At 42.5% G+C, this 144179-nt stretch overlaps 1 protein-coding gene across 1 annotated transcript; it reads right to left on the bottom strand.

The window, feature by feature from the left end:
- Positions 1 to 120633: 120633 nt before the first annotated feature.
- LOC144824672 (uncharacterized) lies at positions 120634 to 124123 on the bottom strand. Its single transcript, XM_078683709.1, has 3 exons — positions 123747 to 124123; positions 121760 to 121975; positions 120634 to 120959 (listed from the first exon to the last, which is right to left on the bottom strand). The coding sequence occupies exons 1-3, from the start codon at positions 124050 to 124052 to the stop codon at positions 120699 to 120701; spliced, it is 783 nt and encodes a 260-aa protein (XP_078539835.1). The 5' UTR covers positions 124053 to 124123; the 3' UTR covers positions 120634 to 120698.
- Between the last annotated feature and the right edge of the window lie 20056 nt (positions 124124 to 144179).

Genomic DNA, 144179 nt, shown 5'->3' with positions numbered 1-144179 from the left:
GATAAAGGAACAACATAAACATGAGTATTATGTCCTTAATTCAAATTGAGCCTCAAAGAAGCGTATTATTGTACGGTCATCTTCAGGACTTCGAATTATTCTTGAGCAATAATTATCTGTACAATAAGAGATAACAATTAGTTCCTTCTCTCAAATATACAATCATATCATGGTAGGCTTCTTCAGAAGAAAAGAGACTATATAGAAACCGCGTGGAGGTTATAAAGGCAAGAAAATGAAGAAGAAAGTAACCCAATCACAGACACCAAAGTGACTAAAAAGGTCCTCAAACCAGAATAAATAAAAAGGGAAGGCAACATCACCTTCAGCTTAAATCAGGGGAAGACCAACTTTAATTAAGGTCATCCAAGGATACTTTTAGTAGCTAAAAAGACAGACAAAGCAAAGGTTACATCATGAACCATTGCAATATGGGGGCTCTACATAGATCCCTAAACTATTCCACTTACCACATATAGCGGATACAGACACCCTTCATTAAACTGGCTTCACAGTGTCAAGGCAGTGGCCAAAAATTGTCAACCAACTGCTCGCCTCATAATTTGGCTATTGAAAAAGGGGGGGAAAGGGGAGAAAGTTCTGTGTTGTCATTTACTGCATGAACCAAACCGAATTGACACTTTAGATATATATCTTAAACAAATACTTTCATTGTTAAGACAGGTAAATACTGTGGGTTTCTCACTGAGATTCAAGAGAAGCGCTCAGTCAAGGAACCCAAATGGAACTCAAATCCAGCAAAAATTCACTTGCTTGTACAACCTGTGTGCATGCAATGGATTATAGTATATTAACACACCTACGAAAAAATCACTTTTACGAGGCTTTCCTGCGTAGGAACGCCCCCTGCATACATGAAACCTGACACAGGTATAATGTGACGCAGGGCTTTACAACATGATGCATCTGCCTAGATGCGTCACGTTGTAAATTAGTTGCAACGTGGCGCATGGTTTACGCCACCGCTGCGTCACAAAAGTGACTGTGCTGTGCTAATATGCAAACAGAAGAAATCTGCTTTGATCTTATCGACGCCCAGGTTTTTGCTCCATTTTAGGAATACCGTCGCTACTGCTACACAATCCGACTATAGACTGGGTTGCTAAGACAGTGGCCTTTGGGTCCAAGAAATGTTGCCAAGCTTGTTTCAAAGAAAAGCCACCAATAGTTCTTCCATTGCATTGTGCTTCAACACATCCTACAATTTGTCTCAGCTCAACAGACTTACCAGATCCCTGTAGCGATTCCCATGATTTTTTTAGTGAAGAGCAGGTCACTAGATTGCCTCCCCACAGAACATATGACTGCCGGATAGACCTGGTCCCAGGAGCTTCATTGCGTATATGCCTTATCTGAGCTAGAGACTGTCTATCTCCAGGAATACTTGGATGAATTGCTAGCCAAGGGATTTTTTAGACAATCCACCTCTCCTCTGTCGTCTTCTCTCTTCTTCGTCCCCAAGAAAAATGGTGAGCTGCGCGCTTGTGTGGACTACCGCGCCATCAACAAGGTGACAGTGAAGAACAGATACCCCCTTCCACTGAACCCTGTTTTATTAAACCAAGTCCGCAGCTCCACAATCTATACCAAACTCGACCTGTGAGGTGCCTATCACCTGATTCGAGTAATGAAAGAGGACGAATGGAAGACAGCGTTCCAAACTAAATACTGCTCTTCGAGTACACTGTGATGCCGCTTGGTCTGTGTAATGTCCCTGCAGCCTTCCAATTTTTTATAAATGAAGTACTGCAGGACTTCCTTGACGTCTGTGGCATTGTGTATATAGATGACATTGTCATTTATTCTTCTTCCCCAGAAGAACACATTGGCAATGTCCGGGCAGTACTCCAGCGACTATGAAAAATGCATTTTCCATGAGACCCAGAATCCGGACGCTTCCGTTATGTTGCATATTTCTCGAAAAAACTGCTCCCGGCTGAACAAAACTATACGATGGCTGAGAGAGAGCTCCTTACCATAAAGCTTGCTTTCCAAGATTGGCACCATCATTTATTAGGAGCACAACACACCATAACAATACACATTGACAATCGTAACCTGCAATTTTTCCAAAACCTTAACATCTCTTCAGCTCCGCTGGTTGTTATTCTTCAATGAATTTGATTTTGTTATCACACACCAGCCAGAGAATACACAACAAAAAGCAGACACGTCACGCTTGGGTTTCTCCTCTTTAGAACAACCTCAGGAAGAGGCCAAACCTATTATCCCAACTGAACGCATAATAGCTATATGCTCCGCAACGGAGTTTCATGAAAAACTTACCCACATGAAGGATAGTGCTCCTTATTCCCTGGATGTAGTGGAACACAAGGGTCTACTCTATCACAATAAACAATTATACATACCCAATCAAGATCTGCAAGAAACAGTATTACATTGGAACCATGACTCAATTCTTGCAGCACATATGGGAGAAAAGAAAACCTTAGAGCTGTGTAAGCGCTGGTTTTCGTGGCCCACGTTGTCACAGAATGTCAAGCACTATGTCCAGAACTGTCCCATGTGTATCCAAGCAAAGACACTGCATACTGCACCATCTGGTCTGTTACACCGATCACCCATTCCACCAAGCCCATGGCATACCATTAGCATGGATGTTATCACTAATCTTCCCCTAGCTCATGGTCACACAGTTATCTGGGTGGTTGGAGACTGCCTGACCAGAATGGCACATTTCGTCCCATTAAAAGACATTCCCACTGCCAAGACTCTGGTCACCCTTTTTATACAACATATTGTACGACTTCATGGGCTACCTTCCACGGCCATCTCTGATTGGAAACCCCAGTGTGTATCACGCTTCTGGTGGGGTTTGTGTTCCTCTTTAGGAGTGGACGTTCAGTTGTCCTCTGCATATCACCCCCAAACAGACGGACAGACGGAATGCACATACCAATCATTAGAACAGATCTTGCGATGTCTTTTGGCCACTTGGTCTTCTGACTGGGATACTGCTTTGCCACTCGTTGAGTTTGTATACAACAATAGTGTACATACAGTGACAGTTTTTTTTCCCTTTTACTGTTTGTTTGTTCACCACCCCAGGATGCTTCCTGTCCTAAACCCCACCATAGCAGAGACACTTCCATCAGTTCAGGAACATCACAATAGGTTGAATGATATCGACACCAAGTTCAACAACACATAACACACTATTAACAGCAAGTCAAGAACCAAGCTGACAAACATAGGAAGCTTGCTCCCGATTATCAGGTGAGAGACCAGGTATGGTTGGCCACAGCTAGTCTCCATCTAGCTGGTCCTGAGAAATTAAATCCACATTTCCTTTGCCCCTTTGCCATCAAGTGAGTAATCAACCCGGCCAAGGAGCTTGCTTAGGGTACATCCGGTTTTTCATGTATCTCTCCTCGGTCCCTATACCTCAGAGACGAGAAGCGTAGCCCCGCCACCTCCTGTGCATTTGAACCACCATTGAGGTTTCCCGGGTCATTGATTCCAAGAGAGTTCGGGGCAAATTGTTTTATCTTTTGGCTTGGAAGGGCTATGGGCCGAAGACAACTCCTGGGAACCCGCTTCAGCTGTCCAAGCTCCACGCCTTGTTCGCGAATTCCATCTGCAGTGCCTCACGAAACCTCGTCCCCTTGGAAGTTCTTTGGTGGGGGGAACAATCAGGGAAGTACACCAGTCCATAAAGCCATGCTTTATTTATGCCCACCCATTGAGCTCCATGGCTGCCCATGTGTATATCCCTGTCCCATAAATGCTGCTTCTTCATTCGCCTGCAGGAGTAGTGTTTATAAGCAGCCTAAATGTCCTTGGTCCTTGGTTTTAGCAGTGCTTGTTTATTGGAGGTTACAAAAAACACAGTTGATGGACAGAATGTAGAACAATGTCATACATTCAGCTCAGTACAAGGATCTGGGCCTAAATCCATCGTTTTTTTGCACTCCACAACACCCTGGGTTAGACACTGGCTATATGCAAATCAGCTCTGACCCTTTGCCTCATGGGAAAAGTCCAGTCCGAACTACCAAGCCATGTCTTTCCCAGAACGGAATCAAGCATCCAAGGACCGGTTTCTGACTATCAGCCTTCATTCAGCCTGGATAGCTTGACTCCAGTGGTGTGGAGAGCCTGGGACTCACGTCTGAGCATACCCAGCCCACTCGGGGTGAAAATTACAAAAAACACAGTTGATGGACAGAATGTAGAACAATGTCATACATTCACCTCAGTACAAGGATCTGGGCCTAAATCCATCGTTTTTTTGCACTCCACAACACCCTGGGTTAGACACTGGCTATATGCAAATCAGCTCTGACCCTTTGCCTCATGGGAAAAGTCCAGTCCGAACTACCAAGCCATGTCTTTCCCAGAACGGAATCAAGCATCCAAGGACCGGTTTCTGGCTATCAGCCTTCATTCAGCCTGGATAGCTTGACTCCAGTGGTGTGGAGAGCCTGGGACTCACGTCTGAGCATACCCAGCCCACTCGGGGTGAAAATTACAAAAAACACAGTTGATGGACAGAATGTAGAACAATGTCATACATTCACCTCAGTACAAGGATCTGGGCCTAAATCCATCGTTTTTTTGCACTCCACAACACCCTGGGTTAGACACTGGCTATATGCAAATCAGCTCTGACCCTTTGCCTCATGGGAAAAGTCCAGTCCGAACTACCAAGCCATGTCTTTCCCAGAACGGAATCAAGCATCCAAGGACCGGTTTCTGGCTATCAGCCTTCATTCAGCCTGGATAGCTTGACTCCAGTGGTGTGGAGAGCCTGGGACTCACGTCTGAGCATACCCAGCCCACTCGGGGTGAAAATTACAAAAAACACAGTTGATGGACAGAATGTAGAACAATGTCATACATTCACCTCAGTACAAGGATCTGGGCCTAAATCCATCGTTTTTTTGCACTCCACAACACCCTGGGTTAGACACTGGCTATATGCAAATCAGCTCTGACCCTTTGCCTCATGGGAAAAGTCCAGTCCGAACTACCAAGCCATGTCTTTCCCAGAACGGAATCAAGCATCCAAGGACCGGTTTCTGGCTATCAGCCTTCATTCAGCCTGGATAGCTTGACTCCAGTGGTGTGGAGAGCCTGGGACTCACGTCTGAGCATACCCAGCCCACTCGGGGTGAAAATTACAAAAAACACAGTTGATGGCTAGAATGTAGAACAATGTCATACATTCACCTCAGTACAAGGATCTGGGCCTAAATCCATCGTTTTTTTGCACTCCACATCACCCTGGGTTAGACACTGGCTATATGCAAATCAGCTCTAAACCTGTGCCCCATGGGAACAGTCCAGTCCGAACTACCAAGCCATGTCTTTCCCAGACCGGAATCAAGCATCCAAGGACCGGTTTCTGGCTATCAGCCTTACTTCAGCCTGGATAGCTTGACTCCAGTGATGTGGAGAGCCTGGGACTCACGTCTGAGCATCCCCAGCCCACTCGGGGTGAAAATTGCAAAAAACACAGTTGATGGACAGAATGTACAACAATGTCATACATTCACCTCAGTACAAGGATCTGGGCCTAAATCCATCGTTTTTTTGCACTCCACATCACCCTGGGTTAGACACTGGCTATATGCAAATCAGCTCTGACCCTGTGCCCCAAGGGAACAGTCCAGTCCGAACTACCAAGCCATGTCTTTCCCAGACCAGAATCAAGCATCCAAGGACCGGTTTCTGGCTATCAGCCTTCATTCAGCCTGGATAGCTTGACTCCAGTGATGTGGAGAGCCTGGGACTCACGTCTGGGGAGCCCACTCGAGGTGAAAATTGCAAAAAAACACAGTTGATGGACAGAATGTACAACAATGTCATACATTCACCCCAGTACAAGGATCTGGGCCTAAATCCATCGTTTTTTTGCACTCCACGACACCCTGGGTTAGACACTGGCTATATGCAAATCAGCTCTGACCCTTTGCCTCATGGGAAAAGTCCAGTCCGAACTACCAAGCCATGTCTTTCCCAGAACGGAATCAAGCATCCAAGGACCGGTTTCTGGCTATCAGCCTTCATTCAGCCCGGATAGCTTGACTCCAGTGGTGTGGAGAGCCTTGGACTCACGTCTGAGCATACCCAGCCCACTCGGGGTGAAAATTACAAAAAACACAGTTGATGGACAGAATGTAGAACAATGTCATACATTCACCTCAGTACAAGGATCTGGGCCTAAATTCATCGTTTTTTTGCACTCCACAACACCCTGGGTTAGACACTGGCTATATGCAAATCAACTCTGACCCTTTGCCTCATGGGAAAAGTCCAGTCCGAACTACCAAGCCATGTCTTTCCCAGAACGGAATCAAGCATCCAAGGACCGGTTTCTGGCTATCAGCCTTCATTCAGCCTGGATAGCTTGACTCCAGTGGTGTGGAGAGCCTGGGACTCACGTCTGAGCATACCCAGCCCACTCAGGGTGAAAATTACAAAAAACACAGTTGATGGACAGAATGTAGAACAATGTCATACATTCACCCCAGTACAAGGATCTGGGCCTAAATCCATCGTTTTTTTGCACTCCACAACACCCTGGGTTAGACACTGGCTATATGCAAATCAGCTCTGACCCTTTGCCTCATGGGAAAAGTCCAGTCCGAACTACCAAGCCATGTCTTTCCCAGAACGGAATCAAGCATCCAAGGACCGGTTTCTGGCTATCAGCCTTCATTCAGCCTGGATAGCTTGACTCCAGTGGTGTGGAGAGCCTGGGACTCACGTCTGAGCATACCCAGCCCACTCGGGGTGAAAATTACAAAAAACACAGTTGATGGACAGAATGTAGAACAATGTCATACATTCACCTCAGTACAAGGATCTGGGCCTAAATCCATCGTTTTTTTGCACTCCACAACACCCTGGGTTAGACACTGGCTATATGCAAATCAGCTCTGACCCTTTGCCTCATGGGAAAAGTCCAGTCCGAACTACCAAGCCATGTCTTTCCCAGAACGGAATCAAGCATCCAAGGACCGGTTTCTGGCTATCAGCCTTCATTCAGCCTGGATAGCTTGACTCCAGTGGTGTGGAGAGCCTGGGACTCACGTCTGAGCATACCCAGCCCACTCGGGGTGAAAATTACAAAAAACACAGTTGATGGACAGAATGTAGAACAATGTCATACATTCACCTCAGTACAAGGATCTGGGCCTAAATCCATCATTTTTATGCACTCCACAACACCCTGGGTTAGACACTGGCTATATGCAAATCAGCTCTGACCCTTTGCCTCATGGGAAAAGTCCAGTCCGAACTACCAAGCCATGTCTTTCCCAGAACGGAATCAAGCATCCAAGGACCGGTTTCTGGCTATCAGCCTTCATTCAGCCTGGATAGCTTGACTCCAGTGGTGTGGAGAGCCTGGGACTCACGTCTGAGCATACCCAGCCCACTCGGGGTGAAAATTACAAAAAACACAGTTGATGGCTAGAATGTAGAACAATGTCATACATTCACCTCAGTACAAGGATCTGGGCCTAAATCCATCGTTTTTTTGCACTCCACATCACCCTGGGTTAGACACTGGCTATATGCAAATCAGCTCTAAACCTGTGCCCCATGGGAACAGTCCAGTCCGAACTACCAAGCCATGTCTTTCCCAGACCGGAATCAAGCATCCAAGGACCGGTTTCTGGCTATCAGCCTTACTTCAGCCTGGATAGCTTGACTCCAGTGATGTGGAGAGCCTGGGACTCACGTCTGAGCATCCCCAGCCCACTCGGGGTGAAAATTGCAAAAAACACAGTTGATGGACAGAATGTACAACAATGTCATACATTCACCTCAGTACAAGGATCTGGGCCTAAATCCATCGTTTTTTTGCACTCCACATCACCCTGGGTTAGACACTGGCTATATGCAAATCAGCTCTGACCCTGTGCCCCAAGGGAACAGTCTAGTCCGAACTACCAAGCCATGTCTTTCCCAGACCGGAATCAAGCATCCAAGGACCGGTTTCTGGCTATCAGCCTTCATTCAGCCTGGATAGCTTGACTCCAGTGATGTGGAGAGCCTGGGACTCACGTCTGGGGAGCCCACTCGAGGTGAAAATTGCAAAAAAACACAGTTGATGGACAGAATGTACAACAATGTCATACATTCACCCCAGTACAAGGATCTGGGCCTAAATCCATCGTTTTTTTGCACTCCACGACACCCTGGGTTAGACACTGGCTATATGCAAATCAGCTCTGACCCTTTGCCTCATGGGAAAAGTCCAGTCCGAACTACCAAGCCATGTCTTTCCCAGAACGGAATCAAGCATCCAAGGACCGGTTTCTGGCTATCAGCCTTCATTCAGCCCGGATAGCTTGACTCCAGTGGTGTGGAGAGCCTTGGACTCACGTCTGAGCATACCCAGCCCACTCGGGGTGAAAATTACAAAAAACACAGTTGATGGACAGAATGTAGAACAATGTCATACATTCACCTCAGTACAAGGATCTGGGCCTAAATTCATCGTTTTTTTGCACTCCACAACACCCTGGGTTAGACACTGGCTATATGCAAATCAACTCTGACCCTTTGCCTCATGGGAAAAGTCCAGTCCGAACTACCAAGCCATGTCTTTCCCAGAACGGAATCAAGCATCCAAGGACCGGTTTCTGGCTATCAGCCTTCATTCAGCCTGGATAGCTTGACTCCAGTGGTGTGGAGAGCCTGGGACTCACGTCTGAGCATACCCAGCCCACTCAGGGTGAAAATTACAAAAAACACAGTTGATGGACAGAATGTAGAACAATGTCATACATTCACCCCAGTACAAGGATCTGGGCCTAAATCCATCGTTTTTTTGCACTCCACAACACCCTGGGTTAGACACTGGCTATATGCAAATCAGCTCTGACCCTTTGCCTCATGGGAAAAGTCCAGTCCGAACTACCAAGCCATGTCTTTCCCAGAACCGAATCAAGCATCCAAGGACCGGTTTCTGGCTATCAGCCTTCATTCAGCCTGGATAGCTTGACTCCAGTGGTGTGGAGAGCCTGGGACTCACGTCTGAGCATACCCAGCCCACTCGGGGTGAAAATTACAAAAAACACAGTTGATGGACAGAATGTAGAACAATGTCATACATTCACCTCAGTACAAGGATCTGGGCCTAAATCCATCGTTTTTTTGCACTCCACAACACCCTGGGTTAGACACTGGCTATATGCAAATCAGCTCTGACCCTTTGCCTCATGGGAAAAGTCCAGTCCGAACTACCAAGCCATGTCTTTCCCAGAACGGAATCAAGCATCCAAGGACCGGTTTCTGGCTATCAGCCTTCATTCAGCCTGGATAGCTTGACTCCAGTGGTGTGGAGAGCCTGGGACTCACGTCTGAGCATACCCAGCCCACTCAGGGTGAAAATTACAAAAAACAAAGTTGATGGACAGAATGTAGAACAATGTCATACATTCACCTCAGTACAAGGATCTGGGCCTAAATCCATCGTTTTTTTGCACTCCACAACACCCTGGGTTAGACACTGGCTATATGCAAATCAGCTCTGACCCTTTGCCTCATGGGAAAAGTCCAGTCCGAACTACCAAGCCATGTCTTTCCCAGAACGGAATCAAGCATCCAAGGACCGGTTTCTGGCTATCAGCCTTCATTCAGCCTGGATAGCTTGACTCCAGTGGTGTGGAGAGCCTGGGACTCACGTCTGAGCATACCCAGCCCACTCGGGGTGAAAATTACAAAAAACACAGTTGATGGACAGAATGTAGAACAATGTCATACATTCACCTCAGTACAAGGATCTGGGCCTAAATCCATCGTTTTTTTGCACTCCACAACACCCTGGGTTAGACACTGGCTATATGCAAATCAGCTCTGACCCTTTGCCTCATGGGAAAAGTCCAGTCCGAACTACCAAGCCAAGTCTTTCCCAGAACGGAATCAAGCATCCAAGGACCGGTTTCTGGCTATCAGCCTTCATTCAGCCTGGATAGCTTGACTCCAGTGGTGTGGAGAGCCTGGGACTCACGTCTGAGCATACCCAGCCCACTCGGGGTGAAAATTACAAAAAACACAGTTGATGGACAGAATGTAGAACAATGTCATACATTCACCTCAGTACAAGGATCTGGGCCTAAATCCATAGTTTTTTTGCACTCCACAACACCCTGGGTTAGACACTGGCTATATGCAAATCAGCTCTGACCCTTTGCCTCATGGGAAAAGTCCAGTCCGAACTACCAAGCCATGTCTTTCCCAGAACGGAATCAAGCATCCAAGGACCGGTTTCTGGCTATCAGCCTTCATTCAGCCTGGATAGCTTGACTCCAGTGGTGTGGAGAGCCTGGGACTCACGTCTGAGCATACCCAGCCCACTCGGGGTGAAAATTACAAAAAACACAGTTGATGGACAGAATGTAGAACAATGTCATACATTCACCTCAGTACAAGGATCTGGGCCTAAATCCATCGTTTTTTTGCACTCCACAACACCCTGGGTTAGACACTGGCTATATGCAAATCAGCTCTGACCCTTTGCCACTGGACTGTTCCCATGGGGCACAGGGTCAGAGCTGATTTGCATATAGCCAGTGTCTAACCCAGGGTGATGTGGAGTGCAAAAAAACGATGGATTTAGGCCCAGATCCTTGTACTGGGGTGAATGTATGACATTGTTCTACATTCTGTCCATCAACTGTGTTTTTTGCAATTTTCACCCCGAGTGGGCTGGGGATTCTCAGACGTGAGTCCCAGGCTCTCCACATCACTGGAGTCAAGCTATCCAGGCTGAATGAAGGCTGATTGCCAGAAACCGGTCCTTGGATGCTTGATTCCGGTCTGGGAAAGACATGGCTTGGTAGTTCGGACTGGACTGTTCCCATGGGGCACAGGGTCAGAGCTGATTTGCATATAGCCAGTGTCTAACCCAGGGTGATGTGGAGTGCAAAAAAACGATGGATTTAGGCCCAGATCCTTGTACTGAGGTGAATGTATGACATTGTTCGACATTCTGTCCATCAACTGTGTTTTTTGCAATTTTCACCCCGAGTGGGCTGGGGATGCTCAGACGTGAGTCCCAGGCTCTCCACATCACTGGAGTCAAGCTATCCAGGCTGCATGAAGGCTGATAGCCAGAAACCGGTCCTTGGATGCTTGATTCCGGTCTGGGAAAGACATTGCTTGGTAGTTCGGACTGGACTGTTCCCATGGGGCACAGGGTCAGAGCTGATTTGCATATAGCCAGTGTCTAACCCAGGGTGATGTGGAGTGCAAAAAAACGATGGATTTAGGCCCAGATCCTTGTACTGAGGTGAATGTATGACATTGTTCTACATTCTGTCCATCAACTGTGTTTTTTTGCAATTTTCACCCCAAGTGGGCTGGGGATGCTCAGACGTGAGTCCCAGGCTCTCCACATCACTGGAGTCAAGCTATCCAGGCTGAATGAAGGCTGATAGCCAGAAACCGGTCCTTGGATGCTTGATTCCGGTCTGGGAAAGACATGGCTTGGTAGTTCAGACTGGACTGTTCCCATGGGGCACAGGGTCAGAGCTGATTTGCATATAGCCAGTGTCTAACCCAGGGTGATGTAGAGTGCAAAAAAACGATGGATTTAGGCCCAGATCCTTGTACTGGGGTGAATGTATGACATAATTCTACATTCTGTCCATCAACTGTGTTTTTTGCAATTTTCACCCCGAGTGGGCTGGGGATTCTCAGACGTGAGTCCCAGGCTCTCCACATCACTGGAGTCAAGCTATCCAGGCTGAATGAAGGCTGATAGCCAGAAACCGGTCCTTGGATGCTTGATTCCGGTCTGGGAAAGACATGGCTTGGTAGTTCGGACTGGACTGTTCCCATGGGGCACAGGGTCAGAGCTGATTTGCATATAGCCAGTGTCTAACCCAGGGTGATGTGGAGTGCAAAAAAACGATGGATTTAGGCCCAGATCCTTGTACTGGGGTGAATGTATGACATTGTTCTACATTCTGTCCATCAACTGTGTTTTTTGCAATTTTCACCCCGAGTGGGCTGGGGATGCTCAGACGTGAGTCCCAGGCTCTCCACATCACTGGAGTCAAGCTATCCAGGCTGAATGAAGGCTGATAGCCAGAAACCGGTCCTTGGATGCTTGATTCCGGTCTGGGAAAGACATGGCTTGGTAGTTCGGACTGGACTGTTCCCATGGGGCACAGGGTCAGAGCTGATTTGCATATAGCCAGTGTCTAACCCAGGGTGATGTGGAGTGCAAAAAAACGATGGATTTAGGCCCAGATCCTTGTACTGGGGTGAATGTATGACATTGTTCTACATTCTGTCCATCAACTGTGTTTTTTGCAATTTTCACCCCGAGTGGGCTGGAGATGCTCAGACGTGAGTCCCAGGCTCTCCACATCACTGGAGTCAAGCTATCCAGGCTGAATGAAGGCTGATAGCCAGAAACCGGTCCTTGGATGCTTGATTCCGGTCTGGGAAAGACATGGCTTGGTAGTTCGGACTGGACTGTTCCCATGGGGCACAGGGTCAGAGCTGATTTGCATATAGCCAGTGTCTAACCCAGGGTGATGTGGAGTGCAAAAAAACGATGGATTTAGGCCCAGATCCTTGTACTGTGGTGAATGTATGACATTGTTCTACATTCTGTCCATCAACTGTGTTTTTTGCAATGTTTATTGGAGGTAGCAATGCTTGTTGTTTTCAGCATTGCTCTTTCCCTGTGGCAAGCCTCATGTTCCAGCATGTGGAGGGGCGGCGTTTGCCTCTGTTTGCAAACACCTGTCCCTTTTGCTTATAAATAGACAAACCTTGCACATGCCTCTTGGCTTACTTTCAGCATCCCAAGATGCTCCTGTTACACCAGTCTCAGACAAGCTTCCCTGGAGATCTTCATGTCTGTTACACCAGTCTCAGACAAGCTTCCCTGCAGATCTTCATGTCTTTGGCCTTTGAACTCATGCTTGATTTTTCCTTACAAGCTTGGATTTAACTATTAGTCTGTGACATTTAAAAAGAGAGGAACAGTGCCTAAGGAGACTATTTCCTTACTTTGCTCATTAGACTTTCAAGAACTGAAAACTAAGAAGCTTGGATATTTCATCCAGCTTTTATTAGTGACATGTTGAACTGTTTCCTTAGTTTATTTAACTCTTTGCTCACAAAACTTTAAAGAACTGAAAACTAAGAAGCTTGGATATTTTATAGAGCTTTTACTATTGACATGTTAAACCGAACTCTTTAGTATTTTGTATATTGTATGCTATTAGGATTTTGGCAACTCTAATACAAAGTGTTATTGAAATTATTGTCTCTTGTTTTCTGAGTGCACAGATGAATGGTGCCATAGTGTTTTGAGTTCCTTTTTATTTTGTTTAGCTTTAATTTACGTTTCTCTTTAAAACTATATTGTTCCTGCACATTAGACAGTGGACACAGAAAACAAGCATTATGTTTCACCAACAAATCAGTATAATTTGAGTTAGCACGAAATGTTCTTTCTTAAGCATAGTGAACTCCTCAACTCAAATCCTGTGAACAGAGATATTAAAGGCTTGCAGTTATCCCTGCAATAGGTGAATACTTTTATTTATCTTTATATATTCTATATTCTATTGTGAATGTGTTTGAGTGCGGAGAAGTGCATCAGTACTCATCCACATTGTTTCTTTGCCAGAGCATCGCACGATAAACACTGTAGATTTCTCAGCGACCCAAGACATGGTACCCGGCTGGGCCAGGTTGAGTGAAGAAGCAGCATTTTTCTCTTCTCTTATTTTATCATCCACTTCCCCTTTCCTTTGGGAAGCCCTGCCAGTGGATTGTGTTTTATCACAGCACTGAGAGGTGTTCCAAGAGGTATTGGGAGCATACATCGTTCATCGCCCCTGCAGACATCCTGAGATTTCAGGTGAGTGGTCACACACAGAACTTTTGTAGTGTGAAATATACAACATTTTAAGCCTTAGTGACTCAAAAACTACTGAACATATTTACATAAAATTGCAAAAAGCAATATTTCTGGAGCAAAATCGAGCTCTACAAACTTAGTGTAAATACGTTAAGGTTTTGGACTGTCACTGTGTCTAAACGCCCTATGAAAAAAAGAATGGGGAAAATCACCTGCCCTCCTTTTTCTCAGGCCCCCATTGACAGAACACCCCAAAACTTTGACTTTCCAGGAAACTTTCCAAGATGGAGTTGAGGTGGAAGAATATTATTTGGGGGAAGGTTTCATAGAGATTCGCCTAATGATGCAAATGTTATAAGCAAACCGAAAAATGCTTATCCTATAGAAACATGATCGTAACTATAACTATCCATTGGCGGCCGTCACATGGTAACATTTATATGTAGATATAAATATACATATATATATCTATGTATATACTTTTCAAATATACCATTTAAATATAAGTGCGTGTGTGTATTCAAATGGTATATTTTCAAAATGAACAAATAACTGACATTATTTTTATATATTCCACTATTTTATTAATTAAAAAATATATAATAATAATACTGTAATAACATGTTTACTAATTAGGACACATAAAAAAGCAGACTTAATAGTATCTAAAACTGTATTACTTGTTAAAATAAACATTGGCAAAATTAATAGGTCAGGCAATGACCAGCAGCCTTTTGATTTTGTCAATGTTTGTTTGGTTTTTCATGGGTTTTGCAAAGCTAATGATGGCAAAGCTGCTGGGCCCTCAGCAAATTAAACTAACATTGGCTAAAATCAAAAATATATATTTTTTGTCTCGAAAAGCACATGGTGCGGTAGCAGTCCCTGGCACTTAAGAAAACTACTTTGTGAGTGGATATGCTCCTTGTACAAGGGCAGAATATCATCACTCACAGTAAAGTTAGCCAATGCCTCAAGTGGACTGACCAAAGTATACATGCTGAAAATGAAGTGTACAACACAATGAGAGACCAATGGATATAGAGGGCTGGCTGAAAGCCCCATTTAAGTAAGTATATTATAAAAGCAAAAGGTCTTAGATAATACTACACATACATATATTTTAATCAATAAAGGATTACTTTTAAATTTTAATAATTCAGGAAATCCATTGAATACAGTGCAGTCTTTTTTTCCTTTACTGTTGCTTTTGTTCTTAACATTGCTGGTTGTACATCTCTTCCTGTGGTTAGTGGAGCTTTGGGATTGGGGGGGTGCAGTTGCTGGATTCAGGAAACAAACCTATTTTTAACATACAGGGCAAATTTAGGGGATGTATGTTATTAGGAAAGAAGGGCTGATGTTAAAAAAGGTGAGATGGTTCCATAGGGTTGCTTTTGTATTTTCTTTTCAGGTGACACAACACTGGACCTATTGAGTTTCCGTGGAGGAAAGGTTCAGCACTTGTTGTTTTGGGATAGTATGCCAGGAAATCCCCCTGATAAATGTATTTGTCTACCTCGATTCTTATGTTTTCCAGAAGCACTTTTATATGATATTTGGTTTCAAATCTGTTAATTACGGTGCTGTAAATGGACCATTAATTTGCATTGAGTCAAGGCACTTTTTTTCTTAGCAAGGTTTGCTGGTTTGGCTAGTCACAGTGCTTTTTAGCAAGGGCCTTATTGGCTATCTACCCTTTTTTAATTTTGTGTTTTATGGGATCGTAAATGGATTGGAGATTTGGATGGAGTTTAGGCCCTTTTTTTCTCAAGGACAAGAGGAATCGGGAGTCTCCCTCAATATATACCCCCTCTTTTAAGTTAATTCACATTTGGGGGTTTGGGATTTTTATGGGTGTATGACATGAAGTCTTGCAAACATTCCATGATATTTGATCTTTTGCTACTGGTAATTGCTTATGGAATATATGTTTTAGAGCTTGAGGTGTGTGTATGCTGGAGATAGAAGCAGTTTTAAAAAATGTTTTTGATGTAAACTTCAGCTAAATGTCAAACGAGTAAGGTGGTAGGTAACTTTAGTTATCACTTGGTCAACACTCAAAACTGTGTCAAATTGTCGCACCTTTGTTGATAACAGTGTATTGGTTTATTTTGTTCTTCTAGGACTTTTCAACTGTATAACACCTGAAAATGATCATATTTGTTTTATTTCTGGAAAACCTTGTTCTTGTTTGAGAATTTCCAGGAAAGTATAGAATGATGCAAATGCTTTTCCAAGTGTCAGAGCTAAATGATTATGTCAAACATTTATGGCATTATTAGTCTTTGCCCCCCCACCACGCAGGTAATATGACATTTCCACAATTCAATGTTGAATCTCGGTTGTATTCTGCAACTCGGCCTGCTTAGATGACTAATCCAATTATTTTTAAAGTAATTTAGTAGCGGTGCCAATTTTCCTTCATTTTTATCAAAATATTTGGTATGAATTGCTGCTAAAATGTGAACATGTTCAGTGGGTACAAAGGACATTGATGGCAATATTTTTGATCAAATTGTAACATGCTGTCAAGCACATATTACTCTGCTATGGAGCATTTCTGAATTTTTGGGCACATTGCCAGAGAAAAGTGAAAAAACGCATGCTTGAACTTGACTACTTGGGTAGATCATTTTAATATTGTAACATTGGCATCTCTAAGACGATGATAGATTTTGTTGGATTTATCTTGTTTGTTTTTTCACTACCAGTGTTCAATATTCTGCAAACTGGGAGAATATTTGTCCGACAACAAACCCTCTCCAAGGGAATTTTATTTTTCTTAATTTTCCCATGGATAGTGTATATTTGGGTGAATGGATGGGAGTATGCCGAATAACACTTCTTTTTGAGTGTGCAAGGATCCTGGTAGTTGAAAATATTAGTAAGCACTTTTGTATGTTTTTGTTATCATACAGTAAGAAGGATTTTTTATTAAAGTTTCATTTTATGTTTTTGAGAATGTTAATATTTGAAACGGTTCAAAGCAGGTTTTAGTGAATCCTAATATTTTGAAGCTTTCTGTTTATAGTTCTAGTCAAATTATGTACTCCTGAAAATTGTACTGCTAGATGGATAAGAATGTTTCTGGAGGTTCTTTTTTGTGATTGATCCCGAGGGCGCGCTGGAATTGTTTGCAATATTTTTCAATTGCTCATCTGTTTCTCTTACCTTATCATCGATTGCAGAGGCAGAGTGATTGTACTCTGAGGTCCTTTCAACATCATCCCGCAGAGTCACAGCTTTGCCGATGCATCGACCGGAGAAATAGTTGACACACTTGCAAATTGCTGTGTGTTCTGTGTTCTTTCTCTACAATATACAAACACAACATGGCTAAGAAACAATTCTCCTCTGTTTATTCTGATATATTTAGCAGGGAATTTTGGGGGGATTTTTCATTACAGGTTGCGTAGTATACTGGGAAAGTGTCTAAAAAAAGGAAAACAATGTTATTTTACTTGAACATTTTTTTAGGAAAATGTTGTTGCCATTGGTTGGATATATTTATATTTTTCAGATTTTTTTCTTTCTTTCACCTAAATGGCTGTGGATAATTCTGAAGGTTATCGAACTAATTTGTTTCCTGCTTTGAGAGTCTCATTATTGTCTGTTGAAAGAATTTTTTGGGATAGTTATTTTTTTTAAAACAAATTATATTTACTTTTTATGGTACCATCTGGGCTGCAGCCCGACATATAAATGACATATAAATGTTGAAGACAGGATAATGCCAGAGTACCAAGTGTATAAACAGTATTGACTACAATTTGTATACATAACAACAAAAACTTTGCGCAGACAGTTCCATTCCCCTTGTAGTTTAAGTATGTGTTTGAGTACTCGTGTAAGTAACAATGAAAATGCAGTGTACAGCGTGTAATGGCCAAGAATGTATGAGGGAACTTACTCATCAAGGGGTCTGGGAGGGAAGGGGGTAGATCTATACCCCGGATATGTAGCCCATCGGGACCATTTTGATAGTCAATTTTATTGATTTTGCAAAAAAAGAGTAATAATAACGTAATTACAAACAGTACAGCATGATGAGCAGCACCACAACATGTGGCTTTCGGTAAATAATTGTTGAAAGAATGTAATTATAAGTATTTTTTTTAGATCACGGTCTTGTAAGAAATGTTGTATATTCAGTTATTAGATTGGTATTGTTATTTGTTATTTTCTTTTTCCTGTTACTATGTTACTACTGTTTTATAGAAAAATGATTGCTTAGGCTTACTGTCTCATGCTTTTCATTCTTTACTTTGAAGGTAGCATATTTATTGTATTTGGATGTATCTTCTATTTCCAGACCCTTTATTTTTGGTTTAACACCATTTTTGAAATTGAAAAAAAATATATAAATATTTTGAGAAGTATAGCGAACCGTTTCTGGCCATTTAGTCAACTTTTTTGCAAATGACTACCTGGTTTTTGGACTTTAACTGTGAGTGAGTCTCACTACCTGAGCCTCATTCACAGTAAATTCACTGTAATGGGACTGAGCGTGCTGACTGCCAGTCTCCACTGCTGCAAAGCTTAGGTAAAAGGTCCTGGGCTACTTAAACTGAAACATGTGAGCTCACATGTGTGTGCACGTGTGCAGGCTATGCATGTGAGACTACCCTTGTGTACAGCCTGGTATCTGCAAGGATAGGTCCTGACCTGTGCTATGCCTCATTAGTTGATTGAGAATTCATAGTGTGGGCCTCTAGTGTTTTCTGAGGTCTGTGTGTATTGCCGGTGTACACATTATAGATAAAATGCACCCTAAAGTACAGTTCTGGCTAGTGTTTGCCTCACCTCAGGAAACTCCACAAGCCCAGCTAAGGCTTGAATTTCATTTCACATGAACCTCTTTGCTGGCTAACAAGTATCCAAAGATCTATGTGACAGCCCTGAATGTGATAAGGCCTTAGTTTAGAGACCCATCTAGCAGCAAACACAATTTTTGGATTCACTATTACATTTTATATAGGCAAATATCAGTTTGCTGCACCTAAGATAGGAATAGCTTCCATCACCCACATTACAAAAGGAACCTACCGAAGCTTTGAAATTATGCTCATGTGGGGAGGATGCAGCCACCCTAAAATATGTTGCTAAATATGTGTATGCACAGAGACGTCTATTCGACACATAAACCTCTGAAACTAGACAGGATTTTATACATTTTAGATTTTACTTATTCACTGTTGGAATTTAGGCGCTCTTGCTAAACGTATGGCAATGCATCCCATTTTTGTGTTTCTCCTTCCTTAATCTCACAACGCAAAACATCTTTAAAACAATTGTATATAAAGCATTGTACAAGAAACGAAAAAGCGGCTATTGTTGTAACTGACAAACAGAGACGCAAAACTTTGAAGCAGCATGCTTCATTCCATCTGTCAGCTCTCAGGTACAATTAGCAATCGTTAGCCGCTCGTGGTCAGAACCTTCAGTCTCAAACATTCTAGGGTCAGACCAATATGTGGTAGAAGGAAGGGGGAGTAGGGGTAGAGTAACAAGGATAAAAACAGGGTAAATACTTGTATAGCAGTAAGCACAGCAACATACCAGCATAAAGAAAATGTTTAAAACACAACAGCTGTCGCTCTTTGTTTGGAAGGCGGAGATAACCACTTCTGCACTCAGTGGGGGCTGGCTTCTACAGCGAGCGGGGGATAGATGTGTGCGCAAATAGTAAAAATAAAACTTACCTGAACCGACGTACTCCGCTCCAGACCACTATAGGAAGCGACCACACTCAGTAATGCCCAGTGCCCTGGAGGCCTGCGCTTACTCTAACCCAGCTTAACCGCATGCGTGCGGGCGGAATTCCGCTCGCACGCTGAGATTTTGTAAAGCGCATGTTACGTGACGAGCTGGGCTCGTCATGAGCGTGGAAGGGGTTAAGACAGCTGCAATAGATGTTTCAAATTGCACATGTCTGGCTGGCCGTCACAAGATGGGAGGGCAAAGGGATATGCGCACATTGAAAAGTGCACAAACAGTTCACCCTCCTACCAGCTGCTGTCATTCAGCAGCAGCCCCACCCCCGTTCTAACGCTTGGTTCAGGACAGGAGGATGAAAAATAAAATGGTAATAAATTACCATTTTAAATGTCATCTTCGACAGCAATGTAAATGGGGCAACGCTCCTCTGCTCCAATGGAGAAGCGGTGGTTAAACTCACTGAACCACAACCTGCCACCTTGAGTCTCATAATCCCAAAATTGTTCTCAGTTTGGGGTTTGATCTATTTATTTTGTGACTGTGTGTGACTCCGTTTTTCTTTAACTGGAATAACATTCTCCCTGAGTTTGATTTGATCTGTGAAACATTTAGTTTACTTGTTTCTGACTCCTTAAATACCTCAGGGTAAGAATCAATGATTCTGGATTCATATTCTTCCTCCGTGATCACCATCACCAGTCTGGAAATTTCACGGACAGTCCATCATTTTCACCTCCTGTCCATTGTCCGTTATAGTATCTTCAACGGATGCCATTAGTCCGTAATTTGGATGATTTTAGGTAAAAGACATAGACGTTGTGCCTTCAAACAATTAATGTCATGCCTTTCAATGTCCCAAGCTACCTAGGATTGGCTTGAAAGCCATAAGCCAATCCTAGTGCTCTCTGCTCCACTGCATGATCAAATGAGAACAGCGTCAGGGTGCCCAGGAGCTGCAGAGCACGCTTTCGGTCGTTCGTTTCCTGTGTACACTACAGGCTCTGACTCCTGTTGGGAGAGCAGTGTCGTGTGCCAGCTCAGCAGACTCTCAGACCTTGAAGAACTGGAGCACAGAGTCAGCCACGGTCTACATTACCCCCTAAAAACTACTTCTCGAACGCTTGATAAGTTGAAAAATGTGCTTCATTGTATTTTTAGGTCTGAAAATGATATGTCTGTTTTTGTATATTTCTCTGTCTCTGTTCATTTGTGAGTGCCTATCTGTCAGTCTGCCTTCTAGCAAGTGGTTTTCCTCTCTGTTTGTCTTTACCTGTTTTTGTCTGTCTGTCTTATAATTGTCAGTCCACCATAACGGAGGGTTGGTCACCCTGGGCTGCTGGCTAGTGGGTAATGTGCATCATCTCAGAACCCTCTGTGCACAGGGGCTAAACCCCCGCTCTCTGTCTGTGTGTGAGGAGGAAGCGCCTTCACTGCTACATAAGGCGCTCCTTTATCGCTATGTTAACAGCTCTGCTCACATTCTTTCCCTGCCTAACTGCTCGGGCAGCAGCACAGAAGGTCACTCGTTGCATGGACACTCCTGTCTCACTGTATGCCTGCCACTTAGTCACTACTTTAATAGCAACCCACGAAAAGGAACAGGGCAACCGAATACACCAATTAGCACCTGTTTAGATAATTAAAACAGACAACGGTCTCATATGCACTAATTTCATTAAACATTTTACTATTTCTAGCGACTTGCTAAATAAAGTAATAAAGCTGTTTTGCAATTTTAAACACTCTGTAAATTCAGCCAAAGCTGGTAAAGTTCTATTACCCCCTCAAAGAACAACTCGTGTGCCATCATTTTGCCTTTCTGTCTGCCTAGCTTGCTGTCTACCTAACTTCTTTTACAGAGCGAATTAAGCAGTATTAGCTATGAGATCTCGAAAGTAAATAACAAGGAGCATTAAACTGCCATAGTAGTGCTATCTATATCTCACCTTGTTATACTGCCTGGATTGCGTTGGGCTGTACATCACAGTGTGATTCCATGCACTTTCTACATCTCAGTGGTAATTTGTCTGATAGATGCTGCTTACGTGATTCAATTTCTATTGCAGCATTAAAACGTACATAATCAGTAAAGCACAAGCTGTGTCTGCTCCCACAACATACTGCCTATTTGTTGGGGTTGTTCTCTAACAGGAACACAAAGCGATGAATTGCCACTCGCCTCCTTTGTAAGGGTTTCTAAGAATCTGTAAATATTAAATGGTTACTTGCTAGGAATAAACACTGCTCCTGTTATGGTGCGTTCACGTGAAGTTCATTAAATGGAAATGGCTCCCACAGACGTATAACATAGTCCCAGCAGTGGTCAGAGGAACCTGTTTCCTATCATGTCAGGGAAGTACTCAATAGTTTCAGCAAATATTCCTGTACTGTTTTCTGGCACAGGTTTGAACTTCCACAAACATAAAGCTTGGAAAAGTAAGAGGAGTTTTGCAGAGGGAAATCCATACCATCCTTTCTTACAGTGGTATCCAACATAGAATTTGCTTCCATGAACCCACATGCGACGTATGTTTCTTTACCTTGAGAATATTCCACTGCTTTTTGTTGATGGTGATGATGCCAAGTCAGGTAGATTGTGGCACTTGCGTAGCAGATTGTCTACTGGCCTTTCGTACTGTTTCGCTAGTACTGGATATCTCCATCTACTGGGTCTGCAGCCCATGACATTACCTATACCAGTGCATGCTTACATAGTAGTTGTATTACGCAATGGATGTAAAAGTACATTTTTTATAAAAGGTTAAACATGAAGGAGGCTATTAATCTACCTTTCCTGAACTGCAGAATAATGTAGATTTTCCTAGTTGTTTATGACGGAAAGTCTTAATTTTTATTAAAGACACGGAGGCGAGTATTATGCTTTTCTTATCTTGCTTTATTAAACAGCAGCCAAGATAAGTGAAAAACTACAGTTCCCAGGGACCCAGGTAAAACAGACTGGCCAATGGGAACAAAGAAAAACGATAATAGATAACCAATGACAACCTAGTACTGTATAAAACTTCACATCTGACTGCGCAGCTTCCTCTTTTCGCTGTCGAGCAGATCAGATAAAGTCAGTAAACAAAGGAACAATCGCGAAAACAATAGAGAGGGCCAAAGTCCAGGAACAAATTTCTTGAGCCAGAGGCATCCAGGAGAAATGGCCATTAGGATTCCATGGAAGAAGATCCAGGCAGGAAGGAGAGACGATCCGCTGAGAAGGAGGTCGGAGATGGTAGAGTACGGTCTGATCACGAAGATGCAGGCGGCAAGGCCGGATTCGCTGAGGGGAGGGAGAACACAAGTTAGAAGTGTAGCGGTGGGATAATACTCGCCTCCGTGTCTTTAATAAAAAATTAAGACTTTCCGTCATAAACAACTAGGAAAATCTACATTTTATGGCAAGACCGGAGGCTCCTATTATGCTTGTTCAAAGCATATCAACAACTAGAGAAGCCACTGTATTAATAGGTTTGCAATAGAACATACGGAAGACATTGTCATAAGTCCTGTCTGCTGATCTAAGAATGTCCTCAAGGCGGGAGCCTACCCAAAAGGCTTTAGAAGCCATGGCTCCCCTGGTGGAATGGGCTCAGAAAACGGAGACATCAATGCCCGCAAGGGACATAACCCATCGAACCAAGCGGGCCAGGGTGGGGTAGGAAACAGGAACATGGGGTTTACAGAAAGAGATAAGGAGTAGGGAATGAGAGGGCACTAAATATTTGTCCAACACAAAGTTTGGGATGGGAAGGAAAATAAGGGTAGACTACAGAATTTAAGTGTGTTTTTGTTCCTCTATGAATCTGGAACATCACACCTGTAGGGGAGAACTGGCGAGCAGAAATATCCAACGCTTTAACATCAGAAACACGTTTAATAGAAACAAAGCACAACAGCATAGTAAGTTTAGCAGATAACATTTTTAATGAGAGTGCAGAATTGTCTGGCCAATCAGAAAACAACTTGAGAACAACAGAAACATCCCATAAAGAAGAATACTTAGCCAATGGTGGTTTGGAACAACAGACTCCTTTTAACAGTCGACAGATCAAGGGATGGGCGCCTGCAGGTTTGCCATCGATGGGAGCATGATTGAGAGAAATCGCAGAACGGTAAAGATTAACTGTTCTGTATGACTTACTCGCGCTGGCCTCGGAAGCCAAAAAGTTGACCACAAAATTCAGAGGGGCTGAAAGGGGATCGATATTCCTTTCCAGACACCAGCGTGCCCAAAGAGACCAGGCGGATTTCTAAGCCTTGGAGGTCCCAGGTGCCCAGGCTTTGCTGATTAAGAGAGAAGCCTCCTGTGAAATGAGGACGTCTGGAGAGATAGGCCGGAAACTTTCCAAGCCGACAGAATCAAGGAAGTGTCCAGAATGAGGTTGTGTCGAACACCCTGAGGGTTCAGGAGCAGATCGTCGTGTGATGGAAGAAGAACTGGAAAATCTACTGCCATCTCCAGCAGAGAGGGGAACCAGATCTGAGATTGCCAAAAGGGGGCTACCAGAACCAAGGAAGTCGACTGGCGACGGACCTGGGAAAGGACTCGGCTGATCATGAGAAAGGGGGGAAAGGCGTAATTGAGATGGAGCGACCAGTCCTGAAGGAAAGCGTCCATTGCTAGGGCTGAAGGATCTGCCCACCAACTAAAGAAACGGGGCAACTGAGAGTTGAGACGGGATTCAAAGAGATCTATGGAAAAAGGACCCCATTTTTGAGAAAGAGAAAGGAAGACGGACGGAAGTAACTTCCAATCGCTGGAGTCTCGGAGATACCGAGAATGCCAGTCCGCCACCGCGTTGAGGTCTCCTGGAAGGTACTCCGCTGTCATGGAAAGTTGGTTTGACAGGCAAAATTCCCAAAGACTCTTCGCCAGCTCTGCCAGAGGTTTGGATTTGGTACCGCCGAGGTGGCTGATGTAGTTGACCGCAGAAACATTGTCCATGCGAAGCAGGATGGAACAAAAAACTCTGTTTTTTTAAAGGCTTTGGATTGCAAAGGAGCCGGCAAGCATCTCTAAACAATTGATGTGCAATTTGGACTCCTCGTGAGACCATGTACCTCCAGTCGATATTGGACCATAACGGGCGCCCCAACACAACAGGCAGGCATCTGATTCTAACACAAGATCTGGGGCCGAAGCGAAGATAGTGCGTCAGTTCCACGCATCTAAATGGTCTGTCCACCATTGAAGTTTGTCACGTGATTCTTGGTCCAACGCGATAAGATCGGCGTAAGCTAGGCCTTGGCGCAGATGTCTGATTTTTAGACGTTGCAGCGCTCGATAGTGCAGAGGACCCAGGAAGATGGCCTGAATTGAAAAAGAGAGAAGACCGACGATTCTCGCTAGAGATCGCAGGGATAAGAGAGAAGTTTGAAGGATGGTCGCAATCTCCGCTTTGATCGTGGAGACCTTTGTCTGAGGAAGGTGGAGAGAAGCTGCGACGGAGTCCACAAGGACACCCAGGAATTCCATGTTCTGAGATGGAATTAGCATCGATTTTTCGAAGTTGAGGAAAAACCCTAGAGCCAAAAGGAGAGTTTGGGTGGTGTGTAACTCGGACAAGAGAAGTTGTTTGTCTGCATTCATAATCAGAATGTGGTCCAGATAGATGATAAGTCGGATTCTGAGGGATCGGATGAAGGCGACAACCGGTTTCAAGAGTTTTGTGAAGCACCAAGGTGCTGAAGAAAGACCGGAAGGAAGAGAGGTGAATCTGTAAGTCACGCCTGACCACTGGAATTGCAGAAACTTGGAGTAGGAGGGATGTATGGGAACCGTAAGCTAAGCGGCCTGTAAGTCCAGACGAACCATCCAATCATTTGGGCGAAGAGTTATGTTATGTTATGTTATGTTAAAGGTTTGTTGAGCGCGACAGCTGCCCCAGCAACGGGGCGTCCCGGCGCTAAGAACCATAGCACAACCTACTGGGGGAAGGGAAGGGAGGATAGAAACCTACAAACGTGGGAAGAGGTGAGTTTTAATTGCTTTACGGAACGCGAACAGATCATCGAGGCGACGAATATGGAGCGGCAGGGAGTTCCATAGTTTTGCTGCCAGAAGTCTGAAGGAGCGACCCCCGATGCGGAAGAGCTTTGTGCGGGGGACTATTACTAATTGTTGATCCATGGATCGAAGATGGCGTTGGGGGGTGTACGGAGTAAGCAGCAACTGGAGGAGTTCAGGGCCCTCCATCTTCAGGATTTTGAAAGCAGTGGTGAGAGCCTTAAATTGAATGCGGGCTTCTACAGGAAGCCAATGGAGTCTCTGTATGGTGTCTCTAACAGAGCACCTTCTGGGAAGGCCTACAATTGCCCTGGCCGCAGAGTTCTGAATTCGCTGGAGCCTAGTTGACTCTGCTTTGTTGGCGCCCAATAATAGGACGCTCGCATAGTCCAGTCGGGCCAGGATGGTGGATTGGACGATAAGCTGTCGTGTTTTGGGGTCGAAGAATCCTAGAATGGGATTGAGGCTTCTCAGTATCCCAATGCATGTAGCTGCTACCTTCTTGGTGTGAGTTTGGTAGTTCAGCGCAGAGTCCAGCCATACTCCTAAGTTTTTGACCAAAGATTTGGGAGGGGGGATAGGACCCAGCAGGGGTGGCCACCAGTGGTCGTTCCAGTAGCTGGGGTTCTTACCCAGGAGTAACACCTCGGTCTTCCCTGCATTCAATTGCAGGCAATTTTCAGTCATCCATTTGGCAACTGCGGCCAGCCCATCCCTAAATTTTGTAGCAGAGGGAGAGGGCACCTCAGTGAGGGTAATTACCAGCTGTATGTCGTCTGCGTACGACACCAGCGTGAGATCCCATTCTTTAGCCACTGCCGCTAGGGGCTGCATATACAGATTAAAAAGGGATGGACTGAGGGCAGAGCCCTGTGGTACTCCTTGGCCAATAGCATGGGGAAGGGAGATGAAAGGAGGGGCAGACACTCGGAAGGATCTGTTCGTGAGAAACGATCAAAACCATTCAAGTGCCCGATCGCTGATGCCAATGCTTTCCAGACAGCTCAGTAAGATATCATGGGAGACCGTGTCAAAGGCTGCGCTGAGATCAAGCAGTATCAGCGCAGCACTCTGACCAGTGTCCATGATTCTCCTGAGGTGTTCGGTGGTGGAAAGAAGGGCGGACTCCGTACTGTGTCCGGGCCTAAACCCGTGTTGGGAAGGGTCTAAGGTGTTTTGTTCGGCCATATGTGCAGTAAGTACGGTGTTCGCGTGGGATTCTGCAAGTTTGGACACCCAGGGGAGTAATGACACGGGCCTGTAGTTCTCTGGTTTTGTGGGGTCCATAGTAGGTTTTTTAATAATGGGAGTGACCCAGGACTGTTTCCAACCTGTGGGTACTGTGGCCGATGAAAAGGAAAGGTTAAGGAGCGTGGCCAGAGAGGGAAGAAAAAAGTCCAAAGCCCCCAGAAAGTGGGCTGGTCTCATGGGGTCTGAGGGGGCACCGGATTTCACCTTTCTGCAAAATTTAGCTAGGTCCTCATGGGAGATGGCCGGCAGACAAGTGAGTCTGGGGCCTTTGGAGAAGGTACAGGGAGAGCTAGCTCGGGCAGAGGGGTTTTGAGGGAAGGTGTTGTAGATCTTCCTCACCTTTTCTGTAAAGAACATGGCGAGGTCCTCCCACTGCTGAGTGGAGGAAATACACGAGGCAGGGTTGCCGCCATTTTGTAGTTTCTGGACTAGTTTGAAAATTGTTTTCGTGGGGTTGGGGCTGTAATCAATTTCTTTGGCATAAAAGGATGCGCGGGCAGTGCGTATGGCTTTATGATATCGCTTGAGTGTGGCCAGGTAAGACACTTTGTCCATGTCCCTATAATCTTTCCTCCAGTGGCGTTCCACTTTTTTGCATTCCTTTCTAAGATTTTTTAAGTTCTCGTCGTACCATGGGTTAGACGGGGTGCTCCGACCTCTGGTCCATTTGACTGGTATGATGGTATCGAGTCCTTTGGTGATCCATTCCTGAAACGCGACATATGACAAGTTAATGTCATTCGTGATTTCAAAATAAGGTTTTCCCAAACTGGCAGGAAAATTCATATTTTGGAGTTTGTGCCAGGGCCGTTTAAGGCAGGGGGCGGGCGATGCCCTGTTGGGTTGAGTAGTGGCCGGTATCACAAATGTAACCAGGAAGTGGTCATTCCACCCCATGGGTGTGGGTGGGTCAGCTTTGGCTTCCTGAATATTGGTGAAAACTGGGTCGAGTAAGTGGCCAGCCGAGTGAGTGGGGAATTGTATAAGAGGGGTCAGCTGCAGGGCTGTTAGGTCCGCTAAAAGATTGCTGATGGTCGGATACGCGATGGAGTCAAAGTGGAGGTTTAGGTCCCCCAGGATCGTGAAGTTAGCGGAGCTTGCAACCATAGCATGGGCTATCTCTAAGAGTTCCTCTGTGAATTTTGAGGAGGGGCCCGGTGGTCTATAGATAAAAAGGCCAGAGAGGGAGAAGTGAGGGCTAGTAATGATTTTAAACCGTGCGCACTCACAGCCCGTAATATCTTCCTTTACAAATGGACAGGTGTATATTGTCTCCCTTCTGAAGTGATAGTCTCCATTCTGAAGTGACGATACACCACGAACTGATTGAACCACTTCAAATTTATTACTGGGCGTAGCTTTTTGTTCTTTTTCTGTACCAGGAAAATTGAACTTAGAAAACGTGTGGAATCAAAGGGGAAAATCTGAATGGCCTGTTTTTGGAGAAGGGACTGAATCTCGTTCGAGATTAAAAGAGCTATGTCTGTGGAGAAAACAAGAGGAGGGGGAGAGTGGTCTGGAAAGACGGCAAATAGAGCTCTATAAAATAGCCTTGGACTGTATTTAGAAACCATGGGTCTGTGCTGATAGTTTGCCATTTTGCCAGAAACAGTTTTAACCGTACCCCTACAGGAGGAGAAGGGGATAGACCTACCTTGCTGGTTGTTGGGATTGTTACGGTAGTTCTTCTGGCCTCTACCCCGGAAGCCTCTACCCCGCTGCAGGTAGAATTGGGATTTGTAGTCTTGGGAATTTTGTAGGAGCCTCTGGAGCCTTGGTTGTTGTAAGAACGGCCGGAAGAGCAACTCCTGCCTGTGCCGGCCCGTCCAAAAACCCGGGGAGCAAAAACCTTTTTAATGGATTGTTGTGCCTTGTCCAGCAATGCGAAGGTGGAAACGAACTGAGGTCCCGGACTAGATTTTCCCCAAAAAGGAGACCATTAGCCTTGGAGCCTGGGTCCAAAGGAGCCAGATTGGCTAATTTGGGATCTAACTTGATGAGAAGTCCTTTACGCCGTTCATGTGTGATAGCGGTGTTGGCGTTCCCTAATAAGCAAAAGGCACATTGAGCCCACATAGAAACATCCTCAGCTGAGAGGTCAGAACCATCCAATCTAGCCGATTCGGCCAGGTCAAAGATGCGCGCTAGTGGACCCACCACATTGAGCAATTTATCCTGGCACGTAAACCAGGCCTTGCCCACACCTCTGCGAGGATCTTTTCCAAACTTAGAAAAGAAGGTGAGAAGAGGCTGATCGATAGAAGGGACTAGAGTAACTTTATCAGGTAGAGATGGCTTGGGGCATTCGGATTTCAATCTTGACCTAACCACGGTCTCCAGCAGTAGCCGAAGCCTGGCTGAAATGTACTCTCCTAAGTGGGATGCGGGCAGCCATTCTGTGGAGTTAGGATGACGAATGGAAGAGGGGTCGAACATAGGGACCCCTTCTGAATCGAAAACAGGTTCGAAAGTGAAAGAATCTGACTTAGCTTTCTTGTAAGGGGGGAGAGGGGATCAGAAATATCAAAAACATCAAATAAGTCATCTGCAACAGCCATATCATCATCCGTGTCCGAGATGGTGAAAATAACCAATTTCTTTTTTGGCTATTCTGCATGCTTCACTTTTTGTTTACGTTTGGCCTCGGTACCAACAAACCCCTCCAACACAGGAGGCCTGGGAGCCATTTGGTCCTCAATCAAAGGGAACCTCGCCAGTCAACAAAGACGCAGTTTTTGAAGCACGTATAGAAGCAGAGGAAACCACCTTTCTTTTTCTGCTTTCCCCCGCAGACTGGGCCAGAGCCTTGGACATTAGGCTTAACATTGAATTTTCCATACTCTTGGACATGCGTCTCATGGACACTTCAACTGCATTTTCCACAGAGGAATATATAAATGTATTTAAATAATTTTTAAAGGCTTCACCTTCTTCATTAGCCTGTACCAGTTCAGGAGAACTGTCTAATTCCATAATGAAAACTAACTTGAAAAGAATAAGGCAACCGGGGGTTAACAAGGGCTCAGAGGGAGGAACAAGGAGGCCAAACCACTCCCAGGGGTGTGTCCCAGTGGAGGAAGTGTTCCAGAATACAAACGGAGCTCGAGGGACAGAGGACACTGAAGAAAACCTGTTGCGGAAGCGCGACTCGGTAACAAATACTTCTAAATCCAGACGAGCCTGAGAGAACCCAGAAATGGCAGGAAAACACTCGCGCCACCACACGGACTGCAAAGGTGAGCGCGGTGAGGGAAAACTCGGCAGCGTGAGCCGAGCGCTGCAGGAAGGAACCACCGAAGCGGCTCTCGCGGGGGGGGGTCAAAATACAGAGTGCAACGCTGAGAGCGGCGAGACAGAGCGGACAACACCAAGCCACAGTAAGCGCCTGAGAAGAGCGCGAGGGGTAAAAAGAGGCAGTATAAAACGCAATATCACATAATATACAGATATAAACTAATAGGAATGCAATAAACAATAACGATAAAATGGAGCAAAAGATGCGCAGTCAGATGTGACGTTTTATACAGTACTAGGTTGTCATTGGTTATCTGTTATCGTTTTTCTTTGTTCCCATTGGCCAGTCTGTTTTACCTGGGCCGCTGGGAACTGTAGTTTTTCACTTATCTTGGCTGCTGTTTAATAAAGCAAGATAAGAAAAGCATAAAACTCGCCTCCGGTCTAAAAATGGCTCTCCATTATATCCACTGTGTGTTAATGTTGCTTTTTCATGGCTTCCTATGCCACCAGTTTTATGTTGCCTCATATGGTTGGTGGGGTGAGTATGTTAATGCCCAAAGGTTTACTCTGTCTAGCATGCTGTCTTATTCTCACTGTGGGGCTTATTTATGGGGAATTGGCAAAGGGCTGTGCTGCCCTACACAAATGTGAAAGGGTAGGATTGCACCGTATTTGTACAATATGCTGCATTCCTGTCCTTTCACCTTGTGCTGGTGCAAAATGTGCAGCATAAGGCCAATGTAGGCACCCTTGCACCATAGTGCATGGGTGCCCCTGTTGTATGCAGGGTTGTTTTTGCGCAGGAAGGGGCACCTTCCTGCTTAAAAGCAATCCAGAGAGTCTGTTTTCTCTTTCTATGTGTTCAGGATACATGGAAAAAGGAAAAAAGGAGAAATAAATATATTTCTCCTCATTACGCTTGCTCTAGGGAGGCGTAAGGTGTTGGCACTTTCCCAATTTTGTGTGATGAAGTAAATCTGGGGCAGCGTCAAAACCCATAGCTGTTGCATTGGAAAACCCACTGCAAAGCCCATGGAACTCTTCCCTGACGTAGAGTAAGGCAATGCAGCGACTTGCACTGCTTTGTCTTACTCCATATCTATGAGGCAGACTATCACACATACATCAGCCTTATGAGTTTCAGTTGAGAAGTTGAATGGGTAATATAGATGCCTTTACATTGTGTTTTCAGCTTGACACAAGGTGCTATGTGTTCAAGAATAGAGAACAAATTTTAGGCCATGTCTCGGGACAACAAATGTCTGCTTATTCCTTTACAATGTCGATTAGTGTTTACAAACTTCTCTCACTTTGCAGTCAAAGACATATTAAAAAAGTGGACTAGTTGACAATCTTGTTGTGGTGGTAAAGGTCATGTGAAAACAAAGGATGTAAGTTGTCAATATTTTTGTGGCACACAACTTTTAAATGCCTGTAAATTAACTTTTTTTTAAAACCTTTTATTAGCTTTGACAGTAAATGCAGTTATCAGCAATTGATCATATTCAACGTACATATACATCGTGTTTCATCAGTATGAACGTATCAGTACAGTTCCCGGTTCACTGTTTCTGGCATTGATATATGTGGCTTAGGTATATACATTCAATGAGGGGAGATCCCCTGGTTGTCTTATAGTAAATGAACTTTTTAACCTAAAATAAACTTATTTTTACTTGTATTTATGTTTTTCTATTTACTTACTTATATACTTTTGTGTGACTTCCTTTGTAATGCCCGTTGAACATACACTTTGTCTCGAATTTTTGTTCTGAATTGTGACCTTCCGTCCTGAATTTTGACCCTGTGTCCTGAATTTTTACCCCGTGTCCTGAATTTTTACCCCGTGTCCTGAATTTTTACACTCACCATCCTGGATTTTCACTCATGCCAGTTGGTCACCCTAATACAATGCCACAAGGATTTAGAATTATGTTGAGGAGTTTCTGATCTCTCCATTAAATGTTAGACTTGCAGAACCTTTCTTTAAATGTAATGCTTGCCAGAAAGTATCCCACAAAGTCAATCATATTGCCATCACATTGCTGCTTTCACATCACGTTTACTAAGCACAGGAACTTTGGAGGCAAATAACTTGTCATAAGTACACTTTAGAATTGTGCAAAATGATGATGAGCTTGAATCAGTCATTGACTTGAAATTCAACATTAAGGAGCATTTTTACTAGAAAATGACACAGCGCAGCACTGCAAGTCATCTTGCTGCGCTGAATTGCATCATTAGGAAAGTGAAGGATGCGTCTTGTGTACAGCAATACGAGGCATCTGTATGTTTTCTTTTGTGCTAGTGCACAATTGACTGCCTAGCGCCATTGCAGGCACCCTTGCACCATGCCTGCATTGTAGAGATGATTGTTTATGTGCAGCAAGGCACACCTTCCTGCACAAAGACATTCATTGATGGTGTTTTCCTCCTTCTATATTTATTTACTTATTTATTTATTTTTTGCAATTTATTAAGCGCAGCGTATACCCGTGGGCGTCTTGGCGCTGTAGAATGCAGCACACATAGAAAGAGCATAAAAGTAGGAGAAATAAAGGTATTTCTCCCTGTTGCACGACTTTATTGCCACCCCTGAGGTGGCATTACAATCTGACGCATTCCCTGGGTTACGAAACCTTGTAAATCTGGGAATGTGTCAGAATCCAAGCATGGGAACATCCACAGCAACACCCATTAACGACCCTTGCACAGAGTAATGCGTGAAAGGAGGCCATATTTACAAGGCCTTGAAAAACCATGCAGGGTGGCTTTGCGTGGCCTTGTAAATATGACTAAGCATTGTGCGCCACTGGAGCGTAAAGAAAAGTGACACTTCGGTGGTGCAAGGGCAGTTGCAGTTTTATATAGTGCGAACTCCAGAAGGTATTGGAGTACTTTAACATGAGCACCAGTTACATTGCACAAGACACATTCATTGTTGATAGACGGGGAAGATTAAGGGGCATATGTACAAGGAAATGTTGGAGTGCGGCGCTGCGTCAAATTGGGTAGCGCCGCGCTCCGACATTTCCAAAACGCAGGGATGCTGGTTATGTACAACAATATGGCGCACCCTTGTGTTTTGCCTAACCTGGCGATAAAATTAGCCGCCTAGCGCTAACGCAGGCACCCTTGCATTACAGTGCAAGGGTGCCTGCATTGCAGGGAATGATTGTTTATGTGCAGAAAGGTGTCCCTTCCTGCACATAAACAATCAATATTGGCGATATGTTACTTCTATGTGTGCTGCATGCAGCACACATGGAATTGCAAATTGTCATTAATAAATGATTGTTTATGTACAGGAAGGGACACCTTCCTGCACATAAACATCAATTCAAGGTGGTTTGCTCTTTCTGTGTGTGCTGCAGAATGAAGCACACAGAGAAAAAGCAAAAACAAAGAGAAATAAAAGTATTTCTCTTCGTATACCCATTCTAACGCCTGCTCTTGTATGCCGTTAGTTTTTGGCGCTGGCTGAGATTTACAAATCCTTGAAAATCTGGGGCAGCATCCAAAACAATGGGTGCTGCTGTGGAACACCCACACCAACACCCATTGCACACCCCTTTCACACAGATACCTTGCATCTAAGGGATTCCATGTTTACTAAGCAGTATCAAGCCACAAAAAGTGGCTTAACTCCACTTAGTGAATATAACCTCGTTACAAGTGACGTTCCTGTAGTGCAATGCCCTTGTAAATATGCCCATAAGAGATTTTCCCAGAATCGCTGCCTGCTCCGGCTGTTACGCCACACTCTTTTGTTACATGTTGGTTTAGTATTCACTTAAACTAATTTGAACAAATAAAATGTAGGTGCACTGACATGGAAATATCAACACAGTGTTATTTTCTTTCCGAACTCAGGCCCGGTTCTAGCGGGTGGGCCGGGTGGGCCCGGCCCACCCAAAGATGAGCCTGGCCCACCCAAACAGGACCCTTTGCCCTCGCAGTGAGGGCTTGAAGGCAGGCGTGCAACGCACAGGTCGTGTGTGTCAGCCCGGGGAGACAGCTTCCCGGGCGCGCACACACACAAACAGTTTAAGATTATTGCAGCCGCACCAACGTACTTAACAGGTCGTTAAAAGACCATTAACATGTTAACTAGACTTTGTTTACTTTTTTCACCCCTTCATCTCTGCATGGTGAAAGGGGACAAGTCCTTTCTTTGACAACGGTAACCTTTGGTAACCTTTGCCTACTGTCCTGCTGCGTTGATTTTCTTTTTCTATGCAGCGCAGGGGAAAAGTGGTCTGTTTATTCCTAGTCACCCCCTGACCCCTGCAGCTGCTTATCACATAAGGCTGTGACACAAAGTATGACTAATGGAGTAGGTAACAGAATGTGTTACAAAAAAAAATCTTTTAAAAATCTGCACAGGCCCACCAGGACACATACTTCGTATGTGCTTCATTTAAACAGTTTTTATCATTTCATCATAGCCGATGCTGGTCAACAATAAAAAAATACAAAATGGCAATGCCCAGATAAAGTTGGTGATTAATGATCCTGCTTTAGAGCAATCGTTTGTCTGTTAGTATTTTTTAAATGCAGACGCACTGTATTTTATGTGGATAGCTCAGTGGGTTACTGCCTTTGTCACAGAGATCCTTGTGTTACTTCAGAAGTTACAATCCTAACAAAAGGCAGTGAACAATGAACTGCCACCAAAGAGCTGCAAACAAACATGAATGGTATAATTAGAACTTCGCTTTTTTTGTTTTGTGATATAGTTAGAACTTCCCTAGTCTTTTCATTATTCTAATGTTGCTAAAATGAGTATGTTTGGGCAGATATACATTTTTATCAGTAAAGCTGACCCCCAAGGAATACTCTTTAAATCCTAAGGTTGTGTTTCCCCAGACCAAACCCTCTTAAAATATACTACCCACCGGAATGGATGACCTATGATTCCTACACCTTGTAATCCTCATTGGCTTATGTGACATTCCCTGTAGACTGATTTACATACTTGCATGATTCATTGTCTCTGTAAGTGTGTGCGTGATGTAAAGTACTGACACACACTACATTGATATGAGCAGCGTTATACAACAAATTAAATGCATATGAGAGAGGGGATACGTAAACATGAGGGGCACTGGTGGAGGGTGCCAGTGAGGGAATCCGAGGAGGAGGTAGTGGGAGGGGCTATGGAGCGATGAGGGGCACTATTGAAGGATGACAGTGAGGGAATCCGAGGAAGAGATCATGGGGTGGAGGGGGAAGCTAGGGAGAGATGAGGGGCACTGGTAGAGGGTGGTAGTGAGGGAGTCTAAGGAGGAGATCATGAGGGGGATGGGCTACAGAGAGATGAGGGGCGCTGGTGGAGGGTGGCAGTGAGGGAATCCGAAGAGGAGGTCATGGGGTGGAGGGGGAGCTAGGGAGAGATGAGGGGCACTGGTGGATGGTGGTATTGAGGGAGTCTTATGAGGAGGTCATGAGGGGGAGGGGCTACAGAGAGACGAGGGGCACTGGGGGAGGGTGGCAGTGAGGGAATCCGAGGAGGAGGTCATAAAGGGGAGGGGCTATGGGGAGATGAGGGGCACTTGTGGCGTGTGGCAGTGAGGGAATCCGAGGAAGAGGTCAATAGGGGGGGGGATGGATGGATGAGGTACACTGTTGGAAGGTGGTAGTAAAGGTATTTATGGAGAAAGAGGTTTTTGGTGCAGTGCCAAAAAAGACTTTTGCATCAACGCTGAATCCGGCCCAGTCATGGCCTTTCTGTTTTTGTTCATTTAATTAGCAGTCGGGCCATAAGGGCCACTGTGGAACATACTTTAAAGTGCGTGCTAATTATATTTATTGCTCTATTCAATGTTTTAAGTATGAAGGTGATTTTACTAATGTTTTTACCGGGAGATGGTGCCTGACATGGGGCGGGGCCCAAGGTCATCTGTGAGATAAGGTGCACTGGAGAGGAATAGTGGCTAATCAAGCTTGTAAGGGAGTGCGTTGAAGAGTCCGTGGTCAGGTGGAGGTAGTAATGAAGAGGGATTCTCCCTGAAGGCTCAAACAGAGGGAGCCCGAGAAGTGTCACTTGCTAGATACTCCCACGTCAGAAACCTCCTCTTCCCATCAAAGGAACATTACATAGAAAAAACACTTTTTGTGAGTGATAACATTAAAAAGAGATTTGGAAAAGAGTGAGTTTTACTGGGCCTTGTAAGACTAAGAAGAGGTAAAGGAGGGCCCTGAAGCAGGCCTGCCTAGACATATATGCGACAAATCGAGCCCGCAGTGGCCCACCCAAATGCGTCCTTGGCCCACCCAATTAAAAATTCCTGGAGCCGGGCCTGTCCGAACTACACACGCTCCAGTTGCTAGGCACGCCAACCCAGTCGCTGCTGATGAAGAACAACCTGAATGCAAATGGAGCCGTGCGGGCTTGAGAGACTTTCTAACATCTTATTCAAACCGACTTCAAAGGTAAGGAAAGGGTGACGCATTGTGCCTTTGCGCATGCTTTCCAAACAGCCTGATTATAATCGGAGCTCGAGCGTCCATTTCTTACATTATGCGTCAAAGGTGTGTTTCCTTTGTTGTTATCGTTCCTCCTTTGTGTTTTTACATTTAACGTATTTAGGTATAAAATAAAAGTGCCAATCGCTCCAACTAGTTGCAAAAAGATTTTATTAAAGACAATGTTCATTCCTGCGCAACACCCCCATCTTCAGGTGGGAGACGAGTACAGTTTACGATTGCTATTTTTTTAGTCGAGCAGTTTACTGCAGCTCAAGTATACATGTAGAATTTACAGTCAAGTCATAGATTTCAGAAGCAGGTGGCAAACAAACAAACTGACTGAGAATACATCACAGCAAATCTCAAGTCAGCTGTAGCGGCCTTAAGTAAACGTTTGCTGAAAAAGAAGATTGGCCAATTTCAAAATTGTGCCTGCATTGGCCAAAACTAGGATCACGATGGCTTCCAAGCCCCATATAAATGCGCATGTGTAAAACTTTAAGAAATGAGGGGAAATGCACGTTGTAAAAAGGTAAATAACTCCTTGGTGACAAAACCAGACCTATTGATATGCCTGCCGCATCGCTGGTGCATATATCAACGGACATGCCCTTGCTTGCCAGCTAGATACAGAGGTGTCTTATGAATGAGGAAACTGGGAGGCATATTTTCAAGCTCCTTTCTCCATAGGAATTTCACTTTTTCTGACGTTCCTGTGGCAATAGGGGCTTCGCCATATTTACAAGGCAGCGTTTAGCCAATTAGCGTGGTTTAATGCTGCCTTGTAAATAAGACCCCCTTTCACGCTACACTTAGCGTGAAAATATGGGCAATGGGTGTCGTTCTGCCGCAACACCCATTGATTTTGATGCTGTCCCCTATTTACGAGGGTAACGTAAATGAGAGGCAATGCCAAAATTAAGACTAGGGAAAACCTGATCTTAACATGGCGAAACGAGGAAAAATGCTTTACTTCTCATCGTTTTGCTGTTTCTATGTGGCTGTATTGTGCAGCACACATAGAAACAGCAAAACGCCATGAGTGACGGTTTATGAACAGGAAGGTGTCCCTTCCTGCACGTAAACAATCATTAGAAAAATGAAGATTTGCAAGTTCTATGTGTGCTGCACAATTCAGCAAACATAGAAGTTACAAATCGCCATTTGTTATTGTTTATGTGCAGGAAGGGGGACCTTCCTGCACACAATCATTCCCTCAATGCAGGCACCTTTGCACTATGGTGCAAGGGTGCCTGCATTGGTGCAAGGCAGCTTAATTTAGTGCCAGCGCAGGGGGAAATGCAGAGGTGTGCTGTATCTTTGTAAATATGGCACATCCCAGCGTTTTCGTAATTGCGGAGTGTGGCGGAAGCATTTTGTGCCTAACGTCATGCTACACCATTCCCTTATAAATACACCCCTGGGTCTGGTCCTCCCAGTCTTATCGGAGGTATTCTCAAATTACGGTCATTTCTATCAACTGCCCTTGAAAACGGGCCGGGCCTGCGCACCTGTAAGGAGCAAAACACATGCTGACTGCCCCATGGCTACCTACTTACTTCATGGAGTACGAGGTTTAAACAAGAAGTAAAAACCAAAGAGAATGGAAAGTGCATTATCAGGTCTTTATTAAGCTTGTCAAGTATTCATTTAACCGTTTTCTAATGGGTTGAGTTATGATTCAGCAACTTTGCTACTCTGATCTGTGGTGTCTGCATTCCATATATTCCAGGTTTCTCCGCTGGGGCGTGAAGCCCTTCCCCATGATCCTTACACCAACACAATATTCGGCTTCTGACTGGGATATCAGGTCTTGTGGGGCTGCTTTCAAAGTAAAGACTCCGCCCGGTACGACTGGTTCACACATGAAGGCTGCAACACCTCAAGCATGGCCGCGCAGGCAGAGAATACCCAAGAGCAAAAAAAACTGCCAAGGGCAACCCAAGGCAGTAGCTAGCCAGCCCAATAGGGCGCGAGGGGATCGCCTACAACAGGACAACAAATCCCAAACTCAGAAAAGGTCTAGTCCTAGCAAGACGCCCAGCGCCAGACCGCATGCCAAACTAGCAGACTGCGGAAAAATCCACAGAAAAACAGAAGCTCCACTGAGAGGTCAAAAAACGAACTGGGGAGGTCTCAGTGCCACAACTCCCCCAGCTTGGAGAAAGCCACACACAACCTGGGCAGAGGGACAGGAAGCAGGACTGAGTAAAAACTGCCAGTAACAACAAGCACCAAATCCAAGGCGAACCAAGAAGAGACTTGCCTCATCTTGAAGGTGGCTCAGAAGGAGTGAGGGAACAAAGGTAACAGAACAGAGGCGCCAGGACTCTATCCTACTGCTCCACCAATGGATGGTGATTTATTGTCCCTAAGTGCACTATGTGCCATGGAATCCCTGCTGCACCTCTGGTGCAGACCACCTCCAAAACCCCAAGCCCAAAAAAGGATGCGGTCACCAAAGATCAAACAAGAGGTCAGGACCAATGCTTCACAAAGAACAAGAACACCTTGCAACAAGCCCAGCAGTGTGCACCTGGTGGAGGACCCGCTGAGCCCTCCCCATCGGGAGCAATAGGCAGCCATCCAAAGGTTCACAGTAAGGCCAAGTAGAGCAAACCCAACACCAGCCCACCAGCCCATTAGGAAGCGGTGAAGACCATGCCACACATCATAAGAGTGTACTAGTCTGTAGTCTGTCAGCAACTGTCTATTGTTTGCCCAATTCAATGCTCCCCGGCAATTAGCCTGATTTTTTCATGAACACTGTTTTCAGGAGCGGGGCAAACAGTTAAGACAAATATTTGCAGGGGCATTACATGTCAACAAATGACTATCCCCGCAGTGTGTGACTACAGGCACCACCCGCTCTCAAGATCAATGTTGCACTCATTTAGTGCGATTGAAGTAGGTGATACATTTGCTAGACACTTTTGTGTCTCTTGGTTTATTCACCTTTATTTTTTCACAACAAGCGTTGGTACGCGATGCATGAGTATGTGTATCGCACGTTTTCTGCTTCGATACAAGCACCACATAATATTGTCACCAATTGTAGACAGTAATGGCATAGTCTGCCTTAAGTGGAATGGACAAATATGTTTGTTTGCCACTCGTCCACATACACGTGGTGGAGAACCATGCTCAAGCCGGATGAGCACATTTGTATGATTTTAACAATACATATCCTTTTCACTAATAAATGAAAGGAATAACCATTTGGAATGGTATACGTCAAGTGGAAGGATAGTTTTGCTTGTTCACCACACGCATGCTGAAATAATGAAAAAAACAGTGTTGAAGCATGATGAGCTCTTTAGCATGGCACATGCACGATAACTCTGCATAGATTCCATCAATACTATGATCTACCATGATTGTATGCATTATGTGCTTCTTATTATATCCACTCTAGAGGTAACAAGAAGATTGGTGAATATCATGTTACGAATTACTCCACACCATATACGCATGCTTTAGTGTGTATGTGTCCATTGACTTGGGTTCCCCAAGCAACTTGGTCCTGAAGAAAGCCACTGTGACTCATATGGGAAGCATAATTGGCTGAAACATGTCAACCTAACGATAGAATGTTAGAGACCATTATTTTTTCACTTCACATCTACCATCACTGTTTTTAACCCTACCCAAGAGGTCCACAATTAAAATTTCCCAAGTGAGGGTTTCCCTTGAGATAGTTTTAATTCACTCACAAACTCACCCTTTCACAGAAAAAAACAGCTCTTCTGTAATCGTGTGTCGAAGCACACCTGGGGATGCAATCGTCCTGGGTGGGAACCCATTGATGCAGCATGCCCCCAACTAGGTTGGTGGGGGAGGGTTCTTTTCAGAAACCTAATGTTTTTTTTGATACATGAGTGAATGACATTCATGACAGCACATCGGGATGATAGCGAGCTTGATTTCAGTTGTGTTTTCATATTGATAAGGGAAAGAAAAACTGGCTTATCTCATCTTCTCACTCTCCTATTTTGTTTATCTTGCAGCATGATGATACACATCTGATAGAATGCATTCCCAGTGAAACTATTACAGCTATATTATCAAAAATTAAAATATTTTCAAGGTTCAGTCTTCCTTTGCAAGCAAAAAGGGACAGTGTACTAATTTCAACAGCCATGTTATCACACGTGTACAATACTTGATGAAACATGCTATCCCTTCACTTCATATGGACTGCAGCCTAGCAGCATAATTAACAGTATAATTGATATGGTATAAGAATGTTCAAGAAATATATTAGTGAAGTGCATAAGGAGTGGGATTTAAACCTCGGTGTAGTTTTATTGATGTTAAAAGCTGCATCCAATATGATTATAAGTATTCCTTGTTCTGACATTTGACCTCTAGGCAAATGACCATATTAGATTACCTTTTGTAAACAACAAAGCATTCCAATGTAATAAAACACACAAAAAGTAATGACTGGAATGCCTGCAAATAGATCATTGCCTGGCAATCACTCGCGGTAATATTCCAACCCATCGTTTTTTTTGCCAACTATGCCACCTGGGATTAAACCCAGTCATACACAAATCAGCCTTGGTCCTGCTCCAATAGGAATGCTCCCACCTGAACTACCAAGCCATGTTCTCACAAAACCAGAATATAGCAAACCAAGACCGGTTTCAGCCTAGTTGGACCTTTTCAGTTGGGTTCCATTGGCACAGTGAGCATGGGCCTCATGACTGAGCTACCTAACAAGACTGAAACCTGTCTCGGGTTACTGGTGTTCCCATCTGGAGGAGGTCTCTTCTAGAAGTTTTGGATGAACTGTTCCCAAGAGGATCAGGGTCAGTACTTAGATGCAACGTGGGTGAAAAACGGTGGGTTGGAATGCTACCCCAAACAACTGCTAGTGTTTAGCCTATTTGCAAGCACTCCACCACTTTTTTTGAGGTTTCAAAGCAAGAAAGCCATTCAGTCTGCTTGACTAAGTAAATTTTTTGCATGAGCCTCTGAGAAAAGCATGTATATTAACTCTAAAAAAACATGCAAATCACAAAATAACGTGATGATGCATATGATGACAAATGCACCACAGAATATAAAGAAGAGGATTAGGTCTTCCAAATCTTCAACAAAGCCGGCAGCTCCATCCCACCCCACCTGCGCAACATCATAAACCTCTAACCCAAGGGGGACCCGAGCAAACTCAAAAACTTTCGGCCCATCTCCCTGCTTCCGTTCCCAGCTAAGGTCATCGAGAAGATAGTCAACATCCAGCTCACCCGCTACCTCGAAGACAACAGCATCCTGGACCCCTCCCAGTCAGGATTCCGCAGCAACCACAGCACCGAGACCTCCCTCATCGCCGCCACAGACGACAACAGGATCCTACTGGACAACGGTGAAACGGCGGCCCTCATCCTCTGGACCTCTCCGCCGCCTTCGACACCGTCTGCCTCCGCACACTAAGCATACGACTCCACAACGCATGGATCCAAGACAAGGCCCTGGACTGGACCTCCTCCTCCCTCTCCGGCAGAACTCAGATCGCGCATACGAAGTTTTTGCATATTTTCCTGCTACTGCCTTTACCAGCACTGTTTGTGTTCCTGTATCCAAATTCCGAGGTAATTGTATTTGGGGGCCGTATCTATTTTTAGTGGACCGAGTTGCCATTTATTGTAGAATTAAAGTAACAAAAGTGTTAGGGGCTGAAAATGGGTAGCTGCTTATGTGCCGGGAGAATGAGGAGATTATACATCAATTTAATCTGTTTCTTATTAGCGGTAAATTGCGATTCTCCTATTATCATGCCTAGAGAATCTAGATTTCATTAAAGACACGGAGGCTCACATTATGCAATGACTTTTAATTGCAGATCCAAGCCAGCCGCATCACAATTACAAAGGTTCCAATAAGAACACTGAGATAAAGTAAGGCAATACACATAGCAACCATCAGCCTCTTTTAAATCTGGCGAAAGTAGATCCAGTAGATTCCAGGAGATTCGAAGTATAAAGAAGTAACATTGAAGAAGAAGACAATCAATCGACCTCCTGATGATGAAAAATTCCAAAGTAGATTAAGTAGAAGGGTTATCTGAAAGAAAGAGGACAATGAGAATTGTATCCTAGAAACAAAGAAATCCAATTCATATCCAGATAAACAATTGAACAATAATTAATAAACATTTCAAATACATAACACCAAGCTGATAAATAACATCATGTTAAGAAATACCCAATACCATGGGAAGGGTTGGGTGGGATAATGTGAGCCTCCGTGTCTTTAATGAAATCTAGATTCTCTAGGCATGATAATAGGAGAATCGCAATTTCATTACAAGAACAGAGGCTACATTATGCTTGTTGGTAGCCCTGTAAAACTACATTAGACATGTGTTCAATTGGTTTACAATAATGCCTTGCAAATGTACTTGCATTAGACCAGTAAGCAGCTTTAAGGATATCATCCAACTTACCTCGAGACCAAAGAGACTAACTTGCCATGGCACCTCTAAGAGAATGAGCTTGAAATTTTGAAATATCAATACCAGCTAGAGACATAGCAGACTTAACCCATCTGGCAATGGAAGTGGAGGAAATAGCTTTATGAGGCTTAACAAAGGAAATGAGAAGTTGATTCTCATTAAGCGGTCGAAGATTAGACATTGTCATATCATACGCTTTCATACATTCAACTACACAAAGTTTCGGAGAAGGATCGAAACGAGGATAGAAGATTGAATCAGACATGGTCTTGGTTCTTCTATAGACCTCAAATTTAACTCCAAATAAATTATAAGACCTATTAGAGATCTCCAGAGCTTTAACATCAGAAACTCTACGACAGGAGATAAGGCAAAGAAGAGTTGCGAATTTAATAGAAAGAAACTTTCTACTCAAAAAAGAATTATCCGGCCAGGAAGTGAAAAGATCTAGAATTAAATTCACATCCCAGAGAGAATCATATTTTGGTCTCGGGGGTCTTTTTAGACAAATGCTCTTCATAACCCTACAAACAATAACATTTTTACCGATTGACTTGCCGTTAATAAGGACATGACCAGCAGACATCGCCGATCTATAACAGTTGATTGATCCATAACTCAATCCTTTGTCGAAGAGTTCAGCGAGAAAATTCACTATATCAACGATAGGTGCTTGAGTGGGATCCAAATCCCTTTCCATGCACCAACGAAACCAGCATTTCCAGATATTGTTGTATCTGTAGTGAGTTCCCGGTGTCCATGACTCTCTGAGGAGAGTAGAAGCTGATGACGAAAGTCCTGAGACTTCGTTAGATCGCCTGACACTCTCCAGGCAAGAAGGTTCAAACTCCCGGATAGGGTCATTAGGTGAGGATCTCCATTTACGTCCGTAAGGAGATCTTTCAGGGAAGGAATGAGAAATGGAATTTCGAAGGTCAGTTCCAGAACAGTGGGGAACCGCGCCTGTGATGGCCAGAAGGGAGTTATTAGGACTAGAGAGCATCGGTCCTGCCTCACTTTCTGCAAGACTCTCTGGATCATTGCAAATGAGGGAAAGGCATAAGCATTGATCCCTGACCAGGGTTGGAGAAAAGCGTTCACTGCCTGTGCGCCGGGATCCGGCATCCAGCTGAAGTAACGCTCTAGTTGAGAGGTGAGACGGGTCGCAAATAGGTCTATTTCAAATGGACCCCAATAAAAATTTAGTGAGACGAACACAGCAACGTTCAGTTTCCAATCGCTGTAGTCCGTAAGGAATCAGGAATTCCAATCGGCCGAAACGTTCGACTTCCCTGGGAAATATTCCGCTCTGAGGGTAATTTTGTGTTCTAAACAGAACATCCAGAGTTTCCTTGCTAGGTTCGAAAGGTCGGCAGACTTCGTACCTCCCAACCGATTGATGTAGGATGCTGCCGAGACATTGTCCATTTTTAGAACAACCGAACTCCCCTGTATTGAGTGCTTGAAACTCATAATGGCGTAAAGGCCGGCAGTAAGTTCTAGGAAATTTATATGCTGAGTTGACTCCTCCTGAGACCAAACGCCACCCGTATTCCGGTCTAGGATATATGCACCCCAACCATGAAGGGAAGCATCTGATTCCAAAATAAAGTTCGGTTTCGAACCGAAAATTGCTTTCCCATTCCAAGCCTCCAGGTTTTCCAACCACCAATTTAGCTCTGTTTTGGCCTCCGAATGTAGAGTGATTCGGTCTTCGTACCAAAGACCGGATCTCAATGCCCTTCCTTTTATTCTTTGCAAGCCTCGGTAATTCAGAGGTCCTGGGAATATCGCTTGAATGGAAGAAGATAAGAGACCTAGCAGTCTTGCCAGTTCCCTTAGAGGGATGTCTTGCTGTCTCAAAACATGACGAATCTCTTTCTTGTTCTTCGAGATATTGGAAGGAGGTAAAAGTAGGACACATTTGGAAGTGTCTAGAGTGAATCCCAGAAACCCTAGAGATTTGGAGAGGGTTAGAATAGACTTCTCTTTGTTGACAATGAAACCTAGACTTTCCAGCAGATTCATAACCGTTTCCAGGTCGATGCGAATCTGAGGCAGGTCCTGGGACATTATTAAGATGTCGTCGAGGTAAATAATAAGACATACACCCCATTCTCTTAGGAAGGAAGCTACTGCTCTCATTACCTTGGTAAAACACCAAGGGGCGGACGAAAGCCCGAAGGGGAGAGCCTTGAACTGATAAAGATGATTTTTCCAAAGAAATTGTAGGTAAGGTTGATGTATTTCCGCCATCGGGATAGTGAAGTAGGCGTCCTTCAAATCTAGTTTGACTAACCAGTCTTCTTTTTGAAGAAGGTCTCTTAGAAGATGTATTCCTTCCATTTTCAAATGCCTGTAAACGAGAAATTTGTTCAGGCCCTTCAGATTTATAACCGGTCTCCAACCTTTTCCTTTTTTCTCGACAAGAAACAAAGAGCTTACAAAGGTTAGGGAATCCATGGGAACTTCTAATATCGCTCCTTTTTCGAGCATAGAGGATATCTCTTCCTCTACTATTTTCTCCTTCTCTACCGAGATGGGAATATCTCTCGGGAATGAGGTTTGAAACGGAGTTTGAACAAAATCTATCATAAAGCCTATTACTGTGGACAGTACCCACGGATCTTGAGCTATTTCCTCCCATTTTTTCGAAAACATTTTTAGTCTGCCTCACACTTTTGGAGGGGTAGAAGGAGAAAGTAAATGAAGGGAACTTACTTGGAGGGTTTGATGAGAAAGATGATCGAGATCTTCCACCTCTTGCTCGATTTCCTCTTCCACGGTTGGAGGTTATGTAGTAATTATTCTGGTATGAGCCTCTTCCGAAGGGGCGTGATCTCTGGTAGGGCCTTTGGTTATACCGGCCGGAAGGAAGGCCCCTTCTTCCGGCCCTTCCAAAAACATTATTGCTGAATCCTCTCTTCATATTCTTTTGGGCCTTATCAAGAGCAGTAAAAGTTGAGACGTACTTTCCCAAAGATCTTATAAGCTCTTCACCAAAGAGCAGGCCTTTTGGATTCGAGGAAGGTTCCTTCTCAGCCATATCAGTGAGTTTAGGGTCTAGTTTAAAAAGGATGAGCCTACGCCTTTCAGCGTTAATGCTAGTATTAGCATTACCTAGGAGAATGAGGGCTCTTTGACTCCAACCTCTTATTAGATCTGTATCAAGCTGGGTACCTTTAAGGTAACATTCCTCAGCGGAGTCAAGGATTCTGCTCAATGGACCAAGCACGTCCAATAGGCGATCTTGGCAACCTTTAAAGGCTTTTTCGAGACCTTTCCTAGGGTCGCGCCCAAGTCTAAAAAGGTACTTAATTAATTTGGGGTCCATATTAGGGGCATAACAAGCTTTCTCATCGATTGAGGGTCTTGAACACTCAGCCCTTAGAATATTCCTTGTCCCTCTTTCAAGAGGGAAACAAATCCATTTTTTAATAAATTTAGAGACATGGTCCTGGGGAGTCTATTGTGAGGAACGGGGATGTTTTAGATTTAGGGGGGAGAACATCTCCTCTCCCAGGGGGTTTAGAATACTATCTTTGGAAGTAGAAGGGGTTTCATCCTCCTCTTCAAAAATTCCTACGTCCCCATCATCTAAATCCAGAATGTATTAATCTGGGTCTATATCCTCTTCCTCATCTGAACCCTCATGGTAATCCTGAGCACTTTGAAGCAATGAGCCGCTAGGGGCATCCAAGGTATTTGGGCCGCAAGGGGCACCCGAATGATGTGAGTCATAAAAGACATCTCTATTATTTGAGGTGCAAAGACCATCCAAAGAATTTGTGGTGCTAAGACCACCAATAATACCAGAGGTGCTAGGACCTCCCGTGCTTACATGCGTCCCGGTAGCAGTGTGGTTGCTTTTCTTGGTACGTTTAGCTCCAACTTTTTCATGAATAAAAACATCAGACACATCTTCTTCAGAAGGAAGTAGTCTTATAAGGAGCAAACTGAGCAAAGGTCTCCCTAAAACAGGATTTCATTTCTTTCTGGATCATAATGGGAAAATCCTCTTTATTAAAATCAGGGAGTGCAGCATTGTTTATGTCTGAATCTGAGTCAGAAACATTTTCCATATTGCCCTTCTTTTTTTTTTTTTTAGGTAAAAGAAATGCTAAAATGCTAATCGCCCTATGTATATTCTCTCACTTTAAAATTATGTTAATATAAGTGATAGTTTTCCCCTCAAGGGCAAATTATAAGGGGCTGAATATAATATGCCTAGGGTCAAGGGGCCCTTTTGCTATTTGCCAAAACCAGATTTTAGAATTAAATTGTACATTAAATTGGGAATTCTTATAAATAATGTATACAGTGCTCGCTCGCTAAATTATAGTGTATGCAGTGCTTGTTCGATAAATCTTCACAAACGCGGTCAAACAGCTGATGTTCAACTGTCGGAGAGTGAGGAAAAGCTCCTAGACGAGACGTGCACAAAGCATGGCTCTCGCCAAGGAACTTTCCTCTAATGTGTGACGTATCATTTCCTTGAGGATGGAGACTGCGGGCGAAATGGGGGAGAGGCTCAAATAACTCGGAGCAACGCTTGTCCGACCTTCTTTTCAAAAGATGGAAGGTGAGCGTGGGATCACTCGGTGGGAGCGCGAGGAGAGTAGCGCTTGTCCTAAGCACGCATAAGCGTTATAAAACCGATAGATTAAGAGCAGAGTTTCAGGCTGAAACAGCGTGAATAGACCAACGCTCGATTAATCTACATAAACGCCAGTTCGTTGTGAGAGCTGACGGTATGAGGAATACAGCGTTTGATATCTATACATTATCCAAATACGGTTTTGGGCAAAAAAACGGCAAAGAACAGCGGGATGTACAATAAAATAAGGAAACTAAAGTAAACTACCTGAGCTAAGGCACACTGAACGATATCACTGTGAGCAAATGCACATTATTAAACAACAGCCTAGTAAATAGAGGTTATCCAAACAGAGGGAGGGGATGATCTCCATAAATTGCAGATCATGAAGGGGGGGGGGAGGAGGGGATAAAGCCACCCTTCACATAAACCCCAATATAAATCCAAATTGTTACCAAAAACACAATATTAGAGAAAGTAGGTTTAGAGAAGATAATGAGCTACTTATCTGCTTGGAGCCGCATTTAAAAGAGGCTGATGGTTGCTATGTGTATTGCCTTACTTTATCTCAGTGTTCTTATTGGAACCTTTGTATTGTGATGCGGCTGGCTTGGATCTGCAATTAAAAGTCATTGCATAATGTAGCCTCCGTTCTTGTAATGAAATCAATGAAATTCCCCATACCTCTACACCAGCCCTTGCTTGTTCAAAGTGGACCATGTCGGTGAAGTACGCTGGCATGAGACGTGAAAGGTCCTTACAGTGGTCATAATGCCATCTCTTGGTTTGTCCTAGAATTTATTGATTATTAACAAGAGGACCGTACTCCAGGGCTATTACAGACAGAGAATTCCAAATTTGTGGATTTGTGGTAGAGTTTATCCATGGGGCTGCACCAGTTGTACTTGCTGAGGATAATGCATTCCAACTCAAGTTGATGTATGTATGATCTAAAGTTGGGGACTAAAGCATCTGTGTATGGTTCTCGTGCTTTAGGTCAAATAGATTGATTTACAGAATGACAATAGCATTGAAAAAGTCTGCTCAATAGGCAAGTGAGATCCATTGACAAAAGTGGTCATATATATCTTCGCAACACAAAACACCCAGGGATAAACACCTTTAAAACTGTCACAAAAGATGAAAGCCATACACTTAAACTGGCTGGTTAATTGACACAGTCGAAAATAGTTGTAATGAATGGGCAGGAAGCAGACAAGAGAATATACAAAGTATGGCCAATGTATTTGAGAGACAACTCATCTTTTTCAATGCAGGTTCTCACAAATGAAATGGGAGTGTGAGGAGGAAAGGTATAGAACAACAAAACACTAGCCAGATACAACACAAAATAGGAGAGGAGGCGTGTAGTCTTGCAGATGATAGTGTGATGTACAGGGATGACACCTTGGACTTTAAATCAAGATGCGTGTTGTGCATATCCTTGAATCAAGGATGCATATGAATGAGGAAATGCTGCAGGCATTTGGCATCATGAGGTTACCATCATCTCCGCAGCAGAAATATCTGGGGGGCAACCTGTGTTCACTTGAGAAATTTAAAGAATTTGTATGATAGTACATTTAGGTTTCATTCTTCATGCATTCTTCATTCACAGTTAGTAAGTCACAATACCAATGCAATCAGTCTTCCCCAATATATATCCTCCTGCAAACAAGAGAAAAAATATTATATTAGAAACAGGAACACTGACTCACATGACAACTAAACATTCACTAGTGACTTTTATGTAAACTTCAAATCCTAGTAGATATATAAAACAATGTATGACAATTAGAAAATCATTTTGCTTCCTGTGTATAAGATTTTGATTTTAGCAAGATAATAACTATTTTTTGTCTGGAGTTTGTAAAGTCATGTTCCTTCTCTATCCATATTATGGTGCTATATCGTCTGCTACACAGCAATTAATCCATTTAATTGTTGAGGCTTTCCCTCCCTTCCCCATTGCTGAAAACTTCGTGGCTATTTGGGGTAGTTTGTGCTTAGGGCTCCTTAAATTTTGTTCAACATAAGATATCCATGACAAACTTGTGTCCTTTTTTCCAACATCCTTGGGATTTTGAAGGGGGCAAGGGTGTGTGGCTTTCCCTGAAGTGGGTCGAGAAAATAGGCAAATACAGCTAGATTGTGAGTATTTTGGGAAATATAGGAAACAAGTGCTCTACAAAAAAGTGTCTGTTTTTTGTTTTATTTTTGTTTTTTAAATAAAAACCGCATCAATAAAAGGTTGGCAATGCTAAACTCACCATCTTCCCAGCTTTCAGGAACATGCAGCACTAAATTAAAAAAAACTAATCGTAGCCCATTTTTCCTATTTTTGTGCTTTCAACCCACTTCCATTTTGTAGTGGAAACCGGTGTAGAACCCATGGGTGATTCAGAAAAGCTATAGATTTATAAAAAGTAGACAAAATTCTGATTTCAGCAAGGGGTCATATGTGTTAATCTCTCAGGTGCCTGATTACGATGTTGGCCGGGCTGCGAACTGGAACCATAGGTCGGCGGTTCCGACCACAGAATTTGGATGAGACTGCCCTATGGGCGGTCGGAAACATCCACGTTTCAATGGCAGCTGGTGCGATGGGCGGAAAAGGCCCACAGTCAAAGCTGTCATTGAAAAATGGATGTCTGTAAACATCCCTGCATCATGTGGCAGGCAGCCTGCGGCTGTGTTAGGGGTCACGGAGATGCCAGTGGCGCAGGCAATCGCTGAGGCAGGAAAAGGACTACATTTCCCGGCAGCTTCGAGATCGCGCCTCACGTCAGACGCTACGTCATCGGCACGTCTCACGTGATGCGAAATGCGGACATAGCAAGGCAGCAGGATGAGGACGCTGCCGATTATTCCGCCGTGCTCGAGTCTTCTTGTGGCTGCAGTTCCAGTTGGTTCTTGGTCGGGTAAGGGTCCCTGGAGCACCGCTTTCCTTTTATTCCTGACTGGCTTCCTGAAGTTCGTTTGCTCACTCATTTGAGAATTCCTAAGTGCTATTTGCTTTATCTTCCTTACATTGGAGAACTTTACTATTACAAAGTTCTTGCGAGGGATAGATACTATTACTCTGTAGACCTGAGACTTTGCATTCTTTTGGCATTATTCCGTGTGTGCAAAGATTTCCCTACGTTGAAGAACTTTCATTATAATTTTAAGTTCTTGCGAGGAGGAGATACCATTAATTAAGACCTGTGACTTTTGAATTTCTTGGCATTATTCTGTGTGCAAAGATTTCCCTACGTTGGCAAACTTTCATCATTACAGTAGTTCATGCGAGGGAAAGTCTTACCACACGGAAACACATAATGATTATAGGGGATCCTATTATCAGTTCAGTAGGGTGTGTCAGGATCATGCGGAGACAGTGACGTAACTCTTCTCATGTTTTGGCACTAACCGTATTTACATGTGGACACTGCTGTCTTGCTGTCTTTTGGAGTGCTATGCATAATATGCATTTACTGAATCTTCATTGACTATTTATTCTACTGCTCAACGTTGTTCTGTTCCTTTCCTATATTCTTTCACAGGGGTGTCTTGGTTGAGCAACCGTTGGTACCTCATTATCACAGGTAGTCACCACCGGGGGACATGGGGTGGTGTTATTGACATATATCTATAGGTCTTGTTCTGACAGACGCTTTATGTCTTTCAGCTTTGTGTATGGCAATTAGAGGTGCCCGTTCAACACCCTGTATTTTCAGCCTGCGTATTTTCCTTTAAAGGTTAGTGGAAGTATGGGTGTCAAGGGAGAATAGAAATAGAGAGAAGTGTGAGAACGAGTAGTAATTACCTCTCTTTTTGTGTCTCATTACAGGTCTCCCTCCCTGCTGTCCCCATCCTTCCCTTACCCCGCTTAACCACCCTTTAGTCTGTGTGTAATCATATCCAGACTTGGGGCTGTTGAGAGGTGGACCCCATAGAGCATCGGTTTGATCCTGAGGATACGTTCAGGCCTGGGACAGGCTGCCACATGGTGCAGGGATGTTTAGGAGGGCACCATAGGTACCCCAAGGCCCCATAGTGGGGGGAAAGTGGGCCCACAAAGTCACTTTCTGACAGCCTTTCCATGTCAGAAGGCCGGCATGGACAGGTTGAGGAAAAGTGCCATCATAATCCCGACGCAGAGCCGAGACTGGTTCCGTCGTCATTATGGGATTATGATGCCTTCCGTCGCTTGAACAGCAGCGCCTGCTGCCTCTTCCTGCACCATTGTAATGCAGTGGGTGGACCACAGGGGCAGATGTCGGATGGACCACAGCCAATGTTGGTCCATTACGGTCCGCCCAACATCATAATCGGGCCTTAGCTATTGAAATAAAGAAATATTGAAAATGGGTAGAAAAAAAGCTATTTGTGACAACGATTTAATCTGAAACATTTTGTCACAATGGTTAATTTACAAAAGCAATATGCCATTATGTCCGCTAGTCCCTTCTGGTTCTGGTAAAGTGCCCAGTCATAAAACCAACAAAAACAGGTCTGAACAGAAGGCCACAAAGCAAACAATCTGGGGATAAGCCCGCTGTAAAAGCCAGGTCTAACAGTTGGTCATACCCAATATTGGAGATTTATGTTAACTGTGACTTATTAGCCCTGAGGAAGTTGGTGAGATACTGTTCACAAGATGAAACACGTGTTGGCCACATTCTTTGTTCAGACTAACTGTAACAACATTGACCTTGAAACTCTAACATTGGAATAAAGCAAAGAAGTTACTACAACTACGAATTGGTGGACTTACATTTTGATTGGACGCTTGCTCAGGATAAAACCTTTTTTGTATTAATATTTGGGGATTTCTTCTCCAAACTTTGGGGTGCCTGGTGCCTGTTGCCTATTTAACCTTGGAGCAATTCTGGAATTTTTGAGTATATAACTTTGTATCGATTCAGCACAGATTTGGCCCTGCCACCTTTAATCTTGTAATATGTATGGGGCTTGACTTGGAGGTTTTTTCGGTAGTTTGTTTAGGATGGCTATGCCTTTCTTGAGACGAGGCTATAAAATTGCAAAACCTCACTTTAAAGCGGTGGCCTCAAACATTGCCCAGGATGTGGTGAGATCTGTGACTTCTGCTGTTGCGGAACACATTAACAAACAACTCCAGGAAGGAGCGGGACTTGTAAAGTAAAGTAAAGTCCACATTTGTAAAGCGCACAATCACCCGTAAGGGTCTCTAGGCGCTGGGGGGCCGTCGGGGAGATTAAGCGAGCTATTGCCCAGAGTCACATGGTGCTGGGCTAACCTGCCGCCGGAGCCGGGGGATCGAACCGTGGTCCCCAGATTCCAGCGTCAGTCGCCCTGGCCGCGGCGCCACACCTCTCACTTGTGTACAGGCCAAGCACAAGTATCAAAAGGGCGCAAAGGTCTTTGAGGCATATATGGGTCCACCAGCTGCCTATACAAAAGGAGGCGCTCTTCAAAAAGCACTTGCAAAAAAAAGATCTGTAACGTAAAATCTGCATCTTATTGTTATGCATCACTCGCAGACTGGCAGGAAAACTCAACTGTGCTGTGGCCCCAGCTTTTTAAAATGCTCAATCAAATTGCCAAACTTCACCTGCTTGTTGGCAGTAAATTGGGAGACATCAGAACTTATTTCAAAGTAGATGCCATCTACTGTCAGTATTTTCTTTTTTAGAGCCTTTGTAAGGATTTCTTCCTTAATTTTATAAGTATTGAAATTAACTAGGATTTTCTTGGTTTTGTTTTATCGGGTTCACCCTGTATGGATCTCTATGTGCCCTCTGTATGTCCATACCCAGTTCTTCTGAGCAATTCATGTGGGTTCCCAGCTTAATCAGCCTCGCTACAAAGGCCTTCAGATCTTCTCCCTCTGCCCCTTCTGGGATTTTTAGTATCCAGAGGTTATTTCTTCTCTGATTGTTCTCTAACAACTCCATCTTTTCCTTTAATAGCACCTCATTCCCTTTAGGCGCATGATCACTTTTGTGTTACCTTCCAATTGTAGTGTTAGCTCTCTCACAGAGGTTTCCAGCTGTGATGTCCTGGTAGCAGGCTCATCCAGCTTCCTTTCCAAACTATCACATGCAGTTCTGATCTCTCTTTGATTTTATTGCGATATCTCGAATCTATTCCTGACCTCAATAGTTAACAGCTGCATAAGGTCTGTAACTGATTGGGACTGTGTTTGAGGTTGGAGTTGATGTTGAGTTTGCACTATCTCTACTGGGCCTAACACCCCTCCACACTCAAGTGATGGACGTAGGTCATTGTGAAGTATAGCAAGCCCAAATTCTTTTAAGACAGCTACCTCTTGCAGCTCAGTCAAACTTGCCAGCACCTGTAACCTATTTGAACTTGTAATATCTTGACCTTCTGACAGCCTGTTTGCTGTAGAGACCAGGGCTGGGTTTTGTAGTAAGAGGGTCAGTACTACCTTATAGAAAGTCCTTAGTGAGGGTGTAATCTTCAAGTTTTATATCTGTGTCCCTTCTTTTGCCCCCCTCGACTTCCTCCTTCTTGGCTTACCCACTCTCCTATTGCTGCACCATCCTGCCTTGAAGCGGCAACCTCTGATACCAACATTTTCTTGCGAGATTTTATCTGCGTATCCCTCGTGGAGTTTTTTGCTCCCAAACTCCTCCATTGGTACCTAGCCTGATGATCGCTTTTTTCTAATGCCCCCTCTTCACTCTGTGACACTTGAGCCACCCCTGTATTTAATTGGTCAGTTTCTTTTGTGTCTGTGAAATCTCCTCTCTTCCTTTCTATTGGCAGAGTTGACTGCTTTCTGCCTCTACCATCTACACTGCCTCTCTCCTTGCTCTGACCTGTGCTGCAAAATACCTGCTGAAGGGGTTCCTCAACACACAAGATCTCCGGAGGTGTCTGCCATATATGCTGCAGGGATTCCAGCAGCATGCCTGGCTCACGATAATCAACTTCATGCAGGGAGCTTCCAGCTCCTGTGCCGCCTCTGCCAGAGCCGCCCGGAATGGAGCGCTGAGACTCTGCCCCCTTGCTCCTACCGATCTCCTGAGCTGCTCGTGCCCAGCAGGAGTCCCGGCCGGGCAGCCCCCCAGACTCCACCAAGGACGTCTGCTCGTTCAGGATTCCCTCCATCAGTCAGCCAGGCTGAAAAGCAGCTACTGGTAAGATGGCCTGATAATTCGGAGTGAGCCTGCAGTAGTTTCCCTCGAACCAAACGCCGTCACCACTCTACGTACTTTCCAGCGCCTGTTCTGACTCCAGGCAAATCCTTGTGTCGCAATTTGAAAATTAAACGTTGCTTCCTTCGTTTAGTAACCCCTTCACCTATTTCAATTCACCATTTCTAACTTAGCCTAGTGGGACCGTAAAAGTATTGTTATTAGTCTCTTACTCGGGATCCTCTGCGACCGCGTCTTAACAGGCTGCCACAATTTTCGTTGCATAGAGGAGGGCGAAATAGAGAATGACAGAAATTGGTGGATATATGTAGTTATAATCAAACTGACTCCTGGCCTTGTTTTTTTTTTTAACTCTGATTGAATATCCTCTATATTATTTCCCCATATTTCTATTTTCCTTTTTCCTTTTTGCTTTGTTTTGATTGGCACAGTTCTCTCTTCCGGATTTTCTCTGATTAGACACAGGAAGAGAATTTCATGAAAACTGCAATTGCATTTAGCTGAACGAACTCTGAAATTTGGTAATAGTCTCTTAATTTTGGAGGGCCTCCTCAGGCTTAGGCCATGTAGAAGGAAGAGGAGGGTTTTCTAAGGATGGGGGGTCACAGGTAGATTTTAGTACACAGCGGGGAGCATGGGGTAAAAAAAAAACATTGTCCTCATCAAATCAACTGGTACTCAGGCCTCAGTCGGATAACAAATTTAAGACATAGAAATAGAAGATAACCACCAGTTAGAAGGCACAGATAGAATTCCTATCTTGGAATGTCAATGGGCTTAAAGTGAGACACAGAAGGGAAAAGATTTTGCAATATTTAAAAGATGTCCCAGCCCAGGTCATAATTCTTCAAGAGACCCATCTAACTAGCGAAGAGATGAGAGAGATATTTAAATCTAGAAAATGGCTACATAGAGTGGTGTTTACAGACCATCAGCTTACTATAAGAGGGGTAGCGATCCTTGTCAAAACTAACCCACAGATAACAATAGAGGACAGCAGAGTGGATAAGGCTGGTAGGTGGGTGATTGTTACGAAAAGATGTTATGATCAAGCCTACTCTGTGGTCGATTATTTTGGCCCTAATGTAGATGACCCTATTACGTATGGTAATCTACTTTCAGAACTTTTAGATTTCTCTGACCCTATCATCATGGCTGGGGATTTCAACATGGTTTTAGATGCTAACCTAGATCATTCCATTTTACAGACCGGTGAGTTAGGAACTGTTATAGATTCTTCACAATCTTCCATGTCGATTAAATTGTTTCCAGCATTTGCTTTGTTATTCGAGATTTCACTGCCGCTGCTGAACACTTAATAGGGAATATCAGTTGCGGCAAATCCTTGAGGCTGAGCATTTCCACCCACAGGCAGAGCGCCTTTGTCAAAACCTATGACGTCGTGATCACCCTCTTTAAGGTTGCTCTGCTGCGCGTTCTGCTCCATTGCCACTGGTGTCAGGCTACGATAATATCGATCGATAGTGTTCATACCACCATCAAAGGGCGTCTTTTTGATGAGGTGGCTGTATCTCTTTTAATAACTGAGCAATCTCTTTCAGGAGGGCGGCTCCTGGGTTTGGCATAGACAGATTAAGAACTCCTTATAAGTATTCTAAGCATGGAAAAAATGGGGTCTACTCCTCTACATCATAGCATGGTCACCTGACCTTCAGGCACTTTGGTTCGTTGAGAGCTGCCAAACAGCCACATCCATGTGATAGAACCATGAGCACGTGACTAGCACGGGACCAGGGTGATGTCACAGCACTACATGACCCAACGCGGTCACGTGACTCACACCCCCACAACCCACCCGGAAGTCTCGGTAATGGAAGGAACATCACTTTCGGGGCGGGATAACTGTAACTTTTCACTTGATGTGAAAGGTATCACTCCTACTACTCCCCAATCCTTACTCAGAATTTGATTATGTGCAATTTGTTTATTATGAATAGAGGGAAAATGCTGAACAAATCTGAGATATTTAATTTGCTTCCAAAACTTCATGGCTATTATACCCAGACGGCTATTCTCCCTTTAAATTGAGGTTTGGATCCTTCAAAAAGTGCAAAAAGCTCATTGCAGTACATTTCAGAACTCCTACTCGACCTTCCACTTGTTAAGAAACAAAAACATTTGAGGTGCCACCCATGGGTTTTGACACATTCCCAGATTTACAAGGATCTGTAAAGGTAGAAATGCGTCAAAACTGCACCCCTCCCAGAGCAGGCATAACGAGGATAAATATCTTTATTTCTCCTCATTGTTTCCTCTTTACATGTGTGCTTTAATCTGAAGCACACATAGAAAGAGAAAAACGCCTTATGGATTAATTTTGTGAAGGAAGGTGTCCCTTCCTGCACAAAACCAATCCTGCCAACAACGCAGACACCCTTGCACTGTGGTGCCAGGGAGTCGGCGCTAGCTCATGGGAGCCAAAACAACACAATCACAGTGGTAAACGACAGGAATGCGCTGTATATCATAAATGTGGTGCGTTCCTGTCCTTTACTTGTGACACAGGGCAGCACAGCAAAGTGACTTTCTGCGCTGTCCTGCATCAAAAACTCGTAAATGAGGCAAGTAATGTAAAATAAACTTACATTTAGTCTAAACATATTTTTCTGCAATAATGTTGGTTTTCTTTTTTATTGTACAGTCTTGGTTGTTACGGTTTATTTATCATTTTTCCACATTGTTGCATTCTCCAAGATCTATGGTGTGTTTTGACGGTGTGTTTTCTCCTTCCCTCACTCTTGGTCTTCTCTCATACCAAACTGCTCATATCCCTCCTGCCTCCGATGTAATACATTTTTATATATATATATTACCTACTGGCGGTCGCCAGTAGGTATATATAGTTAGGATTTTTTCTCTATGGGATTTTTGAAAATTCTATGTCGAATAACTTTGGCGTTTGAGGACGGAATTGGCTGAAATTTTCAGGAAAATGGAACATTTTGTTTCTGAGCAGCCCCTGAAAATTTGGGGGGGGTTCGTCAAGGGGGGGCTGAGAAAAAAGGGGGGTCCTAAAAAACGTTTTTGCCATGTTAATTTCCATAGGGCGGTTGGCCTCACTTTTAGCCCGAACGGCTGAATGGATTTGCACGAAACTTGGCAAAATTGTAGGGACTGTTAGCCCGATGTGCCTTTGCTAGGTCTCAATATATGTGCTCCAGTGGATTTTGAGAAATTAACGTTAAAAAAAATATATATATCTGTAAGCGCGCTCCGGGTAGCGCTCCGGTTCGCGTACTTGACACGTAACGGAACTTCGCGAAGCGAAGCTGATTGGCTTTTCGGTGTATGTTAACATTCTAAACAGTCCGGAGCGGCCGCCATCTTGTCTCTCAGAAGGATCGAGAGACTAGAGGAGGCCAAAACAAAGGGGGAAATGACTATAAGGGGGCATAGTAGATCCTCCCTGACCCCCTAGGTTTGATGTGGAGGCTTTAAAAGGGCCCCGCGGGGCAAAAAAAAAAATATTCTTTTTTTTTTTTTTTGGGGGGGGAGCGCCCGGTACGCGCACCGGGAAGCGGTCTGGGGAGCGTACTATAAGGAAAAAAGAATGATAGACTATGATATTTTGAAATATTGTATGTTTATTGATTGTTCTTCTTGTTTTTTTTTTGTTTTTTTTACATTTATTTATTTATTTTGGTTGTACTTCATGAATTAGATATAAAAATGAATAATGTCTCAAACAATTTTTATTTATTAAATAAAAATTTATTGGTCAGAATTTTCATAGTTCAATAAAACTTCCAGTATTACATCATCTGGAATCTCCTCAAACATGCATGTTTCTATGTCTTGTAAGCGTTCAATAAATTGTTCATCCAAAGACTGATCCATAAAATCTTCATCTAAAAATTCTTCATTTAAAATCTCCTCAGATGTAATGTCGAAGGAAACATTGATATTTTCGTGCTCCCCTTCCATTTTTTTGCTGTAAATTGCATAAAAAATAACTATATCAGAAGAGTTAGGGCACTGTTGGGTTTAAGTTCAGACAGGTAGTTTGGATTTTTTAACAGTGAATTTATCTTTGGGCAGTGTATGGTATCAGACTGGAAGTAGAAATATAAAAAAGTGTATGTGATGAAGCCTAAGTAAATTCATAATTATACAAGACAAGCCTAAATCCATCCATAACTATAACAGAGAAGTCTATCTAAATCTATAACTATTACAGAGGGATAGTATAAAACTATTAGAAAAAGTTTTCCAAATTAACTTAAAGTGCACAATATACTTCAGTTTTCAAAATAACAACTTACCTTTCAAAAAGCAGTTTAAGTTCTCAGTGAAAATTTTCTTGAAATCTATTTCAGGAGGTGGTAGTCAAAATGGCTGTGTTTCTCTCTCTTTCTTTATATATATTCAGGTACATAACCAATCAAATGTCAGGTAAAAAAAGTAGAAAATGAAAGTAACATTTTAATTGGTTGTCAATTCCAACACTTCAGATGTGTTTTGTGAAGTAATTTACCTCAGGGTATTTAGAGAGGTCTACAGGCTAAATGGCTAAATGGAATTTCAATCAAATTTGTGAAAATGGTAGGGATTGGTATGTAGTATGAGCTAATCTATATTTGGTGAAAGTGTCTCCAGTCGTTTTTCTGTAAATTACTTTCCCACCTTTTTTTAAATGAGCGCTTCCCGGTGAGCGCCCCGGTACGCGAACCGGCAGCGTTACGGGAGTCCTCCATTTTGTATTACGGTAGAATTGAGATACAAGATGGAGGGCAAAAAATGTTCAGAATGGGTAGAAGGGGGCACGGTAGACGTATCCTGACCCCCTAGGTTTTCTGAGGGTGGCTGAGGAGGTCCATATGTGCGGAAAAAAAAACATTTTTTAAAAAAATTTAGCGCGTTTAGCGTCCGGTGCGCGTACCGGGTAGCGCTCCAGGAAGCGTAAATTGTGAAAATTAGTAAAAAAAATTTACATTTAAAATTTGTTTATGGTGATCATAGTTAGGGTAGCTCTGAGAAGAGCTTTTGGGTTTATGGTAGATTTAGGTACTTATAAGTAGGTACCAATGCACAGTCTTAAATTCAGAATGAAAATTCTGTTCCCCTCATCTGAGAAGTGAACTCCATCTCCTCTGTAGATATCTTGCATGTAGTAACGCAAGTTATTGTTGTACATGGAGCCCATTCCATGGTCTCTCATGTAAGCTGAAACAGACTTATTTACATGCTTCCTCGATTTCTCAGTTTGTGGACAAAATTGGTTCGACCACCTCCATTTCTGTCTTTGGCATATATTTGAATATACCAAGGCAGTTTGAGGAAAAAGTGCCATCAATTGGTCAACGGTGTCCTTTAAAAGCATTTCCAGACCTACCCCAGTCAAAGTGCCCAAGTCATTACCTCCACAGTGCACAATTAACAGGTCAGGTGTTGGCAAATGCAAAAAGGTTTTCACCAATGGTATCAATTGGTGACATTTTAATCCTCTGTGGCCAATCCACTTAATTTCCACATTTTGTAAATTGAGGTTAGGTAAATTTCTGTTATCAGCATACCTTTGAGCCCAGTAGATGTAACTATGTCCAACAATCCAGACAGAAAACATGGTGAGAGAAGGTTCTGCTGCAGTCAGATGAAGTGTGGCAATGAAATGGCAGTTGAAAAAATAAGAGTTTAAAATAAAAAAAAACTGTGGAGTTTCTGTGTTAATGAAGAAGTAGCAGTGATTGGTGGATTTTGATTGCTGAAAACAGAAAGTTAGGGTGCATGGATGAGTTCTTTGAAAGATGTAATTTGAATGGTCAAGAAAAACTCATTTAATGAAAGATTGCACTGGATATGCAGGTGTACTGAGAGTTCAGAGTTCAATTGAAACATTGGTCTTTCAGGAGGTGGTTGCTATGCAAAAAAGGCAGAAAGGGCAGAGGGGGGAAGGGTGTTGATTTGAAAAAAGTGAGGGAAGAGTTTTGATTGGGTGACATGAGAGATATGTGTGATGAATTACAGAATTTCTGTGCTTTTTATGGCTGCAGCCTCTGGAGTGCATACCTTTTGCTCTGCTAAAGACAAATTGGTGTGTGTCTGAGACTGTTTTGAAACTCATAAAGTATTTGCTAAGGTGAGAAAAGATTCATTTAATTTAGATAGAGAATAGTATGCTTTAGGGAGAAAATTATGAAGAAAGTTGTGTATTTAAAATGTTGCTTTGTGTCAAGTGTTTTACAAATAGATTTTGTTTCTTTGAGTTACATAGCCATGTTAAAAGTGACGCAAAAATAGTGCAAGGGTCTTACAAAAATGCTTTCATGTGACTTAGGGCATTTTAACTCACTTCCCCATGAATGTAGGAATATAATTGCTTTACAAGATGTGTTTAAAAACGTTTTTTGAAATCAAGTAGGTTTCTTGATATGTACTGCTAGAGTTTCATAGGATGCTTGGGGCATATTTACAAGGCTTTTGAGTTCCTTTGATGTAAATTTTTCCCATTTTATTTTAAGACATTTCCTTGTGGTGCAAGGTCCTTGTAAATACGCCCCCATGTGTGCTTGGCAAATTTAGATTTTGATTCTTTGAGTTACATAGCCATGTTAAAAGTAACGCAAAAATGATGCAAGGGCCTTAAAAAAACGATTTCATGTGTCTTAGGGCATTTTAAGTCACTTTCCGATGAATGTAGGTATATAATTGCTTTACATTATGTGTTTAAAAACGTTTTTTGAAATCAATTAGATGTACTGCTAGAGTTTCCTAGGTTGTTTGGGGCATATTTATAAGGCCTTTGAGTCTCTCTGATGTTATTTTTCCCATTTTAATTTAAGACCTTTCCCCTTGGTGCAAGGTCCTTGTAAATACGCCCCCATCTGTGCTTGGCAAATTTAGATTTTGATTCTTTGAGTTACATAGCCATGTTAAAAGTGACCCAAAAATGGTGCAAGGGCCTTAAAAAAACGCTTTCATGTGTCTTAGGGCATTTTAAGTCATTTCCCGATGAATGTAGGTATATAATTGATTTAGATGATGTGTTTAAAAACGTTTTTTGAAATCAATTAGGTTTCTGGATATGTAGTGCTAGAGTTTCATAGGTTGCTTGGGGCATATTTATAAGGCCTTTGAGTCTCTCTGATGTTATTTTTCCCATTTAAATTTAAGACCTTTCCCCGTGGTGCAAGGTCCTTGTAAATACGCCCCCATCTGTGCTTGGCAAATTTAGATTTTGATTCTTTGAGTTACATAGCCATGTTAAAAGTGACCCAAAAATGGTGCAAGGGCCTTGACAAAACGCTTTCATGTGTCTTAGGGCATTTTAAGTCATTTCCCCTTGAATGTAGGTATATAATTGAATTAGATGATGTGTTTAAAAACGTTTTTTGAAATCAATTAGGGTTCTTGATATGTAGTGCTACAGTTTCATAGGTTGCTTGGGGTATATTTAAAAGGCATTTGAGTCCCTTTGATGTTATTTTTCCCATTTTAATTAAAGACATTTCCCCGTGGTGGAAGGTCCTTGTAAATACACCCCCATGTGTGCTTGGCAAATTTAGATTTTGATTCTTTGAGTTACATAGCCATGTTCCATACAGTGCTCACCTTCTGCGTAGTCTTTGATATGCTAGACTCCATCTGCACAATGAGATATCTAAGCAAAGGAAACACAGGTGATGTGATTGTGCAATGAGCAAAAGAAATTCCACATTTTTCAATGACATCACCTGTGTTTCCTAACTTTACGAATCACATTGGGCAGATGAGGTTTAGGCCTGTCAACGGACACAGAAGAGGTCTGGCCTTTGTTCAAGAGTGAAGTGGACATGACTTACTTCATTGGTAGGCCTGCACATGTATTATCTCCTCTGTACTCTTCAACAAGCTTAAATTTCATCTGCAACCCTGAGTAGGCCTCACCTCAAACAAATCTCTGAATAGGCCACACCTTATCGTCATACTGAATCAATCATTTAAAATGTTAGGGGCAAATTTATGATAGGTGTGTGCCTCTTTTGCGCCACTGTGCGTCACTTTTGTGACGCAGCGGCGGTGCAAAAGATTTGCTATGTGGCGACATATTTACAACTTGATGTATCTAGGCAGATGTGTCATGCTGTAAAGTCCTGTGCCACATGAAACCGATGCAGCAGTGATGCAAAAGATGCACCATGTTGCAAGACAGGCCTCACTTCATCTCCAACAAGATACCGTCCGTTTAAACTGTAAACATTTAGGAATGTGTAGGGGGCATGGAGAAGGTGAATCTTCTGTAAATGTCAAAATTGTTGTATACAGTGCTCAACTTCTGTGTACTCTTTGATATGCTAGACTCCATCTGCACTATGAGATACCTAAGCAAAGGAAACACAGGTGATGTGATTGTGAAATGAGGAAAAGAAATTCCACATTTTTCAATTACATCACCTGTGTTTCCTAACTTTACGAATGACATTGTGCAGATGAGGTTTAGGCCTGTCCACGGACACAGAAGAGGTCTGGCCTTTGTTCAAGAGTGAAGTGGACATGACTCACTTCATTGGTAGGCCTGCACATGTATTATCTCCTCTGTACTCTTCAACAAGCCTAAATTTCATCTGCAACCCTGAGTAGGCCTCACCTCAAACAAACCTCTGGATAGGCCACACCTTATCGTCATCCTGAATCAATCATTTAAAATGTTAGGGACAGATTTATGATAGGTGTGTGCCTCTTTTGCGCCGCTGTGCGTCACTTGTAAAAAAATTTGCATAGAGAGGTACATGTGTGGGCTTTCCTGGTAAGCCTAGGTGGTTAGGATTGTATCTAAGTGTGCAGTGGACTAGGCTTCATGAAGCATATCCCTGTCTGTATTCTTAGACATAGGTGTCAATTTGACTCTTTACAATGATGTTAGCTGTGTTTTAAAACAGTGTAGGAAGCATATTGAGTTTGTTTGCATAGAGGAATTGTATTTTGTAAAATTGTGAAGCTCCATGAGAAAGCGTTTGCATCACTCTTATTCCTGTTGTGAGGCAGGTGCAAGATATTGCCTCAGTCTTATCCCTGCTGTGAGGCAGATGATTGTAAATAGGATCTGTGCTGTGTTTCCTAAATGTAATGTCAAAAACGATTTTGGGGAAAATAAATGGTTTTTACATTTTTGAGTATAATGTGGCACAGAGGTTTAAAAAGTGACGCATCTACCTACATGCGTCACTTTTTAAATATTGGGCAAAAAACGTACTTGTTTGGGCTTTCCTGGGGAGCATAGGTGTTGAGGCTTGTGTCTAAGAGTGCAGTGGATTAGGCTTCATGAAGCCTATCTCTGCTGCATTCTTAGACACAGGTGTTTTGAGGCAAAATCTTGCACTTGTCTCACAACAGGAATAAGACTGAGGCAAACGCTTTCTCATGGAGCTTCACAATTTTACAAAATACAATTCCTCTATGTAAACAAACTCAATATGCTTCCTACACTGAGTTAAAACACAGGTAACATTATTGTAAAGAGTCAAATTGACACCTATGTCTAAGAATGCAGACAGGAATATGCTTCATGAAGCCTAGTCCACTGCACACTTAGATACAATCCGCACCATCTAGGCTCCCCAGGAAAGCCCAAACATGTACCTTTTTTCCCCATATTTAAAAAGTGACGCATGTATGCGTCATTTTTTAAACCTTTGCGCCACATTATACTCAAAAATGTAAAATCCATTTATTTTCCCCAAAATCGTTTTTGACATCAAATTTAGGAAACACAGCACAGATCATATTTACAATCATCTGTCTCACAACAGGGATAAGACTGAGGCAAAATCTTGCACCTGCCTCACAACAGGAATAAGACTGAGGCAAACGCTTTCACATGGAGCTTCACAATTTTACAAAATACAATTCCTCTATGCAAACAAACTCAATATGCTTCCTACACTGATTTAAAACACAGCTAACATCACTTTAAAGAGTCAAATTGACACCTGCGTCTAAGAATGCAGACAGGTATATGCTTCATGAAGCCTAGTCTACTGCACTCTTAGACACAAGCTTCACCAACTACGCTCCCCAGGAAAACCCAAACAAGTACCTTTTTGCTCCATATTTAAAAATTGATGCATGTAGGTAGATGCGTCACTTTTTAAACCTCTGCGCCACATTATAATCAAAAATGTAAAAACCAATTATTTTTTCCAAAATCGTTTTTGACATCACATTTAGGAAACACAGCACAGATCCTATTTACAATCATCTGCCTCACATCAGGGATAAGACTGAGGCAAAATCTTGCACCTGCCTCACAACAGGAATAAGACTGAGGCTAACGCTTTCTCATGGAGCTTCACAATTTTATAAAATACAATTCTATATAACTATATAACTCAATATTTTCTTGGGAAGCATAGGTGGTGAAGCCTGTGTATAAGAGTGCAGTGGAGTTAGACATAGGTCTGATCTTCTTTGTAGTTGTGGACAGAGCTGTCTTCCACTATATTTTTCAATACAGGCCTCACCTTTTGTGCACTACTGGAGAATCCTCACCTGATCTGAAACCCTGTATTGATCGTTTGCTTTTTGTCATTGCTTTGTTGTTTGGTAATAGTGGTCTATAATGTGCTACTGTTTTTCTTTAACACAGATTGAAATCGTTATTTGAAGAAAAAGCAAAGATGCCCACAAAGGAAAGGACAAAGAAACAACGTAACTGGGAAAAATCAAAAACAGCAACGGAATTGCAGCATTCTTCCAAAACAGATACTTCAAAAAACAGGAACAAAGCTCTTGGTAAGACAACTAAGTCTTTTTTACGCAACATATGTACATCCAGAAAAAATGATGGACACCATGTAGAAAAAGAAAATGAGAGAGTAAAATTGAAAAGGAAGGAGAGAACTTGAAAGAATCCTAAAACTGGAGCAGGAGAGAATAATATGTATAGGAATAGAAGGCAGAATCAGTTTAGAGACATTCGTTGACGAATGTTTCGCAATAGAGTGGTTTTAAATTTGTTAAAAAACATTAGGAAAAGGTAAACAAAGAGCTGCTTTTTATAAGAAAAAGAAAAGTGTAGAGAAGATTGTTGATCAGGCTTTTGAAGTTAAGAAAAAATTATTTATTTTAATAATCAATAGAATTAGGACACTTAACAAGACAATTGATGTTTTCAAATCAAACAGTAGATGGAAAAGAGTAATTAATCGGACTCATTTTTGTAAAGTTTTTTCTGGAGAATGGATGCACAGTTCAAGTTGTGAGCCATTTTTTAATGAGGAGAGTTACTTCCAGGAGAATGATTTAGTGCATGCAGTTGACACCAGTGATCGAGCGTATGAAGTGAAAGACGGTTGTCCGATTGAAAAAGAGAAACTTGTGCCTAGAGAACCAGAAGAGGTGTTATCTGATGGAGTTTTAGGGAGACGTACTAAGGGTCCAGTGTACACTTGGAAGTGTAGTAGTATTTGTAGTGTGCGACAGGAATCAATTGATTTGTTTTGTAATTTCTTACGTACATATAGTAAAAAAAGTATAAAGCAGAAAGTGAAGTTGTTGCAAGACTTAGATCCTTGCAGAGTGAGAGGAATCACAGGTTTGCAAGGCCATTCACTGGCTTGTCTTTCTAGAAAAGTCTGTCAGAGTGTTTTTCATCATTTTAGGATGTTAGCAGTGCATCATACCAAAATGAGGAAATTAGTGAAAATGTTGTATTATGCAAAAAGTCCAGCACTTAAGCTTAAACAATTAAACAGTGCTCTTTTGCATGGAACAGAATTAGATGTGAAGGAGATTTGTGAAGAAATTGAGATTTGTTATTTTCGTGAACAAGAGGACAGTGTAGAAATTGAGACAGCAATTCAAGGTAATGTGGAAGACAATGTACAGATTTTAAATACAGAAAAGTTTGAGAAGGAAATTACCAGGTTTAAGGTGAAATCAAGTGAAAGGCCGAATTTTACTTGTGTGTGTTGTCGACGGACTCATTATAAGATTCAGACTAGGTTAGTTGATTTATATGCAAAAAGTGAAAAGATGGATAATTATGAGTGGAAAGATTTAGCAACTTATTTGTGGGTGGAGAATTCTTTTGATTTGAGTTCTGATCAGCGTATTTGTAAATATTGTAATGACAAATTAAATCGAAACAGAATGCCTGCTAGAGCTGTTCATAATAATCTGGAGTTGATAGATATTCCCCGTGAATTGATGGATTTAAATACATATGAGTCTATTTTGATTCAATGTGTCCATCCTTTTCAGGCAATTGTTCGCATGGAGCCTAAAATAGGGAAATTGCCTCCTACAGATTTGCAGAGAGGATCAAAGGGAAGAGTTGTTTATTTGCCCCTAGATTTGAAAAAAAATATTGATACAATTGGTATAGAAAAAGTAGAAGAGGAACCTTTAGTTATTCTAGTTAATGGGGTTCCAACAAAGAGTAAAAAAATCTGGCAAGATTTAGTGGATGTTGGGAAAGTCAAAAAGGCAACGTTGTATTTAGTCGAAAACAATGAGTACTACAAAGATGTATGTGTTGCAGCAGAGGAAACAGCTGCAGATGAAGACAGTGATTGTTCAGGCTTGCCAAATTGAAAAAGTTGTTGTGTCTAGAAGTGAAGAAATATATGAACATTATACTGTTCATCCTTTGCATTCCAAAGAAGTAATGGGGAATGCAATTGAATTGTTTCAAATGAAAACAGCAAAAGGAAGTCCCATTAGTGTATGGGAAGAAAGTTTGGAAGCTTGTTGTTTTCCACAGCTATTTCCAGCAGGTCGAGGTGGACGATATGACGATCGCTAACTTCAAATTCCTGCATCTGAATATCGAACTGTAAGATTATATGCTGAAGATGCAAGGTTTCGTCAATGCATTCCCTATTTGTTTCATCTACTGTATGAAAGTGACTTGTCTGGGCTTTCTTATGCAGTAAACCATATTCTGAAAAGTGGAGCACATCTACAAAATGTTTCGGCGAGGGACTTTATGGAGAAAGTGAATCTGCAAGATAATATTTTAGAATCTCATCTAATCAATCTCATGGCATGTCAGCGTGGTACTAATGAGTATTGGTACCGCCGCCATGGGGAATTGAAATGTATGCTAAGAAACTTAGGAACTCCTACATGGTTCCTCACTCTTAGCTGTGCCGAGTATGCATGGGAGGACTTACTTCAATTTCTACGAGAGGCCAATGCTAATATACAAAATATAGAATTCAAAACACCTGGAGAACTGTGTTCTTTGGATCCAGTGAATGTGTGCAGATATTTCAATTATAGATTTGAAGCTATGATGTCTTTTATTACCAACAAAAAAAATCCTCCCCTTGGAGAGGTTTTGGATTTCTTTTGGAGAAAGGAGTATCAAGCGAGAGGTGCTCCTCACATACATATGTTGTTATGGATTAAAGATGCACCCAAATTTGAAACAGATTCGTATGAGACAGTGATGAGTTTCATTGAAGAGTATTCAACATGTGCTGTTCCGAAAACTACGGAAGAAAACAGTTTAAGGCAACATGTTTTACGCTTTCAATCCCATCGTTGTGGCAAGTACTGTCGTCGAAAATTCAGAAACAAGGACAAGTTCTACACAAAATGTCGTTTCGGCTTTCCACGACCAGTGATTTCTAAAGGAAGAGTAAATAATTTGATGTCTTCTCTGCGACATACAGTGACGAGGAAATCACCAAAAAATACATACAATTTAAAAAGAGACGAAGAGTCCAAGTACATCAACGACTACAACCCAGTGATTTTGTCCATGTGGAATGCTAACATGGATATTCAATTTGTTGCTGACAACTCTATTGCTGTGGCTCGATATGTGACGCCTTACATCACAAAAAAAGAAAAGACAGAACTAAAGGAAATGTGGGAGGACATTTCACAGGAAAAGAGTCTAAGCAAGAAATTATACAGTTACAGTCTGAAGATGTTGTCGCATCGAGAAATTGGAGCGTATGAATGTTCTGATCGATTGTCGTCAGCAAGTCTCTATGCCAAATCTAGAACCATCATTTGGGTGAGTCTAGGTCTTGCTGCAAAAGGAAATCGAGTTTCGAAATCTGTACAAGAGATAGAGTATTTGGCGGAGAAAGAACCAGAAAGTACAGATATTTTGAAGACAAACATGTTGGATACATACTATCCAAATAGAAGTCATCACCTTGAGAACGCTTGTCTCTATGAAGTTCTGCAGAGATATATTTATAAGAGGAACATCAGAGAAGATATCAATAATGGAATATATGGAGTCATTGGATGTGAAGGATGTCTAGTGAAACAGAAAAAAGGTCATTTGATTAATCATCGCAAATTGAGTTGTGATAATCCAGATAAAAGAGAATTTTATTATTTGGCTCTTTTGCAACTGTTTAAACCATGGCGTGAAGAAGAGGAACTTCTTGGAGATTTTCTCTGTTATGAAGACTCCTTTAATGCAACGAAGGATACCATAGAATTTCCTGTTTTTCCAAATTATCTGCAAATGTTGAATGAAGAAATAGAGCAAGAAGCCACAATTGCTGCAGAGATTGCGAGAGACAGTTCTCAAGGCAGTCAGAGTTCTGCTTCATTGAGTCAGGATCCACTAGGAGGACCAATTATCCAAAATGAAGCTGCTACTGCCATGGATGAGGTGGAAAGAGCTATGGAACAAGCTCAAGATGATGAAGTTAACTTAGAAGATTTGGTGAAACAACTAAACCTTGAGCAGAAACAGATATATGACGAAGTCACAGAACAGATTGAACATGGATTCAGTCATGAGAAAAAAGAGTGCTCATGTACATCATTTAAGCCTGTCCAACTGTACGTGAGTGGAGAAGCGGGAACTGGAAAAAGTTTTCTGATTAAAGCCATTGCAACTTATCTGCAGAAAAGGACTGAATCACCGCTGTCTTGTGTTGTTACTGCTCCAACTGGGCTGGCAGCACATAACATTAAAGGGATTACTTGACATCGTTTACTGATGCTGCCAGTGGAGCATGATAACAAATTGGAGTATCACAAGCTATCAGGAGATGCGTGTTCCGAAGTTTCGAGAGTCCTGAAGAAAATGAAACTTCTTATCACTGATGAAGTAAGCTTGGTGTCAAATATCATGCTTGCTTTTGTGCATTTGAGAATGCAAGAAATTCTTAGAACAGACTATGATGTCTTATTTGGTGGAAAACATATTATTGTTTTTGGAGATCTTCTGCAGTTGACTCCAGTGAAAGGACAACCTGTGTTCAAAATGCTCACACATGAAGATACCAGGAAGTGCTTAGGGAGCATTGGAAACGTTAATATATGGTTAAACTTTAAATATGCAGAACTGCTTCAAAATATGCGGCAGGCAAATGATGAAGATTATAAAAATATTCTACAAGATGTAAGGATCGGAAAAGTAAGTCAGCAAGGGAAAGAAGCTTTACATGCACGATTAATTTCAAATTTGTACCCAAATGAAAACATTCTTCCAGAGAACATATTTAAGAAAATTAACGAGAAGAAATCTGGCATATGTTTGTTGCCAACTCTGAAAGAATGTTCCATGTTCAACAACAAAATGTTACAGTTAGAAAATGAAGAGATAGTGAAACTGGAAGCTATTGATAAAATAGAGCATATGGGAGCAACAATTATTTTGTCTGAAAATTTGAAATCAAAATTGGATTCATTAGAGAAGACTATATCTAAAACTGCTGGTTTTGAAAAGACTCTGAATGTGTGTTTGAATTGTCGTGTCATTTTAAGAAGGAATTTAAATGTTGAAAGAGGTCTGGTAAATGGAGCAATGGGTTATGTTGTTGGTTTTGTGAATTACAAAAATAGAGATGGAATTGAAATTTTAAAAATTAAATTTGATGACAGTGATGAAATAGAACAAATTTGTCGTTGTTCAGCTAGATTTTTGCTCGTGAAAGACTTATATGTTCGCCGAAAACAGTTTCCTATTTGTTTGGCATATGCGGTGACAATTCATAAGTCTCAAGGTTTAAGTGTAGAAAGCGCTTTGGTGAACATTGGAAGTTCTGTGTTTAAAGAGGGTATGGCATATGTGGCATTATCACGAGTCAGAACTTTATCAGGATTGTACTTGATTGAGTGTGATGAAACAAAGATTTGTGCAGATTTAGATTGTGTAAAAGAATACAATAGGTTAAGAAGAGAGTATGCTCCACATTTGCCTCAATATCCTCTGATTGAAAAACGTGTGGTAGGCCGAAAAAGAAGAAATGAGAGTAATTGCAGTGAGGTATCAGCAAAAAGCCATAAAGTAGATAAAAGTGTAATTGTAAAGAGAAACAAAAAGGATTCTGTTGAAGATGTTGTTGGATTTCAGTTTGAAAACAGTTCTGGTGTCAACTGCTATGCTAATGTAGTAGTTAATGTTGTTTTTTTTCTTCAAAATTTACAAAGACAGATTGTTGAAAATCGGGAACAAACATTGTGCTGTTTATTGAATTATGTGTTAGACAAATGTAGTAGTGATAGAGCAAAAATAGAAAGTGTTTCAGAAATTAGAAATCTTCTAGATATATGTTCAGGTCAAAATCAATGTTCACAGAATATTCAGCAGGATTGTCAGGAATTTTTAATATATATGTTTGATGTATTACAAGATGAAGGAGTAGATATAAAAAATCTATTTGGCCTTTCTTATCAATGGCAACATGACTGTGATAACTGTGCTTCATCAAGTACTACTAGAATAGACTCTGAAAGATTTATATATTTAACTTTACCAGACTGCAAATCAGTGTCTTTCAATAATCTAGTTAAAGCAGCGGATCACAATATGGTGTGTACCCAATGTAAGTCTGCAATGCTGTCCACATTATTTCTACAAAATTATGGTCACTATGTTATTTTAATGTTCCAACGATGTAGACCTGATGGAACTAAATTGACAACTTCTATTAAAAAGGTTGTGGCTTCTCAGTTATTGATATCAGGAAGAACCTTTGCAACTGTAGCTGTTATTTTTCATGATGGTCCTTCTACAACATCAGGGCATTAGACATGCTATTTAAAAACTTCTAAAGGTTGGACCCAATGTAACGACAATCATTTGACTTTCAAACAACGCTTGCCTTTTGGCTTTATAAATTCATATCTAGTGTTTTTACAGCCAAAATTTAGGTAAAGGTAATTGGCCTATGAAGACGGGAGGAGTACTCATATATACTCATACATCTGACACTATCTGGCCAAATGGAAAGGTGCAAGAATGAGTAAAGAGTCATGACTGAAAAAAGGAGTATATTAAAATGTTGAAAATATTTCAGATGTTCTTGGAGGTTTTCTTGTAGAAAGTCGATGAAATGGATTTCTAAGTGAACAGCAAAATACTATGCAACGAGAAAAGGACCTCCATGATATACTATTTGGCCTCAAGGAAAAGTAAGTCAATCAAAGATTAGCGTACATTTGTCATTTGTCAGTATGTAAGGTTTTTTTTTAAAACACAATCTTTTAGATTGTGTTTTTTTTTCCCGCTGTCATATGATGAGTAATTTGAACTCACTACTTTAAGTGAAATTCAATATATTCTGAGAACAGCAAAAATAAACTATGTAACATGTTGTAGAAGTTATTCTATACTTTGGATTGCGTAAATTAAATTGTATTCCCATTCTCTGACATCCACTCTCCCTCGCTTATCTTTGTTTGCTCCTTACTTTTGACCTCTTCTCTCTATTTTTTGTTCACTACTTCTCTGTGCTCAGTGCCTCACTCTACTTGTGTTATTTTCATTTGTGTTTATCTATCTTCTATCACTTCTTTTACAACAACTTCACTGCTCCTCTCTCATTGTTCTTCATCCCATTTCTTTTACTCTGGTTCCGTTACTATCCATCATTTCCTTTCTTTCAATGTCCTTCTCTTTACTTTCATCACCAAATTATTTTCTCTCAGTACCACTGTTTTAGTCGTCTTCTCCTCTCTTTCCTTTTTTTTGCAGACTTACTTTTTTTCTTTTCTCACTCATTGTACTCCACCTCACTCAGTTTTTCTCTTATTGTGTCTACGTTATAACTTCCTCAGTCCATTTCCTTCAATTGTTGTATATTATTCTGTCTCCCTTCATCCTTTCACTGTATGACTGTTCTTCTCTTACTCTCAGTTATCTTCTATTCCTCATTCTTCTAAATGCATCCTTAATTAGACTGTTTTCTGTGGAAAAGTAAATTTTGCCATGTTCTGTGTCTCTACGTGTCATCCATCATATGTTATGTGTGCATGACCAATATGCATATGTTATTCCCCATGTCCGATTAATGACGCAATTATAGTTGTGTCCACCTCTGGTATGCTAGTTTCCAGTTCTCGTGAATACTACGAATATCAGGCCTATGTAAAGCTATGTTGCCACGTTTCTCAGTGTGCACGTTATTTCATTATAAAGTTCCCGTTTCCAGGCCTCAACAGGGCCCGGACACTAGATTCAGCTCCTGTCTCCTGAGCCTCGCTAAGGAGCGATACAGCCCCCACCTGTATCCTCGACCTTTCACTTACTTCCTGCCTCGCAGTGCCCGGTGCAGCTTGGCTCTGCCTCTGAGTCTGCCAAGACTATGTTATGATTCCAGTTATCAGTTTAGTCTTCCTTCTCTGCATTCCTAAGCTACTGAACTGCATCAATAGTTTCCGTCATTGTCTAGCCTATGCGGCTCCATGTTAAGAGAAATACTGTATTTAAATGGCCATTTAATATTCTTCATCACGCACTACATGTAGAATAATGCATGGTCCAGTCTTAGAGTCAGTTAGCTTTTCCCCTCATGACTTCTAGTTTATATCAACATGTTCTCTAAACATCAGATACTAGATAGGGTTTAGGTACATGTCGCTCCGACCCTCCAGACTTTAGTCTCTGCTCCTAGCACAGAGTTCATAGCCCCCAGCTTCTCCTAGTAACACGTCACCACCAGTTTGCGCGCACCATCAGGTTAGAGGTCCCGGCTCCTTAGGTAGCCCCCTCCTATGTTTCCGCCCATTCATGACATATCCTGTTACGTTTGCATCACATGTCTGAGTTACACCTCTTTTTTACTCTTATCTTTCGCGACTGCTACGCGTCACGCCTTCTGCTCCACCCACTGCTACGCCTACTGCAATGTAATGCTATGTGTTCGCGCTATGTATATATGCTCATGTATTGTTATTAAAAGTTAGCGCGCTCATCCCAGACCCAGCCCCAGCAGCTGCTGGGCCCTGTCATCCTATTCCTATGCAGGTTGTCCTGTTCCTGTCCTTATGCTGTATTAAACCTGCAAAACTCCTACTACCTCGAATCTTGACTCTTATTTATTGAGCTATCTGTTATGATATATGTCTAGTCAAAAATAGGGTATTATTTATTTATTTACCACATAATGGCGCCCGAATAGGGACTTGCCCTTTCCCCACGCGTCGGTGAAGCCACGCCGACCCCCTGACCCTCTGCAGTCGTGACGGAACTCTTCTGCGCAGTGGCAGATATTTCTGCTCAAGTATCCCTCAGGCCCACGGAGGAGACGGAGGAGGCGGTCCAGCATCCAGACGAGACGGTGGAGGAACGCGGCGAGTCCCGACCAGAGCCCAAGCCAAGAGTCCAAGGTCCGAGGTATCCGGAGGTCCACCCGTAACTGAAGTCCGAAGTCCGAAGTTCGTCGTCGTAGCAGTCCAGTCCAGTCCGACGCCTTCCGTTCTTGCTACCCGGTGAGTACCGTTACTAGGGTGGTATCTAGACAGGGTCAATTTAATTGACTCTGGTCTGTGGGTTGGTGGTACACAGTCCCACAAACGAAGTGTCCACTTCGGTGGATGCGGGTCCTGACGTGTCTCTTTAAGAGACCGGTAAGTTTCGTACTGTTTCAGCAGTGCATCTAGTTTCTGTTCTAGTCAGTTTCTGTTCTCGAGAAAATTCATGTGTTCTGTTCTCAGTATTTCCAGGTAGTATTCTGTTCGAACTGTTATTTTAAATGTTTTTCATGTATTCTAATGTCGTGGTATGAATGGGAAATAAGTATCGTGTTTATTGTGTATTGTATTGTGTCTAGATTACAGTTCAGTCATGCCCATATTTTCCAAGTTACGTCAGTTAAAAACTAGAAAGGGTCTGCTGGAAGCAGCAGTTCCCGTCCCGCCCAGGGACAGTCCAGGTCACTTTATGTATCAGAAACATGGCATAAGCGCCATATTGTATCTAGATTTATGGGTAGAGTATACCAAACAGTTAGAAGAAAAGTATAGATGGCCCGTATCGGGTACATGGGATGCCGAATGCATCATGCGAATAGAAGAAGCATTATGGAAAAAGAAAGCCAGACAGTCACAGAAAGATGCCATCGAGCTATGGCGCAAAGAAGCTCATAAAAGAACCGAAAAAGAAATCAGAAAGTCAGAATTAAGTAGAGAATCCCAAGAACGAGCCCAAGAAAGAGAATTAATCGAGATAGGTGAACTAGTTAGAACTGAGCAATCAGACAGACAGAGGAATGCCCTCATTAAGGGTATGTATCCTCTTCTTGCCGAGGGCTTGCCAAAAGCGACCCCGGAGGCATCCAGTAATTTCCCGCCACCATTAGTTCCGACCAAGCTACGTCACAAACCGACCGCAGCTGATATTTTTATTTCGTCCTATCTGGACGACACAGTCCCCGAATATGTAAATCCTGTTCGCGCTCCGCCAGTCCCTGTAAATCAGGTAATTCCTGCTCCCCCAGATACCGGGGTGCCCTTAACAGCCCCCCTGGGTCAGCCCGCCATACAAGTCCAGCCCACGTTACAATTACCGACCCTGCCAGGACGGAAAGCATCAGTTGATGATTCTAGTTTAGGGGCCGCAGGAGGAGGTCTTCCTCAAACCCCGCCGCCATACAAGCGTTTATCAGCACTCGAATTACATGCTCAAGCATCACAGCGTACTCCCAAGAGTAATAAGTCTGTTGCAGAAATCAGGCAAACCCTTGGCGAATGTGTCTATGACCCAGTTCCAGGCGAGTTTAATATGGTTTTATATTCCGTACGCGTAAGGAGAGTGACCGAGTATCTAGTCACCCTGCCGAATATGAAAGAAGATCTAGACAGGATATATCGTTTCATCCGTACAGGGGATGACCCACAAAGTATTAGTGATGCCATGTCTCAAAGGAAAGCCGAGATTCAGCGCATGATATTAAAGTTCTTAATTAACTGTCTAATAAGAGAACAAGATTACCCGTCTAAAGACCCGGAAGAAATGAAAACTCTAACAAAGTGGAGTGATAATATAGCCGAAGGAAAGCACAATACCATTGGTGCCATGGAAAGTATGTACAAGAAAATTCGTAGAGAGATAATAAAGATACACGAACAGCGTAAAGCAGCACAAGTAAGCGAGAAAGAAAGTACCTCTGATCCTGAAGAGGAAGACGATGAGAATACTGCCAGAATAGCGTATGTAGGAAAACCTAGATTTCCAGATCGCCATTTACGTCTAGAACCCAAGTCTACTTTCCATCATTCAGCACCAGAACAAGGTTCCCTAGAACAAGTATTTCAAGCTACCGATCACATTCTGAAATCACGAATCGGTTATAGTGAGTTAAGTACCATGCATGAACAAGAAATAGTCCGATCAGCAGTCAGATGGATTACTGATTCTACCACTTTTCCAGACGAAATAGTGGCACAAATGTTCCTGAAAATGCCCCCAGCCGAGCAGCGACTGGTGGGTATGTATATGATCCAGCACCTCATTACTCTGTATGAGGGTCAACATTCTGATCCAGGCCCGTTACATGATATCCTGAACGAGTTACTCCAGTACAAATGGAGAGGTCTAGGTACCGATTTAATTAGTGTCATTCTAGAACAGCGCCACAAATATAGAACATTCTTGAACCCGCATTTTGTTCATGTTTCACCCCCAGAAAGTAAATCATTCTACATAGACAGACAGAATCCGTTACGAGAAGTCCACCCAGTCAGAGGAACGGGTGGCGAAATGCAGCGAGTGTTTGTATACACTCCGATCACAAAGATGGAACTTCTCGAGATGAAGAAATTAATTCCCTGTCATGATAAAGATCCAGCAGGGTTCCATAGAGAATTAAAAGACATGCTCCGTATGGGAGAATACACTTACCCAGATATCATTAAAATGTTAAAGGTTCTGCTACCCGCAGGGGTGTATGAAAAGCTAAAGGAAAAAGAATGGGAGGTGGGAGAGAAAAAGATAGATTGGGCAGTCCTAGAAGCAGAAGATAAGATACGTGTACCAGGTACTGGTCTTGGAGAGAAATGTAAAGAATTACCAGAATTATTAATTCAAGTTTTACCCAGATTATTAACAACTAGAAAAGAAGACTGGGATGCAATCTCAGCCTGTAAACAGAAACAAGATGAAGATATTAGTGATTTTTATTCTAGGTTTGAAAAGTGCTTTAGTATCAACAGTGGCCTCAAGACAAGTAGTGAGTCATACCCTCACCTTTTCGTTACTAAATTAGTCGAGAATTCAAGTCCACCAGTTAAAAATCGAGTTTTGAAAGTCGAAAGCACCTGGCAAGCAAATACTCCGTCCCAGATGCTCCAGATGCTCCAGTATCACCAGAATAGAATCAGGGAAGAGCAAGAACACGAGAGAAAACGTATGAAAGACACGAAAATGAAAGTACTAGTTGCACAATCCGTTCCTCAAGACAGTCAGAAGAGGGGTCAGAATCAAGCCAGTCATCCTGCAGCTCCCGTTAAAGGGAACTGCAATTATTGTAAACAGCCAGGTCATTTTATAAATGAGTGTGCAGTTCTGAAACATAACATAGCTACTGGTAAGACTAAAGAAAGACCACGTCCGCCTAGACAAGAGCAAGTTTCACAGACTCCTCAGTCACAGAATGCACCACAGACAGTTACAGTACCGCAGCCTATTGCTGCAACACAGCATGTTACACAGCAGATGTACCAGTATGCACAGTCTGAGTATCCAGAGTACCAGCCATATTCATGAAACAGCCTAGAGAGGGAGGTAGGCTTGCCTCTCATCGAGATACCTGTAGATCAAGAGGGTCTCTATGTTCACAGTCAAGTATTAGGGAAAGACAGAAAGTTTTTGATTGATACAGGGGCAAGTAGGACCACAATTAGTCATGCCGAAGTTCCAGGGGCTCCGCTCTCAGGCTCAAGAAATGTTTCCCTTGGATTTTCAGGAAAGCCTATCGTGAATGAGATCTCAAAGCCAGTTACTTTAGAAGTAGGTCCATTGTCCCGCACTACTGATCTGTTACTTACTAAGTCATGTCCAGAAAATCTATTAGGCATTAAAACACTGAAAGAATTAGGTGCCGTTATATGTTGTTCCCCAGAGGGAATACGTCTGTTCCTACGTGACTTTAAGGGTCACTATGTATTACGAGATTTTGATTCCAGACTGTCTAAAGTTCCGCAGCATTTATGGGCGCAAGGTCCAACTGATGTAGGTTACATGCAAATCACACCCCATCGTGTGACTCTCAAACCAGGTGTAGTGTTACCACGAATCAGGCAGTATAGATTGCCACCTGAGGCTGTAGCAGCCTTATCCAAAATTATTGACGAGCTCATGGCTCAAGGAGTAGTTGTAGAAACTGACTCCAATGTATGTAACTCTCCGATCATTCCAGTCATGAAACGTACTGATCCAAATGCACCCCCAGTATATCGATTAGTGATTGATCTACGAGAACTTAATAAATGTATTATTCCACAGTACCCAGTTGTCCCAGACATCTCTTCCCTATTAACAGCCATTGATTCCGAAGCCACGTTCTTCACTGTCATAGACCTCAAGAATGCATTTTTCAGTGTTCCTATTCATCCAGACAGCCAGTTTCTTTTCGGATTTTGTTTAAATGGAAGGAGCTATATGTTCACACGCGCTCCTCAAGGTTTCACAGAAAGTCCTAGTATTTACAGTCAAGCACTCAAGAGACAACTAGACAACATTCACATGCCAACTGACACTGCCCTGCTCCAGTATGTCGATGATCTACTGATCACAGCCCGTTCTGAACGTGACTGCGAGCGAGCGTCACTGACGGTTCTGTATTTCCTAGCCGAGATGGGGCACAAGGTGTCCCCTTCGAAGCTTCAATTCTGTGTCCAGCAAGTGGTCTACTTAGGACACTTACTGTCCAAGAGGGGTAGGCAGTTGACACCAGACCGTATCCAGTTGATAGCGAGTCTTCCTCAGCCCAAGACCCAGAAGGAGGTACGTGCCTTTATCGGCCTTACTTCTTATTGCAGACAATGGATTCCCCAGTATGCATTTCTAGCCAAGCCACTGATACAGTTAACGACACAGGAGGCAGCCGTATCGACTGTTCTCCCTTGGACATCTGAACATACACTTAGTTTCAACGAGTTAAAGAAAGCTTTATGTCAAGCTCCAGTTCTAGCCACACCGAACTACAGTAAGCCTTTTACACTTTTCGTCACAGAACGTGAAGGTACAGCATTATCTGTTCTCACACAAGATCAAGCAGGACAATACAAGCCCTGTGCTTATTTTTCTAGCACACTAGATCCAGTAGCCCAGGCGTTGCCTGCGTGCCTCAAGTCAGTTGCAGCCACAGCACTAGCTATCAGACAAAGTGATTCCATAGTTTTAGGACACTCCTTGACAGTACAAGTTCCACATTCCGTGGAAGTTCTTTTAAATCGAACACAAACACAGCACTTGACAATTGCACGTTTAACAGGTTATGAATTGACACTGTTCCAGCCACACATAGAAATCAGACGCTGCAACGTTCTGAACCCTGCTACACTGTTACCATCAGTTAATTCAAATTCTGCCACACACGACTGTGTGGAAGTAGTCAACATTACGACAAAGCCAAGACAAGATCTGACAGATATTCCGTTACCAGATCCCGACCTGACACTTTATGTGGATGGTTCATGCATGAGAACTAGTACAGGAGAACTAGTTGCCGCATATGCAGTGACTACTGACACCGAAGTTATTGAAACACACCGTATTGATACCCTGTCCGCTCAAGCAGCAGAGCTAGTTGCTCTGACACAAGCCTGTATACACGCCAAGAACCTGAAAGTTAATGTTTACACAGATTCACGTTACGCATTTGGAGTCGTTCACGACTTTGGAGTGCTCTGGCAGGAGAGAGGTTTCATGACTTCTCATGGAACCAAGATTCAGCATGGTATCCTTATCCAAGCTCTGTTAGATGCCATACACTTACCGACATCTATTGCTATCATGAAATGCAAAGCACATACAAAAGTTACTGACATTATTTCCCAAGGTAATGATCTAGCAGATCGCACAGCCAAGCTTACAGCACAGACTCTAGACATTCCAGTTAACATGACACACACTCCAGATCCGATTACATGTATGACAGTTAAGGACCCTACTCAAGATGTCATAGATATCCAGTTACATGCTACTCCCGATGAAATCAAGAAATGGTCCGAACAAGGAGGGGTCCAGACAGATCAAGGATGGTTAACAAAGGGTAGAGCCACATGGTTTCTCCCCGACTCTATGGTTCAAGTCATCATTAATACCGCACATAGTCCAGCACATTTAGGAGAAAAAGCAATGTTAGACAGTATCCAGAACATTTGGTTCAACAAGCATTTACGAGCTGCAGCCAAGCAGAAAGTCCGTACCTGTATGATATGTTGTCAGTTTAATCCAGGTAAAAGTGTCCCGGTGGAACAAGGGGGATTCCAGCCTCCTGACCACCCTTTTGAGGTCCTCCAGATGGATTATATTCAGATGGAGCGATGTCGAGGTTTCAAGTATGTCCTTGTAGTTGTATGCGCTTTGTCCAGATGGACAGAAGCATATCCAGTCCCAGATTACACAGCCGCGACCACTGCCAAACAGTTGGTTCGTGAATTCTTCCCTCGATATGGACTCCCTAGAGTCGTATATTCTGATAACGGTCAGCCATTCTCATCTGAACTGATGAAGCACGTTTCCCTATTGTTGGGGTACCAGTGGAAGTTTCATTGTGTACGCCATCCTGAAGCAGCCGGTCTAGTCGAGAGACATAATCAGACTCTGAAAATTCGAATTGCCAAAGTATGCAAAGATAAGGGTGTGGACTGGCTAGTAGCTCTGCCAGTTGCTTTGTTTTATATGCGCATGGTCGCACATTCCAGATCAGGTCTGTCCCCGTATGAGGTCGTATTCGGCCGCCCCCCTAACATGTGGGGTACTCCTAGACCCCGAAGTATTACTGATGTTTCATGTAATATGCTGACAGATTACCTAGCTTCCTTGATGTCTGCCTTCAACTCATGTCGTTCACAGGTTGCCGCCGCATTTCCAGACAATACCGAGGTGGCACCGCATGAGATCGTTCCAGGTTCGATGGTGCTCGTCCGGAACTTTGACAGATCAAGTCCGCTGGAGCCACGTTGGAAGGAGCCCCGTCAGGTCCTCCTCACCACCCGTACAGCCGTGAAGTTGGAAGGTCGCCGCGGCTGGGTGCATCTTTCGCACGTCAAGAAATTCTACGGATTAAAGCCGGTCTCTAAAAACATTTCCCAGGATATCAAGACTTGTCAAAACATTGTTCCTAAGGACTGTCCCGCAAATGACATTGACACAACCCCTCCCTTGGTAGAGAAAACTCCGCAGCAGGAGTATAAGCAAAAACTCCGGTCTAGTAAAATAAGTCAGTCAGTTTGATTGTATAAGTCCTCCCCTAGGTGAAACGGTTAGACTGTTTCTGACATGTATAAAATAGACCCCCATAGTGAGAGAGTTAGTCAAAACTCAAACCGATGTATCGTTTTTCTGAGTTTCATATTATTCATCAGCATAATGATTTCCTGCACTAGTTACGCATTTTTCCTGTGTTTCCCAGTTCCTCATGTAAATAAGCATTCTAATGTTACAGTAGAACACACGTTTAGTGATCTGCCTCCTCACGAATATTCATACCGCCTCGCTATGCGCAATAACTCATTTATCCGCATGTTACATTATTCACACCAGACCAGCAATGCCACTAATTGTTGGGTGTGTGGTCGACTCCCCCCTTTCCAGACGTCAAAGGGAGTTCTGCCACTCTTTCCTTATCCTTTTTCACATAATGGTTCGTGTGGAGCATGGTCCACGTTAACGTCATCCTTAACAGATATGTCTTTTCTTAACAGTACATGTTTCCCAGACAAGCAAGGTTTCCCCCACAGAACAGGTTTAGATCTAGAAAATGAAGTGTATAATTTAGGTAACTATTCGTCGAATTTCATGGTCCTGAATGTTCAGTCTGATACTACTCCAGACTCAACTGCTATTTCAGTATTACCAGTCAAAGGCGAATTATGTGTTCGTAATTATGGTTCTGTACACGTAGGACATAGTGATTGTACTACTATTATCAAGTATAGTGACAGTGGGAAATCTATTTTCAAAGCTTCACGTCATTCTTATTTTGTTTGTGGTCAGACCGCATATGTTCGTCTGCCCCTCGATTGGGAGGGAACCTGTTACATTGCCTTCCTACTGCCACCTGTTTTTCTAGCCCCACCTGACTACCATAGGAATTCCTACCTAGTACATACCAGACACAAGAGAAACCTCCCGATTGTCGATTATACTGAAACTGCTGCAGAGCAATTCATTGATATTGATAAAGGTGTGTTCCCTTATTTAGGCACAGTTGTAAATAGTAAGCTAATCCGTAGGTTAACAAGAACCCTTGAAGCAGTAGTAGATGAGACTGCCTCCGCTCTAGGTAACTTAACCGAAGAGCAATCCTTTATGAGAATTGTTGTGCTCCAGAATCGTCTCGTCCTTGACGTCATACTGGCCGATAGGGGCGGGGCCTGTAGAGTCCTCGGATCCAGTTGTTGCATTTTCATTCCAAATAACGCGCCGTCTGTTTATTCAGCTATAACCAGACTTCATAAAATTGCCCATCTATTACACCAGGATCCAGGCACCTGGACATGGTCCGGTTGGTTCTGGAATATAATTTCCGCCTGGGGATGGAAAGTCCTGTCCCTTCTAGGTATAGCAGTAGCGATCATATTCAGCTGCTGTCTCTGTATACAATGTGGCCCTGCGATTTGCGGCATGTGTGCTACCTCTTGTATTCCTAGTCCCAAGCCCCGTTCTAAATCTCGTTCCAAGACAATTCGAGATGAACAAATGGTACTATATGAAATGATAGATGGTATCATGAATATTGATGTTTCCTGATGGAAACGTAGTGACAAGGAGGGAATGTGGAAAAGTAAATTTTGCCATGTTCTGTGTCTCTACGTGTCATCCATCATATGTTATGTGTGCATGACCAATATGCATATGTTATTCCCCATGTCCGATTAATGACGCAATTATAGTTGTGTCCACCTCTGGTATGCTAGTTTCCAGTTCTCGTGAATACTACGAATATCAGGCCTATGTAAAGCTATGTTGCCACGTTTCTCAGTGTGCACGTTATTTCATTATAAAGTTCCCGTTTCCAGGCCTCAACAGGGCCCGGACACTAGATTCAGCTCCTGTCTCCTGAGCCTCGCTAAGGAGCGATACAGCCCCCACCTGTATCCTCGACCTTTCACTTACTTCCTGCCTCGCAGTGCCCGGTGCAGCTTGGCTCTGCCTCTGAGTCTGCCAAGACTATGTTATGATTCCAGTTATCAGTTTAGTCTTCCTTCTCTGCATTCCTAAGCTACTGAACTGCATCAATAGTTTCCGTCATTGTCTAGCCTATGCGGCTCCATGTTAAGAGAAATACTGTATTTAAATGGCCATTTAATATTCTTCATCACGCACTACATGTAGAATAATGCATGGTCCAGTCTTAGAGTCAGTTAGCTTTTCCCCTCATGACTTCTAGTTTATATCAACATGTTCTCTAAACATCAGATACTAGATAGGGTTTAGGTACATGTCGCTCCGACCCTCCAGACTTTAGTCTCTGCTCCTAGCACAGAGTTCATAGCCCCCAGCTTCTCCTAGTAACACGTCACCACCAGTTTGCGCGCACCATCAGGTTAGAGGTCCCGGCTCCTTAGGTAGCCCCCTCCTATGTTTCCGCCCATTCATGACATATCCTGTTACGTTTGCATCACATGTCTGTGTTACACCTCTTTTTTACTCTTATCTTTCGCGACTGCTACGCGTCACGCCTTCTGCTCCACCCACTGCTACGCCTACTGCAATGTAATGCTATGTGTTCGCGCTATGTATATATGCTCATGTATTGTTATTAAAAGTTAGCGCGCTCATCCCAGACCCAGCCCCAGCAGCTGCTGGGCCCTGTCATCCTATTCCTATGCAGGTTGTCCTGTTCCTGTCCTTATGCTGTATTAAACCTGCAAAACTCCTACTACCTCGAATCTTGACTCTTATTTATTGAGCTATCTGTTATGATATATGTCTAGTCAAAAATAGGGTATTATTTATTTATTTACCACATCAGTCATTATCTTTTTACTTACTTCTGTTTCCTGATTTAGTTTTGCTAACTCACATTGTTTTAGTATCTTTCTTACCTTCAGTTCATTTCTCTGTACTTCTCTCTCTTTTTCTTAGTGAATCTATATGCCTTACTTTTTGTAATTTGCTCTCCTTCTATTTCTTTTTCCCTCTTTTTGTCCTTCTACCTTAGTTTATTTCCCTTTCTCTGTTCTTCACTCTAACTTTATTTCTAAATAGAGTGTTATGATGTTTTTAGCTCTTCATTTGTGTCTTTTAATTTAAAATACATATTTTACTAATTATAACTTATTTTTTCTTCTCTCTTTCACAGATACCAACTGTAGTAAAAAAAATTAAAGTTACATTTATTATATGGTAAGTATGACTAACAAAATGTAGTTTGTTATCACCCTTTGCTTTAAGGTCACTAACATGTTGTCAATCTACCTCACTCCTGTGTTTTTACTCTGCTTCTTTCACTTATTCTTATTCTCCATGTTTACTCCCCTTTCCCTATTTACCCGCTCATATTCAACTTCTTTTGATCCCTATTCTTTACTTCACTTACCCTCTGTTCCCTTCCTTTGCTTCTTCACTCATTCTCTTTTTCTTAATTATTTACCTTACTCCTACACATATAGCTCATCCCCCTCCCAACACATGCACACACCTGTAACATACACCCACACACACACCACACACACACCTCATACACACAAAAAAAAACTCCCACACACACTCTTCAAAAACACACACACATTCCATACACACGCATACATCGAACACATATACAACCCACACTCATACACTTCTCACACATATTTCACACACCCTCATCTCTACCCACACCAAAACAGTCCACACAACCACACCCACAGACACACCTTACACACCCAAACTCCTACCTACACCCACTGACTCCCTGTAAGTCACACACATTGCATTACTTAACTTTTTTTGCTGTTTTACTCAAGCCCATTCAGGTACAGTTTCCTTTACTCTCTATGTCCACTCTCTATGTCACTCACCATGTGTTATCCTAATTCAATATTTCTCCCTCTTTCACCCCTCTTTACTTATACTATGGGTAGCGCACTGCGGAGCGTAACAAGGGGATAACCAAGAGAAACAGTAAAATAATATTTTAGAGTGCTTTGAGGTAGGGTAGCTGTTGTGTTGTGTGGGTGATTTACTTACTGCACTCCTTCCACTCCTTTTCTCAGTCCCTTTGTTCTCACAGTTCCTCACTCCCGTTCACTCAGTCCGTCTCTCTTACTGTAATTGTCTCTGTCTCTTCACTCTTTCACTACTTGTTCATTATGCTTTCTCCCTGAAGTTCAAGCACACTACGTTATTTACATTTCTTTGCTGCTTCAATTATTCCCTTTCTGTTACTTCTTCTTTTCTTCTTTCGGTTTTTTCTCTCTGTCAATCCACATGTTTTAGCTTTAGTCGATTTTATCCATCTTATTTCATCCCTCTTTAGTTATGGACACTACTTTTTTCTCTCTCTCCCTCACCAGTGTTATTTAAATCTGGTTCCGTTATTACCTTTTATTTGTACATCATTTTTTCACTTTCCTTTTACTCTTTACAGCCACTCACATTCTTCATGTGCCTCTGCTTTAGTATTATTCTTCTCTCTTTCTTTGTTTCACAGTCTTATATTTTTTTAATTTTCTCTCTTACACTTTCTTATATCTTTTACACTGTTTTACTATGTATTACACGGTACCTCTGTGTTGCTCTCTCTTGCTGTCTGTCTCTTAACATTACTCTCTCTTTCTCTTTCTCTTATGCTCTCATTCTCTTGGTTTTTTGTCTTTTTTTTTACTGCGCTAACGGAGCGCTCTCCGGTGCGCGCACCGGGAAGCGCACCTATGCGAAAAATGAAGTCAAGAGTGCTAAAAATTTTAGTAATTTTTTAGAAATGGGAGGTAGTTCTGAAAAGAACTTTTTTTATGTTTTTGTTGGTTTATATTTTTTTTATTTTTCTGAATACTTTTTATTTTTTTGTATTTTTTGAACAATTTTATGTTTTTTTGGTTTTTTTGGGGGGGAACAACGAAAAACAGGCATTAGAAAGGGCTCAACAGGAGCAAAAAAAAAAATTTACTTCTTGGGGCGTTTTGAGCACTTGTGGTTTTCAAATGCTCTATTAATTAAAATGATACTCATATTCCCATATGAAATTAGTTCACCACAATAAATGCACACTAGCTTCATGTGCACAAAATTCTGTTTAATACTTCGGACCGTCTCCCTCGCCTCTGGTCCCGATAGAGTTAGCTGTGACGATGTACTGGCCACAGGAGTTGGTAGGTTATCTTGGAGGTGACGCATCTCAGCAACTCTGTAATTGAGTGGATGCCACCTCTGCATGTGACGGTGCATAGTATAGTTTCCGAAACTATACTTTTTGTTTGTACCTTTAGACAAAACATCTTTGCAAATGAGGCATGTCACATATCGGGCATTGACCTTTTTTTGGTCTCGAGGAAAAGAATAAAATTGCCATATAAAATGGTCTTTGTGGTGTGATTTGCGGGGCTCTTCAGGCAAGAACTGCCTCGGCTCTACGTCCTCTTCCTCTTCTTCTTCCTCTTCCTCTGGGTTTGGAAGGAACTGCGCAGGTGGTCCTTCCTTCCTAGGTGGTTGTGGTGGGGGTCCACCAGCTGCAGCTACTACAGATGCCATTATTTTAACAAGGAGAAACAGGTCTTCCTCTCACAAAGATGAAAGTCAGAGTGAGGAAAAAAGGAGGGGTTTTCATCATTTGGGAAAAAAAATAGTTCTAAACCAATGAAAAGTGTTATTTACAGGTCACATGACCTATCACGCTTACGTTACGCGTCCCGCTCCGCGCCCGGAGCGCTTCCGGGGTGCTGCGCTTCGCGCCTCGTTCGCGCTCCGGAGCACTTCCGAGTGCGCAAACGCAGCGCGTCATAAGACGCATTACGCGGCAACGCGATACGTCACGCTTACGCGACGCATCACGATGTTGTTCTCGAACGCGGCAGTTGTGCAAACGGGACGTTTCCCGGTGCGCGGACCGGGTCGCGGCATAAAATTGAGCTAACGGGAAGCTACCAGGTGCGCGGACCGGTAGGGAAACTAAAAAAAAAATAAAAAAAATATATACATAAAAAAATTATATTAAATACATATAAAATATATTTTTCCTTTAAAAAAAGAATACATTTAACAGCTTTTAATATTTGCTATTAAAAAAACATTGAAATTCACTGAAAAAACCATAGGTTATAGGCCATATATAGTTAGGAATTAGCATTTTTAAAACCTTATTTTACTCACACAAAACCATTGAAATTCGCATATATAGTTAGTTGCACTAACTATATATTTCGCGCACCCGCAATCCACTGCTGATGATGTCACATATTACATCAAATAAACAAGAACAGAGAGGTCAGATCAATCTCTGAAGAACCACAAAGACGGAGTCAAACAAGATTCACACACCCACTTTGGGTGGGAAAGAAAGCCCTCACACACCGACCTAGTCAGTGTCATGCTTCATCATCGGGCCCCACCAAAGAGGCCGAGTGCCTCTTTGGTGTGCTGCGACGCCAGAAAGACTGCGGAGCTGGTTATGTGAGAAGGGCGTGCTATGAAATAAAGCAAAAGGTTAATAGTGCCTAAAAAGGGTATCCAAAAAATACATTTTAATAAGTGATCCCTAAGGCACAAAACAAGGAGTATTATGTGTCTGAATTTAGCTGCCAAGGTATTAGGGTTGGTCAAATTCAGAAATACTAATATTAATCATTATCAGTCAACATGTTTCTGCCATATGGGTGGTTTTGATTTACCAAGGCATTCGTCAGGACTAAACCCCGGCGGTATGGACTCTCTAATCGCCCACCCTAACCTGGGGACGTGAAAGTGAAAATTAAAAAGGTGAAAAAGTGCTTAAAAATGAAGAGCGGGTTGCTCATTCAAAAATACTCGGGATTTTGAAGTGTTACAGCACCTGTAACGTGAAAAACATAGACAAACAGAAGACAAACATACATATTATTAATATAAGCCTTGCTGTTTAGTCATAGTGCTCCATAATATGTGGCATATATGGTGTTCCCAAAGTAAACACTAGTTTTTAACACCATCCGGATAGCCCCAAGGGGATGATATCGGATCACTCTGGGAAGTGATGTGCTAAAGGTGTCTATTTATACAAAATTAATTACTATAAAAAGGGTTTAAAAACACGATCTGTGTACTCCTTATGAAGGGATCAATGGACCATATGGTCAGTGACCCCTCACGATGGTGTCTAAAGCTGATATCTCACTTTAAAATAGGGCGCTACTTGCACCATGGGTCTCGGGAGGGGGGTTGGAGCGAACCTGGCACATCCTGGAAGGAAAAGAGGTATGGTTGAAAATACCATATATACGAGTAAACACTTAGCTTAGTTTGCTGGATTTTGGCGATCTCGGCAGTGCGTTGTACTCACGCCCTCAGTGCTCTCAACCCGCCGTCAACCTAGCTGTGGCCTCAATACCGGACCCCGACGATGGGAAACGGGGCCGGTAGCCGAGTGTTTAAAGGTTACCATTGCGTGAGCGTCCTGCTCTTCCGGGTGGGCGTGTTCCGTCAAACCGAGGCTTGGAACAAGCCCGCCCTACCCGGGGAGGCGCGGCCGTGATCCAGGAGGAGGCTTGAATCCCATAGCCAATCGGATCAGTGTGTTCTGCCAACAGCCCGATGTTGGACACTGGGTTTGTCTGAGTTCAATGAATATGCATTTTGATGAATAAAGGTTTACAGAAATACTATCTTAGACGGACCTTAATTCACTCGAAGTGATTGAATGCCCAAACAAATGTTTTAATTATTATATGTCAAAGGGGAATATTAATCAGCCATTCGAGGTTGGGTAATGGCTAATTCAGAATCTTGAGGGAAAGTCATACTTCAGTTGAAGTAGACATTAAGCAGAACAAAAGAAAAAAGTCAAATGCGTTTGTGGGCAGATCACTATGTGAGTGCCATTAACTTAATGGGAAAATTCTCAGATGGTTATAATAAAGATATGCAAGGCTCAAGAGAGTACTGTATTCCACGGGATGTCATCGTTCAGGCCGTTTGAATTAGTGCCCAAGCGATACACCCAACGTTGCTCCTTTTCAAAGAGTCTGCTGGTTATGTTGGTTGTGCCACTTACAACTTCAATTATCGTCCACCTCATGTCATTTGGAGTATGATTCCTGTCCAGAAAATGACGGCTCAGTTTGGTCGTCACTTTTTTGCATCTGACATTGCTACGATGTTCGCAGATACGTTTTTTTATCTTGCGTGTGGTCATGCCAACGTAACGTAGCTGGCAGGGGCAAGTGATAAGGTAGACAACATTCATTGTGTTGCAATTCGTATGTTCTCTTTGTGTCCATACCTTTCCTGCTTCGAGCGACAGAGTTTTGGTTGCTTGAGTCAGGTGGCAGACACTACAGTCAGAGCACGGGTAATGCCCGATGACTCTTGGCAGACCCCACGCAGCGGTGATTGTGGGTGTGGCATGGGTTGGCTTTTCCTTGGGGCGAGTGTGCACCAAGGCATCTTTCAGGCTCCGTCCTTTTTTGAATGAGAAGAGGGGTTTCTCCCAGTCCTCTTTATACGAAGTCACTATGTTCCAATGTTTATTGATTGATTTTTTCATCAAATTGGAGAGACTGTTGTATGTGGTAACACATGTGAGGGGTATCGACTCAGGGTTGTTGATCTTTTCTTCTAACAGCGCTTCTCTGGGTTGATTCCTTGCTCTCTTAAATCCCTTGGTAAGGATTTGCGCTGGATAGCCTCTATCTTTCAGTTTTTCCGTGAGACTCGAAGCCTGTTCTTTGAAGTCAGTAAGAGAACTGCAGTTTCTTCTCAGTCTGAGATATTGCCCGTAGGGGAGATTCTCCTTCAGAGGGCGAGGATGGAAACTGCTAAACTCCAGAAGGTTGTTTTTTGCTGTAGGCTTATGGTGGGTCTTGGTTGTAAGTCCAGTTCCATTCACAGAGATTACAACGTCCAGGAAGACTATCTCTGATCTGCTTTTGGTATTGGTGAACCTCAAGTTGTAATCTAGAGTATTAATCCATACCAAAAAGGATTCCAGGTCGGTATCACTCCCTGACCATAGGAGTAGAATGTCATCTATGTAGCGCTTCCATAAGAGTATTGATGACGAGAAGGCTAAAGTGGGTGGCAGAATGTGTTTTGCCTCAAAATCAGCTACGTACAACCCGGCCACACTTGGAGCAAAAATGCTGCCCATGGATGTCCCTGAGCACTGAAGAAATAGCCTGTCTTTAAAAGAAAATAAATTCTCTTTTAGGGCTATGGTGGCACACTCGATAATGAAAGCCTTGGGTGTCTGATAATCCCATTCGATAGAGTCTAAAGATTCTGCCAGGACTCTAATCGTATCGTCCTGTGGGATACTGGTGTAGAGGCTTTCTACGTCCAGAGTCACTAAGGTGACTGAATTTTCTGGGAAGGTCACATCCGATAGTAATCTTAAAAGACTCTTGGTGTCTTTGAGGTAAGTTGGAGTGGATTGTACTAAAGGTTTTAGGAAATAGTCACAGAATTCTGACAAGGGCTCCAAGAGAGATCCGATCCCTGAGACGATAGGACGCCCAGGGGGTGGCAACCTATTTTTGTGCATTTTTGGTAATGTATAGAAGTATGGTATGATACTGTTAGTGTTCTTCAAAAATGCTGCTTCGTTTTTGGACAGGTGTCCTTGTTCCTCATCTTGTTGAACAAGGGTCGTAATTTTGTTGGTGAGAACTGCAGTAGGGTCTGTTGTCAGGGGGGTATAGTTACGGGTATCCCCAAGTAATTGGTTACAGGTCCTCTCATAGTCAGTGGTGTCTTGGATGACAATGCCTCCACCCTTGTCCGCCGGCTTGATGGTTATGGTGGCATCGTTTTGCAGTTGTTGTAATGCTTGATATTCAGCCGTGCTGAAGTTGCCAAATACTTTGGGGTTTTGGCAGGATTCCAGGTCTTTGAACACAGCCTGCTCGAAGGCTGCGATTGCCGCAGGTACGGTGTGTGGGGGAGGGGTGAAAGTGGAACTTGGTCTCAGTCCCGTATCACCTTTCCTCATTGCCTCATTTGGGTCATCCTTCCCTTCAAAGAATGCTTTCAGTTTCAATTTACGAAAGAAGCCAGCAAGTTCGCAATGTAGCTTGAACTTATCAGGTCTCGCTATAGGAACAAATCCTAAGCCTTTCTCGAGTACCTGTGTTTCAATAGGTGTTAATTCTTTTGCAGATAAGTTAGTCACTAGACTCACATCCCGCTCGTTCCTGGTTGCTGGTTGCTGCGAGTGTGGTTCGCTACCGGGTCGTCCTCCTCCCAGGATACTCGGTTGTTGCCTCTCCTTTTTCCCCTGCCCCTCCTGCCGCTCTCTAAAAAAGGCTGTCTGTACTGGTTTTGGAAATTTGTTGGGGGCATAAAGCCTGGGTTCCAGCCCAAGAAAGGAGGATATTGTGGCTGGTGGAAGGCATATGGGGGAGGGCCCATCATCATTTGTGGTGGTTGCCATTGTTGGTGTTGGCCCTGATTTCCCTGTCTGCCCCTATTATTTCTATTGCCACGGTTACCTCTTCCCCTTGTTTGTTTAAAGGAGCTGTTGCTTGATCCACTGCTGTTGGACGAATCATCGTCTGAGTGATCCGATTTGTTAGTATTCCGGGCTGGTGGGGTGAAAGTTGCAGCAGAGTAGGGGTACACTTTTTCAAAGTCAAATTTCTTTTGATCTTTTTGCAGTTTAGTTGCTTTTGACTGCATCAAGTTGTCTTTATACTCATTAAGTTCTTTGTTGAGTTCGTCCAACCGTTTCTTAAATCCGGTAATTGTTGCCTTGAAGTTGGATTCGGTTTCCCTTATTTCCACCATTCATGACATGGTCAGTGACATCACTGATGACATCACTGATGACATCTCAAATGACATCACTGATGACATCACTGATAACAACATCCAGTGTCTGTATGTTTCTGTAAACTTTAAATATGACTTGCATATTGAAGAATGAGTGGATGTATAAGTGTCTGGATGAAGGATTTAGTAGGTGCATGACTGACTGTATGAGTGAGTGATTAAATGTGTCTCACTGAGTGCATGGGTTAGTGACTAAACTGTCTTAATTTGTGCATCATTATGTCTGTTGTTCTGTAAACTGCTGCATGTATTGATCAGTAGCTATATGTGTAACTATATGGGTTATTGATTGGTTGCCCAAGTATTTGTATGGGAGACTGAGTGTGTGTGTGGGTGGTTGGGAGGTGTATGACTCTGTGCATAGATGTGTGAGCAGTTGATTCACTAGATGTATGGGTTCAAAAGTGCATGTGGGAACAGCTGTATGGGCGGTTGACTGTGTGCATGAGTGTATTGGTGAGTGAATGGATATCTCAGTGCTACATGTCAAAGTGATGTCATCAGTGATGTCACTGACCATGTCATGAATGATGTAATATGTGACATCATCAGCAGTGGATTGCGGGTGCGCGAAATATATAGTTAGTGCAACTAACTATATATGCGAATTTCAATGGTTTTGTGTGAGTAAAATAAGGTTTTAAAAATGCTAATTCCTAACTATATATGGTCTATAACCTATGGTTTTTTCAGTGAATATATATATATATATATATATATATATACATATATATATCAACTCTGGTGAGCCCTGAATGAAACGCATGCCTGTGCAGTCTTTAGCAGAAAGCAAATGAGCGGCACATGGGTATTCGCCAATGACGAAGCCACAAATGTAGCATAGTATATCACGTCTTTATTCTACTGTGTGTATCCGCAAACTCAACATTCTAAACCTGCATTCAATTGTTAATGTTAGTGTTAATGTTAATGGGTGACTTATATAGCGCACGGCTACTCCAAGGAGTGTCCCGGCGCTTTCTGACCCATTACTGAAAAAAGGAGAAGGACAACAAAAACATAACAGAATTACTGATTAAAAAGCCAAGTTTTCAGGGCCTTTCTAAAGGCAAACAGGTTGGGGATGCGGCGGAGATCAACGGGAAGGGAGTTCCATAGTTTGGGGGCGAGATGTTTAAAGGAACGTCCACCAATTCTGGCCTTCTTAATGGGAGGCACCATTGCCAGGCCAAGATTTTCCGACCGGAGAGATCTGGTGGGCTTGTAGAAAGAAAGCCGTTTCTGAATGTAGGAGGCCCCTACCAAATGGAGTGCCTTATGGGCCAGTGTAAGAGCTTTGAATGTGATTCGCTTCTTAATCGAAAGCCAGTGCAGGGAGGAAAGCAACTCAGATGATCTGGCTTGCCGGGGTAGGCCGAAGATGGCTCTGGCCGCAGAATTTTGTACAACCTGGAGTTTGTGCAAGAGATAATCCGGCAAACCCAGGTAGAGGATATTTGAATAGTCAAGCCTGGAACAAATCAGAGCTTGTACTGTCAGCTTCCTATGGGCTAGAGGGAGCAGAGGAAGGAATTTGCGCATCATTTTTAGCAGACCAAAACAGGTACCCGTGAGACCTGTGATCTGTGTTTTCAAAGCAAGGGTGTTATCAATTTTGACCCCAAGGTTTTTGGCGACCAAAGAGGAGGAGGAGGGGGGGGACATGCAAACCGGCCACCATTCCTGCCAGGGCGGATCTGCCTGACAGCCGAAGAAGAGCACCTCAGATTTATCAGGGTTGCACTTGAGGCTGCTTCGCTGAAACCAGTTGAAGACAGCCCCAAGGCAACCACGGATGCTCTCCCCGTCGAACTCCATGCCCTTCTTGCAGGTGAAGAGGAGCTGGGTGTCGTCAGCGTATGATATGATCTGGGCACCCATTGACTCCGCCAGTACCGCCAATGGAGTCATGAAGATGTTAAAAAGGGTCGGGCTCAGCACCGACCCTTGTGGGACTCCGACATCCATAGGCGGCATCTCGGCGGAGTACGGGGGGGCCCAGACCACTTGTCGACGACCCGCTAGGTAAGATCTCAGCCAGCTCAACACCGTCCCTCTGAGACCGATCTCGTGAAGTCTTCTCAAGAGGGCATCATGCGGGACGGTGTCGAAGGCCGCCGACAGATCCAACAACACCAGCATTGCTCTTCCGCCTGTGTCGAGAACTTCCTTAATGGCTTCGTTAACTTCCAAAAGAGCGGTCTCAGTGCTCAAGTTGGAGCGGAAGCCAGATTGGGTAGAGTGGAGTAACCCATGGTCTTCAAGGAAGGAAGAAAGCACAGAGTGAACGTGCTTCTCGACGATCTTAGCCAAACTGGGCAGGAGAGATATGGGCCTATAGTTAGCATGTATCTCTGGATCAAGGCCTGGTTTTTTTAGAAGGGGAACGACCATTGCCTTCTTCCAGGCTGGCGGAACCATGCCGCAGGACAAAGAAAGGTTCAAAACAGAAGAGATTAAGGAATTCAGAGTCATGGCATTCCTGGCTAAAAAGCTCGCCGGACACGGGTCAAGCGGAGAGCCAGATTTAATCCTGAGTAGAAGATCCAGAGAATTAGATTCCAATAAAGGAGGAAACTCCGATAGAATGGGGCAGGAATCAGGAGATAAGGACGTCAGATTGGAGTCATGCAATGATGCAATAAGGGCAGCTGGTGGAAAAGATTCTTGAATCAATTTGATTTTAGTGTTAAAGAAAATGGCCAGCTCCTTTACCCAAGGTTCGGAGAACTTGTGCTGGACTATGCTAGATTTGGGAGAGATAAACTCTTTGACAATGGTAAAAATTTCTTTACTGGAATTTGACGCAGACTCAATTCTATCTGAAAAATAGTTCTTTTTGGCCTCAAGAATGTCAAAGTGGTAAGATTTAATAGATAGTTTATAGGCAGACTTAGCTTCTTGATCATAATGCTTCCGCCAGAGTCTTTCGGCTACCTTACAGTTACGCCGTGCCAGAGCAAGTGATTTAGAAAACCAAGGGGCCGAGCAGCGCTTGACAGATGAAGAGGGGGTAGAAAGAGGAGCAAGATCATCAAGTCTTTCAGTTAACCATTCCTGGAAGGTTTCAAGGTCCCTCTCCAGATGGCCGGATAGGATACAGGGATATTCCTGAAGCGCTTGAGCCAGAATCTCAGGAGTAATTTTATGCAGAGGTCTTCTGGGGTGCCTGAGGTGGTCTGAATTAGTATAAGATGTTTTACTTCTGCCCTGAATTACAAAACTGATCAAAGAATGGTCAGACCAGAGAACAGGGGTGGGATGGGACATAATAAGGGGAAAGGTGGAGAACACTTGGTCAAGCGTGTGACCCTTATCATGAGTCGCACTTGAGATGTAAGGAATTAGACCAAGAGGAGCAGTGATGTCCTTGATTTTAATCGTTTCACTGTCCAACTCAACGTCCATATGGATGTTAAAATCCCCTAACATTATGCAATTTTCCACCTTCAAGCAAAGAGCAGTAATAGCAGAATGAAGGTCATCGAAGAAGGAACCCCGCAGACCCGGAGGTCTATAGACAAGAAGCCCGGTAAAAGATTGATGCGGGGAGAGTGCAATGGAAAAGGCGAGGGATTCGCAGCCAGGAATAGGCAGGGATGGAATAACTGTGCAGGCAAAAGATCTTAGAACTGCAAGTGCCACACCACCACCTTTTCCCACTGTCCTATCCTGTCTGTAAACAATATAATCAGGCGGAAAGGGTGCCGCGATGTCAGGATTAGACGACTCGCAGAGCCATGTTTCTGTGAGCAAGAGACAGAGTGGTTTCTCAGAGGTAAGTAGCTCAAAGATGTCCAGAGCGTGCCTATGCAATGAGCGGGTGTTAAGCAATAAGCACTTAAACTGTTTAGATGGGAATGGACGGGAACCCTCAGAAGCCCGGTAAATGTTAGGATACCAACCACAACCTGGGCAGCAGCATTTGCCTTTGAATCGGCCAGGAAAGACATACCGACAGGTAGCGGTATTAAGGTTCAATGATAGTAGATCCGCTGCAGAGTAAGTAAGCCTAAGTCCAGGGCCTGCCACCGCGACATCCGCTGCCGTGTCGCGGACGGGCGCAGACGGGCAGGACTCTGGCACGACTCCGGCGCAGATCCGGCGCGCCCGCTGATCGCGTCCGCTGCGCGGAGTCATCCCTGCCCGTTTTTATGACGCTGCAAATCGCGTCAGGAAGCCCAACCCTACCCAAGATGGCGGCCAAAAACCGGTGCCCTGCCCTCGGCGTCAATACTCAGCCGAGAGCAGGTCCGGTGCAAGAGGGGAGGGGGTGAGAAGGGGATTTGAAGCGCTACAAGCGCTGGGGGGTCAGAGCACAATAATACACAATAATCCCACCTTTTAAGCTCAGGTGAAACGAAGTGCAAAATGCAAGAAGCAAAATTTTAAAATCAGTTAAAACAAAGAGGAAAGGCAAGAGACCTCCCGGCTTCCGCCTCAGGAGGGGGAAAAGCGTGCAGAATCAGAATTACCTGCACTCGCCCTCTCGTCCCTTTTATGACGCTGCAAATCGCGTCAGGAAGCCCAACCCTACCCAAGATGGCGGCCAAAACCGGTGCCCTGCCCTCGGCGTCAATACTCAGCCGAGAGCAGGTCCGGTGCAAGAGGGGAGGGGGTGAGAAGGGGATTTGAAGCGCTACAAGCGCTGGGGGGTCAGAGCACAATAATACACAATAATCCCACCTTTTAAGCTCAGGTGAAACGAAGTGCAAAATGCAAGAAGCAAAATTTTAAAATCAGTTAAAACAAAGAGGAAAGGCAAGAGACCTCCCGGCTTCCGCCTCAGGAGGGGGAAAAGCGTGCAGAATCAGAATTACCTGCACTCGCCCTCTCGTCCCTTTTATGACGCTGCAAATCGCGTCAGGAAGCCCAACCCTACCCAAGATGGCGGCCAAAAACCGGTGCCCTGCCCTCGGCGTCAATACTCAGCCGAGAGCAGGTCCGGTGCAAGAGGGGAGGGGGTGAGAAGGGGATTTGAAGCGCTACAAGCGCTGGGGGGTCAGAGCACAATAATACACAATAATCCCACCTTTTAAGCTCAGGTGAAACGAAGTGCAAAATGCAAGAAGCAAAATTTTAAAATCAGTTAAAACAAAGAGGAAAGGCAAGAGACCTCCCGGCTTCCGCCTCAGGAGGGGGAAAAGCGTGCAGAATCAGAATTACCTGCACTCGCCCTCTCGTCCCTTTTATGACGCTGCAAATCGCGTCAGGAAGCCCAACCCTACCCAAGATGGCGGCCAAAAACCGGTGCCCTGCCCTCGGCATCAATACTCAGCCGAGAGCAGGTCCGGTGCAAGAGGGGAGGGGGTGAGAAGGGGATTTGAAGCGCTACAAGCGCTGGGGGGTCAGAGCACAATAATACACAATAATCCCACCTTTTAAGCTCAGGTGAAACGAAGTGCAAAATGCAAGAAGCAAAATTTTAAAATCAGTTAAAACAAAGAGGAAAGGCAAGAGACCTCTCGGCTTCCGCCTTAGGAGGGGGAAAAGCGTGCAGAATCAGAATTACCTGCACTCGCCCTCTCGTCCCTTTTATGACGCTGCAAATCGCGTCAGGAAGCCCAACCCTACCCAAGATGGCGGCCAAAAACCGGTGCCCTGCCCTCGGCGTCAATACTCAGCCGAGAGCAGGTCCGGTGCAAGAGGGGAGGGGGTGAGAAGGGGATTTGAAGCGCTACAAGCGCTGGGGGGTCAGAGCACAATAATACACAATAATCCCACCTTTTAAGCTCAGGTGAAACGAAGTGCAAAATGCAAGAAGCAAAATTTTAAAATCAGTTAAAACAAAGAGGAAAGGCAAGAGACCTCCCGGCTTCCGCCTCAGGAGGGGGAAAAGCGTGCAGAATCAGAATTCACTAAACTTTAATGCTTATGTTACAATTCTACGGAGTCCATCATGAGCCACAAAGGTTCCGGCATTACAAACTCACACAACACTACATCTCCCCCTCTGTTAAATAAAACATTCGATTTTTTACAAATATATACAATTAGATCTCTTCAATGAGTTTTTGTGGCACTTGGATCACATGTCCAGACTGTGTCTTTGGAAACTGAGGACAGGCATTCGAAATGTTTATGACTGGTGGTGATAATGGAGGAACAGCAGCAGTCAGGGGCTCTTCACTTACATGACGGAAGCGCATTCAAAAACTAAGACACATGAGAAACTTAAGGTCAAACTACCAAGAACTTCTTGTTATCCCCTGCTTTTTCAAAGCCAGACTGGGTGGTGGGTCTTTTTCAGTAAAAGCAGCCTCCCTGTGGAATTCTTTACTGCGACAAATCAAATTGGCCCCAGCCGAACCCAATTTCCGTAAGTTAGTGAAGAAATGGCTCTTCAGTCAACCTTAGTTCTGACGGGCCCACCATGCTGACCTACATTTCTTCTTTCTCTGCTCAGCGCCGGGACACTCCCGTTGGGGGGAGCCGTGCACTCTTTAAGGTGCATAATAATAATTGAGTCTCATGTAATGGACTTCCCAGGATGTTAGGAAGTCACCATGTGTCCTTTGCTGGTCACAACATGAAACGGTTCAGCTTCTCTGCATACGCTTTCATTTTCCTCATATGATCCAAGTCTTTCCAGCGTGTTTTGTCCTCGGTGTTTGCTCTTCTGTTGGTCTATTGAGGTAACTTGGTCATCATGGCTCTCCAGAACATCAAGGTTGCAGGGCTTTCACCTGTGGTGGAGGGAGGGGTGAAGCAGTAAGCTCGAAGAGTGGAATTTTAGATAACTTTAAGGTCAAGATTTTCTAGTACAGCACGCTGGACAGATTTCATTAGAGTACTCATGAAACTTTCGACAAGGCCATTAGTCTGTAGCCAAAGAGGGGTGCTCTTCTGATGCTTCACAATAAGATAACTGAGAACGTCTCGAAGCTTTCAACTGTTTGAAAGGTGGGCCTCTGTCAAACTTTAAAATCACAGGTACACCCCAGGTCACAAAGGTGCTGTCTAATCTCTCAGCGTGAAGGGTTTCCATGCAAGAATACATGGAAATGTCCACATGCCCACACCACTGCTAAGCTTTCTTTCTCAGGTTGTGAATACCGACATTCAGTTTGAGACAAACTTTGGCTCGCATACACAACAGTACATCTTCAAGGATTTAGGTGTCCACTGTGCTGTACAAAGATGGTGCCCAACTTCACAGGACTAGCATCAACAAGAACCCTAGTATGAGTCTTTGGTTCACAATATGCCATTTCAATAGCGTTCTCAGTAGCTTTTTTGATTTTCTGGAAGCTTTACTCACATTCATGTGACCAAAGAAAAGAAACATTATTTTTTTGTCAAGTCTCTACTGGCGCACTGACAGTGGCAAAATCTTGTATGCATCTGGAGCAATAGCTAGCCATGCCAAGGAATGAACGCAACATGGAAAGCTCTTGCACTTTAGCTGGGTCAGGTGCCATGTCCCCATCAGAAAGGATATGACCAAAGAATTTTAAACTTATCTTATCGGAACTCACATTTCTTGCCAATCAAGGTTACATCAGAATCAGCAAGCATCTGACACTTTTGCATGAGAGCTTTGTTATGCTCCTTCTATGTAGTTCTGAAAACCAATATGTCATCACTGTAATTGAAAGCATTTGTGACAGGCTGTATGATATGTTGAATGACATCTTGGAGCAGCTCTGCAGCCAATGACATATCAAAACTTAGGGCCTCATTTATTAGATTTTGATGCTGGGCAGTGCAGTAAGTCACTTTGCTGCGCTGGCCTGTATCAAAAAGAATGGGTAGGAATGTATTGCATTTATGATTTAAGGCACATTCCTTCACTTACCCACTGTGCTGGTGCCAATTTGGCTGCCTTGCACCAACGCAGTAACCCTGGCATCATGGTGCCAGGTTCCCTGTGTTGTAGGAATACCTTCCCACACAAAAACAATCAATGGAGGCATATTCCTCCATCTATGTGTGCTGCAAAGCGCAGCACACATAGAAAGAGTAAACAAAGAGGAGAAATAAAGTTATTTCTCCTCGCTGTGCCTCCCCTGGGGAGGCATAGACTTCTGACACGATCCCAGGTTTACAAGTCCTTGTAACTCTGGGAAAGTGTCAAAATCATTGGGTGCAGCGGGAACGCACAAAGTAAGCACAGCGCCGCTTGTTTTAGCCTTTGCTCTCCACTGTATTGAAGGGGAACAATTACTGGGCTTTTAATGTGCCCACGTTGAACCTCTTTTAAAATTATTTTAACTGCAATTTCTTCATTATTTTAAATTGTACTCCTTTGCACTCACCGCAGCAGTTGTCAGCTGCATTGTATCTGTTGTGGGTTCGGCTCTCTGGTCCACTGCTGGGTTTTCCCATTTGTTGCAGAGAGAGTCGGGCTGTTAGATTAGCACTTGACCCACTTCCGGCTGACCGCCATCTTTTGGAAGTAGACGGTCTAGCCTTTCAGGTTGCAGGGCACTACATAAGATGAGCGAAACCCGTGCGCGCAGCGGACGCGCTGCTGGCGCACCAAAGGCAAGGCCTTCTGCGCCCGCCAGCACTTGGAACACGCTCTGAACCGGCCATGCTGCCAGTTTTAGGCCAGTGACCACCAGTCCAAAGAGTAGAATACATTAAAGCCGAGACGCTCTTATCCAACTACAATGGGCAGGTAAAACATGTTCCTGACCACCCATTGACCCCCATCCAGCTCAGAGTGGAGTTTGGTGCATAAACTGCGGCCTAAGTATCCAGCATACCCCAATAGTTACACAATCCTACACTACGATTAAGGCACACCCCAGAGGAATATCTTGTGCTCTTGTTAAAGTGAGGTCGCTAATCAAGAACATTGTTGCGTTCCGACAATTTATGGAGGTAACCAGATAGAAATAGCCTTTCTTACTGAGGCTTGGACTGACGCCTCCTCGGACCCGGATCTATTGTTGGCCTTACCTACATGGTACAAAATTCATAAAATGGACAGGGCGGGGAAGAAAGGCAGGGGTATTGCCCTTATTCTCAAATCCAGCTTCAAGTCTTATATTCATGTGAATACGGACATTAAGGACTGTAAAGACTTTAATTTTAAATTTGAACTGTATGGCCAACACTCCTTTAATGGTATTTTATTCTATCATCCACCTAATTCCAAGATTACTTTTTTTAGATAACCTAGGTACCTTTTTTAGCTCATAAAGCCGATCACCCCAATTTCACGGTGCTAAGCGATTTTGATTCCATCTCGAAAGATACAAAAGCACTTCTGATCAAATGGACAGCATAGCGATGAGACAGCTTCTGTTGGATTCAACCCACATTGCCGGTCACTGCTTAGATGGTATATTCACAGACAATCCTCTCTTAAGCTGGACCGGAGTTCTGCCTATGGTCTGATCCAATCATAAAGCTGTTTTATTCGATATTCAACTGCTGCATCAAAAGCTTCCTAAAGCACCCAGAGAACTCTATGCTAGTCACACTTGGAAGAAAGTTGAGGCTAGTTCTCTAAACTCTACTCTTCTAAAAACGCTACCTAATTTGTCCACTGATTCCGACCAAACGCGCTCAATACCACTCTTGGCTTGACTCAACTTTGACTCAATTAGCGCCCCCTAAACAGTGTCATCAATCCAGAAGAACACCATCAGAACCTTGGTTCAATGACACCCTGAGAGCCCAGAAACAACTATGTTGCAAATTAGAAAGGAAGTGGTGACTTGAATATAACCTAACTACTCAAACTGATTATAAGTCTTCCCTTCAAACCTATGAAAAATGTATTCTCAGGGAAAAAGCTCGACATTTTTCTCAGGAAATTACAGCAGCCAATAGATGTTCTAAAGCCTTATTTACCACAGTAAAGAAACTAGCAAAGTTGCCAATTGTGCCTGATATTAGTATTAGCCAAGAATTCTGCAACTCATTAGCAGAATCCTTCCAGCATAAAGTCAAGTCTGACTTTGACCTATTTGTACAGCGGGATAATCATCCGGCTCAAACATCGTTAGAACTCAAAAAGTCTCTATCAACCTCACCTGTCAAAATGCAGGTTCCTTCAGATTCAATCCCCCAGATCTTTTCTTATTTCACTACTTTAACAGTCGAATAAACCATCAAATGTATTGCTGCTACGAAATCTGGCTCTCCTTCAGACCCATGCCCTCCTAACATATTGCACATCTCGCCACAAATTATAGGTATTCCATTAACAGTGATCTTTAATTCAATGTTCACCGCAGGGCACTTTCCAATGAATTGGAAGAAAGCCTCTATACTTCCTTTGCTAAAGAAACCTAACTTTGATGGTAAGGTGCCCCTCAACTATAGACTGATATCAAGACTCCATTTTCCTGCAAAAGTAATTGAAATGGCGATAAACACTGAACTATCAATCTTTATTAATGACAACACCATTCAGGATTTCTCCCAGTTTGGATTCTGTGCTCAGCACAGCACAGAGCTGGCCCTTATTACCATCATGGAGGAGCTGAGACAGATCTTAGACAGGGGGGAACGCAGCTCTGATCCTTCTGGACCTGTCAGCGGCCTTTGATACTGTTAATCATGGGCTGCTGCAGGATCAGCTGAGTTCCATCGGGATCAGGGGCAAGGCGTTGTCCCTACTAGGCTCCTTTCTGTTTGAGAGACCTCAGGAAGTCGCTTCGGGGAACATTGTGTCATCCCCTTCACGCTGCCTTGCGGAGTTCCCCAGGGCTCCTCTTTGAGTCCAACTTTTTTTAACCGCTATGTCACCCCTCTTGCCAGCCTAGTAAAAAGTTATGGCTTTACCATTGTGTCGTACGTGACGGCACTCAGATCGTCGTGTCGGTGAGCAGCTCTGTTAGCCAGACAACATCCAGGTTCCGCTACTGTATGAGTCATATAACAAAATGGATGACAGACAATTGTCTGAAATTGATCTCTTCCAAGACTGAACTCTTGCTGCTGGAGAACAATCCATCATTTTGGACAGACAATTGGTGGCCGGTTCAACTTGGCTCCTTACCCAATCCTGTGCACAAGGCCGAAAACATAGGTGTCACTTTTGAGAGCAAGCTGTCCTTTGAAGCACAAATCAACTTGGCTACTTCTGATTGTTTCTTTATCATGAAAATGTTGAGGAAAATGCTTCCTGTAATCCCTATGGATTTAAGGAAGACAGTGGTGTCAGTGCTGATTTCCTCAAGACTGGAATATTGCAACACTCTCTTCTCCAGTGCTCTGAGGCGCTGAATTAACAAACTTTAAATGGCTCAGAATGCAGCAGCAAGAATACTTTTGGGTATCCCTACATTTGATTCAGTCTCCACAGCGTTAGTTTGACTCCACTGGCTACCCTTAGCCAAGAGGATTCAATTTAAATCACTATGTATTGCTTTCAAATCTCTTAACAACACAGGGCCTACACAGCTGAAGAAATTTCTGAAGCCATACACTCCAGCCAGGGCCCTTAGATCTGCCAAACTGGGAAATGTAATTGCACCTAGAGTTAACAAGGTTAGATGGGGAGGCAAGAGTTTCTCAGCTACAACTGGCAGCCTATGGAACTCTTTGCCAACCAAGCTGAAGAAAGAATCCAATCTCCTCTAATTTAGAAAGGGCCTAGTAACGTGGTTGTTTACAGTGTAATTTCACCCCTTGTTCCACTCTGCTCAGTATTTATCAAAGGCAGCGCCTAGACACCCCAGGGTATTTGTCGCGCTTTACAAATTTCTCATCATCATCATCATCAACACCCACCACAATGCCCATGAAATGCCACTTTGATACAGAGTAAGGCTTAGTAACCTTAATGGTGGCCCGAATCCTCAACATCAATTGTAATGTAGTTCTGAGTTGAATAACATAGTTCAACACCCTACAATTCAGGTAGCCTCTGTGATGGCCAGTGTCCTTAATAAGACACAATATCAGCAACAGCAAACTTAGAGGAAGAAGTGCTGTTGCTGTTATTGTGTCTTATTAAGAAACTTGGAGGAAGAAGTGCTGTTGCTGTTATTGTGTCTTATTAAGGACACTGGCCATCACATAGACTACCTGAATTGTGGGGTGTTGAACTAAGTTATTCAACTCAGAACTACATTACAATTGATGTTGAGGATTCGGGCCACCATTGAGGTTACTATGACTTTGGGTTATTGAATAGAATTGCGGAATACACCAATTTACTATAATAATAATTTTTTGAGATCTCAAGATATCTTCTATTTTATGCGCTTTAAGAGTGTTTCAGTTCAGTAACACAGGCAGACCGTGCATTGATCCAAATAGATAAGCCCTGATGAAGTTCCAGCTGTGGAACGAAACGCGTTGGCTGATTTTCAACTTTAACTTTCTACGACAATAAAGATATAATTTTTTGGGATACACCTAGAGTTAATTGACTTTGTTATGGTGCACCTTCCCTTTGGCACGAAGTTTGCTTATCTGGTTTCCAGTGGAGTGGTAGTGTGGCAGGCTCTGGAAGTAGTTGCACAGACTCTTTAACTATACACTCACTTGAGATTTGTAGTGCTGAACCTTGGTCAGCCACATTTTGATCTTTTTTGTAAATGGATATGCACTCTGCGCAACAGGTGCATCAAAAAAAGGGGCATACTCTTGGCGCAATGGGCTTATAAATTAGCCCCTCAGTCTCTTGTAATGGAACAGACCAACATGTGTAGAAAAAGATGTGATGTACTTGCAATTTTTCTAGAGTTCCAACTGATGATGTCATTTACTCAGATCCAGGGGAGAGAATACCTTTGCACCATTCAATTATGCTATCATGTCAGCAATGTGCAGACCTGGATGTCATTCTCTTCAAATTGCCTTGTTAGCTCGATGCATATCCACGCAGATGTGTACAGCTCCTTTACTGCCCTTTTTGGGTTCTACCACTATGGGAGAACCCCATGGAGTTGGACCCGTGTAACATTCAATGATATCATGTTTGAGTAAGGATTAAAGTTCTTTTTTAACAGATTCCTGTAAGTGAAAGGCAATTTGTCGGTGTCTTTGAGCAATAGGACAGACGGACATCCTAATTAACGTGCAACCGGCTTTCATAGTTTTAAGTTTTCCCAACCCATGAAACAACAAAGGTAATTGACTTACTATTTTGTGATGAGCATTCATGTTATAGTTTATAAATATCAGATCCATATCAGCAGCTGTGCTGAAGCTGAGTAAACAAACACTTGACACAGTACCTTAAAGTACATGAATGGGTGCTTGTACTTTTGTCTTCTTATGCTTCATCATGGCTCAAAAGAACCTTGACTTTTTAAGGGCGTCGATGCAGCCCACTCATACACTTTCGTTTTCTTGGTGTAAGGCGAAGCAATGGAGACAGTTCATTCGATTTCACCACAGGCATAATATTTATTGACGTACCACTATCGATAATGAAAGGAATTGAATAACCATTAGACTTTTAGTGTGATTTTCAGACAACGTTTGAATTACTTTGGTGGTTTGTCAATTTGATTTCTCTTGGACCGGTGTTTTTCATCAGAGGCAGTCAGTCTAACATGTGCATGCTTTTCTGAGGTAATCATTGACATGACAGACCCATGTTCTTCACTTACATTTGATAATTATCTGGAAAAATTGTTTGGCGAATCATTAGACGTCAATCAACTACATTTGATGGCGATTTGCCTCCGCTGATGTGGTCGCTTGGCCTTATGGGCGAGCGTTGAACGCTTTATGGCACTTGCCGAAATAAAGATTACGATGATGATGATGATTTAACTGTATGTAATTTCGTCAGTTTGCGGAATTATTTTTATGACTTATTTCCCACCTTCACCAGCAAGATTCCTAAGGTACTTGATAATCTTCTTGCTATCTGCTTCTTCAATCACATCAACAAAATCATCAAATGTATCTATTCAGGCAGTTCATCTGGCACCAATATTAAAGTTTTTGGTGGTATTGAATGGCGGTGGGGGTTTCAAGAAGGCAGCAGCATTGTAACCGTTAGCAGAACCTACTGACGTTGAGAGTTTAGGGCCAGATGTAGGTCGGCAAATACCGGTCGGTAAGGGCCGATTTCGGCCGTTACAGACCGGTATTTGCAAATGGAGATGTAGGGGCCTTAAAATTGACAGAATCAGTATATTTACCGAATCGGTAAAGTTACTGATTCGGTAAAATACCGATTCTGTAAATTTACCGAATCGGTAAATCAATATGTAGGTGGCACTGAAAACAGTGCCACAGGCCCTTACCGATTCGTTATTTACCATGTAATACTATTGCATGGTAAATAACGAATACCTGTGTACATGCACATCTGTGCATGTACACCTGTGCCATGTGGCATGTGGCACACATACATGCCCTTAAGGCACACAAGCCACATGGCACACAAGCCACAAACAGGGGTGCAATAGGGTGTCAAAGTGACACCCTGTCCCCCTTGGCAATTCGGTAATTTTACCGATTCTGTAATTACCAAATCGGTATTTGCCATTAAATCCTATGGGCTTCAAGGCCCATAGGAATCAAGGACAAATACTAATTCTGTAATTACAGAATCGGTAAATACCGAAACCTACCGATTCGGTATTTTTTACCGAAACATTAGCTACATTAGATTTACCGATTCATGAATATCGAATCGGTAAAATTCGGTATTTATGAATCGGTACATCTAATTTACCTACATCGGGCCTTTAGTTCTCTCCGACGCTGCTGGTGATCTTGTTTATGCATACCATACCTGAGGCCTTGCGATGTGCTGGTCTCTGGATCATCTTTGATAATGACAGGAAGCAGAGAAACAAATGGTCATGAATTCGATCACTGTTCTTGGCTTTCTGCACTTCGGTAACTTCTAGAGTTGTTCTGAGCCCCACTCTGCAGCTTTGATGTGGTGCTACTTTGGATGTAGACGGCTCTGTAAGCACAAACTCGGATGCTTTGTCTGGGGTCACTCCCTCTAGTACCTTGGCATGATGACAACTGGTAAGCGGATGATCGTTTCTCGTATCACTTTGTCTTTAGGTGTCTCTTTGGGCTGATTGACACCTGGTTGATCTCTGCCTTGCAGCGCTTCCGTTTGCAGTGTTATCTTTGCTGATCTTTTAAAACCTGGTTGCATCCAGCTATGGCATTTTCACTCCATATGTATGGCTTTGAGTTGCATAGTAGTGCAGCACCTCTTTGTGAAGCCTTCCTAGCAGGTTCTCAGCCACCAATATGTAGACTTTTTAGTCAAGTTTCATTAATGTCAAATGGTTTTCATGGAACTTTGGTTGTGCTTTGACTCCACATTCACCAAACGGCGATTCCACACTTTGACTAAGGCACATGGCACGCAAGAGCAGTTTGCTAGACCACGTCACCTCTCTGTGAAAATACTGCCACTTTTTGGGTTGCTTATCCCCTATCTCGTTGCCCATTGTAGTGTCCTCCCCATCCCAGGTGTTCACCAATGACTATGCCACACATAGAGCTTAGTATCACACATATTTACTCTTATGTGTGTAACTGCAGACTCAAAATTCCAAACCTGCCTTCAATTCACTATGCTTTAATGCTTACGTCACTGTTCTATGGAGTTCATCAGGAGCCACAACGGTTCCGTCATTACAAACTAACACAACACTACAGCAACGACCTCAAATCTCATTCATTGCGAGTGAGACTCACAGATATGGCTTTTGTGTTGTGCTATCATTCAAAACAGGCTAAACGTGATACCTGGTGAGAATAACTAGAACCTAAAGTTGAAATGTGTCTCTTTTAAGAGTTTGAGGTGTGTAGAGCAGCTTGGTGGCTTCGAGAAGCTATCAGACCCCAGAGAGAGACCTCCTACAAACCTCTTTAGCTGGAACATATCAGATGTAATTGCAATACTTTCGTTAGATACAAGTTTCCTTTAGCTATGTTTTGGTATTTATTTTGATTGTATCATGATACTGATGTAAATTCTTGTATTTCCACTGATTTCAACGTTTGTATGACATCAGTTCCTATGAGATCGTATGTGCGTGTTAATCAGTACTTATTCTTAAACATTCGCCAAACTTAAGAGCTCTGAAATAGACAGAAAGAGTTTGTTTGAGAAGTAGGTCTGCTTAGACACGATCTTAGTCCCGGCTACCCCTCTTCCGGCCCGTTGGCAAATGCGGGCCTTTGCTTACACCCTTCCTGAATGCAAAGTGGCACTCAAAAGTCACATTTGTACCTATCTGGCAGATAATGGAGGATCAGTTGCATTCCACAGAACCTTTTGGGCAGTTGGGAAGTCGACCCTGAGAGGGACTATACTACGAGTGGAGAAACACAATTTAAGCTCCACCCCTATACATCACCAAAGAACAATACATACACAATATATCTACTGTGCGCCTTAACCTTATTAATGTAGAGTGAATTATTAGACATACTGCTGGAGTGCATTCACTTTGGAAATTAGGAATTTGAATAAGCGTGTGCTTTTATGTCTTCATTATAAATGTTACAAATTGTAATTCTTGTTCACACTTATGCTTCTGTATTTCGAGTTACGCTGCTTTTGCTGAAATTGCATTTCTTATGTACTCATTTATTATTGTTTTGCATTTATTCTGTGATCGTAGGTGTATATATAATAATGTGTTCAACGCACAGAGGGGCAGATGTAGGCAAAAATATATTTGCGAGTTCTTAATAGTGATTTTTACCGAATCGCTATTAAAAACTCACAAACCGCTATGTAGATAAAAAATCGCAAATAGTTTGAGATTCGGTAAAAATCGCAAACCCCATACCGAATCGGTATTACCGATTCAGAACTAGCAAAATAGCAATTTAAAAAAATTGCAAATTTGCAAATCTGCCATTCAGGTGCACCCTGATGACATAACACACAGGAAGTGGCCACACCCATGTTGTTTCTCTGTGCCTGAGGCTGTGGGAGAGGCAGGGAGCAGGAAAACACACCCAGGAGCTGCACAGGAGTTACCAGGCAGGCACCAAATACCAGGATGGACACACAGGAGAAGGGAAAGGAGCCTGGAGAGAGGAAGAGGAAGCAGAAATTTAGTGAGAAGGAGTTAGAGGTTTTAATTGAAGAGGTGGTGAAGACTCATGACCAGTTGTTTGGAAAGAAATCCCGGCATGTTCCAGAATACAACATTTTCTAGCTATATCGACAAGAATTTTAGATTCTATTAAGGACACGGAGGCAAGGATTATGCTTTCTCATTTCTTTACTGCACAAACAGCAGCCAATGAAAGTAAAACTACAATGGTAAAAAACAACATTTCCCATGAGGCTTTGAACCACGCCTCCAATAACAGTAACCAATCACAGTAGTAACAAGCATATAAAGTATAGAGACACTAATCTGGCCTCCTCTTTCTTTGCACAAACAGTCTTGTCATAGTGAACAAAGTCTTAACTCTCAACGGAGAGAACAGGTCCTTTAGGAATTCCAACGGAGAAAAAATCCAGAACCAAGAGGACTCATCTTCCACCAGGAAGGGACAGCAGCACAATCCACAGAAGGCAATAAACTCTTGTTGGAATCATTTCCTGAAACAAAAAAAGAAGTTTGAGAAAAGAAGCCCACAAACTACATTTTAGTCAGAGGGTGGGTATAAAGTTGTTAAACAACATCATTTCAAAACAACTTTACAGTTATACATAACTGTCCCAATGGGTGGGATAATCCTCGCCTCCGTGTCCTTAATAGAATCTAAAATTCTTGTCGCGATAGCTAGAACATTTTGTATTCTATGGCAGGACCGGAGGCTTCTGATTATGCTGGTTCAAAGCTCATCAATCACAGCATCAGAAACATGAGGAATAGGTTTATAATAGAACACTTTAAACATCGAATCAGAAGACCAATCGGCCGCCTTAAGGATGTCCTCTAAGCGAGAACCTAATGTATAGGCTTTAGAAGCCATCGCACCTCTAGTTAAATGAGCACCATAAACAGAGATATCAATGCCAGCTTCCGACATAATCCATCGAACCCATCTAGCCAAAGTAGCCGCAGCGACAGGTTTGAAGGGTTTCTGAACAGATATCAACAACTGACCCAAAGGATCCGTCTTGTGCGTACTAGTACGCTCTTCATAGCATTTGAGACACTGCAATACACATAATTTGGTATTATGAGGAAAGGCGGGGTACTCCACTGAGCGTGACATGGTCTTAGTCCGCTGTGTAATAATAAAAGAAACACCCTGCGGAGAAAACATTCTACCAGCCAAATCTAATGCTCTAACATCTGAAACTCTGCGACAGGAAATAAGACACAATAGCATAGTGAGCTTGGCAGAGAGCTGTTTCAGTGATAACTCACCATTATTGGGCCAGGTTTCCAACAAGTTAAGCACTTTAGTAACATCCTACATTGTGGAATACCTGGGCCAAGGAGGATTGGCCACACGCACACCTTTGAGTAACTTACAGACCAAGGGGTGCATCCCCACAGGCTTACCCTCGATGGGGTCGTGACCAGCAGAAATTGCAGACCTGAAATTATTAACCGACCTGTAGGCCAGGCCCGAAGCTGCACATTCAGACAGAAAATTCAGTACATCAGTCACATTTGATCCCACGGGATCCACCTGTTTTGAAAGGTACCAACCCACCCACTTCTTCCAAGAAGCAGAGTATCGTTTCCGGGTGGAAGGAGCCCACGCCTGTTGCATAAAGCCGGAAGTCTCTCGTGAAAGGCCCGCAAGGCATTCATGTCTCCGGAGAGCGTCCACACCATCAAGGTCAGTTGCTTCTGCAGAATCAAGGGGTGGCAAGCCCCCACTGGGTCCTGCAGAAGCGTCAGGAAGACTGGGAGCCGGAAGGGAAGATCCACAGATAACTCCAACAGTGTGGGAAACCACAACTGAGTCGACCAGAGCGGAGTCACCAACACTATTGTCGCCCTCTGTCGGCGTACCAAAGCCGCCACTCTCGGGATCAGAGCGAACGGGGGAAAGGCATAGTTCCTCCGTTGCCCCCAATGGTGAAGGAACGCATCTGTCCCCACCGCCATCGGATCCGGTCTCCAACTGTAAAACTGGGGGAGATGGGCATTGAGACGGGAGGCAAACAAGTCCATCTGACATGGGCCTCGCATAGTCATGATCTGAGCAAACAGCGATGGATGAAGTCTCCAATCGCTGAAGTCTCGGAGAAACCGGGAATTCCAATCCGCCACCTGATTGAACTTCCCCGGAAGGTATTTCACCACCACCGAGATCTTGCGATCTAGGCAAAAGTGCCAAAATTCCTTCGCAATCTGGACCAACATTCGGGACTTCGTCCCCCCCTAATCGGTTGATGTATCTCACCGCTGAGACATTGTCCATTCGAAGGAGAATACAACAATTGCTCTTCAGTGGTGAGACAGACCTGATGGCAAAAGACCCTGCCAACAACTCTAGACAGTTTATGTGTAGTGATAGTTCGTCCGCCGACCACCGTCCTCCTGTGGTAACGTCCCCACAGCGAGCGCCCCAGCCCCACTGACTGGCGTCTGCTTTCGACTACCACATCCGGGGCTGCGCCGAAGATGGCTCGGCCATTCCTGGCTGACATGTGGTCCAGCCACCATTGAAGCTCCTCCCGAGCCTCTGGTGAAAGAGGAATAAGGTGATCGTAATGAAAATTCCTCTGTAGGTAAAAGATCTTTAGTCTCTGAAGGGCTCTGTAGTGTAAGGGCCCCGGGAAGACGGCTTGGATTGACGAAGCTAGAAGGCCCACAATCCTCCCTAGCACCCGCAATGAGATCTTCTCCTTGGTCAGGGTGGATACTATTTCCCTCTTGATGGACCTGATCTTTTGAAGAGGGAGAAGCAGTTGAGCTGACACAGAGTCTATGAGGAAACCTAAGAACTCCATCTGCTGGTTCGGTATCATCACCGACTTTTTGGTATTGATAACGAACCCCAGATTTTGCAATAGGGACGTAGTCCACTCTAAGTGGGAGAGAAGAAGGGAACGCTCTTGGGCTAGAATAGGCATGTCATCTAGGTAGACAATGAGACTCACTCCCATCTCTCGAAGGCGAGAGATCACTGGTTTTAGAAGCTTGGTGAAGACCCAAGGGGCTGACGACAGACCAAAGGGGAGCACTTTGTCCCGGTACCACTGCCCTTTCCAAGGAAACTGCAAGAATTTCTGATGAGAGGGGCAGATGGGGACTGTCTTTTTCAAGAACAAAAACGGCCCCTCGGCTCCTGGCCAACTGCGTGATATCCCCTTTCAGCCGGGGCTAGAGCGTCTGTTCGGCACCAACTAGGGGCTGCGCGCGCACACAGGCGTGCGCGAGACCCTGAAGACGCACGCCGGGCCTCAGCTGGGCTCCTACATGCGCCTCCTTCCCCGAGGGGGGCCAAGTCCCTCCGGATCGCGACCGCGATCAACAGCGGCCACAGCCACGATCAGCTATGGGGACACGGGGAAAGCCTACGGGCGCTACACGCGCTCCACCTAATACACAGGGGCACGGATCGGGCAAGAGCAGCACCGCTCCGAGATCGAGGAAGAAGGGACGCCGACAGCGGCGTTAACAAACAAGGCGCCACAGCGCGGCAACTTCAAACAGGCAACAGAAGCATCACAATAAACGGTACATCGTAATAGCAATTGCATAGATAGCACGATCCGATAATGAAAAAACATACGCCAGAGGCGAAATCTGTCATCATAAATCATACAAGCATATAAAAGTAAGGAGCACTTATCTGGTCTGCGGAGCAGCAAAGAAAGAGGAGGCCAGATTAGTGCCTCTATACTTTATATGCTTGTTACTACTGTGATTGGTTACTGTTATTGGAGGCGTGGTTCAAAGCCTCATGGGAAATGTTGTTTTTGACCATTGTAGTTTTACTTTCATTGGCTGCTGTTTGTGCAGTAAAGAAATGAGAAAGCATAATCAGAAGCCTCTGGTCCTGCCATAGAATCCCAGAAGAGAAAGATCTGGCTGCTGGAACAAAAAAGGCAAAATGAATGCCATTGGTGTCACCTTGCACTCCATCGATGAGGTGAAGAAACACTGGTGCGAAGGAGAGGGTGGCTGACAGGCTAAAACAAGCAAAGAAGACAGGTGGCTGACCACAGCACCTGCAACCACACCGCTGGATGAATTGGTGGAGTCCACCCTCCAGCCTGAGACCATCAGTGGCATAGGAGACATGAACAGCTCAACCAGAGACAACAACAGACAAGGTAAGATGCATTCACAACATGGCCTGACCCCCATCCCCAATTCCCAATCCCCCATGAGCAAGTCAGAATTCCACTCCAGTCCATGTTTTGCAAACAACCAGCAATGCATAATGGGAGATGTAGTCCCAAAACACATATAGCATATCAGTGAGTTAACTGAACACAAGTGCAGGGGCTCCACATCAGTCAGTAAGCAAGCGGAAGACTTTTAGTGTGAATAGCAACTCAAGTAATTTAATGTAACACAAATGCTGCAAGGCAAGTCAGTAAATGGACATTCTGTATCCACAGGCATACTTGCGCCCCAGCCTGAAGAGAGGGAGACACAAGAGGCACCTGGGGAACACCATATTCAGGAGAAAGAGACCCAGACACCCGTTGATGTCACACCACCACCACCCAGACCCAGGAGGTACACAGTGGGAAGCCTGCAGAAGATGGAGGGGTCAGAGGAGGAGAGCACGGAAACTCCACAGACCATGCACGAAGAGCCAGCACAGTCTCCTGAGACTGTCACCCATGCAGCGCAGCCACACCAGTGGTCAGCAATGCAGACCAAAGACACACAGTCCAGATTCGCAGGGTGATGGATTCATTGTTTTCGCAGGTCTTGAGGGCACCATGGTGAAGGTGTAGCGGCTGCAAGGGAAAGGGAATGCGATCAATGCAACGTCAGATTGTGTCCATGAACAAGAGCCTTAGAGACATTAAGGAGGGCATCAATGGACTGAACAACAGGTCATCAGCTGCAGCAGCATAACGCCGCCCGTTGCGGAGCACAGACGGCGTAGTGCAAGTCAAGGGCCAGCAGCAGAACAGTCCTCTAGGGATGGCAGTGGGCAAACTGAGCGAGGCACTGCTGTGCGTGGTCGCAGGAAATGAGTCCATGCTGCTGCTGACATTTGCAGATGGGTGAGGTAACTCATGTGACCCACTGATATTGGATGACAAAGTGCATGCAGTGTTTTAATGCCACGCTGGGCTACTCAGGGCACTCAGAGGCCAAGCCAATATGGTGAGGCGGTGTGTATTCCTATTGCCTGATGTAAGGACAATGAAACACCGTTACACAATTTTCATTTATTCGCTTCATCTTATTACGTACTTAGAAATAGTTGCGTGTGATCTCTGCACGTCTGTGTCTCCCATCTGCCGTTCCTACAACACCTGCTGTGCAGTGCAGTGGCCATGGACATTCCTCATCCTTTGAGTCTGAATCAGTGATTTCAACTGGGGTTCCCTTCTTTGTGGCCAGGTTGTGTAGCATGGCACAGGTAGCTATGATTTTGCAGCATATCTCGGGCGGTACTGCCGTGCACCTCCACTCTTGTGAAGGCAGCGGAACCTGCTCTTCAGAAGTCCAAATGTCCATGCCACCACATTCTGCGTGGATTTATTGGCAGCATTGTATCTCCTCTCACTTGGGATAGATGGGTTAAGGAATGGGGTGAGTATGAATGCACGCACCCCATATGCGCTGTCATCTAAGTGGGAAAGGATGACACATCAATTACAGGCAACAACAGACACATCCAGGGTGTGTCACATGCATTTACCTAGAAGGTATCCTTCTCCAAATTCACCCCCAGCCTGACATGTATAGATTCCACTGTGCCTGAAGATGTAGGAGTCATGCGTGCTCCCTGGGAATTTCGCTACTAAATCAGTTATGATGTGAGACACATCACGAATGACCTGAACGTTGATCGAATTATATGATTTCCTGTTCTGATATATGTACTCAGTAGCAGAGGGGGGGCAGATTCACCTCCAGCCACAGCTATTACCCCCTGGTAACTACCTGATGCAAGTAGGTGCAGGGAACAAAGGACCTGCACATGTGGTAGAATTGCATGCGCTCTGCATGTCTGCTGCTCCAGGATGGGGTGCAGGTCATGCATCAGGTCTAGGATGGTAGTGGGGTGAAGCCTGTACCTCTCATGTATTTCTTCTTCTATGAGTTGGAAAAGGGTGATGCGCACTCTGTATATGCGTTCTTGTCGCCTCCTAATCCTCTGTGCTGCTGCTTGAATCCACATCCGCCTTGCAGTGACATACAGGGGTCCCATTGTGTTGAGACTGATGCATTCTGGGGCTGTTTATATGCAGTGCACCTGGTTACCACCTGCTTTGAGTTGGTGGTAATTTGCGACTTGCAAATATCGATTTTGCGGGAAATCGCTATTTGCGATTTTTCTTACATTGGTCTACGATTTATTTTTAGCGATTTCGCAGTTTGTGAGGCGCTATTTGGAAGTCGGTGGGTCAAATTTGCAAAATAAGGAATTGCTAATTGACTTTGCTTTTTTTTTAGCGATTCCTTAATTTGCGCTTGTCTTTTTCCCGCTCTACATTTCACATGGGTCTTTTGAGATCGCAAACTTAGAAATTCTGCACATTTCTGTGTTTGCAATCGGTATTTCGCTTCCTACATCTGGCCCTGACTGTTTTACTAAGTTAGCTTAACCAAAGGCCTGAAGCAGTTGGTCTTTAATGTACAACCTTCAAAGTGAAACTGTTGCTGGCACTGCAATGTTTTTTCTTTTACAGGTGCGTTCACATGATCTCAAGGTTAGTGAAAGACATATTGTGTGTTAGAGGCAGTGAGGTCTAGGAGAACTTTTGGCAAGAATGATAATGAGAGGCACTAACGAACTAAGAGAAGTCTCCTGTTCATGTTGTATCAGCAACAGGGAGACATCCAAGGTCATCCTGATGTTCAAACGGTAGGATGGCAAAATCGAGTGAAGTTGCCAATTTCTACTGTGAGAAGATGGAAACCTACTGCAGTCGAAGATATGGAATTCTTGAATGTTCTGTGGGTTTAATTGGTGTTTACACAGGTGCGGTGCGTCCATTGGGGCGTGGAAGCATAGCCCCCCCGCCCGCAGCTCCCTCTGCGTTTGAACTTAAGTAAACTGAATCAGTTTACTTAAGTTCAAAGACGCCGAGGGAGTACTAGTCAGCATGACGTCGGACCGCCCACGAAGGGGGTGGGCGGTCTGGCGTCATGTTGACTGACATGATTGTCACCAGGGGCAGCAGCACAACACAAATGCGCATGAGTGGGGACGGAGGGCGAACTTTCGCACCGTGCCCACTCATGCGCACTAGTGAGTCCCTTGTTTGCGCATGCCCATTAGGAGCCCCTGGGCCTCCTAATGGGCGTGCTGCGGGCGAAAATTAGACGTGCCCTAAGCCTCGTCTGGCGCTGCTGGCAGCGCCAGGATTGGCTGAGAGGGGCCACTCCAGGGCTGTTCGTGAACAAGGCGCCAAGGGGAGCAGCAGAGGTGGTGTGGACCGGCTGAGGTAAGTTTTCCTTTTCTTTTATATTTATAATATATTTAATTCCCTGCCACCCACCCCCGCGGGACACCCCCCTCGCACCCCCGCGAGCCCCGACTATTTATTCCCCACCCGCGAGCCCCCTTCCCCCCGTTGCCCTGGCTGGGAGGCCTGTGACTAGCTCTGCAGTGTGTATAGTTTGTTACCTCAACTTTACTTCTTCACGCGATCGATCGAGCAATTCAGGACAGTGCTGCTAAGTGCAAGAGCAGTGCGTGGTGTGTCCTGCACTGCCATCATCGCAAAGCCATCGCATTGAACCTGGAGGCTGACTGACCTGAGTGAGTGACCTGAGGGAGAGCGTAGTCATGGGACTCGGGAGTCCGACACACTGTCTGCCACGCCACCAGTACAAGTAGCGACACACACACTCGACAGTGTAGTGTGTGAGAGACAGTGTGAGTACCATAGGAGAGTCAGTCTGAGCCTGCTGCGCAGCGCTGCATTTAATTTATTATGCATAATAATTACATATGATATAAAATTGATGATTTGTTATATGGTTGCATCACGTGCTTGTCATAGCCCGCCGCTGTCATAGTGTATAACAAGCATTTACAATGCAATGGTTTTGCCTTTGTTAAAGTTTGAGCTGTTGGCAAAGCTCTTGACCTTTTTTTTTTAACATAACTAAATGGCATTGTTATTTGCAATGGCACTAGCTTTATCTTTTGCAAATGACACCCACAAACACCTACAGAGAGCCCCCAACACACACCCACACTGCGCCCTTCCCACACACACTGCGAGCACCACCACACTGCGAGCCCTCCCACACACACTTTGAGCTCCCTCCACAGACTGTGAGCCTCTTCTATAAACTGCGAGTCACCTCCTACAAAGCCCCCTCCACACTTAGAGCCACCCCGCTCACACACAGAAAGCTGTCCCCTTGTTTGGCAATGTATAGTAAGCCCTTAGAGTTCTATAAATCTTTGGAGAGTTATTTTCAACTTTTTATTATGAAGAATATATTTTTTTGTAACTATACAATGGTGTACAATATATGTTATTGAAGCCACTCTTAGATGGACGCAGGCAGATGCTTAGAAATTTTCTGAAACACCATATACAAGGAGGTCAAGGTCTTAGAATGTGAGTGCATGTATTGTTGTAAAACATTAATAAGGTACCTTCTGAAGAATATGAAGATTGATGTATTAAAAGTTGCATGGATGAATGGATGTGTGAAAATGTGGGTGGATTATTGATTGTTGGATGGATTGAAATGTGGATGTTGAAAGGATGGATGTATGGATGGAAGGATGAAAGGGTGCAGGGATGCAGGATGCATTGTTGAAAGTGTGGATGAATAGATGCATGGAAGGACGAAAGTGTGGATGGAAGAAGGATGGAAGAAAGCGTGGATGTATGGATGGATAAAATGTTGCATAGATAAATGATGTATGGATGTGTGAAAATGTGGTAGGATGAATGATGTATCGTATTCACAATTTTTATCTTGTTGTGAGTATTATTACTGGAGTAGCACTTCTAATGAACGTAGGATATTTTTTTACCATTGTTTCTGAAGGTATAAGACAGATGAATTTGCTACAGAACATAGAATGAGTGCATGTGGTATAGCTTCTTTAAAAAAAAAAAGTACTGCACAGTAACATAATTTAGGCATTTTGATCAATTTGCTATAGAACATAGAATGAGTGCATTTGTTGTATTTTTTTTAAAACTAAATTTGCACAGTAACATATTTATGTTTTTTGTAAATAATAATGCAAAGACAAGATAAGGTTTAAATTTTTTATTTAAGTAAATATATTTATTATTATTGTATGTAAGCAAATTAAACTTTACAGAAAATACTTTTACATTTTTTATGAAACGTAATTTAATTGTTTTTTTAACTTCCATTTACAGTAAAGTGTTGTGTCCTTTTTTTCAACTTATGAAAATATATCTTGTACAAGCCACTTTTAGATGGATGCAGGCAGCTGCTTCGAAACTTCTTTAAACATATACAATGATGTGAAGGTCTTAGAATGCGATTGCATGTATTGTTGTAAAACATCAATAAGGCACTTGAGGATGCCACACAGAACCATGCATAGGCACAATATTACACAGTGACTTTACTAGTTTGAAAAACCCCATAAGTTCTGAAGAATCTGAAGATTGATGTATAAAATGTTGCATGGATGAATGATGGATGTGTGAAAAGGTGTGTGGATGTGTAAAGGATGGATGGAAGGATGAAAAAGTGGATGGATGCAGGATGTATTGTTGAAAGTGTGAATGGATGAAAGGATGCGTGGAAGGATGAAAGGGTGGACGGAAGGACGGATGAAAGAAAAGGTGGTTGTATGGATGTATAAAATGTTGCATGGATGAATGATGTATGGATGTGTGAAAAGGTGGTGTGATGAATGATGGGTGGATGGATGAAAGTGTGGGTGAATTGATGTATAGATGAAACGTTGGATGGATGAAGGATGTATAAAGGATGGATGGAAGAATGAAAGGATGGATAGTTAAAGTTGCATGGATGTATGATGCATGTGTGAAAAGCTAGGTGGATAAATAATGTGTGGCTTGATGGATGTGTTGATGTGTGTATAGATTGTGGAATTAAATTTTAAGATGGATGTAGAAAATGTTGCATGGATGAATGATTGATGGATCGTTGAAAAAGTTGTTGGACGAATGATGAGTGAATGGATAGAAGGGTGGATGTATAAATGATGGCTGTCTGGATGGAAAGCTGAAAGTGGATGGATGTATTGTTAGTAGAATGAAATGGTAGATGAATGTATTATTAAAAATGTTGCATGAATGATGGATGGATGTGTGGAAATTTATGTGGCTGTATGATGGGTGTATGGATCGAAGGGTGGATGAGTAAAGGATGGATGTATGGAAAGATGGAAGTGTGGCTGGCTGAAGGATGGATGAATAAAAGTGTGGATGAAAGGATGCATGGAAGGATAAAAGGGTGGACGGAAGGACGGATGTAAGAAAAGGTGGATGTATGGATGTATAAAATGTTGCATGGATGAATGACGTATGGATGTGTGAAAATGTGTTGTGATGAATGATGGGTGGGTGGATGAAAGTGTGGGTGGATGGATGTATAGATGAAACGTTGGATGGATGAAGGATGGATGGTAGAATGAAAGTATGGATAGTTAAAATGTTGCATGGATGTATGATGTATTTTTGAAAATGTCGGTGGATAAATGATGTGTTGCTGAATGGATGCGTTGATGTGTATATATATTGGAGACTGACATTTTAAGATGGATGTAGAAAATGTTGCATGGATGAATGATGTATTGTTGAAAAGGTGGGTGGACGAATGATGAGTGGATGGATAGAAGGGTGGATGTGTAAAGGATGGATGTATGGATGTAAAGCTGAAAGTGAGTGAATGTATTGTTAGTAGAATGAAATGTTAGATGGATGTATTAATAAAAATGTTGCATGAATGATGAATGGATGTGTGAAAATGTAGGTGGCTATATGATGGGTGGATGGATCGAAGTGTGGCTGAGAAAGTATGGATGGAAAGATGCAAGTGTGGATGAATGAAAGTGTGGATGAAAGGATGCATGGTAGGATAAAAGGGTGGACGAATGGAATAAAACGTGGCTGATGTATGGGTGGATAAAATATTGCATGGATGAAAGATGTATGAAAAGGTGGTGGGATGAATGATGGGTGGATGGATGAAAGTGTGGGTGTATGAGCATTATCACGGGAGTAGCAGTTCTAATGAATGTGGGATGTTTGTATTTTCCCATTCTTTCACAAGGTATAAGACAGATGAATTTGCTACAGAACATAGAATGAGTGCATGTGGTGTAGCTTCTGTAAAAAAAAAAAATTGTGCACAGTAACATTTTATGCATTTTGCTCAATTTGCTATAGAACATAGAATTATTGCATTTGTTGTAGTCTTTTTAAAGTAAAATTGGCCAGTAACATATCTTATGTACTCTGTAAATAATAATGCAAAGACAAGATAAAAAGCTTTAAAAATTTTATTTAAGTAAATATATTTAGTATTATTGTATGAAAGCAAATTAAACTTTAATTAAAATACTGTATTTTTAGCCTTTTTACTGAAACATAATTTGAATATCTTCTTTTTGTACTTCTATTTACAGTAAAGTATTGTGTTCTTTTTTACAACTCATGTATTTTTAGTATGTATCCGTTTTGAAAAATGACATTAACATTTTTTGGCCAGTTTGGCATTAGAGCTTCTTGAATGTCGTCAATGTCGGCTGGTATATTGAAGAAGTCCAGTAGAACATTGTTATTTATTTCTACTGATTGTAAATTTTCGGCGTTATCAATATGTACATTTAGTGTACAGTGTTCCTGATGCGCAGTTTCTAGCCCATATATAGTCATATTTATTTCTTCTTCTGGTGGTTGTATTTTCTGTGAAGGAAAAAGAAGTTAGTTAATTTCATTTTTTTGAAGTCCTTTTTTTTTCTTGTGTTGACCTACGGAAAAATTTCTTGTTATATGCAGCCTTAAATAATGTTAATAAGTAGTGAAGATAGTTTAAGAAAGGATAGATGTGAGTAAAGATAGTGAAAAGGTATAATATAGTGTGTATAATAGAGGATTAGAGACTGTTTTGTAATGTTATAGGTACTTTAGTAAAAATACGTATTAATAAATAGTGAGTAGTAGGTACTAGTTTTGTGTTTTAGAAGAGTATTGTAAATAGTGATTATAGTTAATAGTGCAGTGTGAGTTGAGTTTGAGTTATTAGTAGAGTGTGTTTTTTTTTTTTTAGTGCATTGTTAATTATTTTTGGGAGTATTGAAGTTATTGGCGTAGTAGTATAAAGAGAATTTGAAAACGACAAAATTGTGTACTTAAGTGTAAGTATTAAAGTCATATTTGTAAGTGATAGTTGGGCATTCTTAGTAAGTTATTTTGAAATAGTGAATGTTATTTTTCTGTAATTGTGTATTTTTATGGTGTGAGTAATAAAGAGAGAGTAGTTAAGATTGAGTAGTAGATTTATTAGTGGAGAGTATTAGTGAGTTTTATAGTAGTGATTAGTAGAATACGTAGTATAGCTTAATTGATTTAGATAGAGAGTATTAGAAGAGAGAGTTTGAGTGAATTGTAATTAGTGAATATAGAGTTTGATAGTGTTTTAAAAAGTAAATAGTATAGATTGAGTAGTAGAGCAAGTTATTAATAGTTTAATAATTTGTACTTACTTGAAATTGTGTATTTCTTGTTGTGTTTAACATTTTATTGCTGCTAAATTCATGCACTGTCAGGTGCGTCATCTTTATGTAGGATCCAATTTCTATGGGGAAGTCTGTGGCATCTCTCCAAAGAGTTATTTTCACTGAGTCCGTTGTATCTTTCACAGTTATTGATTTAAGTTTTGTATCTTGGCCAGCAATAATAATTGTTTTTGTTTCTTCTTCCTGTAAGACAAAAAATTGGTAATAGAAATTTTTTTATTATGTTACAGTGTTGGTGTGTAAGAGTGTGGGTGTTAAAGAGTTGGTGTGAGCGTGTTGTAGCAGAATGTGTGTGTTAAAGAATGTGTGTGAAAGTGTGTGAGTGTGCGAAAGAGTGTGCTCAAGAGTGTGTACGAAAGTGTTTTTTATGAGAGTCTGTCAAAGAGAGAGAGTGTCAAAGAGAGAGAGAGTCTGTCAAAGAGAGAGAGTGTCAAAGAGAGAGAGAGTCTGTCAAAGAGAGAGAGAGTCTGTCAAAGAGAGAGAGTCTGTCAAAGAGAGAGAGAGTCTGTCAAAGAGAGAGAGAGTCTGTCAAAGAGAGAGAGAGTCTGTCAAAGAGAGAGAGAGTCTGTCAAAGAGAGAGAGAGTCTGTCAAAGAGAGAGAGAGTCTGTCAAAGAGAGAGAGAGTCTGTGAAAGAGAGAGTCTGTCAAAGAGAGAGAGTCTGTCAAAGAGAGAGAGTCTGTCAAAGAGAGAGAGTCTGTCAAAGAGAGAGAGAGTCTGTCAAAGAGAGAGAGTCTGTCAAAGAGAGAGAGAGTCTGTCAAAGAGAGAGTCTGTCAAAGAGAGAGAGTCTGTCAAAGAGAGAGAGTCTGTCAAAGAGAGAGAGTCTGTTAAAGAGAGAGAGTCTGTTAAAGAGAGAGAGTCTGTCAAAGAGAGAGAATCTGTGAAAGAGAGAGTCTGTCAAAGAGAGAGAGTCTGTCAAAGAGAGAGAGTCTGTGAAAGAGAGAGAGTCTGTCAAAGAGACAGAGTCTGTCAAAGAGAGAGTCGGTCAAAGAGAGTCTGTCAAAGAGAGAGAGTCTGTCAAAGAGAGTCTGTCAAAGAGAGTCTGTCAAAGAGAGAGAGTCTGTCAATGAGAGAGAGTGTCAAAGAGAGAGAGTGTCAAAGAGAGAGAGTCTGTCAATGAGAGAGAGTGTCAAAGAGAGAGTCTGTCAAAGAGAGAGAGTCTGTCAAAGAGAGAGAGTCTGTCAAAGAGAGAGAGTCTGTCAAAGAGAGAGAGAGTCTGTCAAAGAGAGAGAGAGTCTGTCAAAGAGAGAGAGAGTCTGTCAAAGAGAGAGAGTCTGTTAAAGAGAGAGAGTCTGTTAAAGAGAGAGAGTCTGTTAAAGAGAGAGAGTCTGTCAAAGAGAGAGAATCTGTGAAAGAGAGAGTCTGTCAAAGAGAGAGAGTCTGTGAAAGAGAGAGAGTCTGTGAAAGAGAGAGAGTCTGTCAAAGAGACAGAGTCTGTCAAAGAGAGTCGGTCAAAGAGAGAGTCTGTCAAAGAGAGAGAGTCTGTCAAAGAGAGTCTGTCAAAGAGAGTCTGTCAAAGAGAGAGAGTCTGTCAATGAGAGAGAGTGTCAAAGAGAGAGATTGTCAAAGAGAGAGAGTCTGTCAATGAGAGAGAGTGTCAAAGAGAGAGTCTGTCAAAGAGAGAGTCTGTCAAAGAGAGAGAGTCTGTCAAAGAGAGAGAGTCTGTCAAAGAGAGAGAGTCTGTCAAAGAGAGAGAGTCTGTCAAAGAGAGAGAGTCTGTCAAAGAGAGAGAGTCTGTCAAAGAGAGAGAGTCTGTGAAAGAGAGAGAGTCTGTGAAAGAGAGAGAGTCTGTCAAAGAGAGAGAGTCTGTCAAAGAGTGAGAGTCTGTCAAAGAGTGAGAGTCGGTCAAAGAGTGAGAGTCGGTCAAAGCGGTAAGTATTGTGTGCAAGAGTTTTTGGTATATAGTGTGTGTGTAAAAGGGTGTGTGATAATTTTCTTTCTTTTTATAAGCTTACCTCTGCAATAGTCCCAGAAATGCTCATTAATGAGCGTAGTGAAGCTGTTTTAACAGTTTTTATAGGTGATATTGGTGGAGCAGGGGGTTGTAGGATATATTCTGCCTCCTGTATTATTTCTTGAGGTATAGTTAAGGGGATCATGCGTGATAGTTTCGTTTGTTTCGTGATGATAATCACATTGTTTTTGGCTAAGAAATTGCGAATCATAATAGCTTGTCCTTCTTTAGTTTGCAGGTAAAATGGCTCATTGTAGCACGTTGCTTTAATGCAACTACTTTCATCAGCTAGAGCTAGATGATACATGACTTTGTTCTCTTGTTTAGCATTTGTATAGTTTGTTTTTGTGGAACATTTTATAACGTTGGCTCGGATTGTTTTTTGGTACGGTTTGTTGTCTTCAGGTTTCATTTTTTAGAGGTCTTGTATGGAAATCATCTGAAACGAGAGAAAATGTTAGTACACATTCTGAACATAAATTGTTCCCCTTTTGCTATTACCTGTAATAAAATCGCATGTTAATGAACTTGTTGCATTTTAAACTGCCACCCATAATGCTTTGTGATCACTATAATATGATTCTAATGTACTGTAGTGCATGATGTTGTCATTAGTATAGATGTGATCTAGTGTTGAATTGTAGTCTGTTGTGTATTGTTGTATTTTTTGCTGGCATTGAAATTGCTGTAGCATATATTCTAATAGCAAAGTTCTGTTTGGTGACATTTGTGTTAAATCTATATTGAAGTCTCCCATGATGACATATTTCGAATTTGGATACAAGTTAATTATGCTACTTAAAACTTGTAATAATGTTTGCAAAAGTACATGTGGTGGTTTGTACAGTATAATAAATAAGTATTCAGAATCATTAAGATGCTGAGTGAAAAATAACAAGTCAATTTCGTGTTGTGTTTGATATATTGGCGATAAAAGCATGTTTTTTTTGTAATAAATGGCAATACCATGCTTTGTGTGCTGGTTGTGAAATTTATCAAATAATACTAGGTGATATTGTTCTATTAAGAACGTATTCTTACCTGCTTTTCTAGTTGTGTTTATTTCAGTGAGGCATATAATATCACTGTTCATGATATTTTGGTCTGATTTAATAGCAGTGTAATTTCTTTGCAAGGACCGTATGTTATGGACAATTATATTACACTGTTGTCTATAGCGATCTAATTGTGGTACTGATATTTGTAATTGCATGTGTGTTCTTAAACGTGTCATTTCTTCATGTACTTTTGGATGTACAGCTATTTTGTCTTGCTGAAAGTTTCTAATGTATATGTTGTCTAAAGATTTAGCTCTGCTTAAAGCTACATAATGCAGATGATGTACTTTACTGTTGTTAAAGTGAATGTAAATGGGCTCAATTGTTTCTCCTTGTGTTCTATGTATAGTTCTTGCAGATGATTGTCGCAATGGGAATTGTTTGCGTATAATAGTTATAAATTTCTGTGTATATTGGAAATGCCGTGTAATAGCATGAATGGGTGTCCAATGAGGCAAAATATTACTGTGATATATGTGTTTGTTTTCTTGTCTTGTTAATTTACCTACTGTTTCTTTATCAAAATTAATCCAAATTACATTTGGTCTGTTATTGATAGTTTCTACAAATTCTACTATACCTGTTGCAGCATTTGTTAAACCATCATTGACATTTATATTGTTTGTTAAATCATATCTTAATTGCAATGCAATATGTAATATTGATGGCAGGCTCATTGTTTTAGTAGGATCTGTGGGCAACTGTTGGAGTATTTTTTTTTTTACTGCTTCACTTAAGTCTGCTGCAACTGTATCTATTGCTGTAGCTGTGTAAACTGGGTAATGAGTTATATGTTCTAATAAAACTGCATTATTTATGCTATTGACTTCATTGTTAGTTCCCATAATGTAAGGGATCGTTTTGCTAATGGTTTCAGGTGGCTCTATTTCTCGTGTTTTTATCTGAATAATATCTTCATTTGTTTGTTTCCCTTCTCTTAATCTGTTTAGTAGTTCAGCAAATGGCAAGTCATTTTGTTGTCTCATTATTTTAGTCAACTCAAATAACTTGAAATGTGTCTGCCATAAATTAGTACTTACTGGCCTATATGAATGTTTTGGGTTGTCAAATATGTATGGGTCAAAAACTGGCTTCAATTGGTAAAAGTCTCCAATTGCTAAAATAGATATTCCGCCAAAAGGGAGATCAGACATTTTTATCTCTTGCAATCTATTATGTATAAAGTTGAATACATTTGCCCCTACCATTGATATTTCATCAATTATTAGCAATTTAAGATGCATTAGCTGACCTTGTAGTGTGCTTCTATTCTCATGAGTTAGCTGTCTATGAGTTAGTGTTTGTGAAATAGGTATTTTAAAAGTACTATGTAGTGTTTTGCCTTGAATGTTATGTGCTGCTTTCCCAGTTGGAGCTGTAAGCAATACATATATGTTATCTGGGTTTTCTCCTGCTTTTGTATTGTAATAACGTACTAATGTTTGGTAAAGTGCTGTTATAAGGAAACTTTTGCCTACTCCTGCACCACCTGTACAAAATGTGTAGCATGGTGTTTCTTTAGTTTTAACCCAATGCAAATGATGATATATAAAGTTAAGTTGTTCTGCTGTTAGATTTTGCATTATACTATCATATTGTTCTTTTGGCATTATGTTATTGCTTAGTGCTTCTTCTCTACTTGTACTTCTAATCCCTAAATCAAATGATAGGTCATACAATGGGTTTTCATTATTTTGGACTTCATGGAATATGGCGTTATCTTCTTCTGCATCTATTGGTGGTAGCAATGTATCTAATATACTAGTTTCATTGCTATTAGTTGTTAGTAGTTTATTATGTTTATTATATTTATTATGGTTTGAATCAACTGCATTTTTAAGTTCTAGATAGCGTTCATAATACCTTTCCTTGTTATTAATTATATTATGCTCATTTCGCCATGGGTAAAAAAGCATGAGCAATTCTCTATAGTAGTTTTCGGAGTCATTTTTGATGTTAAATCTGCAATAGCGAATTACTCTTGCTTTTTTCCTTTTTATGTAGTTTGTTTCGTCTACTAAATTTATCTCAAGTTCTTCGTCATCTGAGCTATGAAAGTTATTTTCAATAAGGAAATTGTCATGGCCTGTTTCTTCTTTTCCTTTACATTTTTTCTTTTCATTATACATAGATGCATAGTCAGCTAATGTACATGTTTCTAATTTTACAGGGCGTTTGCTGTACCTCACTATAATATTATCATATTGTATTTTACAAGACTCATCTGGTAAAGAATTGATAGTTTCGATGTCTTTTAATAAGTATGTACGCTTTTCATTAGGACTTGTATTGATAAATACAAAAGATCTTGAACTTTTCCGTAAAGGAATTTGTAGTATTAGATATGCTGCTTCTTGGGCACTTATTTCTGTACAGTTTAAGAATTTGTTACCTATATGCTTAAATTGTTCTTTAATACTCGGATTGGCATGTACTTCTTTAGCAGCTTGGGCAATTAATTTGCTCATTCCTCGCTGTGATTTACTAATGTATGAAACAATATACACAGCACATGCATATGCATCTAAGATGTATTGTATATCTATGTTTGCTTGCCATGCTTTCAAAATAGTTGGATTGTAGTTATTTATAAAGCATTCAGCTGGTGTCCTTTTCAAGAAAATAGTATTTTTTTCTATAATAGATTGTATACATAAAGTATATTGTTTTAGATCTATGTTCATTGAATGTAAAAACTGTTCAAAAGTATAATTTGAAAATTCTTGGCTGTTTATAGTTAGATGTATTAGTTCAATTTGCTGTAAGAGCTCGTTATTTGTTTTGTCTAGCTCTATTGGTTCTAGTATAAAAGTTTCAGGCATTGGATATCTGGGATAATGATATTTGCATGTTCTTTTATGTTTGATACGGCAGTTTTTGGTATGGCCGTGTCTTTGTAGAGGTAGTAAAGACTCTATATCTGGTTCTTGTGTTTTTGCACATGTAACATACTTATTTATGAAAGTAGTGACTTCATTCCTATCAGAAGTTTCATATAGTGGAGCATTTTCTATCCATATTATAGCATGTATATGTGGTGATCCCCGTTGTTGGAATTCCACTCTATAAAAGTAATCAATAATTTTGCCAATCGGATTACTTTCATGCAATAAAATAGAATTAAATAATTTCCTAAATTGGAAGTCAAAATGTCTTGCACATGTAATAGATTTTGCTGTATTAATTGGCATTTTGTTTCCCATGACATATTTTTAAATTCTTCTTTTGTGCATTCTGGTCTTTTTTCTGTACGTAATAATATGTTAATTAAGTGATACCATTTCGTTTCTGCAGCAGATAAAGTTAAAAAAAATGTTGGTAATCCTAATTGTCTAATCATAGCAAAAAGGTCTTTTTTGCATTGCTCCCAATATGGTGGTGAACTACGGATAGTTTTAAGTATTTTGTATCCTTCATTATACTGTAAAATTGTATCTAATTTATCTTTTATGTCTTTGGCAGTTATAATGTTTCCATTATTAAAGTATTTCCTAAGAGATATAAATATTTTGCTCTGTAATTGTTTAATGTGTAATGTTTTTAATTTAAAGAAAAGATTAGTAGCACACTTTGCTACTCTTAGATCATTACTTCTTACTTCTGATTGACAGATTGTGCTGTAATGTATTGGGACATGCCTTTCTTTATTAGTTGGCCTTCGTTTTCCGCAAAATATAGTTGGGAATGCCAAATATTCAGAATCTTTGTCTTCATACAAGCCTCTTGGTGTGTTATATTCTGCAGGTGCTAAACTTAAAATATTATTTGTTTCTGTAGTAATAGTTTCATTATCTAACATAGTATCTAAATTTCCTGCTGGAATATTGTCTGAGGAATCTGACATATAACTTGTATCTGAAGTCTCATCACAAGAATGTATATCTTGTGTTGTATAATCTTTATTAATAGTGATTCCATATTCTTGAAACAAAGTGCTAGTAGTGGCTAAATATAAAGCTGCACGTTTTACTTTGTTCGGTCTAACATTTTCATAATGGGTATAAGATTTATAACTTAATTTTCTTTTTAATTTTATTGGAATTGTCATGTTATCATTAATTTGCCTTGGTAAAACAGTTACTGTTGTCATAACGTCTGCAGGTACATTTACTACTGCACCTGATAGAGATTTTTGGAATCCACGTGGTAATGTTCTAATTTGTAAAAAAGGTATTCTTGGTGATACTAATCTTTCTTCTAAGTTATGCAAGTGTAAGACTGCTGGGATATCAGGAAATGTCATCCCATTATATACTGAACATGGAGGTATTTTGTCTTTAGATATATATGTGTAACATGTTCTGCATATCTCATCTGTTCTGTATTTGCTAATGTTACATTCTATGAATTTAGCTCTCTTACTAATACTGTTTGTTTTTTGAAGACTTTGCTTATGCCATAGTTGATTGCAAATAGTGCAAGTGTACTCAGGTCCATATCTTATTTCTTCCTGAAATATCCTAATTATATCATTTGTTGTTTGACCTGCTATATCTCTATGATTAAGTTCATTCTCTTTGTTTTGTGTCCGTTTTCTTTTTCTATTACTGTTTATTTCTAGAATTTCTATATTGGTTGTTTGAATTAGTGATTCAACATCAGCTGTTAATGTGTTTATTATCTCAGTATTGTTAAGAGCTATGTGTGAAGCTAAATAACTGTCTTCTGTTACATGCAGTCTATTGTCTTGACTATTGCTCTTTTGTGTGTTTATTAATGTATTTTCTACTTGTAAGTTATTTGAAGGAATTTCCCCTAATGCATTTATAGATATATGTGTCGTATGAACATATATGCTTTTTCTAGACTTTACATTTCCTTGTTTATGATTCCGTTGTGTTTGCTGTAATCCTTTTTTGCTAATTGTTGTTATGTTCACAGTAGTTAAATCTAAAATAATACTCTCAGAATTAGTAATTTGTTCTCTATTGCCTAACTTTAGGATGTATTCTATAATAAGATTAATAGAGTCAATTTGGATAGCAATACATGTTCCATTAGAATGTTGTATTGCATTTTCATTTTGGCTATGTGAATCAAATAGAGAGTATGTATGTATAGTTTTGAAGACTGAAATTATATATCTACCTATAGAGATCAATACACCAGTTTGTGAATTAATTGTAGAAGTTAATGCAGATATAAATTTACTATGTAAAGTTTGTGCTGATTTTGTTAGTTCTTCGCTAAAGCATTTTTTGAGCTTTGTAGAATAAATTATGTCATTGCTAACTATGTAATTTGGTAACTTTAGAGGTTGCATACAATCTTGTTCATCAACAGAGTGCATTTCAGTGTACAAAGCATCTCCAAGATTCATAATACAGTGCAAGTCTACACTATCCCAAATATATGCTGGTTTACAGTAGTTCTTTAGAATAGCAAATATACTATTTTGAAGAGAATGTGTATAGTGAATACTTTTATCACTATGTGTATTTTTTTCCTGTGGATGTGTGTTATGTAAAAAGGTATTTCCTTGTGGTGTTTGTGTTAAAATATTTGAATCTATATTGGTATTATTTGTGCTACTTTCCTTGTTGTGCAATGTGCTATTGTGTATATTATCATGAAGTAAACTGTCATTACTTCCAGTAATACGTTTATATGTATTATAGTAATCACTTGAATATGTGTTTGTATGTAAATTACTTGTGTATATTGTTTGTTGTACATTTATGTGTGTGCTATTAATTACATTACTAGAATATGTGTTGGTATTTAAATTACTTGCTGGTATTGTCTGTTGTACATTTATGTGTGTGCTATTAATATGTTGTCTTTCTGTGTTGCCCTTTAGTGTTTTCTTAAGTATACTTGCATATGTGTCAGTAGGAGTAGTCTCTTGTGGTGTATTAGTATATTGTGTTGTGCTGATGTGCTTGCTGTTGTTTTTAGATAGATTATTAGGCCCTGTTGTAGTGAGAATTGCACAGGAATATGTACTAGTACTAGGAGTATTATCTAAAGATGCTAATGGCTGTTCCTTATTCAAAAAAGTCTTTTTTTTAGATTGACATCTCTGAATGAATTTTTTGGCACTTTCTATACGCATTTCAAATGCTTGTGTGAAAAAATTTTCACTAGCTTTAGTAGAATACACATAAATACTTTTCGGTGCTACTGCATTCTTATTTTTTTCATGAAGCACCATTGCTTTTTGAAGTGATTCTTTTTTAATCGTACTTATTTGTATTGGAGTTAATTCATACGGTACACAATTCATGTTTGGTTTCTTTAGATAGTGTGCCAGATTTGTGATGTACTCTAGAAGTTTTTCAAATCTGAACTGTATAGTAATACATGTTCCATTTGGGTGAGGCATTCCAGTGTTATCACGACTATGTGAGTCAAATACAAAGTACGAATCATTTTTCTTAAAAATGGAAATAACATAAATTTCCATGCAAAGTATAACACCGGAGTTGTAATCAAGTGCCTGTTTTAATATTTTGTTGAGATTTGGAAACGAAGGGTCACATTGTTGTAATATGTCTCCATAATAAGGTTCTTTAAGTTTAAGAGAATAGATAGTAGTATTGTGTTCAATAAAATTTGGTAACTCATCTGGATGCCTAAGTTGTTCGCTATTAAGTAAATGCATATCTATATATAAAGCATCACCTAATTTCATAATGTAATGCAAGTCTTCTTTAGTCCATGTATGTGCATCTTTGTAATAGTTGTGTATAATTGCAAATGTACTATTTGGCAAGCATTGATAACCTCTAGAATTGCATGTAAATTTGTCATGACCTTGATGATAATCTGCTGCTAGTATTTGCATCTTAGCTAAGCTAATTTATTAAATAATTTGATATCGCTACAGTATTGCTAGATTTTTTTGTTATACCTGAGTCTTTTATTGTTCTCTCTCTCTCTGTTATATATATATATATATATATATATATATATATATATATATATATATATAGCTAATTTATATTTGTCTTGTAGTTAACTATAATCCTAGGCAATTAATGTAATTTTACACTATTTTTTTGCTTTGTATTTTAGTATCTTTTTTACAATTTTAGTGATGTACTAGCTATAATTTATACTATTAGCGTGTATATATATATATATATATATATATATATATATATATATATATATATATATATTTGTATATATTTATTTGTATATATATATAGTTATTTTACTGTTTTTAAATAGATTTCAAGTTACAGGTTGATAACTTATTTAAAAAAGATACTTGTAATTGTATATATTTCCAAACAATTATCAATTGTCTTTACAAAAGAAATAATTTTCAATGGTAACTATATAAATATATATATAATTTTTTTAAATAAATAAGTCTATATATGATTAGGTCTAGTTTTATTTATCTAAATCCACTCTGTTGTTTTTGACCTGTTTTATAGTTGGTGCTGGTAGCAAAACAAAGCAATTACTTTTACTTTTGTCTTAAATAATTTTTTTTTCTTAAGATTAATGTTACCTATGTAAATCTTCTATGCGATATTTTCTAATTATAAGTATATACAATATATATACATATATATATATACATATATATATTCACTGAAAAAACCATAGGTTATAGACCATATATAGTTAGGAATTAGCATTTACAAAACCTTGAAAATTCACTGAAAAAACCATAGGTTATAGACCATATATAGTTAGGAATTAGCATTTAAAAAACCTTATTTTACTCACACAAAACCATTGAAATTCCATATATAGTTAGTTGCACTAACTATATATCGCGCACCCGCAATCCACTGCTGATCATGTCACATATTACATCATTCATGACATGGTCAGTGACATCACTGATGACATCACTGATGACATCTCAAATGACATCACTGATGACATCACTGATGACAACATCCAGTGACTGTATGTTTCTGTAAAGTTAAAATATGTCTTACATATTGAAGAATGAGTGGATGTATAAGTGTCTGGATGAAGGATTTAGTAGGTGCGTGACTGACTGTATGAGTGAGTGATTAAATGTGTCTCACTGAATGCATGGGTTAGTGACTAAACTGTCTTAATTTGTGCATCATTATGTCTGTTGTTCTGTAAACTGCTGCATGTGTTGATCATTAGCTATACGAGAGGCTATATGTGTTATTAATTGGTTGCCCAAGTATTTCTATGGGAGATTGAGTTTGTGTGGGGGTGGCTGGAAGGTGTGTGACTCTATGCATAGATGTGTGAGCAGTTTATTCATTAGGTGTATGAGTTCAAGAGTGCATGTGGAAACAGCTACATGGGCAGTTGACTGTGTGCATGAGTGTATTGATGAGTGAATGGATATCTCAATGCTACATGTCATAGTAACTACATATGTAAAACACAGTACATGTGAGAGTTGGCATATATAAATAACTGTGCATGAGAGCCACTGAATGAGTGAGTGGTTGTATCGATCATTGTGAACTTGTATCAGGGATTGTATAAGAGAGTAAATATGTGTTAGTATATGTTTCAATAAGTAAGGTGTGTTTAACTGTATAGTTGAAGAAATGGAGGTGAGATTGTTTCTTTGCATGACTGACTGGGTGTGTGAGTAACTCCATGGATGAGTGGCAGTGTGTGAGTGTCTGTATACACTGAGTGTATCTAAGGTTATATTAGAGTCTGAAGAGGTTTATCGTATTAGCACAAGAATGATGTCAAATGAGATGTCATCAGTGATGTCATCAGTGATGTCATCAGTGATGTCACTGACCATGTCATGAATGATGTAATATGTGACATGATCAGCAGTGGATTGCGGGTGCGCGATATATAGTTAGTGCAACTAACTATATATGGAATTTCAATGGTTTTGTGTGAGTAAAATAAGGTTTTTTAAATGCTAATTCCTAACTATATATGGTCTATAACCTATGGTTTTTTCAGTGAATTTTCAAGGTTTTGTAAATGCTAATTCCTAACTATATATGGTCTATAACCTATGGTTTTTTCAGTGAATTTCAATGTTTTTTTAATAGCAAATATCATAAGCTGTCGAATGTCAAGTACGTGGTAAGTGAAAACATTTTCGTGTTTATGCACACTGATCTGCTTTGAATGGTGCCCCCCCCCCCCTCATTTCTATTAGGAGTACTCTCTCTTTGCAGATAGTGAAAGGTAGTTAACGCAGGCCTTTGCCCCCGTTGTAATCCGTCGTGCCTGCTTCTCTCTCCATTTGATTGATTGTTATCCAAGTATTTACTATTTTAGAATTAGTTCTCTTTGGTTCATTCTCTATTTACAAACAAACACAGAGTCGCAATACTCTGTTTAGTCTTTGCAGATAACGAAAAATCGTGTAAAAAAAAAGAAAAGGAATCGAGCAAAATCAGTAGGCCACTAATGGGATCTCTTTTTGACCTCGCTAAAATAGAAACATTAGGAACAACCCCTCATGACAAATACAAAACTAGTGAGATGAACTGAACTCCACACAATGATGGCTGCAAAACAGCTCGGCTCCGCCACCCACCCCGCCCAAAATAACGATAAAGAGCGGCTGCCATGATTGGTTGCGGAATGGCCACGACGGAGCTACGAAATGGTGCTGCTCTCATGCTAACCCCAGCTTCAGTCTGAAACATCCAGAAACACTGTAGACTACCAATTCGATCAGTTCTGGTAGCGCCCCAATGTAACCCGGTAGAGAAGAACTAGCCCTCCCCTCTTTGACTGATGGTTCTTGTTGCCTGTCCCTTCTGTTGTCATTTAACAGAACTATTTAGCCTGCTGAAAGGGGTTGTGTTTCGACCGCTGGTTGGTGGAGACATTTTGACTATATTCTGGACCTGCGTTGTCGCGTAATGCGTCATATGACGCGCCGCGTTAGCGCATCCGGAAGTCATCCGGGGCGCGCAGCGCGTAACGTAAGCATAACAAGTCATGTGACTTGTTAATAAAACTTTTCATTGGTTCATTTTACTTTTCTTATTCTAATGATGAAAGCCTTGGTCATATCACCTAAAAATTACGCTTTTAATTACTTCCGAACATAATTTTTTCTTAAATATATGTTATAATGTTCCAGGCTAATGTACTTTCCCGGAAATTTTACAACTGTCCTGCAAGTAAAATATATTCTTTTTTCGAGAAAAAGAGCGTTTCTTCGTCCCATGACGGAGCCGTTGAGCAAAAGAGGGTCGACCTGCTGTCTTAGTCGCCGATACGCCTGAATATGAGATTCTTATCGAACACTTTATGTTGCAGGAATAGAAAACACAACAGCCCTTGACCATTTATCTTTACTGCGTTCCTTCGTATTATACCTTTTACCCTTCATGTAATTGGTCTGCTTTATTTCACTTGCCTTTTAATGATTCTAAAACAGTGACTATTATTAAAAACTTTACCAATGTATATACTACTACCATGTTTTCTTTTAAAAACCTTTATTGTGAAAATTTCATTATACAAATACGAGCCTATAACCACGTGGGCCTGCCACGGAGCAAACTGTAATCGTATATGATGAATAGACATTTACACTGTAGAGGAACGTAACGGGCGGGCCATTAGGTTGCAAGAACTAAGGTGTCTAACAGTTACGGAATCGGTGGACGTACATTTTATAATTAAAATACGACAGGGCCAGTTACAATAAAATTATCTAGATATACATTTGCGGGCAAGTACCATGGGTGACGTTAATTCGAACTTTCAACAGTACAGTAATCAATAACACATCAGAACTTAATATCAATAGGGATGTCGAAATATTCAATCAATTCTCGTCCCCGCCCGCCATGTGCTTCAAAACTGCATACGTATCTCGTGATTTCAAGATTCTGCAACCAGTACACAACAAGGAGTTACGAGTCCCATTTATTCTGGCGCCATTTTGGGCGAGGACGGGCAGGTCCAGGATATAGTCAAAATGTCTCTACCAACCATCGACTATGATGATGTTCATATGCTGTATTTATTAGAGTAACACTAATCTGTCCACATGAAATTAATTTACCACAATCTAAACATGTCATTTTAATCTTTCCAAAGTTCTTCTAAATATTTGGGACCGTTTCCCTTGCCTCTGAAGCTCTCAGTGCCACTTCTTTGATGAATGTACTAGCAGGTCAGGGGTTCTCCTCCAAATCTCTCTTTTATGCAGCACTATAATTAATTGGTGCCACCTCTCCATATGACGATGCATGGTATAGTTACCACAACTATATTTTTTTTCGGTTCCTCTGGAGAGTTCATCGTGGCAGATGAAGCGTGTAACGTACCGGGCATTTACCTTTTTTTGCATGTACAGGAAAGGAAAAAAAAATCGAGCGTCCAAGTTCTAAGGTGTCCCAGGGCCATTTTAGTGGACCAGGCCCAAATCCAAAGAACAGGCCGCCATTTTGAGAGTCCTCTTGCAGCCGCCTGTCGCTGTAGCATCAAGAGCAGCCGAAACTCAGCTGAATGGCAACTGAAACGGTAAATGGGCGCCCCACTACATTTCAGCATTGTAGGATGACCACACCAGTACAGCAACTTGCTAGACATCACCTCGGTGCCATCCGGATCTCGGCGCCCCACTGCAGATGAAGAGCCTCTCAACTATGAAACCACCACGGTGACATCCGGATCTTGGCGCGTTGTGCTGCCTTCGGCCTATTCGCACATCGGTCCGCTACTGACGCCATCTCACAGGCTAATGGGGTGACCCACGCCGAGTTTCAGCATTGTAGGATGACCACACCAACTTGCTAGACATCACCTCGGTGCCATCCGAATCTTGGCATCTCAACGCCTAGTGGTATCTTCCATACAGAAAATATTGTTACGCTGCCTTTGGCCCCATTCGCACCTCAGTCCGCAACTTAGACATCACCTCGGTGCCATCCGGATCTTGGCATCTCAGCGCCTTGTGGTGTCAGTCAGAAAATATTGTTGCGCTGCCTTTGGCCCCATTCGCACATCAGTCCGCTACTGACACCATCTCACAGGCCAATAGGGCGCCCCACGCCGACTTTTACCATTGTACGATGGCCACACCAGTGGCACAACTTGCTAGACATCACCTCGGTGCCATCCGAATCTTGGCATCTCAACGCCTAGTGGTATCTTCCATACAGAAAATCTTGTTACGCTACCTTTGGCCCCATTCGCACATCGGTCCGCAACTTAGACATCACCTCGGTGCCATCCGGATCTTGGCATCTCAGCGCCTTGTGGTGTCTTCTACTCCGAAAATATTGTAGAAAATATTGTTGCGCTGCCTTTGGCCCCATTCACACATCAGTCCGCTACTGACACCATCTCACAGGCCAACAGGGCGCCCCACGCCGACTTTTACCATTGTACGATGGCCACACCAGTGCCACAACTTGCTAGACACCACCTCGGTGCCATCCGGATCTTGGCATCTCAGCGCCTTGTGGTGTCTTCAAATCAGAAAATATTGTTGCGCTGCCTTTGGCCCCATTCGCACATCGGTCCGCTACTGACGCCATCTCACAGGCCAACGGGGCGCCCCACGCCGACTTTCAACATTGTAGGATGGCCACAGAAGTGCGACAACTTACTAGACACCACCTCGGTGCCATCCGGATCTTGGCATCTCAGCGCCTTGTGGTGTCTTCTATTCAGAAAATATTGTTGCGCTGCCTTGGGCCCCATTCGCACATCGGTCCGCTACTGACGCCATCTCACAGGCCAACGGGGCGCCCCACGCCGACTTTCAACATTGTAGGATGGCCACACCAGTGCGGCAACTTACTAGACACCACCTCGGTGCCATCCGGATCTTGGCGCGTTGTGCTGCCTTCGGCCTATTCGCACATCGGTCCGCTACTGACGCAAACTCACAGGCCAACGGGGCGCCCCACGCCGACTTTCAGCATTGTTGGATGGCCACACCAGTGCGGCAACTTACTAGACACCACCTCGGTGCCATCCGGATCTTGGCGCGTTGTGCTGCCTTCGGCCTATTCGCACATCGGTCCGCTACTGACGCAAACTCACAGGCCAACGGGGCGCCCCACGCCGACTTTCAGCATTGTTGGATGGCGACACCAGTGCGGCAACTTACTAGACACCACCTCGGTGCCATCCGGATCTTGGCGCGTTGTGCTGCCTTCGGCCTATTCGCACATTGGTCCGCTACTGACGCAAACTCACAGGCCAACGGGGCGCCCCACGCCGACTTTCAGCATTGTAGGATGGCCACACCAGTGCTGCAACTTGCTGGACACCACCTCGGTGCCATCCGGATCTTGGCGCATTGTGTTGCCTTCGGCCTATTCGCACATCGGTCCGCTACTGACGCCGCCTCACGTGCCAACGGGGCGCCCCACGCCGACTTTCAGCATTGTAGGATGGCCACACCAGTGCTGCAACTTGCTGGACACCACCTCGGTGCCATCCGGATCTTGGCGCGTTGTGTTGCCTTCGGCCTATTCGCACATCGGTCCGCTACTGACGCCGCCTCACGTGCCAACGGGGCGCCCCACGCCGACTTTCAGCATTGTAGGATGGCCACACCAGTGCTGCAACTTGCTGGACACCACCTCGGTGCCATCCGGATCTTGGCGCGTTGTGTTGCCTTCGGCCTATTCGCACATCGGTCCGCTACTGACGCCGCCTCACGTGCCAACGGGGCGCCCCACGCCGACTTTCAGCATTGTAGGATGGCCACACCAGTGCTGCAACTTGCTGGACACCACCTCGGTGCCATCCGGATCTTGGCGCGTTGTGTTGCCTTCGGCCTATTCGCACATCGGTCCGCTACTGACGCCGCCTCACGTGCCAACGTATTTTCTCCGCATTTTACACCCTATGCCGCATAACAGGTCATGTGACTTGTTTATAAAACTTTTCATTGGTTCATTTTACTTTTGGTTTCCTAATGATGGAAGGCTTGATCATGTGACCTAAAAACAACACTTTTCATTGGATGAAAACTTTTTTTTTTTCCCAAACGATGAAAGCCCCACCTTGTTTCTGGATGTTTCAGACTGAAGCTGGCGTCAGCATGAGAGCACCACCATCTCGTAGCTCAGTCGTGGTCATTCCGCGAGCAATCATGGCAGCCGCTCACCACCAGAAGCCTGCAGGAGTCGGAGCCCCCAAAACTTTTGATGAATTCTCAAGGCGGAGGGGACGCTTTCGAGAATGGGGTCCAAGACCTAGCAGACAAGCGTCCGATTTCCAAGGTGTCCCAGGGCCATTTCAGTGGACCAGGCCCAAAAAGGAAACAGCCTGCCGCCATTTTGAGAGTCCTGTGACAGCCGCCTATCGCTGCACCGCAAGAGTGGGCGCAACTCAGCTGAATTGCGGCTTTTGACACAGTGGACCAAAAACGGACGGAATGGCAACTGAAACGGTAAAGGGGCGCCCCACTACAACAGATGACACTCCACCTGGACAGGCCCGTTCACCGCCTCCCCCGGGGCGCCCCGCGCCGTTATTCGGAGCAGCATTGTAGGATACCAAAACCAGTGCGGCAACTTACTGGACATCACCTTGGTGCCATCGTTCTGCTGCCTTGGAACTATTCGCGCAACAGTTTGCTACTGATGACCCACCCCCCGCGACGCCCCATGCCGTTATTTGCTGGGTGGCAACTTACTAGACATCACTTTAGTGTCATCTAGATTTCAGCGCGTTCTGCTGCCTTGGAACTATTCGCACAACAGTTTGCTACTGATGACCCACCCCCCGCGACACCCCACGCCGGAAATCTGGACGTTGTGCTGCGTTGGGACTATTCGCACAGCCGACCGCTACTTCGTTGTTTTTCCCTAAAAATGTTTATATGTTATTACTATTTTTGTTTTCTTGTATATATTTATAAATTATTAAAGTTTTATAATCTTACTACTTTGTCGGAGTGCTATATATTTTTAATGTGACACATAATTGTAAAAACTTTGATGTACAAAGAGTCATCCCTGGAATCTTCCGCTTCAGGCTCGGTCCCCTCCCCAATCACAATACAGGATGGTTTTCAGATAATAGCAACGCTTCTGCTGTGACGGATCTCATCGAGTGTGGGCCTTGATCTACTATAACTCCTTTGAAGAGGGGTGATTCTTTACAGCTGTGGCCATAAACTACATCTGCAGGGCTAGCTGATACCCTAGGACCAGCCTGGACAATCGGACACAGAGGAAAAGGAGTATCAGAGGGTGCGGTAGTGAATAGGGCGAAAGGGAGGTGTCGGGCGGGCACAGGGTGTGATTCTCAGGGAAGAGCAGCGCAGATGGGGGGAGGTTTATTACCCATGCATAAGACAGAGAGCGGGGGTGACCACTGCCTGGGGGAGATGCTTGCGAGGGTGGGGAGCCATGCTAAGGATCGACAGCGTGCACAGAGTGGGTCTGGTCAAGGCATCTAAAATGGCTGCCGTGCACGACAAAAGTGTGGCATTTGAAAAAAGACAAGATGGCGCAGACAATGTTTTTCAACACTTCCTGATTTCCTTCGAATCGAACGTTAACAGACGTTGGGGCATATTACCAAAGTTAAGCGATATTTATCCCTAACGATGCTTAGCAACGATTTTTTTACCGTCAGAAATTATCGCAGATAAACCTTGCTATTATCAAGGTTTATCGGAAATACGATAAAAAACGACCGCAATGCATTAATATCGCTGAAAACTCAGCGATATTCATGCATTACCGAGCTAATGCTCTTAGCCATGTTATCCACCTCCCATTGGATAACATGGCTAAGAACTGCTCAGGGCAGGTGGTAGCTTTTGGAGATATTCGCGCTTATCTCGAATATTTCCAAAAGTTGATAATAGGAGATAGCGATGTTAGCGACTGTTTCCAGTCGCTAACATCTTGGCATGCCCACTTTGCATGTCATTAGTGATAAATATCACTCACATGCAAAGTGGGGCCCAAGATGGTCGCTATCTTCTACTAGCCGTCGCTAACTGGTGTTAGCAACAGCTAGGTAATACACATATAATTTTATCTCCGCGAAGCGGAGCGCTGTTACAGATATATATCTTGTTTCTGAACGTTAATTTCTCAAAATGCACTGAAGCACATATATTGAGACCTAGCAAAGGCACATCGGGCTACCAGTCCCTACAATTTTGCCAAGTTTCGTGCAAATCCATTCAGCTGTTCGATCCTACCGAGAGACAAGATGGCGGCCGCTACGGACTGTTTGGAATGTTTACAGACACCGGAGAGCCAATCAGCTTCGCTTCGCAAAGCTCCGTAACGCGAAAAGTACGCGAAGCGGTGCGCTGTTACAGATATATATCTTTTTTTGAACGTTAATTTCTCAAAATCCACTGGAGCACATATATTGAGATCTAGCAAAGGCACATCGGGCTACCAGTCCCTACAATTTTGCCAAGTTTCGTGCAAATCCATTCAGCTGTTCGATTATTATTATTTTTATTTTTTTTTGCCCCGCGGGGCCCTTTTAAAACCTCCACATCAAACCTAGGGGGTGAGCGACAATGTACTATGCCCCCTTATGGTCATTTGCCCCTTCGCTTTGGCCTCCTCTTGTCTCTCGATCCTACCGAGAGACAAGATGGCGGCCGCTACGGACTGTTTGGAATGTTGACAGACGCCGGAGAACCAATCAGCTTCGCTTCACAAAGCTCCGTTGCGCGTAAAGTACGCGTCCTGGGACGCTGCCAGGTCCGCTGTTACAGATATATATCTTTTTTTAAACGTTAATTTCTCAAAATCCACTGGAGCACATATATTGAGACCTACAAAAGGCACATCGGGCTACCAGTCCCTACAATTTTGCCAAGTTTCGTGCAAATCCATTCAGCCGTTCGGGCTAAAAGTGAGGCCAACCGCCCTATGGAAAACTCAATGTTAAAAACACGTTTTGGGACCCCCCTTTTTTCTCGGCCCCCCCTTGACGAACCCCCCCCCAAATTTTCAAGGGATGCTCAGAAACAAAATGTGCCATTTTCCTGAAAATTTCAGCCAATTCCGTCCACAAACGCCAAAGTTATTAGACATAGAATTTTCAAAAAACCCATAGAGAAAAAATCCTAACTATATATACCTACTGGCGACCGCCAGTAGGTAATATATATATATATGTGTGTGTGTGTGTTGATATATGTGTCTTATTTTTTTCCTTGCTATTTCTATACTTACAAGTGAATACAGAAGCAAAATAGATACTTTTACCGTGATGATGTTTTCACTGATGATGTGTCAAAGAATTATGAACGTCTGATCTTATTCAATCAATTGGCAATCTAAGGAAGAATGAAAACAAGCATTAATATTGAGTTTAGATATTAATATAATAAAAGTGGCTCGATACTCCTAATCATTGTTAGTATATAAAAATATTTAGCAAAAAAGTTCTTAATTTTAATTAATTACTAGTATTAAAAAGTGTATACAGTAAGTTATATTTAATACTATATATTGTATTGTATGTGGATATACGTTTTAGAAACATTGTGACTAGAGTGCATGTGTAAAGAGTGCATGTGTAAAGAGTGCATGTGTAAAGAGTGCATGTGTAAAGAGTGCATGTGTAATGAGTGGCGAACGTATATGTATAAAGGCATATGTGTAGAAATTGTGTGTACAAAGTGTATATGTAGTACATACTTTAAGACTGTAGAAGTTGTATGTGTAGTATGTGTGTGGACTGAGTGATGAAGCATATTAGTAGTCGTAAATGGAGTATTAGAAGTGTATGTAGTATAGAGTAACTAGTAAAGTATAGTAGTAAGGAGGATAAAGTGAGCAAGAGAGAGAGAGATGGAGGGCAGGAAGAAGAGATGGAAATAAAGAGGGGTGGATAGGCAAGATTGAGAGTAGTGGAAAGATGAAGAGAAAGATAAAGTAGGAAAGATAAGGAAAAGAGAGAAGTATGATAAGGAAGAGAGGATATAGAGGTGTAGAAAGGAAGGTAGAAAAAAAAGATAGAAATGTAAATTACACAATGTGTATTTTATTAGAAGTTGTAAAGAGTGTATTAGAAGCATTGTTTGTAATTTTAAGCAAGTACAAAAGAACAATAGGAGAGGCAGGGAGCTTAAGGAACACTTAGTCCCCTGTTAAATCTAAATAAACAAGAGAAGAGACGTTAAATAAGTCTCAAATTGCCACAGAGACTGAGCGATGCAACTGGGGAATTGCACACTCACTTTAGGTGGAAAAGAAAGCCCTCACACACCGACCTAGTCAGTGTCATGCTTCATCATTGGGCCCCACCAAAGAGGCCGAATGCCTCTTTGGTGTGCTACGACGCCAGAAGACTGCGGAGCAGGTTGTGTGAAAAAGGCATGTTGTGAGTTTTCTAATTAAAAGTGCCTAATGTGTAAGTAAAATTCTATAATTCGTGATGCTTAGTACACAAATGAAAGAGTTATGTGTCTGAATTTAATGCCCAAGCTAATGGATTTGTTAATTTAAAATACTAATTAGTCAGTCAACATGTTTCATCCTTTACAGTAGTTTAAATTTACTTAGGCATTTATAATGGCATAATTATACCCTGGCGGTATGGACTCTCTAATCGTCCACCCTGACCTGGGGGCGTGAAAGTGAAAATATCAAAAAAATGATTTAGTGCATAAAAAAAGGGGGGAAGAGCAATTGCTCATTCCAAAAATACTCCTAATTGCGGAGTGTTTGTGCACCTGTAAAAGAAATAACAGACAAACATATAAAACTTTCACACAATTAGTTGTAAATATAGCTCATTGCGTTTGTCCAGGGTGCTCCATAGTGTTCCTAAATAAACACTATAGTTAACACCATCTATATATCTATATAGCCTTATAGGGATGCTAACACTAACTTTTGGAAGTGAAGTGGAAAAATGTGTGTAAAGCACACAAAGTAGGTAGAAAGTGTTGATGAAGAGAGAAGACGCATAAGAGAGATCAAGAGAGATGGAAAGCAAGAAGAAAAGTAAGTGCAGAATGGAGTGAGAAGATAGCAAGTAAAGAGTGCAGGATAGAAAGTGAAGACAAGATGGAGACGTAGATAGAGAGTGAAGGCAGGAAGGAGAGAGGACACGAGAGATAGAGAAAAAGGGAGGGTAGGATGTAGGGCATGAGCAAGAAGGAGGAATGGATGGAAGAAGGTGCAGGAGCAAGAGGCCCGTCTCAGTGGTGTAAGGACTTTCAGGTAAGCAATTTTGTCTTTAGTAAAGCTAATAATACTGTCACTTTGAATGCTCCGAATTTGACTAAATTTATTTTTCTTTTGTTGCAGGTATTTGACAGCAGGGTTGGCCAAGTATTTCCCGTTGCCATTTTGTCTTGGGATCTTTGGCTCGCTGTCTCAGTGTCCATGGTGCAATGACCCCCATAGAGAGAGATGTAGATGTAGGGCAGTAAAGAAGAGAGCAGTTGGAAGAGTGGGCAAGAGGAAGAGTGATGGCAAAGGGGAAAAAAAGCAGAGAGGGAGATAAAGAGAATAATGATAGAT

This window comes from Lissotriton helveticus, chromosome 3_1 (assembly GCF_964261635.1).
Source record: "Lissotriton helveticus chromosome 3_1, aLisHel1.1, whole genome shotgun sequence".
Taxonomy (NCBI): Eukaryota; Metazoa; Chordata; class Amphibia; order Caudata; family Salamandridae; genus Lissotriton; species Lissotriton helveticus.
Note: the sequence above shows the minus strand (reverse complement) of the source record. Positions and strands in the feature narration are given on the sequence as shown.

Excerpts from the sequence above, each read along its gene's own strand:
- LOC144824672 (XM_078683709.1), bottom strand. The coding sequence starts at position 124,052 with ATGTATCATCTAGCTCTAGCTGATGAAAGTAGTTGCATTAAAGCAACG. Across the intron at positions 121,976-123,746 it reads TTTCTGGGACTATTGCAGAG|GAAGAAGAAACAAAAACAAT; the intron begins GTAAGCTTATAA and ends TTTGTCTTACAG. Across the intron at positions 120,960-121,759 it reads CAAGAAATACACAATTTCAA|AAAATACAACCACCAGAAGA; the intron begins GTAAGTACAAAT and ends TTTCCTTCACAG.